Genomic DNA, 144,179 nt, shown 5'->3' on the forward strand with positions numbered 1-144,179 from the left:
CCAGAAAATATCTTCATTTGACATTTATAAACATCATGATAAAACAATCTGTTGATTTTAACCTCTGGTTTATACCATGGCAATACCTTACCTTTGTATCGTTGATATGTTTGCTGTGTTGGTGACAAACTGTTGCTAGGTGGGTTACAAAAGTTTTAAACTTGTCTGTTCTGGCTACAAAATCAGTTTCACAATTAACCTGAAAATAAAAATAAAAACCATCGAGAGGTTAAATGTTCTCAGATGCATTGGATATTATTATTTCTCTCAGTCCCTACTTACTAAGAAAATATGTTAAGAGTTTATAAATGTTATATGTAAATTTGTTAAATATAACATGTATAAAACAATACATTGTTTTTATAGAGACATGTCTCCCATTTGCAAACATTCTAAGGGCCTTTACCAGAATTACTTGTAAGGGGGGAAGGGCATGGGGAGAGGAAGGCACTAAAATTTGATGGGTGGCGGTCATTTATGGCGGTTATTTAAGAAAAGATTGCTCGAACATTTAAATGAAATATGAAATTTAAAATGTGTGCATGGAGGGGTCAAATAAAAAGTGAATTCCTCCCCCAATACATTTATTTTTGGAATAGCCCTAAATTTATTTAATACAATAAAGTGTTAAAATAAAGATATGCAACAATGCCTGCTTACCCTAACCACAAACTTAAACAATTGTCAAAGTGATAACACTCTCTAATTTAAGACTAACAAACTATATTATTAAACAAGAATGTGTCCCAATTACACGGATAACCAACTCGCACTATCATTTTCTATGTTCTGTGGACCGTGAAATTGGGGTAAAAACTCTAATTTGGCATTAAGATTAGAAAGATCATATCATAGGGAACATGTGTACTAAGTTTAAAGTTGATTGGACTTTAACTTCATCAAAAACTACCTTGACCAAAAATTTTAACCTGAAGCCGGACGAACGAACAAACAGACAGACGACCGAATGGACCCACAGACCAGAAAACATAATGACCTTCTACTATCGTAGGTGGGGCATAAAAAACATAATGCCCCTCTACAATCGTAGGTGCGGCATAAAAATTAATATATAAATTCAAAAATTATTGTGATGTTTATCTGATCTTTGTCATGTTTGTCATTATAAACTGTTTTATCATTAATCAACTAGGTGCAGTATTGCTACTTTTAATACTTGAATCTTTTGATTTTTTTCTAAATAAAGACGAATTTATATATTTTACTGTGCTTATTGTTGTGTGTGAGTTTTTTCTACATTGGCTAGAGTTAAAGGGGGATGGTTGAGATCTAATCAAAGAGCTGAAAGCTCTGAAGAAAAATGACGCCACTGTCTCTAATATTGGGATAGTTTTTATGCAAGTCTTGATTTTCACATACCGTAATTAGTTTAACAATGCAACATGTATCGTGAGCATATAATTGATATTCGTATATGTGTGTGTGTGTGTGAAGTGAAGGTGACAACTGGCTGGTTTTTTAAGGCAAATGAATAGGTCAAGACTAGCTGAATTGTACAAATAAATACCGTAGAAAGGCTTGTATATTTCTCACTGGTACATAGTCTGAATCTGGGTCCGTTCGCTTCCATTCACGTTTGCGCCCACTCATTTTCACCCCTTTCACTTTCACACCCTACATGTTCGCACCCAATCTTAATTGGTTTTGTGTTTAATAACTCTGTAAGCAAGTGTTTTCTTATAAGTATAATTGTTGTCATTGTCTCAAAATAAAGTGAGACAGCAATTTTTTTTTTGTGTTGAATAAATCTTAATCATGTTTTGGATAAGGTATTGCTAAAAATAATAATAATCCTTTCTAAATAAAGTGGTATTTTGTCAACGTTTTATTTTGTGTTGAATAACTCTTAATCATGTTTTGGTTAGTGTATTGCTATAACTTGTTTCATTGACTTGTTTCAAAATGAAGTGAGATTCTGACTATGTTTGTTTCTGCGTGTTGAATAAATTTTATCATGTTTTGGTTATATTAGTGGATTGCTATATTTTGGTTTCTATGTTTTATTGTTTCGTTGTTTCAGATCAATGGGACCAAGCTGTTAAAAACAATTATCTTTTGTGTTTTTTCCTTTAAAATCTTCAATGTTTTACTCATACCAAGCTATAAATACATTCAGTATTTACACCAAAGCAATTTAAAACAACAACCATGATTTTCCAATTATTCAACTTGAATTTGAATTAAAATTGGGCGCGAATGAGTGGAGTGTGAATGTGCGAATGTGTAGGGTGCGAAAATGTATTGGGCACAAACAGACCTGATACCACACAGTCTGAACCCCCTTCTCCCACAAAATATTAAGTAAATAATCTTTTTGTTACTGCTATCAAAGGTCTAATGAAACTCAGATAGTTTCAAACATTTGTCAAAGAATTCTAGTCAAACTGGCACCTAGTTAAATTGGTACCTGGACAAATCAGCACCTGGTTAAAATCGACACCTGATATAGTCAATTCGTCACCCATGTTAAAAATATATTTTTAACAGTATTTTAAGCAATAGGGTAAAAATAAGAAAGGGGTTGCCAGAATTTTTTTCAGTATTTAAGCAAAAAGAGTTAAATACTAACTTTCACATTTTTGGGTGTTCATGTACATTTTGTATATATTTATTTTTCTCAACTAATGACTTTTTTGGTGTATTTTTAATGATATATATATATATGAGTAGTCCAAATAATTATTACGTCTGGCAAGGCTTTTTTAATTTTATTCTGGAACACCTTCCTATGACCGCAAGGCTATGTTAATTTTTTTTCTGGGACGCCTTCCTACGAACGTCGTAGGAAGGCGTCCCAGAAAAATAATAAAATAGCCTTGCCAGACGTCATAATTATTTGGACTAATACATGAGATATTATGTATTTTTCTGCATTATTTTAACCAGTTGAGCATTTTACAGGATTTTTGGTTTAATGCTGTTTAAACTTTACTGAAAAACAAACACCTTAAATTTGCTAATTATTTGGCATGAAAGTTTGATTTATTGAAAGGGACTCATAGTTTTCCATTTTATTTTAATAATTGACTTGTTTTTACAATTACACAAATTGTCTAATTGTTAAAACAACAGCTTTGGTAAGGGCTTCGTTGTTTACCTTTATACACTACATATTCACTTTCGTTTCGTGGTTTACCAAAATACACAACAACATATTCACTATGTACTTGGTAACAGTAATTAATTAATTGAATAGAAAATATTATAACAAATATTATTGGATGCCGAATTGACGTCGAATAGGTGCCGATTTGACTAGATGCCAATTTAACCAGGTGCCGACTTGACTTGTACGTTTCAATTCCTCTGCGATCGTTTGCGGTATTTTCTTGAGAAAACCTATTTTCCATCATCAAAGAGAAGAAGAAACTGCTTTAAAATGATTCTGGAACGCTTCATGATTGTTAAAATAAGTTTAATTCACTCAAAAACAATTTTAAAACTTGCGATTAAACAGGAAGTTTCCAAAGCACGTGTAAAAGAAGAAATTAACCGGTGAGAGTGGAAATCCGTATATGACAGATATCCCTATAGTACGACTTTGAAAGTAAAACAGTTCAATCCTTTTGTAAAACAATCTTTAATATACCTATCACATTAATGTTTGAAGGGTCTTAAGCTTATTCAAACCATATAAGTCGGTATGAAACACCAAAACGGAATGAACAATAACCGATTACGTTTTGTAGTTTACAAATTCTAAAACTGGTTCCCGTCAAACTACAACACTTTGTTCGAGTGTAGTGGAATACAAGCAAAAACCAGTGTAAACTGGGTCCTGGCTGATTTAATACTACACAATGATGCATAATGATAACACGAGCAGATTCCAGTTTGTATGGAAAATAGGAAATACGAAACCAAGCGCGGTAGGCAGAGAAATGTAATGAAGTTCAGGTCGGCAGTTATGGAACAATGACTGCGTCATTTTCCAAAAATTATGTTTAACCCCACCACATTTTTGCGCCTGTCCCAAGTCAGGAGCCTCTGGCTTTTGTTAGTCTTGTATGATTTTTAATGTTTCTTGTGTATATTTCAGAGTTTAGTATGGTGTCCATTATCACTGAGCTAGTGTACATTTTTGCTTGGGGTCCAGCTGGAGCACGTCTCCAGGTGCAGGAGTTCTCACTGCATTGAAGACCCATTGGTGGCCTTCCACTGTTGTCTGTTCTTTGGACGGGTTGTTGTCTCTATTTGACAGATCCCCATTCCCATTCTCAATTTTATATCTACAGAGACAGTGAGCTGAGGGTGGACATCTTACCTCAACCATAGTCACATGACTTTTATCATATATTAAACCAACAAGTCCCTGAGCCATTTTCCTGTTCTGTAACTTTGTAGCTTTTGCCCATCCTTCTTTCTTTGCCTCTTCTTGTAACCATTTCTCTGCCTGTTAAATATCAACATATTTATGTATATTTATACCAGATTTGTAATAGAGGAAAAAATATGAAGAAAGTGAATTTTATTTGTTTTACTTGATACTCAGAGTCAGAACCCTTTTTTCTTTTAAAAACAGTCATTTTTCTCTTTTAAAAACATTGAAAAACAGTTGATCAACACTGTTTTTGACATTCATGACATTCATGACATTCATGACATTCATGACATTCATGACATTCATGACATTTGTCCAAAACATTACTAATACACGTACAATATGATGTATAAACCTCTGACAAACAATGAAATATAAAAGTTTGATAAAAATTTGACAAATTGCAAGAACATAATTACAATATGATTATTATTTACAAACAGTATATATTTTAATAATCTAAACTCTCATTTGAATGGCAATGATTTTTAAACTTGGCCTAGACATTCCAGATATAAACCTCTGGTATAACATAAGTAATTTTTGTAAGTTTGATTAACATTTAAAAAGAACAGGATGGACAGTAGATATGTGCAGAGATGCATAGACATGATAGAGGGATTGGCACTCCCATTTTTCTCTTTTTTCCCCACAACCTGTGATGCATTCAGAGTACCACTAATCATGTTAATAATATTAATATTTTATATTACTGTAAATTCAGAAATTATTGCCAGGTTTTTATTATTGCAAAAAATGCGACAGAGCTGTAAATACATTAATTTAAACTCGCATTTTGAAATATTTTATATGAATTAAACAAGATTTTTCTCAAAATCGTTAAAATTAAAATTGCATTTAAGTCTCAAATCACAAAATGGCAGTAACATGAGTAATAAATGCACGCAATAATTTCTGAATTTACAGTATATACATGATCATAATGATATATGTAAAGTTACACATACATTGTAACAAGGAAAATCTCATGTCTGTGTCAACATGTTAAAGACCCTTTAAAATTTACCATTTAAATACAAACTGGACAAAATTACCTGTTCAACATTATTATCAAACTTCACTAAAGCTTTCTTGCAGTTAATGAAAGCAATTCCTGTCTTTTTCCTTAATTTACTGAGGGCGGCTTTATCAACTTGTGTACTGTAACATCTCATTAATCCTGTCCATCTGATAGCATGCTTTAACATTCTGTAACTATAAATATAAAGTATTAAAGCTTTATCAACATGATCAACCTGTCAGAGTACTATAACATCTCATTAATCCTGTCCATCTGATAGCATGCTTCAACATTCTGTAACTATATAAATATAAAGACTTTCTCAACATGTGCATGATGTGTCACATCTTATTAATTCACTCCACCCATGTCCACCTATAGCTATTCACAGCATTCTTACTGGTGTTTCACAAAGTAAAGAATAAGCCTAATTCTCATATGGACCATAATTTGGTATTCGGCCTTTGGTTTCTTTTTGTATCCTTTTTTATAAGTTCTAAAACTTTAACTTTTATTCTGTGGGTTTTGTTGATGTTAGAATAGTATTAATGGAACAATTGAGTTTTTCGAGAAAAAATTAATACATTTTGATTCACCGTTTACGTGACAGGAAACAAAACAGGAAACCAATCTTTATTTTGCACAATATATTTCAAAAGACATAAATGAACACCATTACTAGTGTTACTTGCTTCATGTTAATATTTAAAATCTATTTTCAATGTTAAATTAAAGTTTTTTTTAAACGCGACAGGAAACCATAAGAAACCGAAAGCATTTTTTTAGTTTTATTTTATTGCAAAATCTGCTTAAAATGATCTGAACAGTATACTTTTTCTTAAAATCCATCTTAAATGTAACAGTATTATAAAACTCCTAAATATGTGCTTGTTTTGAAAACAATTAGTACAATTTATTCAGGAATTTCCGTATTTTCTTCATTGATACAGGATACCATAATCGTTGTATCTTGATGTTTTAGCCAAAAAAATGTATTTATATTTGGTTTTGAAATTCCAGTTATATACAATTTATTCCAAATCATTGGTAATGTAAAATTCTTTAAATCCAGTAAAGAAAACAACTTTTAACTTGGAATTAGCATCTTTAAAATAGGCACCATGTGATATTTGTGACCTGTACACCATCTACATGGTTTCCACATTTTAACCTACTTTAGTGGGCTAAAATCAATAAAGTACTTCCTTTCAAGTCATGCATGGTAAAAGTTTACTTTTCCTTTGACAAGTTTATTGCGTTTCTGATAAGTGTTTGCAGAACATGAATAAAAAAAAATAATTAATAATTGTGACAAAGATACCAACTTTGTACATTCCAAGTGTAACGGTACATTAACATGTATTTTTTATTAAATCATCTTTATTCACCTAAAATATCCAGTAATATTTACTGTTGAAGCTAAATCAATCCAACGAACATCGGCACCATGATAGGAGACGTAATTTCGATTGAATTTTCCAAGGACCCTTTACATCGTTATTGGGAAACGAAGTGTGTTAAAACGTCGGTCAAATCTGAAATCGATTTTGTCAAGTCATTGGGCATTTATTTTCACACAAGATCGTATGTAACATTATGCACATAGGAAAAATAATACACCCCCGGCGCAATCTCTTTGAAAATTGTATTTTCCTTTTTTTAAACAAGACGAAACAAGCCTACAGATTATGCTTGCTTACATCCCGTTGGAAACAAATACAATGTTTAGACCTAGTATTTCGTATATCCGGCTGTAAGGGCGTGATCACATGTTAGTCACATGTTTCACGTATGACCGGAAATGATTAGAACTTAACGACAAAAACAATTTTAATAAATAAATGGACTTCTGTTTCGTGTTGAAATGTAACGCATAACGATAACGTCATTTTCTAACTTAATTATTACGAAGAACAAAACAAGAATGTAAATCATCTCTGATTTACCTGTTTGAACATCTCGTGAGAGTTCGTATTTGCATATTGTTGCAAAGAATTCTTTTACAACAAAGCAGATTAAACCATCTAAAATGTGCGTTACGAAATGGGAAACCAAAATAATGACAGTGTTCTTACACCTGCTACAGAAATACTTATAGTTCTCGGCATTTTCTTCTCACTATTCTTATTGGTCGATGTTCTTTGTTATTTTAAAGCAAAAATTACGAATTTGCCGGTGACGATTATCTATAAATTAGTCAGCGTTATGCACTTTGGACGCGAAAAGTAACGCGAGAAACGACACACAAATACGGTCGTATAATCTTTGAAATTTGTTAATTTCAATTTTTTTTCTAGGGAAGAGTAGCATACACTTGTATGTTGATAAAAATAATGGCATCTTTAGATGTAGTTACAACTTTTCTTACAGTAATTCACATTTTATCTCTTTTCTATAGTTATAGGAAACGGAGCCCAATAGCAAATTATGGTCCATATACCATGTATACTGTAAATTCAGAAATTATTGTGATGTTTTTATTATTGCAAAAAATGGGACAGCATTATCATCGCAATAATTAAAACTCGCATTTTGATTTTTTTTTCTTTGAATCAATTAGGATTTTTCTAAATATCACAAAAATAAAAATCCCATTTTAGTCTAAAAGGACAAAATCGCAATAATAATTGCCCGCAATAATTTCTGAATTTACAGCATCAATTATTCATTATTTTTTGGGGTGTAGGATCTATTTAGAATGAAACAACTTGGGACAGAATGACTTTGGCCTATTACAAATGATTTGGATAATAGAAAAAGGTGTGTAATAAACCATTTTGTAGATAATTTAATGAAGGTTTAGTACATAACAATTTTCAATTGGACATGTGCATCATGTGCATGGGATAGATAACCACAAAAGTCAAAATGAAAATGTTCTTGTTATTATAGTATACATGGTCATGATGGTATACGGTTTAGTTCGCGACCAGTACTTGTGATGTGTCAGTCTTGTGTATGCTACATGTGCTTATCACGGTCATCTAGTCCAAATAATTATGACGTCTTGAAAGGCTATTTAATTTGTAGAAAAATTGGTAAGACGTTGAAGCTAAAAACTAAATTTACCTTTCAAGACGTCATAACTATTTGGACTATACAGTAACCAACAATTTATTGGGTTGTTTGCATGCTGATACTGTAAAATATCAGCTGTGAGTCACAATATGAAGCTTCAGGTCAAACTTATCCACGTATGTTCAAACATTATGAAGTCGCAGATATGAAGTCCAGTTAAAATTTATTAAGGCCTGGTCAATATATTTAACGTTACAAAGCCTGATATGCAATTTATTAGGAGCTGAGCAGAGTGAACAGAGGGACTACATATAAGCATGATTATCGCCAAATTCCCAATATATATGTCATGCATCAGTGGCGGATCCAGAAATTTTCACTGACTGACCTAAGAGGGGGCCCGCTCCAGTCACGCTTCAGTGATTCCCTATATAAGCAACCAAATTTTTTCCCAAAAAGGGGGGGGGGGGGGGGAATCCGCCTCTGTGCATGTATAGTTTAATCTAGTTCATATAATTATGACGTCATCATGGTCATGTAAGGCTATTTTAATTTATTCTGTGATGCCTTCCTACTTAATTTCAATAGCCTTTCAAGGGGGTCTCATTGGGGGGTTTCGATCCCGGATCCCGCTTACTGTTTTGTCCGATTCCCGTATCCCGCTTACACTATGTACGTAAGCAATTCTATTTTTTTTGTCATTTCCCGGGTCCCGCTAGACTTCATTTCCCGTTTTCCCGACACAATAATTTGACTTTTACGTGTCACGCTTACAAAAATCGGCAATCCCGCGTCACGCTTAGACCCCAATGAGACCCACTTTCAAGACTCATAATTGTTTGGACTAAGTCTAATGTACATGTACAAAATGTATGTACTAGTAAATTCCTCCGATACCCAAAGAACCCCTGGAGAGCTGCCAAGGTACGGTGGAATCCATGTACACTCGCTACCGGGATTAATGCAGATGTGTCACTAACGTATTTACAATTTTTAACATCTACAAGGACAATCCCCAACCCAACACCAGTGTGTGTAAGGACATCGGGTATTAACTGGTAAATTTATACAACATAACAAATCATGAAATACTGAAAATAGGAAAAACTGTTAATTTGGGAACTCGTTTGGTGACAAAAACATCACAAATCATAATATCGGACAATGATTTGAGAATGCATATTTTTGTTTTGATCAGAAACAGAGCAGCTAACATAAATTTCAACCTTGAGAGAACGTGCACCTATTGGGACGTTAGTGATGAGGGGATGACATGAGTATTCTATTACAAGTTATTTGAAAGTACTAAAAGGTATGCTACAGCTCCGAACCCACATTATATTATCCACGCTGTTCATACTCGCCAACGCACATCATGTCATCATGTCATTCCATGGGTTTAGCATGACGATTGTGTTGAAAGTGGCTTTGAAGTAAAATCTAAACATGTAAGATCAGCATATCTTTATCATTTTATAATGAAGATGTTTTGCTTTAATTTATAGAATCTAGTCAGCAAGGTTCAAAATATTAAGTCTTCTGTAAAGTGTTTAAAGATTCTGAAATATTTTTTTTATGACAAGTTTTTACTGAGAAATCATTATTAATATCAATTCTTATTCTTTATTTTATACAAATTTTTTAAATGAATTTTCATTTTTGCGCTATATATTTAAAAACATAATGTGTATCATGTAGATTTTTATAGGCATTTTCATAATCAACGGTTAAAATCCCTATCATTCCGGACAAGAAATGATACCAGTATGATATAGATAAGATTGATGTTTATCAAATTAAGAAGCGGAATGTTTAAAAGTCGAAACACTTTCAACTTTAGCTTTATACTGTTTTTTATAATTTACCTTTTTTATAAAATATAAAAAAAAAATACAATTGAAATGTGTCTTTCGTTTCTGATTGTGTGCTTTGTCTTTATACCTTTTTGCTTTTCTTCGTTGACATATTTGTTTGGGTGTATAGTGATTAAGATAATGTAGATTGTTGTACCTCTATTTTCGACATTTTTACCTATTATGTCTGCTCACATTGTTGTCAATATAATGGATTATATTGCAACTATGATACATGTGAGAGGTTTGGCTAGCTATAAAATCAGACTGAAGAAAATGCTTGTGATGAGTCAGGAATATGACAGTTGATTAATATCCCTTCGTTTGATGTGTTTAAGCTTTTGAATACAAAATAATGGACTAAAAGTGCACAATAAAGGGGAAAAGTATAAAGAATATAGAGAGAAATCGACCAAAATATAAAGAATATAAAATAATTGTGAGCTCAAATATAAAGCATATAGAATAATTGTGAGCTCAAATATAAAGAATGTAGAATAATTGTGAGCTCAAATATAAAGAATATAGAGTAATTGTGAGCTGAAATATAAAGAATATAGAGTAATTGTGAGCTGAAATATAAAGAATGTAGAATAATTGTGAGCTCAAATATAAAGAATATAGAATAATTGTGAGCTCAAATATAAAGAATATAGAGTAATTGTGAGCTGAAATATAAAGAATATAGAATAATTGTGAGCTCAAATATAAAGAATGGGTAATAATGGGCAATATTTATAATAGAATAGAGAAAAATGTTTTTTTAATTCTTTTTTTAGAAAACATAATTGAATGAGCCCCTTTGCCATTATGTGCATTGTTCAGCTCGTTTAAAATCTGTCTGTTATTTTTTTGGTTTGTTTTTACCGTATTTATATCTGATACTATTTTACAGAACATTTTACTTGGAGTTGTTACCTGTAATATTGTTATTGCAATTTTAATAATATTTTTTATTGTCCATATTTAAGGTATCTTAATATTACATTGCCAAGTCACCCCTTACTTGTATGACAGTCGCATACTGCCAAACAAATCCATTATACTTAGAATTTTATGTCAATGTTATATCTGCGTTAGAAAGATCAGCTGCTTCTTATTTTGCATCATAAAGGCATATATGTTGTTCTGGCTTTAACCTATAGCTATACTTCTTCTAAATATTATTTCCATCGACCTTCTTGCTTTTTTACATTCAGATATTATATTTAGTTTAAACATATTTGTTAATAGTGGACTGGGAAACGAGTTATTGCAACTTATGTTAATCCCTCTCCACTTTTCAGGTGCAAGTGCTGCCTTGAAGTAGCATAATCCTGCTCTTTTTCAAAATCTACAAAGGGGTCTTTTAAGTGCAACATATATGGCTGTCTCTCAACAAGGGTAAGTCATTTCTCGTCCCCTTCCGACGGACTATAATCGTTTCTCAAGACCATACTCGCAAATTGTGTCAAGGGAGATCCGAAAATTCAGTGCCTGAAATTTTCTCTCCGGAGCGGAAATCGATCTCAGGAACCTTTTTGTTAGTAGTCCGATGCGATAACATCTACACTTCAGCTCTTCTGATATTATATAGAAGGGAATGATCGTCTCTCACTTGGTGAGTTTGAGTTTTTGATTTTGCCATTTATTAAGGGTTTTCATTTTGAATGTTCCCAGGAATTCGGTAATATTTCGAATTTTACTCTGCACATGTCAATGTACTAGATGCTATCGTTTGTCTGAGTTTGTTTAATTTCCTGTTACAAAACTTTGAAGTATTTAAGGATTTTCTTATCCCAGAAATAAATTATCTCAGCCGTATTTGGCACAACGTTTATGAATTTTGGGTTTGGCTTTATAACTATTTTTATCTATGCGTCACTGATGAGTCTTATTTAGACGAAATGCGCGTCTGGCGTATCAAATCATAATCCTGGTACCTTTGATAATTCTTTGTTGTGACAAAATGATAGTCACTTACTACATCACAGCATCGCATTAATCGTACACCATGCATAGATCACCTACTTTTCCCGCTAATTGCTGAGTGGCCAATCTTAATATTATCTCTCTCTTCAAGTGATACTCAAGTAATTTTATTATTATTATTTACAATATGTAACGCATTATCTAATTAAAATTACCCTAATTAGCGCTTAACATAAAACAATTGCAGTTTTAAAAGGTGTTAGACTTTAAAACTATCATTGCTATTAGAATGAAATAAAATTTTGAACACATAAAAAGGAATAAACTGCAACGAAACGAACAAAAAATACAACTCAAAATTACAAAACACTGCATACTAGTATATTGAGTCATATTACATCGGTAGCGTGTATGATTAGAAAGGACATCCTTGTGTTACCAAATAGTTAATCCCACTAAAGGCTGCAAGATTTACTCTATCGCGAAACAGAAGTGTTATTTACAGCCCATCTAGTCAGATTGTCATTGATCAACACCAGTACACCTCTCCTCAAAGATAAGATGATTGAATGTAATAAATTACACAAATTAACTCATCATGGTTACCAGGATTGAAATTTTGTATTTACGCCAGACGCGCGTCTCGTATTTAAAAGACTCACCAGTGACGCTCGAAGCAACCAAGTTTACAAGGCCAAATACAGCCCGAAGTTGAAAAGGATTGAGTCCCAAAAATCTTAAAGTTTTGCCAAATACCGCCAAGGTAATCTATTCCTAAAGTAGAAAAGCCTTTGTATTTCAAAAATTCAAAGTTTTGTAAACAGTAAATTCATAAGTATGACCATATCAATAATAATTCATCATGTTCATGTCAACACAGAAAATAGAGTTAGACAGTATAATGATTGAATGTTTCCCACATCAGTTTCGTACAGTACCAAAGACAAATCGCTGTGATATGACTGTGATATGACTCAATATTATTCATTGTCTTGTAATTTCGAGTTGTCTCTTACTTCAATTAAAGGAACAAAACTGCAAAACTCAAGAAAGCAAAGTTAACAATAACTTCATAGGAATATCTTAGGTTATGTGTTTATTTTTTTTTTTTAAAGTTTCATGATCCGATTATTTTTCTCTCGATCGATTAATGATTTTTGAACACCAGTATACTACTGTTGCCTGTATTCGTCTAGTTCATTTTTTTAAAAAGAGAGTGCAATCTCATCGATGTTTAAACCTGAAATGATATGTAGTCGAGAAACATCACCAAGTTTGAATAATCATTGATGATCTGTTTTAAAATAGAGCGGCGAAAGATACCAGAGGGACATTTAAACTCATAAATCGAAGATAAACTGACAACATCATGGTTTCAAAAGAAAAAGACAAACAGACAAACAATAGTACACAAAACACAACATAGACAAATAAAGACCATGCAATACGAACCCCACCAAAAACTTGGAGGTGATATCATGTGTCCCGGAAGGGTAAGTAGATCTTGCTCCATATGTGGCACCTGTCGTGTTGCTCATGTTAGTACACACGCGGTAATAAGTCTAATTTGGTAGGTCACATTCGTGAAAATTGACCGGGTTGTATAGTTACGACATAAGGAACATATCCGATATCATCTATGACGTCGTTGGTGTTTACATTCAAGCCACTAACATTAATGAACAATATTCACCAAAACAAAGTAAAAAAACACAAAATATTATAACACCAGATAATAATAATACTAATACAATATGAGCGTAAGATACCAAACTCATAATTCAACAAGAATGTGTCCCCAGTACACGAATGCCCCACTCGCACTATCATTTTCTATGTTCAGTGGACCGTGAAATTGGAGTAAACCCTCTAACTTGGCATTAAAATTAAAAAGATCATATCATAGGGAACATGTATACTAAGTTTAAAGTCGATTGGACTTCAACTTCATCAAAAACTACCTTGACCAAAAACTTTAACCTGAAGCGGGACAGACGGACGAACGAACGAACGAACGGACGGACGGACGGACGGACGAACGAACGGACGGATGGACGGACGGACTAACGGACGCACAGACCAGAAAACATAATACCCCTCTACTAACGTAGGTGGGGCATAAAAAAAAATCAAAAAAAAATCTACAAAACGCAACATTGGAAACCAAAGATTGAGCAACAACCTAATGAAATACGGGATGACCTAAGTTGGTCCGGAATGTTTAGGCAGTATGAAATAGCGGATTAGTAATTGACTCATATCTAACTTTCAGACATCACTAAATAGGATCCATCGGGCATTTAAATGTGCGTGACGCTCGTTTCGGCTCGGATGTGATGACATAATAAAGGCAACAGTAGTATACCGCTGTTCAAAACTCATAAATCCATGGACAAAAAACAAAATCGGGATAACAAACTAAAATTGAGGGAAACGCATTAAATATAAGAGGAGAACAACGACACAACATTAAAATGTACCACACACAGAAACGGACTAAGCATTAGACAAAATCCTATGAGAATAAGAAATATAACATCAAAGCCAAATACATGAATTTGGGATAGATAAGTACCGTGACACGTCTTATAGCAATATGAATTCACACTAAAAAAATATCATCCGTCATGTAAGTACACATTTGGTCATAAGTCTAAATCGCTTGGTCACATTCGAAGGAAAGAGGCCGGGAGTGTGGTTACGCGAATTGGAACATATCCATCGTAATCTGTAAATCATATATAACATACTAATTTCGTTAAAATAAAATAAATTATGTAATAATTCATTGCTTTATTAAAGTTTATCATTCCAGGTAAGTAACATGCAGTTAACTATAGCAGATATTGGGGATCGTTGGAAATTCCATGAAAATCAACAATGTCTAAAAATGTATTACATCCTCATTTTTTAGGATCTCAATAATGTCACTTTAACCAATAAGTCGGTTTATGTTGTTCACACAATTTTGTCAACATAACTATACACAATTATTATACAACTGGGAGGTTTAACTAGATATGTATTAACCAAATATAATTTCACCGGAAAATACCTTCACCGAGTACGAATATAGTCGATCTTCACCGAGTACGAATATAGTCGATCTTCAACGAGTACGAATATAGTCGATCTTCACCGAGTACGAATATAGTCGATCAATCTTACAAGTTTTATCAACTTCTCCTTTTATTGATTAACCTTGGAGGAATTTGGTATATTTGATAACCCTCTTTTCTCGAGATTTTGTTTCAGAAATTTATACAGTTATTAACCTTTACCATATCTTTACTGTAACACAAAAGCTTACATCATATTGACTAATGCGATGAGAAGGTAAACATAAGCATGCCAGTCCTCATAAAAAGGGGAGATAACATCGGCGGCAAATGATTTAAAGCAATGAGAAACATTACCAAACTGCAATAAAACGTATAAAAGATGTTCAGAAATGTGTCAATGAGGCAGCACACGATCCAGTAAGAAGTTACATTTTTAAAGTGACAACAATTAAATAAATGAATAAGTAAATTACATCTGTGTATAACTAAAGAGTAGCGATGTACAGCATATATATTGATTTCCTCTGCTTCTTTACTCTACACAGTTTAGTGGATATATAAGTATACACACATGTGTAGATATCGAGTTGGAGAAGAACAGCATGTTTTTATATTATGTACATTAAACAGTAGAAATAATCAGATCTCTCTCGTTAAATTTTTTGTCAAATGACGTCATCAAAACTTGGTAGTTGGTTCAGATAAGTCCGATTCGTATCCTTTATTCTCAAGACCATTTGTGATTGGTTGATTAAAATAAGGCTTCTTTTCACTTTCAACAACATAAGCGGCCTGTGGGTGAGCATGTGTGATTGGTTTAGCATATCTTCCAATTTTGTTTTCATCAAGAGCTGGTCCCCAGTTGGGTCTTGGGGAGCACATCTAAAGAGAAAAGTAAACAAATGGTCCTTTGAATTGTCTAGGGGAATGTCATAATAAAATCAATGTAAGAAAAGTTCAAAGGTTATTTTTTTTGTCCTGTTCTATATCTGAAGTATGCCATCTCCAGCCTGTTCACAACGCTTTTCGACAAAATGACCTTGATTGTTTAAGTAGAATGAAACAGGCACAATTCGAAAGAATTTCCGTTTTCAGATATTCGCCGTTTTGAAAGCAAAATGAGGATATCAAAATTGATGTATGCCTTTTTGTGCTTCTTGGTTTGCTTTTGCGGTGATTGCAATGGTAGCACAGTGTTGACTGCTGTACCCCTATTTTGGACATTTTTACCAATTTTGTCTGTTTGTTTTGTTTACGCATCGTTGTCAATATAATGGAATTTGATGCGACTGTCAACGAGTGAGAGGTTTAGCTAGCTATAAATCCGGTTAAATCCACCATTTTCTACATAAAAAAATGCCTGTACCAAGTCAGGACTATGCCAGTTGTTATCCATTCGTTTGATGTGTCAGAAAGTTTTATTTTGCTATTTGATTAGGGCGTTCCCTTTTGAATTTTCTTCGGAATTCAGTTTTTTGTCATAGACTTTTTTTCTAAAGTAATTGCATTGCTCTAACCCAAAATTTTTTAAAAATTCACAAGTTTTTGGTGTACGCTATTGATAGTTTTACCTTCAATGTATTGGGTTCTGATGTGACGCTGACATTGTCGATATTATCATATATATTTAATACCATTTTCAGTGATTGTTACATAATATAACGTCATGTTGTTACAAATTGGTACTTTGACCTTTAATTGTTTACTTTTACAAATTGTGAATTGGATGGAGAGTTGCCTCATAGGCACTCATACCACATCTTCTTATATATATAAAAGGTCAGTGTGAGTAATTTTCCAATTTTAAGCACCGATAATAATCACTACAAAAAAAAATTCAATCATTTAATGTACAAGCTTACCCCTCTATTGTCTTTGAACAGTAGATGATATATAAACCATCCAGGAATGAAAACCAACGGACAAAGAACAATCATCCAGCCCAATGCATTAGCCCAATCTGGGTACATATAAGAACCCATTGCTGTAGGTTTATACTGGATAGCTTTTAATACAATTACAACCTACAAAACAACAGCAAGATCAATATTATCATACAAAACATCACATATAGGTGGGTATAAAAGGGTGGGGAATTGGCCCAATCTAGGAACATATAAGACCCCATTGTACTAGGTTCATACTGGATAGCTTTTAATACAATTACAACCTACAAAACAAGAACAAGATCTTGTCATACAAAACATCACATATAGGTGGGTATAAAAGGGTGGGTAATTGGCCCAATCTGGGTACATATAAGACCCCATTGTACTAGGTTCATACTGGATAGCTTTTAATACAATTACAACCTGCAAAACAACAGCAAGATCAAGATTATCATACAAAACATCCCATATAGGTGCGTATGGATGGGTGAGTTGGTGGCCCAATCTTGGTTCATATAAGACCCAACTGCTGTAGATCAATATTGTCATACAAACAACACATATAAGTGGGTCTGGCTTGTTAGTTCTGGAATCGGAACTCTTCTAAACTTTGCTCTTCAAACAGTAAAAGCTAAAATTGAAATGTTGCTTCTATATTTCCTGAGGTTTCTAAGTTTCCAATGTTGTGTTTTGTGTGCTTGTCAATTGTTTGTCTTTTCGCCGTTAACTTTGTTTTATACATTACATTGTCTGTTCGTTTTCGAGTTTTAATATCACTTTTGTATATGTCGCCTCTTTTTAACAACTGTTCTTGTCTTCTGTATGCTACTATTGTTAACTTACTTGCCACTAACACAACAAGTTAGATAACACACGCATTAAGATTTAGTTCTATTCATATACAATACTCGCCGCTAATGCTACGGGTGAGATGACACACCATGTCGGGGCAAAAAAGAAAAATGTGATTCGAACTGGTAGGGAATTACCCATACTCATTTCTATACAATACTCACTGCTAATGCTACGGGTGAGATTACACAACATATCGGGGCAAAGAAGAAGAATGTTACTAGAACTGGTAGGGAATTACTTATTATTCCTATACAGTACTCACCCCTAATGCTACGGGTGAGATGACACACCATGCCGGGGCGAAGAAGAAGAATGTTACTTGAACTGGTAGAGAATTACCCATCATCATTTCTATATAATACTCACTGCTAATGCTACGGGTGAGATTACACATCATGTCGGGGCAAAGAAGAAGAATGTTACTTGAACTTGAAGGGAATTACTTATTGTTCCTATACAGTACTCACCCCGAATGCTACGGGTGGGATGACACACCATGTCGGGGCAAAGAAGAAGAATGTTACTTGAACTTGTAGGGAATTACTTATTATTCCTAAACAGTACTCACCCCTAATGCTACGGCTGAGATGACACAGCATGTCGGGGCAAAGAAGAAGAATGTTACTTGAACTGGTAGGGGTTTTAACATCATCATTTCTATACAATACTCACTGCTTATGCTACGGGTGAGATGACACACCACGTGGGGGCGAAGAAAAAGAATGTTACTTGAACTGGTAGGGAATTACCCATCATCATTTCTATACAAGACTCACTGCTAATACTACGGATGAGATGAAACACCATGTCGGGGCAAAGAAGAAGAATGTTACTTGAACTTGTAGGGAATTACTTATTATTCCTATACAGTACTCACCCCTAATGCTACGGGTGAGATGACACACCATGCCGGGGCGAAGAAGAAGAATGTTACTTGAACTGGTAGGGAATTACCCATAATCATTTCTATATAATACTCACTGCTAATGCTACGGGTGAGATTACACACCATGTCGGGGCAAAGAAGAAGAATGTTACTTGAACTTGAAGGGAATTACTTATTGTTCCTATACAGTACTCACCCCGAATGCTACGGGTGGGATGACACACCATGTCGGGGCAAAGAAGAAGAATGTTACTTGAACTTGTAGGGAATTACTTATTATTCCTAAACAGTACTCACCCCTAATGCTACGGCTGAGATGACACAGCATGTCGGGGCAAAGAAGAAGAATGTTACTTGAACTGGTAGGGGTTATAACATCATCATTTCTATACAATACTCACTGCTTATGCTACGGGTGAGATGACACACCACGTGGGGGCGAAGAAAAAGAATGTTACTTGAACTGGTAGGGAATTACCCATAATCATTTCTATACAAGACTCACTGCTAATGCTACGGATGAGATGAAACACCATGTCGGGGCAAAGAAGAAGAATGTTACTTGAACTTGTAGGGAATTACTTATTATTCCTATACAGTACTCACCCTTAATGTACGGGTGAGATGAAACACCATGTCGGGACAAAGAAGAAAAATGTGACTTGAACTGGTAGGGAATTACCCATCATCATTTCTATACAATACTCACTGCTAATGCTACGGGTGAGATGACACATCATGTCGGGGCAAAGAGGAAGAATGTTACTTGAACTTGTAGGGAATTTCCCATGATCATTTCTATACAATACTCACAGCCAATGATACGGGTGAGATCACACACCATGTCGGGGCAAAGAAGAATGTTACTTGAACTTGTAGGGAATTACCCATCATCATTTCTATACAATACTCACTGCTAAGGCTACGGGTGAGATGACACACCATGTCGGGGCAAAGAAAAATGATGTAACTTGAACTTGTAGGGAATTACCCATCATCATTTCTATACAATCCTCACTGCTAATGCTACGGGTGAGATGACACATCATGTCGGGGCAAAGAAGAAGAATGTTATTTGAACTTGTAGGGAATTACCCATCATCATTTCTATAAAATACTCACTGCTAATGCTACGGGTGAGATGACACACCATGTCGGGGCGAAGAAGAAGAATGTTACTTGAACTGGTAGGGAATTTCCCATCATCATTTCTATGTCTTTTCTAAATCGGAAAAACCCTGAAAAATAATAGAGAAAAAAAAGTAAGCTTGATATATATTTGGAAGTTTTAGAGTTTGCACTTTTTTTCAATTTGAGATAAAATGATTCCGAAGTGGCGAATTTAATAAGTCTTTTGAAGATGAAACGCACGTCTGGCGTATCAAATTATATGCCTGGTACCTTTGATAACTATAATGCTATAATGTCAAATTTTTTACCATTGTTATGAGTGCGTTAATTAGCTAAGCTGTTTTAAGGAGAACACTTTGAATCTCTTTCAAATCTTTGATCTTTTATTCATATTAGGGGACGATTATTTGATATTCTGGGTGGAGGGGGGGCTGGAGGATTTCTTTTTAATCGGTTATTTATTTTTGTAAACTAAGAGGACAGATTATTCATTTTCTGCACTATTGAAGCAAGATTTTTCATTTTCATTAAAGCAAGGGATTGATTATTCATTTCCACAATATTTATGATATTCAAAAACATACAATTTTTAAATGATTTGTTTATTATAAATAATACATGTATAGTCAAGTCATTATATACCATTTAATCAGAATTATTCATCATCCTCTTCATATTTCCAACTGCATATATATTTTTTTAACATGTATTGCATACATACATAGTATTAACTAGCCTCTTTTAAAACTATTGGCAATCATATTAGCGGAGCGGAGTTTCTAGGGACAACATCAAAAGACCTAAGTTGAATGTGCATGATAAAGCAAATATTGGAATTCACATAGTTACATTTGTAAGTCTGTAGCTGCTGTTTATTTTTTTAAACTCATGATCAAGTTCATAACCAAATTACTAGATTATAAAAGGAATGCAACACTAACAGAATACAGAAGGGCAATCAATGAACAAAAGAGAAATAAATAAGAGCATTGATCCCGAAAAATCAGGGCTATGTCTGAGGGAAAACTGAACTTGCTTCTTGCAAGGCACTCGCCGTGAACACAATATGATATGGAGACAAACGTTTGGTTTTGAAATTTCTAACATAATGTAGTTACGGCCCTGTTAAAATAAAAGTGAGGTAAGGTTTCCTGAGACAATATACCTCAAGTTAAATGAAACCAATTTTCAGACATTTCAAGTATATTTAAATAATGTTTATACTTTTATTATTAAAAAAATTGGGAAGTGTTTCCCGATTTTTTTGGGGAGAAAAGATGAATTTATGAAGAATCTGGTGTCATCTCATACTTTCGATTTAGACCTGCTGAGTTATTTATTTTCAATACATTGCAAGTCAGGTAATTTATTTTCAAACTACCACAGAACAAACCATTTATTTTTGTGATTATCAAGGCTGAGTTATTTATTTTCAAAATCCTCCTGTAGCATATCTTACATATGGTCCTTATATATACTTGATGCATCGATATTTGTACTGTTAACTTACCATATATGTAGCACATTTTAACATACATAAATATAATACAAATATAAGAAAGCAATGAATGAGGTTGTTAAATTTGATATATGCATTTTTGTGCTTCTTTGTTAAATATTTGACTGTTTGTTTTCATTATGATTAAGATTATAACACAATGTTGACTGCTGTATCCATAAGTTTAACTTTTTTTAGCCATTATGACTGTTTATTTTGTTCACGCATCGTCGTTAATTTATTGGAATTTGATAGACTGTCGTACAAGTGAGATGTTTAGCGTTATAAAACCAAGTTCAATCGACATTTTCTACATTAGAAAATGCATGAAGAAATTGTCTGTGCCAAGTCAGAAATATGCCGGTTGTTATTCATTCGTTTGATGTGTTTGAGCCTTTGACTATCCGTTTTGTATTTTTGTGATTTTTACTTTATACTGTATGCGTGGACATTTTTATTGCTATCTAACCATACCTGTAGTACATTTTACATAATCATATGTTCTTTATACTGTATGCGTCGACATTTTTATTGTTAAGTAACAATATATGTAGCATATTTACATATGTTCCATATATTGTATGCGTCGACATTTTTATTATCAACTTACCATATATGTATGACACTAACGTAAGTTCAAAGAGACCTACAAATAACAAAGGGAAACCACCCACGTACGTATCACACAGATTCAGCATGTATAAACCTCCCTGGAAAATAGCATAATTATAGTTATTACAGAAAGTAGATCGAAAGTAAGGACTGACGACGAGCGGAATAAGGAAATATTTCACTTAATTAAATTTACCGACGATAGATATTTTTTAGATTGTTTATGTTAGTAAACATCCCTGTCTTTTAAATATTCAGCTTTTGACGTTACTGATAAAGGTTAATCTAGTAAATCAATTTGGAAGCACGGAATATATAAAGTGTCACTTGTAAGTTAGTATTATTGTTTCTGAGACTACTATAACGCATGTCTTATAGTAATCCATGAGTTATAGAAGTCGGTGTTTTAAATACTTAATGAAATGAGTGACTGGTGAAAAATGTTAATCCATTTCGTGAACCAATGCATTTATAAACTAAGTCTTGTGTGCACGATTTTATCATTTTTTAAGCATCCATGTCGTATAATGTTAAAAACATAAATTTCACTTGATCAGTGTTTTTTTTTTTTGAAAAATGGCAGCTAATTAATGGTTGTGTTTTGAAGCCGAAGTTTACCGATTGTCAACTAACAATCAACAAAGAAGAATGAATATTCAGAATAGTACGTGTATAACATGACCAATAAGATACAGTTTATTGCGATGGCGGAGCGGTGTCTACGTTGTTGGCGAATTATTGTCTGGGCAGTTATAATTTTTAAAAAGAAAATTTCTTCTAAATTTGGACAAATTAAAAAAACATAATCTCCATTATTTGTGTTAATTTAAAGATTCAAATGACTTTAACGAATAGAAAATGTCAATGAAAAACAGCCGACATTCGTCATATGTTAATTAACAAAAACAAAACAAAAAACATAACCTGACCGTCTTTTCGGGAAATTTCCGGAATGCATCGAAAATAAATATTCAAGTGCAAAAATAAACAACAATATACGAAAAGGTGAATTTAATTGCAGAAATATTTTCAACAACAAACAATTATACATAGATCATGTAGATAGCATAATGCTAATAAATAATAGTGTGAAACAAGCGGTACAGTACGGAAAATTCAAATAAAGAAACAGTGTCAACACGAAATATATATTTAACAATAAATATTTGAAAATTAATAATTGACAAGACGATTTCACCGTTTCAGAATCCAATGCATTCTGGGTAATTTTTTAAAAGCATACACTAAAATGTTGTGATTTGTTTCAAACGACGGAACAATGGAAATCCATTCAATGACGTTATTTACATTTTGGTGTACGAACAATGAAATTACCCATAGTCCTTTAAATTCTGAAAAGGCGAATTAACATATACATACCCTAGTAACCATTGGCAAACCTAGTAGAAAGAAGAAGGCACAAATGCCAAATCTGAACATATATAACCGAATTGTAGGTTTCATTAAATAATCCTTCATTTCGTCAATAAGACCTGTTATAACTGTTTCTGTGATCGAAAACTGAAAAGAAAAACATGAATCAGTATGTGCTGCCCTTCCAAGTTTAAACACTATGTCATGCCAATCAGCAACGCTCGGATGAATCCGCTACTTTCTTTCTATCCATTGAAGGTATGGAATCGGCCGAGATGTGACGAATGCATGTCATGCAATGTTTTGATAAATACTGTAAGATTACGGTATGAATATAGTTGAATATTGACCGCAGTATATTTTTGTTTTGCACAAGCTTGTCACAATGTTAGTGGACTTCATATTCTTTGACCAAGACCACTGCATTAACCAATCAAATAAGACATGACATTCAACAGTGTGCTAACCAATCAAATAAGACATGACATTCAATATTGGACTCATTTCCTGCTATGAAAGATTCTCAAAAAAAACATACAATAATTTGGTTCATTGACATCCATGATAACTAATAAAGCATATGAGACAGCATACGATTATTTTTGTATCTTTATGTATGCTAAAAAGTAAAATCACAAAAATACTGAACTCCGAGGAAAATTCAAAACGGAAAGTCCCTAATCAAATGACAAAATCAAAAGACAAAACACATCAAACGAACTGTCATATTCCTGTGACTTGGTACAGGTGTTTTCGTATTTAGAAAATGGTGGTTGAACCTGTTTTTTTAGCGCTAAACCTCTCACTTGTATGAGTTCAATTAAATGTCATGTTGGTTTCGATGACAAATATCTCGCGTTTGAATTTTATATTAGTTATTACACCTGTTTGTTTTGCTCACACATTGTTGTTATCCCACTCAATATAATGAAAGTCTATGCGACTGTCATACAACTGAGGGATTTTGCTAGCCACGAAAAGAGATTTCACCCCATTTTCGAAATAAGTAAATGCCTATACCAAGTCAGGAATATAACAGTTGTTTTCCTTACGTTTGATATTTTTTGATAATTAGAGGCAACAGTAGTGTACCGCTGTTCAAGAGTCATAACAAAACCAACCGCCAACATACATAGAAATGAACAAATTAATAACAAATGCCATATTCCTGACTTGGTACAGGACGTTCTAAGAAAGAGTGGTGGTTAAATCTGAGTAATATGGCTAGCCATACCTTCCGCTTATAAGTAAATGTTAGAATATATCGCTAACTGACAACACTTCGTGTCAGTAATACAGAACCAACAAACGCAAGAACACTCATCACATCATTTTGTAACGAATACTAGTATGTAATCTTGCAATTCATACAATTATATTCACAAAACTAGCACAAATACTTACCACAAAAATGACGGAATTGAAAAGATACTACAAATCAATGCTGTGACGGTGTCATAATTATGTGGACTTACACAATACTTTATCCATGTAAATCAGAAATCGACTATACTGACAACTAAGCCATATGTGAAATATACAGAAAGTAAATATGTCTAGCTACAAACGATAAGACATAACACATTATCCAACCTAAACCACAGCAGAAATATCATACAAAAAAACATGAGTGTTAGATGTTTAAAAAATACGTCGTATACATAATTTAAGATCAGCAAAACAGTTATATTCGAAAATAGGATACGTTCGGTACTTAGCAGAGCTTTAACTTTGTTTTTGCCATTTGATAAAGGACTTTCTGTATTTAATTTCAGTTGAAGTTCAGTGTGTCTGTAATTCTGCTTTGTTTTTTTCTTATTATTACGTCGGAGAAATTTAGTTGTATTTCTTTTTTAAAACAGAGTGAAAAATAGATGACTCCGTCTGACGGAAATTAACGAACAGCTACGGAAATGAAGGAATATGTGAACTTACAAGTGAGCTAAATCCTAATGTCATCATCATAAAAAAGAACAAGATAGCCCATAATGGTGATACAGGCATTTGTGCGAGAGCCTCTGGGTACACAACAAATGCTAATCCGGGTCCTGTAAAGAAAATATAGAAAACATACAAAATGTACTGATAAAAAAAACCCAGTGTAAACCAATCTTTTGGTGCTACATTTACCAGTTTAGAAATTGTTATTAACTTTCAATTTATCAATTTATTAATGATCCAATTTCATACGTGTTTCCATTATGTATGTTTGATCTGTCTGATTCCAAAGTCATTTAGCTGTTCTTTATAATAGAAAATCAGAAACGTATTCTACTAATAACCAAAACACCTGACTTGTCTCGGTACTTATGCATCCCGCCAATGTGTTGTTGTGCTGTGGTCATTTGTCTCGGTACTTATGCATCCCGCCAATGTGTTGTTGTGCTGTGGTCATTTTCTGTAGTCTCGTTTTTCGTTTTTCTTATGTGTTTTGTCTACATGCCATTTAATATATATTTGGTGATATATTTATCTGTTTATAGTTATTAAGATTATAATAATATGTTGATCGCTGATTCACTTTTTTTGTGATATTTTTAACTATTATGTCTGCTTGTTTTGTTTACACATTGTTGTAAATATAGTGGAATGTTATGCGACCGTTTTTCAATTGAGAGGTTTAGAGAGCTATAAAACTATGTTTAATCCATCATTTTGCTACATAAGAAAATGCTTGTACCGAGTCTGGAATACGATAATTGTTTTGCCTTCGTTTGATGTGTTTGATCTTTTGGTTTTGCCATTTGATTAGGGACTTTCCGATTAAAATTTTCGTTGTAGTTCGGTATTTTCGTTATTTTACTTTTTTGGTTAGAAATAAAAGAGTCATTCTGAAGATATCAAACAAGATATGTGTTAATCAAATAAATAGCCGGATGTGAATGAATAAATAGATGTGCCTGGACCGCAATATGCGCTTGTCGTATGCATATTGAAATGAGTACAAGAATAATATGGAATATAGTACATTCTATTCAATTAGAAGTCAGAAAATAATCTGCAGATGGGTATTCTTGATGTTTTACAAAAACACTTGCATCTTTAAACTACGGATAAAAAAATTACACAATGAACAAACTAACTGACGGACGGCCGAACAACGGTTAACAATATTATGTAATTATATAATTATAATATTATTAATATTATATTCGTGTGTTTCTCTGTCCTATATGTTCTCCCATTTATTTGTATTGTAGTCCTATCATGTAATGTTGTCATTTTAATGTTATATCTAACATTGACATTAAAGCGGGAGGTTTGGCATGGCACAATACCAAGATCCCCCACCATTTTGTTTTTTTTTAAAATGTCCTGTACCAAGTCAAGAAAATGACCATTGTTAAAAAATATAGTTCGTTTCTGTGTGTGTTACATTTTAATATTGTGTTTCTGTTGTTTCGTTGTTCTCCTCTTATATTTGATGTGTTTCCCTCAGGTTTAGTTTGTAACCCAGATTTGTATTTTTCTCAATCGACTTATGAATTTCGAACAGCGGCATACTACTGTTGCCTTTATTTATGTGCTATCAATGACAACAAGTCGTGTAAAAGCATATCCCCAACAAATAATAAAATCAAATCATTTGAGCAGCATGTACAGCAGTACTCAGAATATCAACTAAAGGGCAATCATTACACAGCAAACGGATCCCCACATATTTTCAATACAACCAAAGCCAAAGTTCCCGATATATACAAAAAATATTTCACTAACATGCTGTTAAAGGATTTTTATAAATGACTCATGGCGTTTTTGATTATGTGATAACGTGGTTGTTTTTATAGTGATTAATTGATTATCAGACAAAATATGTGATGAGTACTAAAGTATTTGATCATTTGATAATCGAGGACGGTGTTTTTGACTATTTGATTTCCTTGTTAAAAAAAATATTGATTAAATGATTATACTTTAGTATTGACAAAAAGTAAAATCACAAACATATTACATTGTGTTATGTAAAGCAACTGTGATAATGTGATTACTTAGACACCCCATGAGGAGCACCATGAATGACACCCCATGAGGAGCATCATGAATGCCACTAAAAAAACCAAATCTTACCTCCAGCAGCTACTTTATCCACTGTGGTACCCTTCTTATGTGCCATAAAACCCAGGACAGCAAAAATGACAAAGCCAGCATAAAAACTTGTCAAACAGTTGATAAGAGGTACAAGGAAGGAATCTCTAAAATGGTAAAATGTGAATATTTATAACTGAACCAGGAAAGTATCTATAAAATGGTGAAATACCAATGTTTGCTATTGGGTCAGGAATGAATCTACCTTTATTTAGGGTAAGTACCTGATATATACGAAATCTCAAATTTGTCCTACATAGTACTTGCATCTGGACATATATGTTTCTTTCATTTCCTGAAAATTGTTACATTAATTAGTTGTTATTGTGGAAATCTGTGTTAAATATATATATATAGTCTCAGTGATATACTAATTTAGTTGTTCTACTCATAATATGGAAGATTAACAATAGTTTCATTTAGCTTTAAACATACAGAAAATTTAACAAAACACAATACTATTACGCGGAATCAAGGTCAACAATTAATTTAGAATATACTGAATTATAATTAAGCATACCTTAAATTGATTTTAGGTAACCTAAAATCATTTTAGTATAATTTTGGGGTATCCTAAAATCAGTTTAGTATAGTCTAAAATCGACATTATTGACCCTGTTTCCCGCGCTATACAATACCTTAAAATATTGTTGCTGAATTTGTTGTAACTGGCCATAGCAATAAGTCCGCCTGAGCATGCGCTTAGAGAGTAAAATATCTGAACAGCTGCATCACTCCATACCTGTAATATACGATGTCACATGGTCAAACGTCCATTCAAGTTGGAGTTTTATGCTAATTTCTTTATTTAAACATCCCGCACAAACAGAACATGCAACACGAACAGAACATTATTTGTTTTGCTTCAGGCACAGTCAAATTGATATTATGTAGAGTGAAATAAGATATAAATTGTTGTAACGAAACAAAGAAAATTCGGCAGTACATGACTTAAAAGAAGCGAAAACTGGGTCATAAAAGTTTGGAGTAAGATCGGTAATGTCTTGCTCTTCTTAAGTTGCTGCTATAAAAATGACTTAGTACTTTATACAATGACAATGCAGTCATTTTCGGCGAAATCAAATTTAGGTCTTATTTTTCAATATTATAAAATGTAGACTTACGTCCCTTAGATCAAATAAATATATCGTTAACAAAATATTATTACAAAATGAAATAAAAATTAGTATTCATTTTTTTCGTTCACTTTCATACAAAAAATAAATTTAAGTACACTCTTTGATTACTTACATCAGCCTGAGTAAGCTTACTCCAGTCCGGTGTTAGATAAAATTTAATCCCTTCTTCATATCCCTCTAGTGTAAGACCACGGACCAGCAGAATGGTTAACAGGATGTACGGAAATGTGGCAGTAAAATATACAACCTACAAAACAAGTTCAATTTATTCAGCACTTATGGTAACATGGGGGGAAAATGATAATATTCAATTTGATTCAAAGTTATTGTTTAAAAAATGGAAATCTTCAGTTGTAAGACGTATGACCTCGTATTCAGTATGTTTCTGTCCTTTAGCAGGAAACTATAATTTAATGGTTGTCTTACTACTCGTTTCTCATTTATTTATGTATTTGTAAAAACCAGGACGTCTGATTTATCTTTATAATTTCTACACCATTTGTCATATTGGCTCCTTTTACAGCTTACTTTACGGTATTTCGTGGACACGTTGTTATAATCAATAAAATACATTTCCAAGAGATTTCATTACTTTTGAGAGAACAATAAATACTTTTGCCCACATAGCTAGGTTACTGAGGACTAGTTCCTACCTTTCCAAGAGATTTAATACCCTTTGAGAGGACAATAAATACTATTGCCCACATAGCTAAGTTACGTTCGGCTAATCCTACCTTTCCTAGAGATTTAATACCCTTTCAGAGGACAATAAATACTATTTCCCACATTGCTCAGTAACGAAGGGCTAGACCCTACCTTTACTAGAAATTTAATATCCTTTGAGAGGACAATAAATACATGAGAGGAAAAAATACTATTGCCCACATAGCTAAGTTAGTTTTACAAAGGGCTAGTTCCTACCTTTCCAAGAGATTTAATACCCTTTGAGAGGACGATAAATACAATTGCCCACACAGCTAAATTACATAGAGCTAGTTCTTACCTTTCCAAGAGATTGAATTCCCTTTGAGAGGACAATAAATACAATTGCCCACATAGCTAGGTTACACAGGGCTAGTTCCTACCTTTCCAAGATATTAAATTCCCTTTGACAGGACAATAAAATACAATTGCCCACACAGCTAGGTTACATAGAGCTAGTTCCTACCTTTCCAAGAGATGTTATTCCCTTTAAGAGGACAATACAAACTATTGCCAAAGCAGCTAGGTTACATATAGCTAGTTCCTACGTTTTCTTGAGATTTAATTCCCTTTGAGAGGACAATAAATTATATTGCCCACACAGCTAAGTTACATAGAGCTAGTTCCTACCTTTCCAAGAGATTAAAACCCCTTTAAGAGGACAATTAATTCTATTGCCAAAACAGCTAGGTTACATAGAGCTAGTTCGTACATTTACAAGAGAATTGAATTCCCTTTGAGAGGACAATTAATACAATTACCCACATAGGTAGGTTGCATAGAGCTAGTTCCTACCTTTCCAAGAGATTTCATTCCCTTTGAGAGGACAATTAATACAATTGCACACATAGCTAGGTTACATAGGACTAGTTCCTACCTTTCCAAGAGATTTGATACCCTTTGAGAGGACGGTAAATACTATCGCCCAAACAGCTAAATTACATAGAGCTAGTTCCTACCTTTCCAAGAGATTTAATAACCTTTGAGAGGACAATTGCCCACACAGCTAAGTTACATAGAGCTAGTTCCTACCTTTCCAGAGATTTTATTCCCTTTGACAGGACGATAAATACTATTGCCCACACAGCTAGGTTACATAGAGTTAGTTCCTACCTTTTCAAGAGATTTAATACCCTTTGAGAGAACAATAAATTATATTGCCCACACAGCTAGGTTACATAGAGCTAGTTCCTACCTTTCCAAGAGATTTCATTCCCTTTGAGAGGACGATAAATACTATTGCCCAAACAGCTAGGTTACATAGAGCTAGTTCCTACATTTCCTAGAGACTTGATACCCTTTAAGAGAACAATAAATACTATTGTCCAAACAGCTAAGTTACATAGAGTTAGTTCCTACCTTTTCAAGAGATTTAATACCCTTTGAGAGAACAATAAATTATATTGCCCACACAGCTAGGTTACATAGAGCTAGTTCCTACCTTTCCAAGAGATTTCATTCCCTTTGAGAGGACGATAAATACTATTGCCCAAACAGCTAGGTTACAAAGAGCTAGTTCCTACCTTTCCAAGATATTTAATTCCCTTTGAGAGGACAATAAATACTATTGCCCAAGCAGCTTAGTTACATAGAGCTAGTTCCTACCTTTCCTAGAGATTTAATTCCCTTTGAGAGGACAATAAATAATATCACCCAAGCAGCTAGGTTACATAGAGCTAGTTCCTACCTTTCCAAGAGATTTAACTCACTTTCAGAGGACAATAAATATTATTGCCCACGCAGCTAATTTACATAGAGCTAGTTCCTACCTTTCCTAGAGACTTAATTCCCTTTGAGAGAACAATAAATACTATTGCCCACACAGCTAAGTTACAAAGGGCTAGTTCCCACTTTATTCCCTCTGGATACTCCAAACCACCGGAAATTTCCAGGACTTTATTGCTGCAAATGTAAATCCCAAAAAATTGTCAATACTGTCAAATCCGATACAGCTAATGTATATATGTCCACAGATAATCTTACACAAACATAATTTTTCTTTTCAATCTGGTAAAATTGGTTTTGCTATCCTTATAAATGCAACAAATGGTGGTTTTGTTTAAATTTGTGGACAACAAACCATTTCAATGCTACCATATTTTTATTTATTTTAGTAGTCAATGCTCCGTATACAAACTGCAATGTTGTACAACATATTATTTGTTAATAATTTCATACACATTCTGTTAATCTATTCACATAATTGAAAAACATAATCACACTGTTTTTGCTTATTACAGCTTATTACTATCATGCTTCATCATTATGACAATAGACTTATACATGGTCTTATTTTGGGTTTTTTCATAGCGGTAACAACCATACCATTTTTTTGTTTTTGTTTCTGATGGGTCTTTTCTTGTTTAAATAAGTAAAAATCAGGGGTTTCCGCCACAATTTCGCATAAGAGGGGTTAAATGCCAAGCATATGAGGGATTGACATTTGTCTAAGAATTTTCTAAAGGGGGTCTTTGACAATGTTACCATCCACCCCTGTTCACAAATTGAATGGAGTGGCCCATTATTGAAAAAATAATTTTAAACCAATCTAGTGTCTTCAGTGGGATTATGACAAAGAGGGTAGTATTTAATGTTAGATTGTGTCGTCAGTTTACTTCTTTTGTTGGGAGTTGTGTTGACAAATCTTAAGTTTTCTGTGGACTGTTGTTTGCTTTTTGTCAAGTTTTATTTTGACCATGGCGTGTACTATTTTTCGGCGGTTTTTTAATGTCCCCTTCGTTTCCTTCACGTATTTAACACAAAGTTTTTTTTTAACATACTTAAAATACTCGTCACTGGCTGAAACTGTCTTGTTATCGCTGTAGGTAAAATTAGCTGTAAACAAAATAAATAAATTGATTAAAAAACAATGCCTACATATAAGGCTAATAATTAATGGTTAAGTAACAAAACGAAATAAAAAGAAAATCTAATTAGTCATATGTTCACCTTAAACACATGCAGTTTGTTTGTTGTCAAAATTGGTAATCAATGAACTGTTTAATATTTAGTTATTGTAACTAAAGCTACAGAGATGTGCTCATCTTTGCCAGCCAAGGGTTACCATCCACTTCCCTCTGGTGGAGAGGAGGGAAGTGTCTATGAAAGATGAGATGTGTTAGTTATTCCTTTGAAGTCGGAACTGTCATTTGATTGGTTTGTTAGTGAAGTTTGAACTGTGTATTACAAACTGACGACAGTAAAATGGATGATTTTCATAATTTGATTGATTTATAGTTTTATAGTACGAACTGTAATGTTTTCAATAATTAAACGAATTTAATAGTGTTTTTTTCTGAAAACTGTTCTATTTTTAGTCTATATTGAGGGTTTCTTCTTTATATAAATATTTCATTTATATCCTATAATGAGGGATTCCTCTGCAATATTCATCACAGTATTGGCTGGAGGCATGCCGTGTTCTATTATTATCCTATATTGAGGTATTCCTTTGGTTTAATAGATACTTACCACAGTCTGGCCTCGAGGAATTCCGAGGATCCATGAGAGAGAAATTGAACGTTTGATAGCCATCCTGACAAGCACATGTGTTCCATGAGTTGTCACAATATTTCCAGGGAACTTCCGCCGCCATGGAAGCGAAGAAGAAGTATATACAGTATGCAATGATCACGGCATAATAAATGGCGATCAGGGAAGATACTATTATCATGGCGAACCCAAGACCTACAAAACAAAGATGACTGTTGAAATGTGATTAATTGTACACTGATGTGTAGTGTGTGTTTCAATTATGGAGTTTAGAACTCACTATAAGATATCCAAAATGTAGAGCAGCGGATTTAAATAACATGTAGGTCGAGCGCGGGATTTAGATATCGCAGAGCCTGTGATTTAGATAACATGTCAGTAGAAAGCGAGATTTAGATATCGTAGAGCATGTTATTTTGATAACAAATCAGTCGAGCGCGGGATTTCGATATCGCAGAGGATTTGATTTTGCTAACAAGTCAGTCGAGCGCTGGATTTAGATATCGCAGAGCCTGTGATTTAGATAACATGTCAGTAGAAAGCGATATTTAGATATCGTAGAGCATTTGATTTTGATAACAAGTCAGTCGAGCGCTGGATTTAGATATCGTAGAGCATGTGATTTTGATAACAAGTCAGTCGAGCGCTGGATTTAGATATCGTAGAGCAGCGGATTTAAATAACATGGTCAAGCGCTGGATTTAGATATCGCAGAGCCTGTGATTTAGATAACATGCCAGTAGAAAGCGATATTTAGATATCGTAGAGCATGTGATTTTGATAACAAGTCAGTCGAGCGCTGGATTAAGATATCGTAGAGCATGTGATTTTGATAACAAGTCAGTCGAGCGCTGGATTTAGATATCGTAGAGCATGTGATTTTGATAACAAGTCAGTCGAGCGCTGGATTTATATATCGTAGAGCAGCGGATTCAAATAACATGCAAGTCGAGCGCTGGATTTAGATATTGTAGAGCATGTGATTTTGATAACAAGTCAGTCGAGCGCTGGATTTATATATCGTAGGACAGCGGATTCAAATAACATGCAAGTCGAGCGCTGAATTTAGATATCGTAGAGCATGTGATTTTGATAACAAGTCAGTCGAGCGCTGGATTTAGATATCGTAGAGCATGTGATTTTGATAACTAGTCAGTCGAGCGCTGGATTTAGATATCGTAGAGCATGTGATTTTGATAACAAGTCAGTCGAGCGCTGGATTTAGATATCGTAGAGCATGTGAATTTGATAACATGTCAGTAGAGAGCAAGATTTAGATATCGTAGAGCGTATGATTTAGATTACAAGTCAGTAGAGAGCAAGATTTAGATATCGTAGAGCGTATGATTTAGATTACAAGTCAGTAGAGAGCAAGATTTAGATATCGTAGAGCGTATGATTTAGATTACAAGTCAGTAGAGAGCAAGATTTAGATATCGTAGAGCGTATGATTTAGATTACAAGTCAGTAGAGAGCAAGATTTAGATATCGTAGAGCGTATGATTTAGATTACAAGTCAGTCTAGAGCGGTATTTAGATATCGCTGTGCGTGTGATTTAGATAACTTGTCAGTCGAAAACAATATTGAGATCTCATAAACATGTTTAACCCCGCCGCAATTTTGCAACTGTCCCAAGTCAGGAACCTCATATCACTGTACATGCTGTACTAGTATACATATTTTTAGGGGCCAGCTGAAGGACACCTACGGGTGCGGGAATTCTCGCTACATTGAAGACCCATTGGTGGCCTTCGGCTGTTGTCTGCTCTATGGTCGGGTTGTTGTCGCTTTGACACATTTCCCATTTCCTTTCTCAATTTTATTAGATATCATAGAGCGTGTGATAAGTTAACAAGTCAATCGAGAGCGGGTTTTATATATCGCAGAGCGTGTGTTTAGATAACAAATCAGTCGAAAGCGGGTTTTATATATCGCAGAGCGTGTGTTTGGATAACATGTCAATCGACCGAGGGTTTTAAATATTGTAGAGCGTGTGTTTTAGATAACATGTCAGTCGAGGCAGGGATTGAGATATCACAAATGTAGCGCGTGGGATATAGACAACACGTCGGCGGGCGCATTATTTAGGTTCACAAATAAAGAGCGCGGAAATAAGACTATACATCTGAAGAGGAATTGATTATTCGGATCTATAGTGTACCTGAACTGGATTACTCAGCTAATAAAATTGAATGTGATTGCGAATTCACAACACAATTGTAGAGTGTGTGTTTAAGCATTAACGTCTGAGTTGCACATGATGAATATAGCTCAAAGGATATATCTGTATAGCACCAGATTTGGATGACATAGCTATGGAGCGCGAGATTTGTGAGACAATTTTAGCATGTTTAGAGTGCGCGATAAGAAAAATAGATTATGTGCGCGGGAACGATCCTTAAATATTCTTGTCCTTGTCTGTATGAATACAACTTTGACTGCTTACTATGTTTTTATGACATCTATTTGACGTGACTCTGTATTTATACATCTATTTGACGTGACTCTGTATTTATACATCTATTTGACGTGACTCTGTATTTATACATCTATTTGACGTGACTCTGTATTTATACATCTATTTGACGTGACTCTGTATGTATACATCTATTTGACGTGACTCTGTATTTATACATCTATTTGACGTGACTCTGTATGTATACATCTATTTGACGTGACTCTGTATTTATACATCTATTTGACGTGACTCTGTATTTATACATCTCATTATTGTGTTATTGTGCTATCATAAAAATGTTTATATTCTTGTCTTCTATTTTTGCTAAAATTCTTTGTCTATACGCAATTTTGTGTTTCTTTGTTATATATTTGCTCGTTTTTATATTGATTAAAATTATAACACATTATTACCTGTTATGTCTGTTTGGTTTGTTCACACATAGTGTTGTCAAAATAATGGAATTTCACACGACTGTCATACAAGTGAGAGGTTTACTTAGCTATAAAACTATGTTATGTCTACCATGTTCTTTATAAGAAATGCCTGTACCAAGTCAGGAATATGACAGTTGCAATCAATTTCGTTTGATGTGTTTAAATTTTTGATTTTACCATTTGACTCCGGACTTGCCGTTTTGAATTTTCCTCGGAGTTTGGTGTTTTGTTATTTTACTTTTTAGGCGTCTGTCTTACCTTTCATTGCGGGATTGACCCTGAATACTTTTATTGGTCCTAAACTTGCAAATTGTCCCAAACATAACTCCAGATAAAATAACGGTATCCCAATGAACACGAGACATATGAAATATGGAATTAAAAAGGCACCTAAAATAAAAAAAAAAATGTAACATAATGGTGACGATATAAGCACAAACTTATATATTAATTTTACTTGCAATAATATGTTTAGACTTGACATTTTTAACAAACTTTTATGGTAGAAATGATATTTTCGTGCAAGAATTTGTTAAAACCCGAGTTTATAATACAGTCAATATATTCTGTTTACATTAATGTTCCTTCAACAAATGACTTTGTCGTTTCATATAGTCATCATATAGATGTCTTAAACTTTTGATAATCATATAAAAGATGTCTAAACGATCCTCCTCATGGGCGTTTTGATTACTTGATTACTTGGCTGTTTTTATAGTGATTATTTGATTACCAGACCGAACATTTTATGATTATTTGATTGTTTAATAATCATGTCCGTATTTTCTATCATTATCTTTTTTATAAAATAATTAATGATAGAATCATATTCAAAACAGTGAAGCTGTGGCCATTGAGTGACAACCTTAAATTATCCCATTGACTGGGGCAGATTAGGTGAACGTGTGTCTGTAACGACAACTGCTCACTACTCGCTTATTATAGAATTTAAACTGTGGGATCACCAAAGGTTCTTAACGCCTTTAATATTAAAATAGTTCGAAAAATTAAACAGGAATATTAACTTTATGTTTTGATTTATATTATTGATATCAATCAAAACATCGTGTTATTCCTGATTAATTTTTCTAATTTCTTTATTTAGGTGTTGAGAACCTTTTGTGACCCCACAGTTTAACTGCCTTTAACAAGTACATAGTGAGCAGCGGTTTTTACAGACAAACGTTCACATAATCTGCCCCAGTCAATGGGATAATTTAAGGTTGTCAATCAATGGCCACAGCTACACTGTTTTGAATATGATTCTAATGTGATTATATTGGCCGAGAATTTGTGATTTTGTGATAACTTGGACACACCTATCAGGACCTTCTCCTTCACTTACCTCCGCCATTTTTAAAACAGAGATAAGGGAAACGCCAAACGTTACCCAAACCTACAGCAAAGCCAACACAGGTCAGAATAAACTCTAGCTGACTTCCCCAGTTCGCTCTAGCCTTACCCTGTCAATACAAACAAAGACATGTATAAAATAACTGATAAAAAGACAGCGTATCAGCAAAATGTTTGAATTTTTATGCTCCACCAACGATAGTAGAGGGGCATTATGTTTTCTGGTCTGTGGGTCCGATCGTCCATCCGTCCGTCCGTTCGTCCCGCTTCAGGTTAAAGTTTTTAGTCAAGGTAGTTTTTGATGAAGCTGAAGTCCAATCAATTTGAAACTTAGTACACTTGTCCCCTATGGTATGATCTTTTTAATTTTAATTCCAAATTAGATTTTTTACCAAATTTCACGGTCCCTTGAACATGCAAAATGATAGTGCGATTGGGGCATACGTGTACTTTGGACACATTTTTGTTTTCTGCTGTAATGAAACATTGTTTTATTTATTTTTGTTCTTTTCTATTGTAAGAATTGTCATGTATGAGTGTAGTCTTATTATTCTTGTTAGTGCAATTTTGAAAAAACAATGTAAAGTTAATATATTTAAGTATATTTGAAACTGTGAAAGATTAAACTGTTGATGCACTGTCGCATTTAATACTATAAATTAATCTTCGACATGCAAGGTCATAATGTAAAGTTAAAACAAACTTTCCATCACGAGGCCAGGTCAAGGTACATATACATCCTGTACATATTTAACTTAAAAGTGTTTTCGTCAAAGTAAAGTACTTTTTAAACTTAATTTATTTACAGTTATCCCGTCTTTGTGAAGGAGGGAACCAGTTTTGTCTAGGATGTTTATAGACATGTCTTAGTTACATGGAAACATGGGTTTTATCACCGGGAATTAGGTCAGAACATTCATTTGTATTTTCTCACCAAGTCATAATAATTTTGTTTATGTATTTCATTATTATAATTATTTTCAATCTTTTTTATTATTATTTAAGAGACTCTTAATAACTTTTGAAAGATGAAATAGACACCTTAAATTCAGCTTTAAGACAAATACATTTATTGGGACTTCAACTCCTATTGACATGTGGGATAAAATAAAGATTTGTAACGACCGACATATTTTTTCTAGATATTTTTAAACGACAACTTAGCTATGTTATTGATAAATAATCAGCACTTTACACAGGTAAACATGATTTTTGGCAAAAATAATATTCTTTAATAAACCATTCTTGATAAGTAATAATATTCTATGTCAATTTTATGTCTCTGAATAATTTTACTTTTTCCCTTTCCCTTTTTCTTTATAGATAGTAAAACATGTGGTATGAGTGCCAATGACACAACCCTCCATCCAAGTCACAATTTGTAAATAAACCATTATAGTTTAGATAATACGGTCTTCAGCACGGGGCCTTGGCTCAAACCAAACAGCAAGCTATAAAAGACCCCCAAAAACCACTCAAACAGGAAAACAACGTTCTAATTTATATCGAGAAACACGTATGAAGTATATCAACGACAATTACTAAACACCAGGTTCCTGACTTAGGACAGGTGCAAACAAATGGAGCTGGTTCAAACGTTTAAATAGGTACCAACCTTCACCCTCGCCTGAAACAAAAGTGTAACATCTCAACATAGAAAGACGTTGGTTTGTTGATTTTTTACTTAATTTAGTATACAACCAAATAACAAGGCGACGTAGTGAATGGCCACTGAGACACCTGTTTTGAATGTTTGGCATATTAACTAATTTCTCGGTGAATGGTTCTGTGATTCTTGTGGTCTTGCTGTCGAATATGTAATGTTTTGTTTCTGTACCTTTGTTTATTTTATATAAATGAAGAACTGTAGTGGAATTAACATAAAAGTAAATTAGAAAACAGGTACTAGTATAGTATAGGTGTTATAAATACTATTGTAGGCTATCTATTGGACGCCTTTGTTTTGTTTGACTTATCTAGGTTGATCAATATAATCCCACCTATATCCCGACGCTATCTTTTATTTTGAATTTCAAAGTGAAATGCGTAATACTAATATAACCTTGAATGTCATAACATTGTACCTAGACTTTTAAAAACAGAAACGTAAACGTTCTTGGAAACAATAGAAAAAAGTCTTCAGTCGTAGATTAAGAAAAGATGACTCGAACACATGCATTTTAGACAAACATTGTCTATTTTGAAATCACCGACTGTTGACTCCGGGCATAATATTTTTTGGACAGGCTACCTAAAATGTACATGGTGGTAGGACATTCTGAAAATCTGTGAAGAAAGAGCAACTTAAGGAAGTTAAAGCTTACATTCGTTGCAATTTGGGAGACAAAATATTATTTTAATGTTTTCTAATCCTTTTTGTCCCAAATTGTATCTACATTAACCTTGATCGTACTTTTAATAGTAGCTCTTACTTGATCGAGTACAAGAATGTCTACCACGGAGTAGGTAACCTGTCCAAAAATTAAAGTCAAGAGTCACTCAGTAATGTGAACATGGTCTATTGCCCATATGCCATTACTTAGAATACATGGATTATTCAGATAATTATGTTTTCCCCATAAATAGATCTTCCCAAATAAGAGTTCTTTTTTATTCTGTTAAGCTATTTGTTAGGATCTTTTGTCTAGTTTTACAAAAAAGGGAGATTAAAGTATTCTTTAATTTGACAGCAACTCAACAACCCTATAAAACTAAGTAAGATATGACGTTTGAGAGTAAGCAGACAGTTTTCTTTGACCTTGATAGCTCAGAAGTAAACAGGAACTACTTAAAAAGTGTTTTTATGATAAATTTGTCTAAGGTTTTGTATTGCTATATGAATGCTTCTTTGTTTCTTAACTCCTCTACCATTTACACTACATGTCTGCGCTATCAAATATGCTCTCATTCTAAAGTGGCAGGATTCTCCTCCCCCCCCCCCCCCCCCCATGTTGGCTTACCATTCAGGACATGTCTTTTGTATTAATTATTGATGTATGTTCCTCCTCAAAATGAATTTAATAATAATTACAGGGGGAGGAGAGAGTAAGAAGCAGTCCAAGTATATTAAACATGCATTAATGATACATTCTATATTTGCTTCTTGACCTTAAATAGACTACAATCTATCATATTTCATCGATTACAAATCTACATGGCGACTTGGCGATTCGGTTGTTTAGTATACATTTGCAATTCCTTCATTGATTTACCAAATGTGTACATGTAGCTCGTGTTTAATGCGATAAACGCGTGATAATGAAAATGGGGAATGTGTCATCTTGAGAAGACAACAACCCAACCTAAGAACAGAAAACAGTGCAAAGCAACTAATGGGTCTTCAACAGAGCGAGGAAATTCTGAAACAGGAGGTCTTCAGTTGGCTACTTAACAAAAATGTGTATAATGATGTACAGTAGTTTACAGGGCCCTTTGTTGTTCGGTGTGAGCTAAGGCTCCGTGTTGAAGGCAGTACATAAATTGTTATTTGGATGGAGAGTTGTTTCATTGGCACTCATACCACATCTTCCTATATCTATATATATGTAAATAAAAATGCACGTCACTTAACTAAAATGTAGGTTTTGAGGGGGGGGGGGAAACACTTCTTCATCACAAATATTCTTTTGACGGTGGATATTTTAACGACCTTGAGTGGCTAGCCCTTGCACGGTCGGCTAACAAATATTCTTTTAAAATTTTATTCTTCACAAGTCATAACAATAAATTGCACAATAAATTATCTTGTAAATGTAATATAAATTCCACCAAAAGTATTTGACAACAATCACCTATAACATAGTACAGCAAGTTATCAGTGGACGAGATAACGCAACAAAGAGGGGAGAAAGATACCAGTCAAACTCAACAAAAGTCAGGAAAGATAACTTTGATAAACCAATACCGAGAAAAATAATAAATAATAATACCTGTGTTTAAGGATTTATGTTAATATATAGTAATGATATACCAAGTGGTACTGTTCAAAATAAAATCAAACATTTCTCAATTATTTATTACTTTAAAAAATTACATAATAATGTATTGTTTTGCCAAATGAATTAAAAAAAAAAGATTTGATCATATAGAAAATTACTTGTTTACATGTTAAGTAACGTCAAGCGGCAAATATTAGAAGTATAAATACAAGACGATATCATGTTGATACACTAAGTCGTTACTAGCAATTGGAAGGTAGCAGTCTTCCGTTAGATTTGTCCATTTATTTTTTCAAATGAAATACCAATTTGAAATTTGTTTTGGGAAGGGGGACCGAATCAACGTCTTCACGCACTCATAACAAGCATGTACTATCTAGAAGCTTTTTTGACTATCCTCATAATTATTACATGAAGTATATTAACTAAAATTATAATCAACAAGAATGTGTTCAAAGTACACGGATGCCCCCACTCGCACTATCATTTTCCATGTTCAATGGACCGTGGAATTGGATAAAAAATATTTGGCATTAAAATAAGAAAGATCATATCATAAGGAACATGTGTGCAAAGTTTCAAGTTGTTTGGACTTCAACTTCATCAAAAACTACCTTGACCAAAAACTTTAACCTGAAGAGGAACAGACAGACGAACGGACGGACGGACAAACGAACAGACGGACGGACAAACGAACAGACGGACGCACAAACGAACAGACGGACGCACAAACGAACAGACGGACGCACAGACCAGAAAACATAATGCCCCTCTACTATGGTTGGTGGGGAATAAAAATCGAAATATGAAAGATTTAAAACAAACTCCACCGGTACAAATGAAGAATATCATCTATAAGTGCTCTTGGTAATCTAGATCAAGTGTTGTTCAGTGTTACTGTACCTGAATTACATAACATTTGATAAACATATAAAGGCACAATATTTGCTTAGGAGGCCATCTTGGATTTATTTATAATGAAGCAAGATTAAAGCACGAACCAGCTGCATTTATATTTAGATAAGAGCTTTAATTGTATTTCTTTCATGTCGGTTGTAGTTATTTATGATTTTGTTTTTTGAATTACAATAAAAATAAAATTGAGAATGGAAATGGGGAATGTGTCAAAGAGACAACAACCTGACCAAATAAAAAACAACAGCAGAGGGTCACCAACAGGTCTTCAATGTAGCGAGAAATTCCCGCACCCGGAGGCGTCCTTCAGCTGGCCCTTAAACAAATATATACTAGTCCAGTGATAATGAACGCCATACTAATTTCCAAATTGTACACAAGAAACTAAAATTAAAATAATACAAGACTAACAAAGGCCAGAGGCTCCTGACTTGGGACAGGCGCAAAAATGCGGCGGGGTTAAACATGTTTGTGAGATCTCAACCCTCCCCCTATACCTCCAACCAATGTAGTAAAGTAAACGCATAACAATACGCACATTAAAATTCAGTTCAAGAGAAATCCGAGTCTGATGTCAGAAGATGTAACCAAAGAAAATAAACAAAATGACAATAATACATAAATAACAACAGACTACTAGCAGTTAACTGACATGCCAGCTCCAGACTTCAATTAAACTGACTGAAAGGTTATGATTTCATCATATGAACATCAGGCACAATCCTTCCCGTTAGGGGTTTAGTATCATACCATCATAACATATATGAGAAGAACATAACCCGTGTCATGCCAACAACTGTTTTTAGAATAAATGTGTTTAGTTCTGATGCAAAGACCTTATCAGTGACTCAATATTAACGCCAAAATATGATAAATACATTTATTATATTTTTGGAGATTTGTAATTAATTAAATTAACGGTACCAATTTTCTTGCACCAGATGCGCATTTCGACATAAAGGAGTTTTTACGTCGTTTATAACTATTGCTGTAAATGTCTTTTGGTTTTGTGAGTCCTTGTTTACTCCTTGGTTTTGATTATTATTGTTTTACTAGACCAAGAATTACAGCACCACAATCAAAATCCTGAAAATGAAATAGGTACACCAGCTGTGACTCTTAACCATGCTTTGTATTTTGGTCACTTAATTTTTATGATGCTTTGTGTTCTGGTCACTTTTTACTATGCTTTGTATTTTGGTCACTTTTTAACATGCTTTGTATTTTGGTCACTTTTTAACATGCTTTGTATTTTTGTCACGTGTTATCATGCTTTGTATTTTGAGATACTTTTTAACATAGTTTATGTTTTGGAATTCGACGTTTAAACACGGAGGCAAATTTAATTTACAGCAGCTAAAAAGAAATTCCATGAAGACAAAACTCTAGGTCATCGGGAATTTACTATCATTGACATGAATGAGACAAGCCTACTTTACACATATAGGCCGTAGAATGTGCATGATGTACGTAAATATTTAGCCGGTTTCTAAAATAAGATTCTGTTTTTCAGAACATTGAAAAATTTCCCTTGTGGTGTGACTTATATTAGTATTGTAGTTTATTTTACCATTATAAATAAGTCTTACCTGAAGTTCAGTACATAATTTATATCTACGTCTAGTATAGAGGTTATTGTTATAATATTGGGATATAAATAAATACACTTCAATATGTTGTTTTAAAAGATGGCACTTTAACAATGGGCCATTCCAGTTAATATCTGCTAAAGGGGGATGGATGGTCCTTTCTGAGGGGTGTAAAATATATACATCTTAGGATGAAAAATTTTGTCCTGCATTTTTTTTAGTTGTAATCTCTGTACTGCCTTTTTATTTTTCACTCTATTCGGTCCTGCTTTTTTTTTTTAGTTTATCCTGACTTTTTTTACTTAAATTGTCATCCTGACTTTTTTTTTTTTGCAAGTGTCTCATCCTGCCTTTTTTTTTTACTCAAAACTCCTGTCCTGCCTATTTTTTTCAAATTTCATCCTAGCCCCCCCATAAAAATCAAATGGTAGCTCCCTAAAGACTAAAATGTCTAAATGACACGAATTACTCAAATGACAAATGAGTAGCCAATTAACTTGACTATGACTTGGTCTCTGGTAGGGTGTTATCTCATTGGCCATACCACATCTTCTTTTATCTATATGACACTTTGAATAGCCATTTAACTTGACTATAGACACGGATAAGTTAATGACAACTAGGACACATTTAGTAGCCAGGTAACACGACAACTAAAGTGGAATCTTATTATAATATTATTTATGATATTGGTTTTCATCTTGATGTCATTTATATAGTATATTGAATACTAAAATGGTGTGGAAAGGTTAATATTTACTGTACAATTTATTTAGGATTCCGACTTACAGGATCTGTTCCGTAATTGACCCGGATATTATACATGAATATTTTCGAGGAAAACTTCAGAGTTCAGTAAAGCCAGAGCATATAATTGTATTATATGTCTCTGGTAAAGCCGTTGATGATGTTTTCGTTTCATTAGCCTGTTTATCTATTTGTCTAGCTTAAGAAACAGCCCAGCTGAAGGACGCCTCCGGGTGCGGGTATTTCTCGCTACATTGAAGACCTGTTGGTGACCCTCTGCTGTTGTTTTTTATTTGGGCGGGTTATTGTCTCTTTGACACATTCCCCATTTCCATTCTCAATTTTATTGCATGAACAATTATAATAAACAATAGTTCAGCAAACGCATACATCACAAGAAACGGATTGCTGCCTCCCCAGAGAATCGCTTTTTTATCACCTCTTTTATGTTAAGGAGCTACCATTTGATTTTTAGGGGGAAGGGGGCTCGGATAAATTTGAAAAAAATATGCATGATAGGAGTATTCAGTTAAAAAAATAAAGGCAGGATGACATTTTAATAAAAAAAAATAAAATCGGGTTAAACTACAAAAAAAAAGGACAGGACCGAATAGAGTGAAAATAAAAAGGCAGGACAGAGATTACAAGAAAAAATGCAAGACAACATTTTTCATTCTAGCTCCCTCATAAAAATCAAATGGTAGCTCCCTTTATATGCACACGTACAGAGTTATTTCTTATAAGCCATATAGGTGGGTGAAATCTTAATTACAGTTCGTATTGCAAGGTTTCGTTGTCATAGTGATTTTGTTTTTGTTGCATATTTTTGTGGTATGTTTCTATGTCTATTAACCCCTGTTTCATTTGAGTTGATTGTCCTATGGGATTATGACTTTTTGATTATTCTACATTGGTCCTTGTAAGTATATGTTAACATTGTTTGTCAAGCTATGATAAGATATATCTACCTATGACCCTGACCTATGAAGATCAAATGTACTTAGACTTCCGGGTAATGACCAATATCTGAACATTTTGTTTTTGTTCCAACTTTGTCAAAGCTGTAAATCATTCTCAGATTTATCTCCCTTGATCAATATTTGAAAAAAAATTAAGTCCATTTTACTGTGTCATGGCTGTTGATCATGCGTGCATAAGATTTATGTCCCTTGACCAGTATTTGAAAATATTTATTGTTACAACATGTATTCGTATTTTACTGTTTTTTTGCTGTTGACTATTCATAAATAAGTTTATATCCCCTTTATTTTCATTTGTTCTTTTAATTGTGAAGTAGAATCTATGTAACGACAAAGTCTGGAGACATATCATCTCAAAAACCAAAATATATTGTTCAAATGAAGTCATGATAGTTAGGAGCAGAGAGGTTAAAGATATATTATAAGGATAAAAGACCTTGGGGTACTAAATCCCAAAACCAGTGTTTTATAAGCTGAATCTGATGAAAATACTTAGAAGTATAAAGATAGGACAACAGAACATATATCCCAGAATATCAATTAGGCAAATACGTCAAATTTTGGTCTGTCAACTAAATATTACCGTAAGTTAGTAAAGTTAAGTATGACCAATCAATCAATCTGAACGTATTCCAGTCAAATAATCAAATATGGAACCAATAAGTAGATAGAGTTAGCACTTTTCAAATAAGCTAGGCCTACTAAACTTAAGTGTATGCAGGTAATAATGCATGGCTCCAACTTGGCACCAAGAGTAAATATAAATTAAGCATAGTTCACCTCAGCTCTTCGGAGAACAGATATCGACCCCATTAGCCAATAATATATAGTTTCATACAATAAATGTTTGAAACTCGAGAGAAGAAAAAGTTAGGAAAGTTCTAGTCGAGTATAATTTTTATGAAATTAACGATACTAAACATTAAGGCAAAAAGTTCAATCTCAACGATGGTGTCAACTGACTATAGAGTGGTCTAGGAATGTTTACTAGCCATTAGATTTGTAATTTCATGTATTATAGTACAATCGATCAATTTTTAAATTCTATTCTACATACATGTATATATAGTAACGAACTTTGAGTGTTTTGTTTTTCTTTTTTCAGATAGGGGTTATCTAAAAATAATAGAACTTTTAGTGTATCGTTTTCTGTTTACGATATAGGTTATCTCAAATAGTAATACGAGCTTTCCCTAAAGCATACAAAAATTATGTCAGACGGCAAATTTACAGAAAATGTCTGTATGAAGTCAGGAATAAGACAGTTCACTCGGTTCGTCGGTAAATAATATAGAATTAAGAATAGAAATGGGAATGTCAAAGGAACAACAACCCGATCAAAAGAGCATGCAGACAACAGCTGAAGGCCACCGATAGGTCTTCAACGCAGCGAGTAAATCCCGCGCCCGAGGTGATGCTCAGCTAGCCCCTAAATACAATTGTGTACTAGTTCAGTGGAAATGGCTACATTTTGGCAGTCTTTATTGACTTTATAGTACATCTTGGTATTTTTGTTTATACTTTTTACAGCAAATTTTACGTCAAAATAAAATCCTCTGTTACTAATTCCTAATTCTAAAGAGCGCCAATCTTTTTTTTACAACGACACATCCTGGATCTACGGCTGCTATAAGAGCGATTTAAACATTCTTAAGGATCACTGATATTACAATGTGTTATCACTTAACTATAGATGACCATACTTGTTCAATACAAGATAAGTTCAGCAATGACCACATATTTGTTCAATACAAGATAAGTTTAGCAATAATACCGAAACGAATTCCTGAGCTAATCGCATTCTATAGATAGGAAAATCTTTTAGGAGACGTAAACACACATTTTTTTAATTTTAATTTTTTTTCATCTGGCATTGAATAGTTGGACGCCGTATATTGACCCCTCAATGTCTGATTTTCTTTACCATATCGATGCTGTCATGTATATATATCTCAACATCTTCTATTGATATATTTTCATTTAAAATTAACCTTTTTCTTATGCAAATGGTTCTATTTCAGCAAGCATTCATTATTTTCAAACGAGCTGTAATGAACACATCTCGCTTTAGAATAGTGTGATATTATTTATATAAATGAGATACAGTAGACATAGGAGAGTCATTTTACGCGTTTAATAAACCAGAGGCGGATTTAGGAGGGGCAGGGTGCCCGGACCCCCCTTTTTGGGAAAAAAATTGGTTGCTTATATACATGTAGGGAATCACTGAAGCGTGACTGGAGCGGGCCCCCTCTTAGGTCAGTCAGTGGGCCCCCACTTATGAAAATATCTGGATCCGCCACTGTAAACAGGACAAACTAAAAAAAATTCAAATATTACATAAGGAAGAGATGTAATATGATAACAATTGAGACAATTATCCATCAGAGTTCAAATGGCGGCCTAGTATATAACAAAACAATTTACAAAACACAAATATGACAGTCATGTATACCAACGACAACCACTAAATAACGCCGGACTTGAACAAAAAGAATGAGTCGGAATCGACAAAAACAACAACATGCGTGTTAGCGTTCACCGCCTAACCTTTCACAGTGATTTAACAGTACTGTATTTGTCTTGTTTCAATCTTTTTGATGCTGCGTACACTTAAACGTTGAATTCTAAATCACAGTAACACCAATTGCATATATTATATTTCTATTTGAGCATTTACTATTAAATAGTTTGAATAAAGTAAGAAATAAAAGTAAAAGCCTACCTCGGGTTCCATGTTTTGAGTTTTAATCCGTTCGAGAATATCAGGTCTTTTCTTGTTTGTGGCGATAGTGGGTCGACTCTGTTATCACACAAGTTACTGTTTGATTTATACTGATAAACATTTTATCTCTTTAAATTTAAATAGTTTTTAATTATAAGGTAAACTGCAGCGTCTTTCGAATGTTGTTGGTTTTTTTTCAGACCAAAAGTTGAATTATTTTTTATTTAATAAATACAGATGACGAATTGCGAAATAAGACCAAACATACTAACAAGTCTTGTACTTAATTGTTTTGGCCTTGTGTTAGACAAATTCAAAACACATCGATTTTCACTGATTATAAAGGTAGAAGTCTTTACATTTCGCTACCAAAACCATACACAAAAATACTTGTTGTTTTTATTTTTTTTTTGGTTTGTTTTATGTTATGTTATTTTACCTTACATTTTAATAAAATTGAGAATGGAAATGGGGAATGTGTCAAAGAGACAACAACCCGACCAAATAAAAAACAACAGCAGAGGGTCACCAACAGGTCTTCAATGTAGCGAGAAATTCCCGCACCCGGAGGCGTCCTTCAGCTGGCCCCTAAACAAACATAAACTAGTCCAGTGATAATGAACGCCATACTAATTTCCAAATTGTACACAAGAAACTAAAATTAAAATAATACAAGACTAACAAAGGCAAGAGGCTCCTGACTTGGGACAGGCGCAAAAATGCGGCGGGGTTAAACATGTTTGTGAGATCTCAACCCCCCCCCCCTATACCTCTAACCAATGTAGTTTGTTTGTTTGTTTATTGTTTTCTCTTTTGTCATATCTTTACGACATTCGGTGTTAGCCAATAATAAAAAAGAGATCTCTGAAATTTACATAAAACATGATGGTCATCAAAAGAGGGGCGAAAGATACCAGAACTGTCAAACTCATAAATCGAGAATAAACTGACAACGTCATGAGTAAAAATGAAAAAAGACAAATAATAGGCCTAGTTCACATGACACAACATCATCAATTTTCGCCTAACATATACGTCACTTTCAAAATCACATGTTCCTGGCCAAGGCCATGAACAATTAAAACAGAAGCCACCAATGGAACATAATAACACGTGCTTTGTCTGCCAATGAGACTAATACTAAGTACATAGACAGGGAAACAAAGTAACGAATATATGCTCCAGAAAACAAAATGAACCATGGAACATGATAAGAACACGTGGTTTGACTGCAAATGAGACAGCTATACATTAAGGATGTAAACAACGTACATATTAAAAGTCAAGTTTATTTGTAATATTTGTCAATGCCAGATCAACCAACTACTGGGTATTCTTCAAACACGGGTGAAATTAGGTAACCAGAGAATGTACAGTACACTTCATCGGTTGCTCCATACATGTACGTTTTGGCGCCATTTTTAGAGTCTACAGCCATAACGTAAACTTCATCACCTAGAATGAAAACAGTATTTGAACAAATTGGATGATGATTAATTTGTTATTTAAATTTTATTTTACAAGTCATGTGTTATTTTCTTTTTCTTTATTACTCGGTAATAAACGAAATATTGTTGTAGGTAATAAGCAAATAAATACTTTACTTATCAAGTGACATGTGAAAAAGTTTTGTCTCAATCTCAATGTAGATCGATGGTATTTAGCATGGAAAATATACAATTCAAATGCAACCACTACAATGATCTTCATGGCCTCGCTCGTCGAGAGACCCCAGGGGTTGGAGCCCCCCTTTTTTTTTGGCCGATCAATGCATTTGAATGTGAGCATATAGTTGGAACCCCCCCCTTTTTACTCTGTGTTGGGAACCCCCCTTTTTAAAATGGCTGGATCCGCCACTAGCTGTATAATTGCTAACGAGACGACACACCACAAAAATCCGAAGGACGTTGATTTCAGCAACTATAGGACAATGTACGGCCTTCAATAATGAGCAAAACTGTAAAGTCGCCTATATGTTTAAAATACCCGACATGACAAAATGTAAAATAAGTCAAATGAAAAAAAAACATAACCTGATTTTGATGCAAAACGATAAACGAAAAACATATATGACTTTAACCAACGACAACCAATGAAGTACTTGCTCTTGACTTGGGACAGGCACATATAGAATGGGTATATTCAAATGAATGAGTCAATTGGCCCAAAATACGAAAAGTTTCTACCTTCTTTTAAAAGTTGACAGGTCAACAGGTTTGCACTTGAGTTTATCGTTAATTTGAATTACTTACAGAAAATTCTACCTGCAAAGTTCGACTGATAAAAAATAATCAGCATTAACTTTTATACAGTCTGTACCTACCAAACTGACAAAAAGATTAGATCGATAAAGTATATTAAAAATATGACGATCAATAACTGCCCTAATCAGACCAAATGTTATACATTCAATGCTTACATATCATCAGATCATCTAACGAATTAAATTGAAAACGAAAGTATAAACCTACTAAGATTTTAAAACTACATTTTGTGAATTTCTCCGTTAGTCTAAGAGAACATTAGTTTACCTATTAATTGAAATTGGCTTCAAACAGCTTTTCGTAACTTCAAATGCCTTTAGATTTACGTTATATTCATTTGGTGATTTGCGTCTATTGTGACTATTTTTTTTATTTTTTTTCGTGCTCCATATAGATAGATAGGTATGGAGCACGAAATCTATCCACTGCAAAAGAGTTTTTTGTAGGTTGTTATTATACTGTGTTGTAACACCACTCTCACATGTTTTTAGCGGCTTGAGCGCTCATTAACATGTTTGACCCACCATGTTCTTTATGTGCCTGTCCAAGGTCAGGAGCCTAGGATTCTTTGGTTTAATTTATATGTCTGTGAAATTTGTTATTCGTAAATAATAATTTTATAAATTATCACGCTGGTTTTGCTGTTTGAATTGTTTCACATTTGTCATATTGAGGCAATCAGATTGATGTTGGGGCCTAATATAGCATACTATACGGCATGTTTTTCTCATTGTTAAAGGCCTTCAGATTACCTATGTTTTTCTCATTGTTAAAGGCCTTCAGATTACCTATGTTTTTCTCATTGTTAAAGGCCTTCAGATTACCTATGTTTTTCTCATTGTTAAAGGCCTTCAGATTACCTATAACTGCTCATATTCACCATGTCCACGCTAGACAGTTGTCTGGTTGACAACCATATAACATCTTCTGTTATATTGTATATTAAGGTTGGTTACTGTTTAACGAGAGCTTATGGGGAACCATTATATACAAGGATATGAAATTGTTATCGTTAAAACGTGGGTTAAAATCGCATGTAGTGTAAACAGGTGTGTCAGTTTCTTGTCAATTTACCTGTCGTTATAAAAATGCCCTTTGTATCTCAATTAATCAAATTCAATTTAATTAGTTATCCAATTCGGGTATTTATTTTTAATGCGAAGTGGATTTGCAGCAGATTATTGGTGCCTTCTTTGTTTAGCGTCCTACTTAACGTTGTCTGGTCTTTTTCTTCTCTCGACGTATTACTATATTATATAGATGCGACATATATAATTATAAATACACTTCTTAATTATAGCGTTGTTCTGAATTGTGTCTATAATTGTATTTAATAAAGACAGGTAAACAGTGAACAGCATAGTTAGAAGAGCTTTTTGCTGTTATTGGACCCCCCTTTAGCCCCCTCTTAGAACAGAATCTAAATATTCCACAAACCACCTCGCAGAGAAAAGAAAAATACGTCTATGCGGGTCCCCAACGATAGGAAAGGGTTTGTCGGGGTCTGAAGGAGTGTCTTTATTTCTGTATATGCGGGTCCCCAACGATAGGAAAGGGTTAATCGGGGTCTGAAGGAGTGTCTTTATTTCTGTATATGCGGGTCCCCAACGACAGGAAAGGGTTTATCGGGGTGTGAAGGAGTGTCTTTGTTGCTGTATATGCGGGTCCCCAACGACAGGAAAGGGTTTATCGGGGTGTGAAGGAGTGTCTTTGTTGCTGTATATGCGGGTCCCCAACGACAGGAAAGGGTTTATCGGGGTGTGAAGGAGTGTCTTTGTTGCTGTATATGCGGGTCCCCAACGACAGGAAAGGGTTTATCGGGGTGTGAAGGAGTGTCTTTGTTGCTGTATATGCGGGTCCCCAACGACAGGAAAGGGTTTATCGGGGTGTGAAGGAGTGTCTTTGTTGCTGTATATGCGGGTCCCCAACGACAGGAAAGGGTTTATCGGGGTGTGAAGGAGTGTCTTTGTTGCTGTATATGCGGGTCCCCAACGACAGGAAAGGGTTTATTGGGGTCTGAAGCAGTGTCTTTGTTGCTGTATAATCTTGAGATTTTCAGTGCTTTTTCTACATTATTTTCTTCGTTATTCTTTATTTTTTTCAATCCATTAAGGATCATCCAGACCTTCCTGTGTGAAAATGGAGGTTACAAGCAACATACCTTTAGATATATGAATGGCGACTGAGTTTCCACCGGCTGAGTAGTCATTGGCAGTATGTCCGTATACAGATACAACATAATGATAATTATGGTACAACTGAAGCCAAACTGTTTTGTCCTACAATGTAGATACATTATATAAATAAGGAGATGTAGCTAAATTTCCAATGAGATAACTATCCACCCTAGTTTAAATGAAGTGGATGTGAGTAGTTATAAGCAACCGTACGGCCTTCAACAATGAGTAAATTACAAGGTTTTATACGTTAACAGTAAGAATCATCAATAATACTGAAGAATCGATTTGAGACAGAATGAAAATATTTTATGTCTTTACTCTAAAAAAATATTTATGAAAATAAAAAAAAAGTTGACATTTATATATAAACTTATTGTAATAAGTACACTTTCAGTATAGTTTTGATACATATGGGGTCAATATGTTCTGTCCTATAAAATAAAGATAAAAAAAAATAATTCATCCTGCTATCAACGTGCCACACAGAGCTTTTGTCTTACAATGATAAAACAATTATTATTCAGTGGCGGATTCAGAGGGGGCGTAGAGGACGTACGCATCCCCCTTTGCTGGCACTTTTTTTTTTCTTTTTTTTTTATAAAATGATTAATAATCAGCCTAGACTTCGTGAATTTTGCTGTGTATTTAATTTTAATGCGACAGTTCTCCACTTATAAAGATATTTTTCGCTCGTATTCACTGTAATATATTATTGATTATGTCAAAGTTATGTGATTCGCTACGGTGGAGTTGACAATACCAAAACGTCGAAAAAAAAACGTCACTCAGTCATTTTGAAATTCAGAACTCATGTTTAGGCTAAGGATGACGCCTTCAAAATATTGAGCAAGGATGTATTGACTTCTTTATCACAATTCCACCCAACAGAACATTATACTCCATTACACTCTAAAAAAAACGGGCATATTCTTTTTGGGCGGGGGATTGCATGTGAATCCTATATCTGACCGGAATGTCTGTTCCGCCGAACTGATATACTGAATATTTTTTTCAAAGCCCGACTGTAACCGGCCTGGCGGGTGTGGCCTATATGACTCCATGTGTCGAACGTTATTCACAACTTCATTTTCGTTTCCGATTCATTCGTAGCCTTTTGGTTGATTTGTACCCATCGCTTCCATTGTTGGGTGAAACACATCAACCAAACATTTCAATGGATAAAATTTTCTTGTTTGTTTTTCTTCGTGTTGGTCGTAATTGTTAATTTCATTGAATAGTCGTATATCTTGTTCACAACAAGAAATCTGTAACATAACCATACAACAAACGGGAATTTCCCATGTCCATTTTTACTGACAAATTCCACTCCAAATATATTAAAAAGTACATATAGCTTTGGATCCATTCAATTATTTTATAATAGACAATCAATGTAGAGAATACGGCACCAAAAATGTCCAGCCCCTACACTTTAACTAAAATGCATTTTACACTTACTTTATGTTTTTTAGCAAAATTTATTACTTCGCCCTCACTTTCCAAAATCCTTAATCCGCCCCTGTTATTAACTAATATACTAATTTTGATACCTTTATGTTCATACGCTGAATAACAAGAGAGAGAAATCGAACAAAATTAAGAAATGTAGATGCTAACAATCAGTCTGTATCCATGTAAGAGTATTTTGACAAGATTGGTGCTGCTCAGCCTGTCGGGTGTTTTCTTTGGAGTGTTTTGTGCTCTTGTTTGTTTCTTTGTCGTCTGTTGTTTATTTTTTTTATCATGTCGTTGTCTGTTTATCTAGAACGCGTTAGTTTTGTCGTCTGTCGTTTATTTTTTTTATCATGTCGTTGTCTGTTTATCTAGAACGCGTTAGTTTTGTCGTCTATTGTTTATTTTTTTTATCATGTCGTTGTCTGTTTATCTAGAACGCGTTAGTTTTGTCGTCTGTCGTTTATTTTTTTTATCTTGTCGTTGTCTGTTTATCTAGAACGCGTTAGTTTTGTCGTCTGTCGTTTATTTTTTTTATCTTGTCGTTGTCTGTTTATCTAGAACGCGTTAGTTTTGTCGTCTGTCGTTTATTTTTTTTATCATGTCGTTGTCTGTTTATCTAGAACGCGTTAGTTTTGTCGTCTGTCGTTTATTTTTTTTATCATGTCGTTGTCTGTTTATCTAGAACGCGTTAGTTTTGTCGTCTGTCGTTTATTTTTTTTTATCATGTCGTTGTCTGTTTATCTAGAACGCGTTAGTTTTGTCGTCTGTCGTTTATTATTTTTATCTTGTCGTTGTCTGTTTATCTAGAACGCGTTAGTTTTGTCGTCTGTCGTTTATTTTTTTTATCATGTCGTTGTCTGTTTATCTAGAACGCGTTAGTTTTGTCGTCTGTCGTTTATTTTTTTTATCTTGTCGTTGTCTGTTTATCTAGAACGCGTTAGTTTTGTCGTCTGTCGTTTATTTTTTTTATCATGTCGTTGTCTGTTTATCTAGAACGCGTTAGTTTTGAATGTCCCCTTGGTATCGTTTACCTCTTTTTTTGATAAATATTAAAATCATTAATTCAATTTTCAACTTTTGTAAATTTCTAAGTTGAAACAAACATTGTATTATTTCTTTGAATTATCTCCCTTACAACATATGTAGAGGAAACAAATGTTACTACAATTATTTTTCCTTTTTGTATTCATCAATTCGCTTAATAGGCTATTACAGGAAGATGTTTTGTTAAAAGGGGGAAAGAACCTAGATAGAAAATAAAATAAACCAAAGGCAGCATTACATGTTTACAAAAAAACAAGCAATACACATACCAGCTTTCGAAAAGAGATTTGATTTCTAAAATATATCAGGTTTGGGTGTGTATGTTACATGCGTATTAATAAATGTTAAATTACTCAATTAACGTATTGAATATGATACATAGAACAACAAAAACATACAAGACTCTACGGTGACAGACCACACAAACAACCAACACATGAATTCTCCGAAAATATAAACGAAAGCATTTAAGAAACAAAAAATGTACGTATCGTCCTTTAGGTATCATTACCTGCTTAGAAAGGGCGTGGAACTGGAAAACATAGATACCACTTTGAGGACATCTAAATCGGCCGGAATTGCTGTCATACCCAGAACCGATGTTGGTGAATATTCTGTCAAAATTAACTGTTTCGGAATGAGTCAAGTTTAATGGACGAGTTAGTCCAGCAGAAAATGCCACAGCTGGTATATCACCTCCTAAAATAGAAGATTCAAAGGCCAAGTTAGTCCAGCAGAGAATGTCACCGTTGGTATATCACCTCCTAAAATAGAAGATTCAAAGGCCAAGTTAGTCCAGCAGAGAATGTCACCGTTGGTATATCACCTCCTAAAATAGAAGATTCAAAGGCCAAGTTAGTCCAGCAGAGAATGTCACCGTTGGTATATCACCTCCTAAAATAGAGGATTAAAAGGCCAAGTCAGTCCGGCAGAGAATGCCACCATTGGTATATCACCTCCTTAAATAGAAGATTCAAAGGCCAAGTCACTCCAGCACGGAATGTTACATTTGGTATATTACCTCCTAAAATATAAGATTCGCTTGCCCAGTTAGTGCAGTAGAGAATGAAACAAGGTGAATATCATCTCCTGAAACGCGTCGGTTCTATGATCAAAGAGATGAAAAACAGATCGATACAGGAAAATGTTTAGTAGTCGCAATGGAAACTGAGTAATTAGAATAAAAAAGTTTAAGATTGAAAACAATTATATATATACATATACATACCCTGAGACATTGCCAGACCGAACACTCCAGCTAGAACAATAAGTAGTATCATCTTGTTATCTACAAAGAAGAACACAATGGTTTAAATGACAACATTTTATCCAATTTGAAAGATCACATCACATTCACGAATCGACGTTTTCTCGCAAATATCTCGAAAATATCTTCCAGATGAAATCAGAGTTGAAGATAAACATTGCTCTAAGAATTTTTCTCGTTTCTTGCGTTTGGAAATGTGATAAATCATATTTTTGGACATACTATCGATCTTTTGAAATATTATTTGACTGAGTATTTTATGCGGCTATGTATATTTAGTAAGGAAATTCAGAACAATTAGAAGACTACCAAAGATCCATCACATTTTCTAAATAAAATAAATGGTTTACAAGCATCGTTGTAAATATAACGGAATTTGATGACACTGTCGTACAAGTGAGAGGTCTAGCGCTATACAATCAGGTTCAATCCACCATTGTCTACATTTGAAAATGCATGTACCAGGTCTGGAATATGACAGTTGTTGTCCATCGGTCTTTTATGTGGTTTTTTTCATCATTTGGTTTTGCCATGTGAGTAGGGACTTTCCGATTGAATTTTCCTCGTCTTTTTTGTCATTAACTTTTAACATGGATCGTAACTAAATTTAACGGCTCCTATGGCCAACTTTTCCATTAAAATTAGAATTTGATATAACAGAAACAAAAGACAAACGCTTATTTCCACTAATACCTAGCACATCTAAGCCAAGTAATGAACATATATACTCTAGATGAGGAAGGGTTCTGCTTCAATTGATTTCACAATGATATCATTTTTTTCTCATCAAGACAACTAAATATATAATACCAAGATCAGCAGATTTTTTGGTTTTTCGTTATCATCTCCTTATATTTTTGAATATCATTATTATGGTAATATGTTAATAGAAAACGAAAAAAAGACTCGACTTACCTTGTACACTTTCCTGTATGTTATATCTGAAGAAAACATATGGCACCTTTCACATTGGGTCACGGCACCTATCTAAGATAAAAGATAAGACATATACATTAGCGTTGTCCTAAAATCCTCAAGGTAAGTTTGATTTAATGTTTGTTTTAAAACTTTTATATTTATTTTTCATTTGAGATCACAATTTTTTACTAGATTTTCTTATCTAAATTGCAAGTTCATGCTATATTTCCTGCCGGACTAGGTTTTGTTTCAGATGTCTTGGGGAAAGACGCAATTACATTCAAAGACATTTGAACAATTTACTATATCTTATTTGCCATTGCTAAACCTATTTTAAGGTAGGTTCATGGTATACCGCCATCTTGGATTGTGCAATCCCAGTACAGAATCGGTAGAGTTATTTGCCCAAATCTTCAAATATAGAGACAGATTTGCATTAATTTATTGGTTAGACTGTTTATAAGACTGTTTATTCATATATAAAGAAAACTTGGCGATTTATTGTATAACCCAAACTATTTAAACAGATATCCAATTTTGTGTTTTAAGAATCATTTTTTACAAATGAGCCATTTCAGAGGAGATAACTCTTTTAGTAAAAAATGTATACTATACTGATAGAGATTTTTTTTAATTTTTACTTATAGCAAGAAAACAAGTTCGGTGACACTTTTGTTTTCTTTTTATTTTCTTCAAACATATTAAAAAACCTTTCTTCTTACAATTTGTTTCAAAATTCGATCTCATAGATTTTTTGAAATGCACACAAATGTGTTTTTCATGAATAATCTAACCAAATTTAGGCAATTTTCAACGACTCATAGCTTTGAAAATAGCACGGTGACCCGTACTTTTTAATATTTTTGAAAAAAGCAATGTTTAATCTTTATTTTGGCAAAGTATAAGAAAAAATCCTGTCTTAACAAATATATATCTATGATCTACATTAAGCGACACGATGCAGATTTTTACAGCTAAGCTTACTACTCGGTTCCATTTGCTCGTGGACCCCTTCCTGTTTTCCTTTGTTATATCGATTTATTATATACAAATTAATTATTAGAGATTTTTTTAGGATACTATTAATGATTGTGTTCTTATTTGTATTTGATTGGGACTTCCATATATTTCAAGTTATATGTTAGAGCCAATTTTCTATGTCTAAGTATTCTATATTTAGGCATGAATGCTCATTGTTGAAGAGTGTACGGTGACCTAGAATACATTTTAATTTCTGTGTCATTCTGGTCTCTTGTGAAGAGTTGTCTCATTGGCGATCACTCCACATATTTTTTTTTATGAATATCATAAAAGACCACATAATTTTAGTAACTAGTAATTAAAAGTATCCCGGTTAACAATTCAAATGACCTCGCTAAACTTCGGTTCTATTCGGCAACATTCGGAATCAACATCGAATATTGATTTCACTATTATCAATTATGATTTCAAAATATGAAGGCAACATAGATTGCCATACTAAGTATTGACATGGTGATATCACAAACGATTTATTCTCTAAAATAGTTATATTATTGAAAAACAAAGGATATGGGTATCCATATTGATCATGACACAACATCATGCAGAGTAAAAATACACAATTTTTATTATACTATTATAAAAGTTCAAAAACCTCAATAAATCTGGATTCGTTCCCTCAGAATGAATAACTGCGGTATGGGCTTTGCTCATTGTTGAAGGTCGTACGGTGACCACAGTTGATAATTTCTGTGTCATTTTGGTCTCTTGTGGAGAGTTGTCTCATTGGCAATCATATAATACATCTTCTTTTTTTATAACACATATCAGATATTTTTAAAGATATAAGAATGTGTTAATCCCGAATTTCTTTACTATTCGTGTTTATGTTTATTGTACAGTAAAAATTAATTGTGGTTAAAAAGTGTCAAAAATGTTGGCGCTTGCTTTATTGGAATACAAGTATCTTATAAAACACTTTTTTTCAAATTGCTCCCAAAAATGAGGTTATTGCCAGAACAAGCTGCATTATTTTATGTAAAAGGGTGTCTTTTTTAAATTGATTTATATCCGTACAGTTTTTTTTCAAAATGAAGCAATTCAAAAAGACTGCATGATTTCACTTTTCTTTTTTTCTTTTCAGATGTTAAGATTTTCCGCTTTAATAGCCTTGATTTTAGTGCTACACTATACTGATGCAGTTTTTCCTTTAATTCCAGGAGATCATGGTATGTGATTGGTTACTTATCAATCTTTCAAATTGTTTATTTTCTGTGCAAAGTAGTGTTCATAATCATATCTTGTCAACCGGTTCTGATTTGCATGTAATATATATATATATCAATTGTTGCAATTATAAAATATAGTCACAGTCAAGTCAAAATACAAATTACAGCATATCAATATACCACAAAATTTTTAACCATGGTAAATCAAGAGTCCCCTGTCCTCAGTTTCATTTAAGAATTGAATGCTTCTTTTTGTAACTTCATTGGGGTGTAAAAGCGTTGACCGAAGTACATTTTGTACCGCGCTTCATTCTAAAAATGTGCGCACGGTCAACGCTTTTACAACCCTATGAAGTTACAAAAAGAAGCATTCAATTCTTATTATTACATTTTTTAGCTATGATCATGAAAACATGAATTTTATAAATTTTCGTATTTAATTCACCTGTGCACTTTATTGTGGGACCACGTGTTATCATGAATGAAAAGTTTTATTGAGTAATGCAATTGCTTAAGGAATGACACGTGATGTGCAGTTAGCCAATCAGAATAAAGTATTATAATGAAACATACATCTAATGTAATTATTTTAAAATAACAAAAATACCGAACACCAAGAAAAATTCAAAGAGGAAAGTCCTTTATCAAATGCCAAAATGAAAAGCTTTAACACAATATTCCTGACTTGGTATAGTCATTTCCCACTATAAAAACCGTAGGATTAAACAGGGTTTTATGTTTGCAAGGAAATATATTTTCAATATTTATCTTTTTTATTTCAGTAATTCCACATCACATGCTTCGAGTTGCACACACTAACAAGTTCGTGGCATTCTCAGCAGGTTTGACACAACTCGCGACACTCTATGCCTCCCACAATGATACAGTTCCATACGATAGAGTCTTCCTTAACATGGGAGGGGGCTACAACAACACAAATGGAATATTTACCAGTCCAAGAACTGGTACCTACGTTTTTATGTACTATGCCTTAGCTCAACAGAACAAACAACTGCAGCTGGATTTGTACAGAAATGATGACTATATTGTTGGTTCTTATGCTCACGTTACGTCTGATTATGGCAGCGTCAGTAATTCTGTCATTCTAGGTCTGGATGAAAGTAAGTTATTGTAGTTTGATTGGTTTATATACACACGTTACATCCGATTATGACAACTGTCAGTAATTCTGTCATTCTAGGTCTGGATGAAAGTAAGTTACTGTAGTTTTATTGGTTTATATACACACGTTACATCCGATTATGACAACTGTCAGTAATTCTGTCATTCTAGGTCTGGATGAAAGTAAGTTATTGTAGTTTGATTGGTTTATATACGCACGTTACATCCGATTATGACAACTGTCAGTAATTCTGTCATTCTAGGTCTGGATGAAAGTAAGTTATTGTAGTTTGATTGGTTTATATACGCACGTTACATCCGATTATGACAACTATCAGTAATTCTGTCATTCTAGGTCTGGATGAAAGTAAGTTACTGTTACACAGTAGTTTGATTGGTTTATATATACGCACGTTACATCCGATTATGACAACTGTCAGTAATTCTGTCATTCTAGGTCTGGATGAAAGTAAGTTACTGTAGTTTGATTAGTTTATGTACGCACGTTACATCCGATTATGACAACTGTCAGTAATTCTGTCACTCTAGGTCTGGATGAAAGTAAGTTACTGTAGTTTGATTAGTTTATGTACGCACGTTACATCCGATTATGACAACTGTCAGTAATTCTGTCATTCTAGGTCTGGATGAAAGTAAGTTACTGTAGTTTGATTAGTTTATTTACGCACGTTACATCCGATTATGACAACTGTCAGTAATTCTGTCATTCTAGGTCTGGATGAAAGTAAGTTACTGTTACACAGTAGTTTGATTGGTTTATATATACGCACGTTACATCCGATTATGACAACTGTCAGTAATTCTGTCATTCTAGGTCTGGATGAAAGTAAGTTACTGTTGTTTGATTGGTTTATATACACACGTTACATCCGATTATCACAACTGTCAGTAATTCTGTCATTCTAGGTCTGGATGAAAGTAAGTAACTGTTGTTTGATTGGTTTATATATACGCACGTTACATCCGATTATGACAACTGTCAGTAATTCTGTCATTCTAGGTCTGGATGAAAGTAAGTTACTGTAGTTTGATTGGTTTATATACACACGTTACATCCGATTATGACAACTGTCAGTAATTCTGTCATTCTAGGTCTGGATGAAAGTAAGTTACTGTTGTTTGATTGGTTTATATACGCACGTTACATCCGATTATGACAACTATCAGTAATTCTGTCATTCTAGGTCTGGATGAAAGTAAGTTACTGTTGTTTTATTGGTTTATATACGCACGTTACATCAGATTATGACAACTGTCAGTAATTCTGTCATTCTAGGTCTGGATGAAAGTAAGTTACTGTTGTTTGATTGGTTTATTTACGCACGTTACGTCGAATTATGACAGTGTCAGTAATTCTGTCATTCTAGGTCTGGATGAAAGTAAGTTACTGTTACACAGTAGTTTGATTGGTTTATATATACGCACGTTACATTAGATTATGACAACTGTCAGTAATTCTGTCATTCTAGGTCTGGATGAAAGTAAGTTACTGTAGTTTGATTAGTTTATATACACACGTTACATCCGATTATGACAACTGTCAGTAATTCTGTCATTCTAGGTCTGGATGAAAGTAAGTTACTGTTACACAGTAGTTTGATTGGTTTATATATACGCACGTTACATCCGATTATGACAACTGTCAGTAATTCTGTCATTCTAGGTCTGGATGAAAGTAAGTTACTGTTGTTTTATTGGTTTATATACACACGTTACATCCGATTATGACAACTGTCAGTAATTCTGTCATTCTAGGTCTGGATGAAAGTAAGTTACTGTTACACAGTAGTTTGTTTGGTTTATATATACGCACGTTACATCCGATTATGACAACTGTCAGTAATTCTGTCATTCTAGGTCTGGATGAAAGTAAGTTACTGTTGTTTTATTGGTTTATATACACACGTTACATCCGATTATGACAACTGTCAGTAATTCTGTCATTCTAGGTCTGGATGAAAGTAAGTTACTGTTACACAGTAGTTTGATTGGTTTACATATACGCACGTTACATCCGATTATGACAACTGTCAGTAATTCTGTCATTCTAGGTCTGGATGAAAGTAAGTTACTGTTGTTTGATTGGTTTATATACACACGTTACATCCGATTATGACAACTATCAGTAATTCTGTCATTCTAGGTCTGGATGAAAGTAAGTTACTGTTACACAGTAGTTTGATTGGTTTATATATACGCACGTTACATCAGATTATGACAACTGTCAGTAATTCTGTCATTCTAGGTCTGGATGAAAGTAAGTTATTGTTGTTTGATTGGTTTATATACACACGTTACATCCGATTATGACAACTGTCAGTAATTCTGTCATTCTAGGTCTGGATGAAAGTAAGTTACTGTTGTTTGATTGGTTTATTTACGCACGTTACGTCGAATTATGACAGTGTCAGTAATTCTGTCATTCTAGGTCTGGATGAAAGTAAGTTACTGTAGTTTAATTGGTTTATATACACACGTTACATCCGATTATGACAGTGTCAGACATTCTGTCACTCTAGGTCTGGATGCAAGTAAGTTACTGTTACACAGTAGTTTGATTGGTTTATATATACGCACGTTACATCCGATTATGACAACTGTCAGTAATTCTGTCATTCTAGGTCTGGATGAAAGTAAGTTACTGTAGTTTGATTGGTTTATTTACGCACGTTACATCCGATTATAACAACTGTCAGTAATTCTGTCATTCTAGGTCTGGATGAAAGTAAGTTACTGTAGTTTGATTGGTTTATTTACGCACGTTACATTCGATTATGACAGTGTCAGTAATTCTGTCATTCTAGGTCTGGATGAAAGTAAGTTACTGTAGTTTGATTGGTTTATTTACGCACGTTACATCAGATTATGACAACTGTCAGTAATTCTGTCATTCTAGATCTGGATGAAAGTAAGTTACTGTAGTTTGATTGGTTTATATACACACGTTACATCCGATTATGACAACTTTCAGTAATTCTGTCATTCTAGGTCTGGATGAAAGTAAGTTACTGTAGTTTGATTGGTTTATTTACGCACGTTACATTCGATTATGACAGTGTCAGTAATTCTGTCATTCTAGGTCTGGATGAAAGTAAGTTACTGTAGTTTGATTGGTTTATATACACACGTTACATCCGATTATGACAACTGTCAGTAATTCTGTCATTCTAGGTCAGGATGAAAGTAAGTTACTGTAGTTTGATTGGTTTATATGTGCACGTTACATCTGATATTGGCAGTGTTAGTAATTCTGTCATTCTTGGTCTGGATTAATGTACAAAAAATGTAACGAGAATTAATAGTCCGCAACATACTACACAGAACAATTCAATATTTATAGCTAAAACCATGTATTCAATAATATTACCGGGATTTTTACAGGTTCTCCGGAAATGTTAACTTGAACAGTTCCTGTATCACTACTAAAAACCGCCGTATTACTCCTGACATAAGTGAAAACTTAGTTAACTTCTCGATGCTGAATCCCATTTCTTTTTATTATGTATGATTTGATATACAATGTAATTGAGTTTTTCTAAGAACTTTCAAGGCAATCGTGACAGTGAATATTTTAAATCAAAAGTCTCCCGCTGTTTGTGGAATTTCAAAAAATTGTTACCTATATATCGGTGATGGACATTTGGTAATACTTTTGCATGTGCGTGTGATTTTTATGCGGACCATACTGTTCTACTGATTTGTGCGTATTGTCCTGTTTCGATCTGGCCTTTAACATTCTTATAAGTTGACTGAGCTTAATCTAGAACTGTTTTAACCATACCAAATGCTGTGTCTGTAAGACGTCATGTTGCCATGCTAGATTTTTTGTACGTCTAATTATTTGGTAGATTAGGTTTTCGGTGATTGGTGTGATCTGTTGTACTGTTCCATAAGCAACAAGACGGGTTCCACGTGTGGAACAGGATCTACTTACCTTTCCTGAGCACCTGAGATCACCCCTAGTTTTCTATGTTGTGTCATGTGTACTATTGTTTTTCTGTTTGTCTTTTTCATTTTTAGCCATGGCGTTGTCAGTTTATTTTCGATTTATGAGTTTGACTGTCCCTCTGGTATCATTCGTCCCTCTCTTTTCCACATGTTTGGATCAAATATATTTTGCACAAGAGCCTAATCCAACACCTTTATAGTGGACGTTTTCTATATTTATTGTCTAACTACCTGGTGAACAGTGAGCTAGACACGCAACAAATTATCATCCTATCTGTAGAATGATTATATTTTATTACATGTGATGTTTTATTTCTCCACAGAGGACACAGTTCACATCAAGGCCCACACAGACGATTACTTGTACGGTCAGCCTGATGAGATTTATACATCGTTTACTGGTTTCCTGTTGGTACCAGACGAGGGCAGAACACAGCACGGATCACATGGACAAGGTTCACTAGGATAAGGTTTTCTTACTTTGTAACAATATGTTGGTATACTTGTTGGGGATCCCGCTAACATGTTTAACCCCGCCATATTCTGTATGTATGTGCCTGTCCTAAGTCAGGAGCCTGTATTCATTGGCTGTTGTATGTTTATGTGTTACTTATTTGTTTTTCGTTCATTTTTTTTTATATTGTTTTCTCGTTTGAATTGTTTAACATTCTCATTTCGGGGCCTTTTATATATACGGTATAGGCTTTGCTCATTGTTGAAGGCCGTACGGTGACCTATATATGTTAATTTCTGTGTCATTTTTGGTCTTGTGGAGAGTTTCTCATTGGCAATCATACCAAAATCTCTGTATCACTGCTGGTCGGTTTGCATAGAAGTCGGCTTCCAAAATAAATGGTCATGTGAAGGATCGATGGGTGGGTTAAGGGGCTTTACGACCTGTGAGTCCGTCCTTTCGTTATTCCGTTCCACATATATGTTCCCTATTGGAATATGTTTATCCACAATATACACTGCTGGTCGGTTTGAACAGATGTTTGCTTCCCCGTGAATAGCCACGGACTGTGAAAGTACTTCTACTTTTTTTTTAGTGACCGCCTTCAACACGTTGAAGTTTATGTCACTTGCACTGCGCATTGCTTTGTGGTCCACAAATTGTGGAGACGTATATACAGTGAAAAATTTTAATTTTATGATTAAAAACAAAAAATAATTATAACATTTTTACATAGTGATAGTGCATATTTTTTTATTTTATTTATTTATTTATATATTAAGAAAAAACTATTTACACATGATGAATTTACTGACTGTAGGTGTGGGTTGATATGGCTGTTTTGAATGACTCTATAGAGTCGCTCATAACAATACTCAGAGGAAGGCTGTTCCAGTTTTTTATTGTGCGTGGAAAGAATGATTGTTGGCGTATTTGCGTTCTGCAGGATGGAATCTGATATGAGAGTGCGTGCATGTTCCGGGACTGTCTGAGCGGTTGTATTAGTCTGTCTGTTTTTTGTGATGGCGATGAGGTGGTATGAAATTTAGTAGGGTGGGTGCCGAGGGTCATTATGCTTTATGTCCGTACTTCCTTTTAATATTTCGTCCCATATCAGGTTCAAGTAGTTTACCATACGGCAACTGGTTTGGTTACATTAACTTGAATCTAAGTAATTTGTGATGTTGACTTTTAAAATTTTGTGGCAAACTATTATTTTAGCCCCAATTTTTGTGTTCCTGGAACATAGAAATGTGATATTGCCATCTGGGTGTGGTGACCTATGTTCTTGTCTTAGCAAAACGATTCATTCACCTACCCTGCTAGTTGTTATGACTAGAAGTCAACTTCTAAACGAAGAAAGTTCTGAAAGTTGTTTGTGCACTGGTACATTCATTAAAGTATTATAAAGCGATATATCATAACCAATCTTAAATATTTGTATAAAAATGCTCAAGGAATTGGAGGTAAATTGAAAATGAAAACTATATACGCAGTCTTTCACAAATAAAGTATGTCTCCCGGGTACACTCTGACTATATACGCAGTCTTTTACAAATAAAATAGGTCTCCCGGGTACACTCTGATGCCTTCCATTGACCATATTTATCTAGATTTATACACGTCTTGTCGATACGAGATTGTGGTTCGTCGTACTTCCAGTTTGTGTAGCTAAGGATTCCTGATAGTTCTTTATTCCATCTCCACACATTACCCGCCTTGTAACCTTTGGTATACAATTTTAGGGTCAGGTTAACGTTATCTAAAACTATAAAAAAAAAATCACTTCAGTTCAATTCAAATATGTATTGCCATATAAAATTTAAACATTAAGTTTGTAAAAATTAAAAAAAAATAAGAAGACAATATAAATAAAATTCACATACATACATGTATACACAATCATTGATTCAATTACAGTAAACAGTCCAGCGTCCCCTGTCCTCAGACAGTAATAATGATTTATTTACTTGTAATGGTGTTGATGGATTGAGTATAAAAATCTCCATTTTTCATCAGACAAATCTTTAAAAGAAAAGCTTTATTTCAAATACAGACAAATTTCACACGACATTTCATTGCATACACGATAATAATAACCATCACTCCAAGTTTACAAATCAAATGTCTATGATTTTCCCACTGTTTACAAGCTTTAGTAACCATGTAACCTCAAGTTTCCAAAGTATTTTATAGAAAAACAAAATGAAAAAGAATTGTGCTTTGAAACAAACAAAATATATAATTATGACTCAGAAATATTTCTGAAATGAAATGCAGGGTAAATTCCTACAATTGTCATATTCAAAGGGAGTATTTTTTTCTACCCTTTTTCGTATGAAAGCGGATGTGACGTCGACGTACTATGGCGGTATTATATTACAGCTACCAAATCTGACCGAAATGTTACCTCCATTATTACCCAGACATTCTAAATATAAACTGTCTAATAAAACTAGAATATGACATCTGATTTAAACTGAAGAGCAATTTAAGGCAATAGCAGAATCCAAAATCAAGAAGTGATTTTATTAAATTCAATTCTTACATATGCTATATACATTTGTATCAACAAGATAAATTCACGTTAGTCAATAAGAAAATATCCTTACTATTTTGGTTAATCCATAGAAACAGATGAAACCTTTTACTTTCCGCCACTTTCTGAAGCTTTTCCAATCATGAACACAATATAACATTTATGATTATGGGGTTTGACTTTTAAAAAATACAAAACTTTTATTTTAAATTAAATTAACTCACCCCTGGGCTGTTCAGAAAGTCCTCTATATCTATCTTTCTTTTTCGATGCTTCGTCTATACTGATCAGGAAAACGCCATCTGATTTACCAATCTCAAGATCACTTTACCAGTCTAACAGGGAATCAGTGTATATTAACTTCATACAGGGCCCGGTAACTAATATTTCCACGTATGGCGGTAAACAATCACCTGCCAAATTTAAACAAATTAGGGCGCATCTAGAATTTACACTGTTTAAGTCTATTTATTTAATATGCTGGCTGCAACTGTTTTATCCATATAGGGCTTCCGGACTTTTGATTTCTGGAGTTCCTAGTGAAGGTTATTCCGGAAATACGTGTCATGCACACGCACTGTGTGCACGTTTCTCTTGGAAATTTAATATTGACGTGCTCTTTATAATATCTTGGGATTTATGAAAAGGCATGATATCAATTGTATTTTAAAATTATTAAAAAATCCATTTTTTGTTTTGTTTAACCCCTCATTATCAAAGACTACCATGAGTTGGTTCCTTTGTATCTATCTCTTTCTGGGTAAAGATTGCATGACATAGAATCAAACCCCAGATATCTAAATCCTCCAAGGTATATCACTACTTTTGAAAATACAGTGCACTGATCAAAACATTTCATACATCCATTTAAAGAAATGTACCAATGAAGTATATGCCTATACAAATGTACAGTATATTTCAGTTACAAAATGATGATATATTTATCAAGGAAATGGCTTGACTCTTGCCAGGTGTAGGGATATAATATCTGTTCTAAAATATCAATGAAGTCTATTCATTGTAAAATTCATCTTTAAAAATCGAGTTATCTTCCTTTCTTCATAATAGTAGTTGAATCAACTGATAAATTTAAGTAATTTTTACCCTGAGTTGCTGACAAAAATGTACCAAAAACTTTGATTTCTGTTTTATCACCATGTTATCGCTCGTTATTTTTCGCTTTTGATTTTTATTCCACATACGATAGTAGAGAGGCTTTATGTTTTCTGGTCTGTGCGTCCGGCCGTCTGACCCGTTTCAGGTTAAAGTTTTTGGTCGAAGTTTTTGATGAAGTTGAAGTCCAATAAACTTTGTACACATGTTCCCTATGATATAATCTTTGCAATTTTAATGCCAAATAAGAGTTTTTACACCAATTTCACTGTCAACTGAAAATAGAAAATGATAGTGCGAGTGGGTTATCCGTGTACTGGGGACACATTCTCTTTGAATTACTAAACGGTATTAATTTTGATCGGTAAATGTTTACATCATTATTCCTTAGTCTTTGTTGGAAAGACTTTAAGTTCTTTCTTTTGTGATAGTACTTTAAATCCTTATTCTAACATATCAAAGTATGGATGTGTCTTTTACATATTAACGTATTTAGTGTATACAGATGTAATTATTGCTTACTAATATATTTTTCAGCACCAGGCCAAGGAGTTTTCCTGACACCCTCACCAAACAAGAAGTAATACGTTAATAAAAATCATTAAAACCAATCTAACTGATATTTTTCAATGTCCAGTTTTAAATCCTAAGCAAGCAACTAGAAAGTTCTCCTGAGACGCAGTGTAGATTGATTGACCGATTGTTGGTTGTTTAACGTTCACTGGCATAGATTAAAGGTGGGATTTACGAATGTAACTTCAGAATGAGATGATAATGGGACATGGAACAGACTGTGTATCTTGCAAAATGCCACATGCCGACTCTTCTATGAGTTTTTTCGTTAGATTCATGTTAAATTATCACATCAAAAAAATCGAAGCACGGTTACTGTATATGAACTTTTCTTTTCAACCATGATGGCAAAATGCATGGGCGCCTAGTCGGCTGCTTTGCTCATTTTGCTCAATGAGGATGTTAATTTGATGTATGCCTTTTTGTGCTTCTTCGTTACATTTGTTGTTTTTATAGTGATTAAGATGATAACACAATGTTGACTGCTGTACCCCTATTTTTGACATTTTTACCTATTATGTCTGTTTGTTTTGTTCACGCATCGGTGACTATATAATGGAATTTGATGCGACTGTCATACAAGTGAGAGGTTTAGCTAGCTATAAAACCAGGTTCAATCCACCATTTTCTACATTTGAAAATGCCTGTACCAAGTCAGGAATATGACAGTTCTTGTCCATTCGTTTTTGATGCGTTTTGTTATTTGATTTTGCCATGTGATTATGGACTTTCCGAATTGATTTTCCTCTGAGTTCAGTATTTTTGTGATTTTACTTTTTTCATACAAATTTCATGCAAATGAAGGTAAAACAGGTAAAGTCACCTGTTTTTAGACAATCTGTATATATACACAGATTGCCTAACAATGTAATTTTAACACAAAATGATGAAAATAAACTCAATATTTCGCTTGACCAACTAGCTTTATCAAGCGTGCATCTATCCAGGTGAAATCGAATGTAGATGATAAAAAACTTTTGCAGCTCAATGTATACATGTATGTTGCACTCGGCTGCCTTGAAAATAAGAAAATTTTGCAGCTTAATGTCTATGTTGCACTTGAATTTAGCTGCATTGAAAATAAGAAAATTTTGCAGCTTAATGTATATGTTACACTTAGATTTAGCTGCCATGAATGGTTACTTCCCTCAAAGACAGGTCAACATTGAAACATGTGGGAGACTGAAAAGGGCACTCAGAAACGATTGGATGTCGAATGTTGAAAACATTCCTGAGACAGTCCACGGTAAATAGACGCACAGGGCTATATTCTGTTTCGATTTATACCGTGCTTCGATAAGTCATTATAAGATTAGGAAGACAAAACATGACAAACGAACACATGAAACTTTCGATTCGAAATGTCACCCTAACATTTTGAAGACAGTCCCTTGAATTGCAAACAGACAAGCGTAAAAGGCGATCTACTTATGTTTTGTCTATATAGATAATAATAAGGATGTTCCTATCCCGGGCAGAAAACCTTTGCCGTATTGGGCACAACTTTTTGGAATTTTTGATCCTCAGTGCTCTTTAACTTTGTATTTGTTTTGGCTTTCGAAATATTTTGGTCCGAGCGTTACTGGTTAGTCTTGTGTGTACGAGACGCACGTCTGGCGTGTTAGATTGTAAACCTGGTGCCTTTTGATAGCTATTGTGCGTGTGTTTCTTTGTCCTATATTTTCTCCCATTTATTTGTTTTGTAGTCCTGTCATGTAATGTTGTCATTTTGATTTTATATTTAACATTGCTATAAAAGCGGGATTTAACTAACCACAAAACCAGGTTCAACCCACTATTTTTTTCTTGAAATGTCCTTTACCGAGTCAGGGAAATTGCCATTGTTATATTATAGTTCGTTTCTGTGTGTGTGGCATTTTAGTGTTGTGTTTCTGTTGTGTCGTCGTTCTCCTCTTTTATTTGATGTGTTTCCCTCAGTTTTAGTTTGTAACCTGGATTTGTTTTTTTGGATTTGATCTCAATCGATTTATGAATTTTTAAATTTGGTATCAAAGGTACCAGGATTATAATTTAGTACGCCAGACGCGCGTTAGTTGTACCGGTCAAGTAAAAAAAGATGTCTGCATCTATAATACTTAAATGTCTGGATCAAACAATCTAACTGATGCATTAAAAAGTTCTATTGTATTATAAATGAATATATGCAATATTTCGTTACATAAACTAGCTTCGCCAGGCGTGTGCAGCTATCAAAGTGAAATTTGATGCATGACAAACAATAGTTTTGTAGCTTAAACTATACAAGGTTGAATTAAAATTTAACAAATTTATTGATGTTCTATAAATTGTATGCATTTCAAGATTTTTGTTTTGATTTGTTTTTAAATCTTTTCCCGTCTCTCTCTCACAGAGTCAATCAGGTTGAAGAAGTAAAATCACAAAAATACTGAACTCCGTAGAAAATTAAAACTGGAAAGTCCTTATTCAAATGGCAAAATCTATGATAAAACATATCAAACGAATTGATAACAACTGTCATATTCCCCACTTGGTACATGCGTTTCCTTATGTAGAAAATAGTGGATTGAACTTGGTTTTATAGCTAGCTAAACCTTCTCACTTGTATGACAGTCGCATCAAATTCTATTATATTGACAACGATGCGTGAACAAAACAAACAGACGTACAAAATGTATTAGGTAAACATGTCAAAAATAGGGTTACAGTAGTCAACATTGTGTTGTAATCTTGATAAAAAAAAATAAGTAACAAAAAAGCAAATCATGTCATATACAATCACGGGAGTTATGATATAGACCAAGAATATTAGAAAAAGTCCGTAACTGGTACATCTAAAATTCTCTTTTGTCTTCCTTGCGTTTCCAAATTCAATACAGTTCTGAAATAAATTAAATGCTTTCTTAAACACCATTGTCTATTACAAACGAAGACATGGATTTCAATCAAGAAAATATTATCCGATATAGAAAGAATAGAAAGGCAAAATTACAAAAACAATCAACAATATAAATTCACCAAAGATTTCTAAAACAGACAATTTTGAACTCATGTTTTGATATAAATCAGATGTCAAGAGAGAGTGAATAAAACAATACTAGAAAAGACGGTTAAAAAATGAAAATAACCCACGGAGAATAATAAAGTTGTTAATCTGTCGTCGACAGAATTAACCACCTGCAATTAGAGACAGATGTAAAGCAATGAACAAGACGTCTTCGCCTGAAAGAACATTTGAATAGGCAACACAAAAAACTTACAAAAAGCCGGAATGAATGGTTATGTTTATGAAAGTGATAAAGAAGACATGTACATCCCCAGATTTAAAAAGAAAAGCGGATGGAATCACCCAGAAGTAAGAACGATAATTTAGAATCTTTTATTTCATCTATTAAAACTCAGTGGCACAAACGCATAACGGGATCTCTCAGAACAATAAAGCCAACCCATGAATAACTAATAAAAGCCGATATGATATTATTCTTAAACAAACAGACAGACAGACAATTGAAGTGCAGTTGTTGTCATGAGTAAAACCGACTACACTGCAGAAGGGACTCGTCAGCTTTGAAACGCCATATTGCATTAGACCCCTTATCAAAACAACATTATTTTGGTATCGATTGATGTTTGTTCTTTATATTCAAATACTCCATTTGAATGAAGGAGAAGTCGCTTAATTACAAAAAGTATGGAACATTCGTAAAGATAAACATTCCCTAACCGACTGTCTGGTTCAGTTGTTGGAACAAGTGCTCGTAAGCAAAAACAAAATGTATTCAACGACCAGCACTACTTGAAGATTCACAGTACCAGTACCAATTTTTCTCTCCAAAGAGTCACCAAAAACACTTCCTGAATCATACCTTACAGCCATGCTATCAGGTTAAAGCGGATTTGCTCATCGGAATCAAAATTAAACTCAGACAGCAACTTATATCAAAAGGTTATAAGACTATAATAAGAACAAAAACTTTCAGAAGCTTTCAATAAAGCAAAGAAAAAAAGAAAGTAAAAAAGAAAACACGAACAAATCTTCTTGAATTCAAAGAAAAAACGGCCCAGACAAATAAAATAAATACAAGAAGCTGTGGTATGAGGGCAAATGAGACAACTCTCCATCCAAGTCACAATTTGTAAAAGTAAATCATTACAAGTCAAAGTACGACCTTCACCACTGTGCATTGGCTCACACCGAACAACAAGCTATAAAGGGTCCCAAAGATGGCAAAAATTACATACGAAAAAGGCAACGGTCGCCGTCTAATCTATACATATAAAAACGAGAACATTTATGAACCACATCAACAAACGATAACTATACTTAATAATTGATTCCTGAATTTGGACAATTTCGTTTGTTGTCAGCTCTCGTACTGACTTGACAAATCTTTCATTTATTGTCCACAAAAACTGACGTATTGAAAATGAACCTTCTTCAAACGAGATATTTACATCATCTCCGATCTTGGCTCACAGCAGACCCAACAAATCTAAAGGATATTCTAGTTACATCTTAAGCATCGTAACAAGAAATATCAACAATAGAAGGTTAAAAACCATGAGGAGAATCCAATCGTAAGTACTGCAAAGTCGTCAACATCGAAACCCAATTCGTCAGCACGGTTACAAAGAGTAAATATATACAACATATTTATAACATCCTATTTCAAAAAGCAAAATTGTACCAGTGTTCTAACGTGTAGAACAAGTTGCAATATGTTGGTTTAACAAAAAACAACATTCGACATCCGACTGAATAACCATCGGTCATTTTATACAAAATAAAGAATCTGCCCAATCACAGGACATATTTTAACAGAAGGACATGCTTTTCAAAACGACACATTTCGAATTGTTGGGAACAGTCAAAATTTTGACACGCAAGGATGAATAGAGAGAGAGAGAGATTTTTGACGCAACCACTACGGACTCTATCGCCTGATGGATTCAATGAGGGAAACGAGAAAAGATTTTAAAACAGTAACTGTATCAATTAATTTCGTAGATAAATAATGGTCTTTCGATCCTTAAGATTTTGCAATGTTTATGCAAAAGTTGTTACAAGTATCATACAATGTATGAATCTAAACAATCATTGTTACCTTGATTTAAAAATGCTAACTGATACATGTGAATGTTAATAGTTCTCAACAAGTGAACATGATCGCAAAAATTTATTTTTTTTGTAACCATAGTTCATCTAAGGAAGCATAGCAATTCCATGGTTCACCATGTTTCTGCTTTAATACGTGTTTCCTTTAAGTTCGCACAGGGGTGAAACAATTTAAACGATCGCTGGTGATTGGTGTAAGAAACAGCAGGAAGTACTGATAAGACGAACAATCGGAGATTTCTCATTGATAAGATTTTATACAACTTCTTAATTTTGAGAACTATATAAAACTGCTTCAGTCTACCTGGTCTCAGATTATTATACAGATTTGTATTCACCAATATAACATGATATGAAAGACACAGTATAAAGATAAGTTAATTTCAACAAATGTACAAATACAAATATGCAATGAGACAACACTCCACAAGTGACCAAATGACACAGACATTAATAGTTGTAGGTCACCGTACGGCCTTTCACAATGAGTTAAACCCATACCTCATAGTAATCTATAATAGTCCTAGAAAATACAAGTGTAAGAATCCTGACGAGCTACCATTTGATTTTTATGGGTGGGGGGGGGGGGGCTAGGATGAAAAATTTTGTCCTGCATTTTTTTTTAGCTGTAATCTCTGTCCTGCCTTTTTATTTTTCACTCTGTTGGGTCCTGCATTTTTTTTTATTTTATCCTGACCTTTTTTTTTTGCAAGTGTCTCATCCTGCCTTTTTTTTTAACTCAAAACTCCTGTCAAATTTCATCCTAGCCCCCCCCCCCCTCCCCATAAAAATTAAATGGTAGCTCCCTAACGAGCAAACTCACGACATAATTAATGTACAAAAAAAGAACGAAAAAACAAATATGTCACACAGCAACAAATGACAATCACTGAATTACAGGCTCCTGACTTTGGACAAGAACATCTTCTTCATGTTCTTCTACTCATGGCATCTATATTTATCATTTTTCTGTACACAGTTGAGTACCTTTGTTTAAGTTATGCAATGCAGATAAAATTAACTTCACATTCCCGGCATGATTACCTGTATTATATTCAATATAAGTGGGGTGCTTGGCAAACCTGCCTAACAAACCCATCTAGTTTGTACCTATTAGCAAAAAAGCAAATCTTTTGATTGTAAATATGAAATGATGTAGACATGATATTATTACAAATATCTTTTTTACAGGCGAACATTTTGCTTACAAACTGTTCATTCTGATAAATGTATTAGCCGACAAAGCAGCCAACAATGTGGTGGTGGTATGCCGTAAATACTACACGGACGTTCTTAAGAATGAAATTTTAAATTCATCTACATTCAAGTCCATCCGCTCCACAGAGAGTCATATAGTAAACAAGCATATCACAACCACATCAAAGCTTAATGCTTCTTCTGAACATTTGAAGGTCCCTACTATGTATTGGCTACCTAAACTACACAAAGAACCATTTAAATATCGTTTCATCTCGGCCTCTAGTAAGTGTTCTACAACTAATCTTTCAGTGCTCTTAACTAGTTCATTAACTACTATTAAAGAGCTTATCATAAACTATTGTAATAAAATATATGAACATAGTGGTATAAACCATTTTTGAAGTGTAAAAAATTCTTTGCATGTTTTAGATAAATTACGTGCTTATGATGGTCCTTTTGATTCTGTTAATAGTTTTGATTTTTCTACTCTTTACACTACACTTCCACACTATCTTATTAAACAAAAGTTTTCCTATTTAATTAAAGGGTCGTTTGGTAAAGCTGAATGTAGATATATTTGCTGCAACTCATTTAAAGCCTTCTTCTCTAATGAGAAAGGTAAATATGCTAGATATACTTACTGGAGGTGTGATGAGATGATTGAAGCTATTAATTGTCTCCCTGATAACATTTATGTACGTTTCGGCAACAAAGTTTATCGACAGGTTGTAGTATCCCCATGGGCACTAATTGTGCCCCTTTAATAGCAGACTTGTTTTTGTACTGTCACGAATCACAGTTCATGACTAAACTCAGTAAAGACCTGTCGAAATTGCATTTAATTGATAAATTCAACAACACTTACCGTATTTTGATGATATATTTTCGTTAAATAATCAAGAATTTTCTCAATATACTGCGGAAATTTACCCCAAGGTACTTACTTTAAATAAATCAAATTTATTCGGTAATAACTGTCCTTTCCTGGATTTAGATATTTCGGTTTTAAATGGGAAACTCCACACTAAAATTTACGACAAAAGAGACGATTTTTCGTTCCCTATTGTTAATTTTCCATTTTTATATGGTGATGTTCCTTTGGCCCCATCTTACGGTGTTTATATTTCAAAACTTGTTCGCTATGCCCGTGTCTGTTGTGACGTTTTTGATTTTAACGAACGCAACCTATGTATTACTGGTAAATTATTAAACCAGGGATATCGTTACCATAAACTACTTAAAACCTTTACTAAATTTTCCATAGATATAAAGATTTGGCTTTGAAGTTTGGTTGTACCTGTAAAAAACCTATTTCAAACGGGATAGCACATCCTTATTTTTACGGAAATGTTGTTAACCGTGCCCGGAAATTTAGAAATGATCCATGTAAACTTGTCGCTCCTTTAAATAAACTTATTCTTAAGGGTTACCTATTCAACACTGTAATAAGATCATTGAATATTGTTTTTATTGGTATAAATATTGATTTTGTTATCAGTAAATTAAAAGCTAACTAAATATACATATTCATGGAACTACAATCTGTCGATACCTGTAACTTAGCATTGCACAAGGTCATGTTTTTCTCTGGCTGTTTATGACGTCTTTACACTAAATCCATTGGATGTTAGATGTGTACGGATTGATAGTTTAGTCTTAGTTGCATGATTTTTTTTATTAGTTGTTAGTGGCTTTGAACTAGCTGTCAGATAACTGCGAGTACTCTCAGATCTGTTCATTGTGTCTTTTTGTGTCGGGATGTATAAGTACCGGGCCACGTCCACTGTATTTTTGTCCATCTGATGAGTTAAGCATTTTCCAACTGATTTTTATAGTTCGTTCTTATGTTGTACTGTTATACCACTGTCCCAGGTTAGGGGGAGGGTTGGGATCCCGCTAACATGTTTAACCCCGCCACATTATGTATGTATGTGCCTGTCCCAAGTCAGGAGCCTGTAATTCAGTGGTTGTCGTTAGTTTATGTGTTACATATTTGTTATTCGTTCATTTTTTTACAAAAATAAGGCCGTTAGTTTTCTCGTTTGAATTGTTTTACATTGTCTTATCGGGCCTTTTATAGCTCACTATGCAGTATGGGCTTTTCTCATTGTTGAAGGCCGTATGGTGACCGATGGTTGTTAATGTCTGTGTTATTTTGGTCTTTTGTGGATAGTTGTCTCATTGGCAATCATACCACATCTTCTTTTTATAGGCCTAGTTATCTCCGATTATCAAGCCTGCATTGAAATGTTTAAACGTTTGGACAAAAGAGGTATATCGAAACGTTGTAGCGGAGGAGGAGATATTACTGGTGGTTTGTGGGGTTGTTTTGGTAATTTTGGAGGAGGTTCCTTTGGTGGATTTTGTGGAGGTGTTATTGGTGGTTCTGTCGGTTGATGTAGTGGAGGTTTAGGAACTGCATTAGGAGCTGTTGCACTAGGCTTAGCAGGAGCACTAACACACAGCCAACCCGGGTTTTCGGGAGGATCAATTGTAACTAATACACAAAAACCTGAACGTATCCTTTGCAAATGAGATAGAGAATATGGTAGTATAATGTAGTTGAAAAGGCAATATTGTTAAAAATAACAGAAAGTATAAAAACTGCCATCTTGTTACTCGGACCTATCTTAATACTAGTATTTGATTTGAGAAAACGTACAACCAAACGAACTTACTTCAACTAAATCTAACATAAACAGCAGCAGTTGTCCTTTTCTAGATTTAGACATTTCAATTTCAAACGGGAAACTTCACACTAAAATTTACGACAAAAGAGACGATTTTTCATTTCCTATTGTTAATTTTCCTTTTTTAGACGGCGATGTGCCTTTGGCTCCATCATACGGTGTTTATATATCGCAACTCGTTCGGTTTGCCCGTGTGTGTTCTGATATCATAGATTTTAACGAACGTAATCAATGCATCACTGGTAAATTGTTGTGTCAGGGATTTCGATACCATAAATTACTTAAAACTTTTGCTAAATTCTTTCATAGATACAAAGATTTGATTAGTAAATTTGGCTATACCTGTAGAAAGCTTATTAAAAATGGTATTTCACATCCTAAATTTTATGGTAATATTGTACTTAAAGCGAGGAAATCACTATGTGATCCTTGTAAACTCATCGAACCTTTAAACAAACTTATAAGTAAGGGTTATCGTACCAATATTGTAATAAGATCTCTGAATATAGTTCACATTGGCACTAATATTGATATTGTCATTAGCAAATTAAAACATAACTAAATTTCATTATCTTTTGAGGCGAGATGTATAGAGACACAGACACGTTAACTTTTATTTCTATAGAAGTCGCTCTTCACTATACTACTACCTGTCGATACATTTATTTTTGGCATTGCACAAGTCATGTCTTCTTTGACTATTAATGACGTTAAAATACTAAATCCCTGTGATGTGTTTTAGTCGATTTTAGTCTCTGATGCATGATTTTTTATTATTAATTGGTTTTGGCTTTTAACTAGCTGTCAGTAACTGCGAGTACTCTCAAATCGTATTTTCTTGTTAATTCGACCTGTTGATACTGTTTATAATGCTTTTTTGTCATTTTTTATTTATACGGATCTTGTCTGTACACCAGCATTGATTATTTGTAATATCTTCACTTATTCTTACAACATTTGTATAAACTTCAAGATTATAAAAAAAACGGTTTTTTTCTAAAGTGAACATTGATTGGTTAAATATTTCTCAGTCATGTCCTGTTTTTGAATTTGTTTGTTAGCTTTTTTGGTCATGAATGTTTGTCTCTAATATTTAATTAACTGTGCATTTGTATTCAGATATCGCAGATCAAATTTATTCGTTCATTGTTTAATCATACGTTTTTCGATTGAGTTAAGTCTGCCAATTGATATTTTATCGTATGTTTTTCTTTGTTGTGATGTTATGCTATTGTCTCAGAAAAAGGGAGAAGGTTTGGATCCATTAAAACGTTTAATCCCGCTGCAAATGTTTGCACCTGTCCTAAGTCAGGAATCTGATGTACAGTAGTTGTCGTTTGTTTATGTAATATATACGTGTTTCTCGTTTCTCGTTTTGTTTATATAGATTAGACCGTTGGTTTTCCCGTTTGAATGGTTTTACACTAGTAATTTTGGGGCCCTTTATAGCTTGTTGTTCGGTGTGAGCTAAGGCTCCCCCTACTTTAACCTATAATGGTTTACTTTTTAAATTGTTATTTGTATGGAGAGTTGTCTCATTGGCACTCACACCACATCTTCCTATATCTAAAAATAAAAAAGGAATCAAAACAAACCAAGAATCAAATTTATTATTTTGTAATTAACCTAAAGCGAACAACCATGCTTGTCAAAACAACAGCTTGATACATGATGGAAACGGCAATACCTAAAATTGTTTGAATGAAATTCATGTATCAAAATACAATGCTACACAGCAACTTTTGTACAACTGCACATGTGTAAAGCTGTACATCTGTTTAGCTGTATATTAACTGTACAGCTGTACATCTGTAAAACTGTATATAAACTGTGATAGATATCGTATAGCATAAGATGCAGTGGTAGAATCTGCATGTATAGCTAATAATAGCTTTATAAATGTGCAGTTTATATACAGCTTTAATAATGTACAGTTTATATAAAGTTTTACAGATGGACAGTTTATAAATAATTTTACATATGTACAATTTATATAGAGTTATTCAGCTGTACAGTTGATATACAACTTTACAGATGTACAGTTTATATACAGCTTCACAGCTCTACAGGTGTACATGTGATATGCATCTTTAGAAATGTACATCAAGATTATTTGTACTTAAATAGCTGTGTAGAGAAAGTGACTCTCAAAAAGCTGTGAGAGGGAAGACATTCTAGACGGTAATGTGTAAATTAGACAGTTCATCGGTTGTATTCCGGGTCAATTTTCTACAGCGTGTTTATTCTTTTATTACCACGCCTATTTCAGTGATTCTTCATACATTGTTCTTCTTATTTGGTCTTCAAGTATTTCAATTTTAATTATTTATTGAATTATAACCTTAACCTTGAGTTCAGTATGTCCGAGTCAAGATCTAATCTCCGGCTCATGTAGAACAAAATGTTCCATACTGATTGAGAAAGAAGATAGGATTGGTAGCTTGTTATGTACAGGAAAGAAATGCTGTGTTCCAAGAACTGTCAAAACAACAACAACAACGGTCCGACCATAAATAAACAAATAGTAACACGATGATACATAGTTTTATGTCTAGTGCTTTCGACCAATATCGGCACTTAAGCTACCACAATAATATTTTTTTCTTTAGATTAATATGATAATGTTATTGATTACGAATTCGAACAGGATTAGGTCAACACATATATCTGTAAAATTTAACCAATTCTACCTCAGTATTGCAATTTTACATGTGTCTTTGATTACATCAAATATATACATACGAATTAACCGTACACAGAGTTCAATTCACTTACATCCAGGGTTTTCGCAATTTGCGAAAAAAATATTAATTGTGGCGATTAAAATTTGTAAAGGTATATATGATTTTTTTTTCTGAGACAAGTGCCTGTGGTTATATTCCTGGACTTATATCTTCCTTATTTTTAAAAGTAAGTGGCCCCCTTCTTTTAAAGACGTTCAAAATATAATCAATTTTCCACATAAATTTCTTTTTAAAAGGCAAATGTTTAGTGTTTACTCATTACAATGTAGACTCTAAGATAAGTTTGAGATAATAATCATAGACAACAATGGGTCAATCTCATCTTATTTAGGTGGGGGTGGGGGGGGGGGGAATTTTAAACGAAAAACATATTTACGTTACTTGGCGAAAAAAATGAAGTGGCGAAAATAATAATTGACCCAGGGGAAACCCTGCTTACACCAATATCTTAGTAAAAGACAGTAGGAACATAATATCTATATTTTGTTTTCTGTCTGCCGTACAATGTATATGCAATGTATCGCCTTGCTATAATCAAAATAGCTAAAACGATTAACATAACCCTTTCATACTCAATATTGGAACTAAAAGAACAGTTAGAATATATTTCAATAAAACAACCAGGGGCGGATCCTGACATTATCAAAAAGATGGGGGTACAACCCAGGATCAATTCAGGGTTCCAATCATATATAAAAAAGAAGATCTAGTATTATTGCCAATGAGATAACTCTTCACAAGAGGCCAAATGACACAGATATTAACAACTAAAGGTCACCGTACGGCCTTCAACAATGAACAAAGCCCATACCACATGGTCAGCTATAAAAGGCCCCGAAATGACAAATGTAAAACAAGTATTTCCCACTTATATTCACTAAAGATGTTTCAAGTAAAATGATATTTCCACACAAGCAGACAAGAGAAAACAAGATGGCGGATATGGACACTGCAGATATTAGAAGTGCAGGAATCGGACGAAGCTTCATCAATGTTGCTGAATTATTTTGTTTTACATTATGAAGGCTTATAGATTTGACATTGAAGAAAATAAATGAAATTACCATGTTTAAATATAACAATATTATATGAGACACCAAGAGAAAATGAAAGAAACATCGGTTACAGACATTTTCAATTTCACGAGATCAAGAAGGTTTTTATTTTTCAATCTGAAGTTATTACATTCGCCATAATAAATACGGTGTATTGGACTATTAAAACTTAAACTTCGCCAGGAATCCTCAAAGACGAGCCTTGAAGTGGCAAAAGACGATCATCGTATAAAAAAAACGAACACTTGTAGGGTACTATAGATAAGGTCTTTAAGCGTCAACTTATTAAACTACCGGTTAATCTGTCGAACGACTATCCGAGTAACCGGTTACATGAAACTGTACAATTTAACAACACTAGTATATATACAAAATGTATATATATATATATATATATATATATTAATTTCATTTTACGTTAACAAGTTTAAGATAAAATAAAAAAGCAAAAGGAAAGCAACACAGTATATTGATCTATATTATCATGGTAGGAATCATCAATATGTATACCAGTAAAGATAGATATACTTAAAACTGGTTTAACCCCACCACATGTTCTGCTTATAACACATGTACAGGTCAGATTGATGTTTGGGGCTCCAGTTAAAAAAAAACTCAAGACTAAAATTGTTCCTGATATACTAGTATACTGAAATATAATGACGTATGTTTTGACTCGCAAGATTGATTGGGAGATTAGTGGCAGAACTATATGATTTTTTAAGGTCTTTTCGGATGTTTGTAGTCAGTGAAGTCCTTTGAACCGTCCATGTTTCGGTGATTACTGTATAAGCTATTGATAGAAATAATGGTAGGACGAAAAAGAATGACATCGACAAATAAAATTCCCTTAGGATTTTATTTTGATTAGAAATTTTTTTGATATCAAGAATGATCAGTGATTTCAGATATGTATGTTTTGGGGTATCTTAAAATTGTATGATAAATGTCATACCTTTTCAAGCCTCATCGAAACTTAAACAAGAGCTACAATGTATGAATAAGGAATAAAATTTACTATTATCATTGATATGTATTGTCATAAAAAACAAACCTAAATTTCATTAACACGGCTCGCATGTATACAAAGTATGGGGGATCCATAACATAGGCTGCATCACACAAAATCAACCAAACCAGACATTTGTATATATAGTATGTAAATCTGAATACAATCTCAAACACATAATTCCAGCTTTTGATTTGGGACAAGGTCTCCGTCATTAAAATGTCTACAGAATAGTTCTTCAAAGAAAGGATGATGATACCAAAGCGATATTCAAAGTCGATGACAAACTTACAAAAGTTATCCACGCAGATAAAGCCATAAACAACTTGTTTTTATGTGTAAAACTCATTACATTAACTGCTTGATAAACGAATTAGATATTGACAATTCACTTGGAAACTCAACATATACCCTCACGACACTTACCAAAGAGGAAATCCTGCATAATCATAGGTCTATTCTGTGTTCCTTTGGAATTTCAACCAAAGATGAAGAACTGGATCTTCATTCACTGTATTGGATATATAAACTACATAAGTGTCCTTACTAACAACAGTATATTACTGGGTCTTCCAAGTGCTCCACGAAACCTCTTTCTAAATTGTTAACATCTATTTTATCAGCAATCAAAGATGCGCTTCAACGTTTTTGTGAAACTGCCTATTCTAGAGGTGGATTGAATCAGATGTGGATACTTAAAAATTCCAAAGATCTTTTAGAGTACATACAATCTAACTCTCTTTCATCTTGTAATAGTATTAAAACATTTGAGTTTTCTACACTTTACAAAAGTATTCTCCATTCCAAACTAAAAGACAAATTGAAAGAGTTAGTATTACTTTGTTTCATAAAAAAGAATGGCCAACGTAGATACAAGTATCTTGTCTTAGGGAGGGATAAATCCTACTTTGTAAAGGATCACTCTGATTTAAACTAAAAAAATCTCTGAAACTGACATTATCAAGATGCTCGATTTCTTGATTAACAACATATTTGTTACGTTCGGAGGACGTGTTTTTCAACAGACTTTCGGCATTTCAATGTGCACAAGTTGTGCCCCTATTCTTGCTGACTTGTTTCTTTATAATTATGAGGCTGACGTCATACAGGAACTTCTTAGGAAGAAAGGTCAGAAGTTAGCAATATCCTTTAAATCTACTTTCCGCTAAAAGATGATGTTCTTTCACTAAATAATTAAAAAAATTGGTGACTATGTTGAACGCATCTATCCCATCGAACTAGAGATAAAGGATACTACAGATACAGTTAAGTTGGTCTCATATATCTCGACTTACATCTAGAAATTGACAATGAGGGTCGGTTGAAAACAAAACTTTACGACAAAAGAGATGATTTCAGCTTTCCAATTGTGAACTTTCTATTTCTAAGTAGCAACATTCCAGCAGCACCTGCATACGGGGCATATATCTCCCAATTGAAACGGTATTCCCGTGCTTGCATTTCCAATCATGATTTTCTTGATATAGGTTGCTGCTCAGACAGAAAGCTATTAAACCAAGAGTTCCAAATGGTGAAGTTGAAATCATCCCATCGTAAATTTTACGGACGCCATCACGAGTCGGTTGACCGTTATGGAATAACCGTTTCACAAATAATATCGGACATGTATGTTACGTCGTAACTACAATCCCGTTCTCTTTCATAAATGTGACATACCGAATTAGACTATTTACAAGATTTGTTATCACATAAGCAACACGACGGGTGCCACATGTGGAGCAGGATCTGCTTACCCTTCCGGAGCACCTGAGATCACCCTTAGTTTTTGGTGAGGTTCGTGATGTTTATTCCTTAGTTTTCTATGTTGTGTAATGTGTACTATTGTTTGTCTGTTTGTCTTTTTCATTTTTAGCCATGACGTTGTCAGTTTATTTTCGCTTTATTAGTTTGACTGTCCCTCTGGTATCTTTTGCCCCTCTTTTACAACACAATGGCAAAAATAACCCAGTAAAAACAATCAAAAGTTTACATACAAAACACAACATAGAAACGTAAAACTGATCAACGCTAACCCCACAAAAAAGGTGTTCTAGCCAAGTAAGCATCCTGTTCCACTTGTAGCACCCGTCAGGATGTTCATATATGTAAAAATAAGGATATTAACATACATATTACGACAAATCACACCTACTCCTGACAGAATGCACAAATAATTAAAGCCTGTCAAACATTTAATATACCATTACTAAATACTTGCATATAGAATATAATATTTCAATTATACGCACTTTATGAATAACCGGTATGAAGACTTGTACTTTAATGATATTCTGGCAGATGTAGAGAACCTGGCAGGGTTAGTTAGTATATATATACTAGTATACATGATCGTGTATGTGATTATTTGACAGTACAAATCAAAATTAATCTAATAAACACGATTCAAAAGGTAAAATATATCTACAAAACATTTATTTTAAATTCTACTTTTAATTTTGAAATCAACAAATATTATCAATTTACATATTGCAATCAAATTACCTTCGATTTGAATTAAGTAACCATTAAACCATAATTTGTCAGCGGTAAAAACTTTCAAAATTCAAAGGGTAAATTCATGATTTCAAGTCCAATTCATTTAATCAGTGGCTCTTTTAAAGATTGTATAAGATTAAAGCGCGGTTTGAGAGATTATGATGTATTTATAAGATTAATTAATCGAAACAATTTTTTTTATATATATATAAAAGTACAAGTAACAGTTGTATATCCTCGAATTGGACCAGCTATGCACTTTCACGAAACCCTAAACTTATTCTTTATACCTGTAAACTACGAACATAATAAGCACCAAATATAGTTAAAGAAATTCAAAATTTACGTGACATTATGATTTTGGTCACTTGTGGAGTCGAGAGTTGTCTCATATGCAATCATACCACATCTTATTTTTTTTATATACTTCTAGCTACTTGTTTCTTAAATTGACCAGTTATTTATCATTTACATTAAAATATCTAATTCTTTATAAAACGCAATCTTTTCGTTCTAATACACATTTATTAGGTTTTTTTTCCACTTACAACTAAATTTGTAAATTCAAGTGCATTAAATAACATAAATGCTTAAGCGCTGACGGTGTCAACTGCACATTTGATCAAAAGATGGTAACTCTAGCGCTGGCGGTGTCGACTGTAGCACCATTGACATGAACACCAGCGCTGGCGGTGTCGACTTTAGCACCATTGACATGAATACCAGCGCTGGCGGTGTCGACTGTAGCACCATTGACATGAATACCAGCGCTGGCGGTGTCGACTGTAGCACCATTGACATGAATACCAGCGCTGGCGGTGTCGACTGTAGCACCATTGACATGAATACCAGCGCTGGCGGTGTCGACTGTAATACCATTGACATGAATACCAGCGCTGGCGGTGTCGACTGTAGCACCATTGACATGAATACCAGCGCTGGCGGTGTCGACTGTAGCACCATTGACATGAATACCAGCGCTGGCGGTGTCGACTGTAGCACCATTGACATGAATACCAGCGCTGGCGGTGTCGACTGTAGCACCATTGACATGAATACCAGCGCTGGCGGTGTCGACTGTAGCACCATTGACATGAATACCAGGGCTGGCGGTGTCGACTGTAGTACCATTGACATGAATACCAGCGCTGGCGGTGTCGACTGTAGTACCATTGACATGAATACCAGCGCTGGCGGTGTCGACTGTAGCACCATTGACATGAATACCAGTGCTGGCGGTGTCGACTGTAGTACCATGACATGAACACCAGGGCTGGCGGTGTCGACTGTAGCACCATTGACACGAACACCAGCGCTGGCGGTGTCGACTGTAGCACCATTGACATGAACACCAGCGCTGGCGGTGTCGACTGTAGCACCATTGACATGAATACCAGCGCTGGCGGTGTCGACTGTAGCACCATTGACATGAACACCAGCGCTGGCAGTGTCGACTGTAGTACCATTGACATGAACACCAGCGCTGGCGGTGTCGACTGTAGTACCATTGACATGAACACCAGCGCTGGCAGTGTCGACTGTAGTACCATTGACATGAATACCAGCGCTGGCAGTGTCGACTGTAGTACCATGACATGAACATCAGCGCTGGCGGTGTCGACTGTAGTACCATTGACATGAATACCAGCGCTGGCGGTGTCGACTGTAGCACCATTGACATGAACACCAGCGCTGGCAGTGTCGACTGTAGTACCATTGACATGAATACCAGCGCTGGCGGTGTCGACTGTAGCACCATTGACATGAATACCAGCGCTGGCGGTGTCGACTGTAGCACCATTGACATGAACACCAGCGCTGGCAGTGTCGACAGTAGCCCCATTGACATAATCATAAGCGCTGGAGGTGTCGAATGTAGTACCTTTGACATGAACACCAGCGCTGGCAGTGTCGACTGTAGTACCATTGACATGAATACCAGCGCTGGCAGTGTCGACTGTAGTACCATGACATGAACATCAGCGCTGGCGGTGTCGACTGTAGTACCATTGACATGAATACCAGCGCTGGCGGTGTCGACTGTAGTACCATTGACATGAATACCAGCGCTGACGGTGTCGACTGTAGTACCATTGACATGAACATCAGCGCTGGCGGTGTCGACTGTAGTACCATGACATGAATACCAGCGCTGGCGGTGTCGACTGTAGTACCATGACATGAACATCAGCGCTGGCGGTGTCGACTGTAGTACCATGACATGAATACCAGCGCTGGCAGTGTCGACTGTAGTACCATGACATGAACATCAGCGCTGGTGGTGTCGACTGTAGCACCATTGACATGAATACCAGCGCTGGCGGTGTCGACTGTAGTACCATTGACATGAATACCAGCGCTGGCGGTGTCGACTGTAGTACCATGACATGAATACCAGCGCTGGCGGTGTCGACTGTAGTACCATGACATGAACATCAGCGCTGGCGGTGTCGACTGTAGTACCATGACATGAATACCAGCGCTGGCAGTGTCGACTGTAGTACCATGACATGAACATCAGCGCTGGCGGTGTCGACTGTAGCACCATTGACATGAATACCAGCGCTGGCGGTGTCGACTGTAGTACCATTGACATGAATACCAGCGCTGGCGGTGTCGACTGTAGCACCATTGACATGAATACCAGCGCTGGCGGTGTCGACTGTAGTACCATTGACATGAACATCAGCGCTGGCGGTGTCGACTGTAGTACCATGACATGAATACCAGCGCTGGCGGTGTCGACTGTAGTACCATGACATGAACATCAGCGCTGGCGGTGTCGACTGTAGTACCATGACATGAATACCAGCGCTGGCAGTGTCGACTGTAGTACCATTGACATGAACATCAGCGCTGGCGGTGTCGACTGTAGTACCATGACATGAATACCAGCGCTGGCGGTGTCGACTGTAGTACCATGACATGAACATCAGCGCTGGCGGTGTCGACTGTAGTACCATGACATGAATACCAGCGCTGGCGGTGTCGACTGTAGCACCATTGACATGAACATCAGTGCTGGCGGTGTCAACTGTAGTACCATGACATGAATACCAGCGCTGGCGGTGTCGACTGTAGCACCATTGACATGAACATCAGTGCTGGCGGTGTCGACTGTAGTACCATTGACATGAACACCAGCGCTGGCGGTGTCGACTGTAGCACCATTGACATGAACATCAGCGCTGGCGGTGTCGACTGTAGCATCATTGACATGAATACCAGCGCTGGCGGTGTCGACTGTAGCACCATTGACATGAACACAAGCGCTGGCGATGTCGACTGTAGCACCATTGACATGAACATCAGCGCTGGCGGTGTCGACTGTAGCACCATTGACATGAACATCAGCGCTGGCGGTGTCGACTGTAGCACCATTGACATGAATACCAGCGCTGGCGGTGTCGACTGTAGCACCATTGACATGAACACAAGCGCTCGCGATGTCGACTGTAGCACCATTGACATGAACATCAGCGCTGGCGGTGTCGACTGTAGCACCATTGACATGAATACCAGCGCTGGCGGTGTCGACTGTAGCACCATTACATGAACACTGTGACCAGCGCTGGCGGTGTCGACTGTAGCACCATGACATGAACACCAGCGCTGGCGGTGTCGACTGTAGCACCATGAAATGAACACCAGCGCTGGCGGTGTCGACTTTAGCACCATTACATGAACACCAGCGCTGGCGGTGTCGACTGTAGCACCATGATATGAACACTAGCGCTGCAGACATGAAATCATCAATCAAGAGCTCTAAATGTTAATCAAGCGCTTGAAGATGTTAAGTCTAAGATTGAAAATGTAAAAGTCTATTTTCTTTTGCGTTATCTTGGGTTTATATCTTCCATCATAAACTGAAAAGTTAACACAATTACTGCCGGTGATATTGGTGTAAGAACTGCATGAATGCTTCCTTTTGCGTATACCGAGCCAATGAAACTTTCGATTTCTTATGAAGCGTGCACGTTATATAATTATTTAAATAAAATTAAGTCAAGATGTGCTTATGTACAACCCCGAGATTACAAAATGTTAAAAAAAAAACCTTTGAAATGAGATCTTATATTTGATGTCAGAATTCAACGGCATTCTTTTTTGTCATTTCCTTAATTTTCTTTCCGTACGTAATACGGCAATTCTAAATGTCAGACCAATGATACATCTTCGTCATTAGAAATCCACTTGAAATACATCAGCCTTTAATGCATGGTGCTATAGCATGGATACTTTTAACCACAACTATTTGTCAATAAATACTGCACTTGAATTGATCAATGAATTGCAGATTTACAAGTAGTTAGCATATCAAAATGTGTAAAATAAATAAATGTTTCTAATATATCAAAGATGAAATACAAATCTACATATTTGGATCGTACTGAAAACTGGTTCTATTTGAGACCCACCCTTTAATTTAGATACAAGCACCTGTTGAAATGACAGTTTATTGATACAAATTTGTCATAAATATTTTGTAGGCTAAATCAAAACACAGACAACGAAACCTATACTTCACATTGTGTATTTATTGTTTTGATTATGACGTAGTTCTCTAAGGATATTTACTGATCTTGACGACTATAAGGCTGGAAGCTCTTTTACCATACATGCCTTAGAAATAATTTTGTTTAATTTGACTTATGTCTGTGATTGCTAAATTGCATGCATATTGTGTTTTAATGGTTGCCTTCCTTTTACTTTTATGTTCAGAGCCCTTAAGAGATGAACAGTAACAGAAACGAGGACACCATGTCAAAATGCTCTGAGATGAACAGTAACAGAAACGGGGACACCATGTCTAAATGCTCTTTGATAACTTGGGCGAATGAAATATGAATAAAAACAGGTGTGCATATGTTGACGAGACAGCAACTTAACAATATAAACATAAGAATATGTTGTATGATTGCTAATCAGACAACTCTCCGCCAGAGACCAAATGACATAAAAGTTTACAACTATAGTTCACCGTATGACCTTCAACAATGAGCAAAACTCCGTGAGGTATATGAAGAAATGAATAATGACAAATATTTATGCTAAACAATACAAACGACAATACTAACGGCCTGATTTATGTACAAAATAAGCAAGTTATATACGCCATAACACAACACAGAAATGTTTTTCATAAATACATAAACTCAAGGAACATATTATCTTCTGTTAAAGTTTTTGCCTCAAACTAGTTGAAAAAACACTTTTTATATAAATAAAAAAATAATCGGTGTACAGCCGTCTGTCGAAAATAGTAACATAAAGAAATCAGTATATAGGCCTTCAATTATAGGTAAGTATCTCTGCAATATATCAACTCGAGAAGTCAAACTAATATTGTAAAGTGTAGTGGACTAAATGACATATCTGTATGTCACCAACATTAACTACGCTGGACGATCAATAACATGCAGGGTGCGGGAATTTCTCGCTACATTGAAGACCTGTTGGTGACCCTCTGCTGTTGTTTTTTTATTTTGTCGGGTTGTTGTCTCTTTGACACATTCCCCATTTCCATTCTCAATTTTATAATCTAACAAAAGACAATTCTTATGAGATCAAATAAGATTTCTGACTGAGGGAAGTCACATCCACATGTACAGTGACGCAACTTATGATTTTTCTCGGATCAAAGTATATAGAATAAAGGTGGACTCAATTAAAAAAATAAGATAGAGAGTTGCTCAAATATAAGGAGTAGAGAAAAAAGTGCTGCTCAAATATATATAATATTATTTACAAAGCACAAAAATATCAGTATTCACCTCAAAAGCTAACAAAACCTTTAAACAGATTTATTAAGAAGAGATATAGTTACGATAAGTCATTAAAGATTGCATATTTTGGCTTTAATATTGATTCACTTATAGGGTCTTTGCATCGGAATTAAACACATTTATTCTAAAACCAGTTGTTGGCATGACACGGGTTATTTTCTTTTCATATATTTTATGATAGTGTAATACTAAACCCCTAACAGGAGGGATATTGTGCATGATATTCATATGATGAATCTTTCAATGAGTTTATTTGAAGTCTGGAGCTGGCATGTCAGTAACTGCTAGTAGTCTGTTGTTATTTATGTATTATTGTAATTTCTTTTGTTTCCTATTCTGACATCGGGCTCGGACTTCTCCTAAACTGAGTTTACTGTGCGTACTGTTGTGGTTTTGTTTTTTCTACATTGGCTAGAGGTATAGGGGAGGGTTGAGATCTCAAAGATCATGTTTAACCCCGCCGCATTTTTGCACCTGTCCAAAATCAGGATCCTCTGGCCTTTGTTAGTGTTGTATCATTTTAAATTTTAGTTTCTTGTGTATAATTCGGAGTTTATATGACGTCCATTATCATTGAACTAGTATACATATTTTTAAGGGGCCAGCTGAAGGACGACTCCGGGTGCGGGAGTTTCTAGCTGCATTGAAGACCCACTGGTAGCCTTCGGCTGTTGTCTGCTCTATGGTCGGGTTGTCTCTTTGACACATTCCCCATTTCCATTCTAAATTTTATATAAATAATACAGAGTAAAGGGTTGCTCAAATATAAGGTAAAAAATATGTTGCTCAAATATAGGAATGCACAATAAAGGGTTGCTCAAATATAAAGAGTAGAAAAGGATTGCCTAAAATTTACGAATACAAAAATGAAGATATCACCCGAGCAATCGTACCCAAATCTATGTGAATTATGAGGTGCCGGCCACCTTGGGAAAACACAGAATAAAACATATTTTACAAAACTAAAATTTTTCAAATTTGTTAGTTAATCCAATAAGTCATACTTGAAGTACTTTTAAAAGGCGTTACATTATAATTTAATGAATGGGGTTTTCTATATTTTGATTATAAGTTAACTGTCAATGTGTCAAGATAAGTCACACAGACCAAATACCACAGCGGAACAACTAAAATATGTCCTTCGAGAACCGAAATATAAATCAATCCCACCCACTCCAGAGCTTTATAAATATTGCAACTGCATCAACACACAGTACGAAATTGTGTGCAATAAGAGAAAACTTGAAGTAAGTTTATCATTTAATTCATTTTCTTTTATTGTTTGAAATTGAAATTATGTTAAATTAATACTCATTTACTCGCATATCATTTACAAGAGGTGCATGGATAAATATAATTAGTTTTAATCTTGCTGCAAAATATTATTTAAATCTTTTCCGTTTGAAATTTCATATAGTATCTATGTAAACTATTGATGAAATACAATAATTTAATCATATTTTGCAATTTAAAAAATTAAATGTATCTATTTTGCATTCCAATTTATAATTTATAATTTATATTTTAGTTTTGCTATTTAGTCTTTTCCACTATAAAAAAGCAAAATTAAATAAATCAATCTCCTTCACAAAAAGGCGAAACCAGCTTATTAAATATTTAGTTGACAAACATCATTATACAGTCATATAATTAAATATGATTTTTTAGGCCGTTTGCTTGTTTGCTTATTCAAGACTAAGATATATAATAAAGTTATGTTGCAAATATAATGTTAGTCCTCCATTCGGCATTCGTCCAAAATATATGAACTATTTGCCACTGGACGCTAAGAAAGCACACAAATTTAAGCAATCATTAATCATCTTTTTTCAATTTTTGTCTTACATATACTGTCTTTGAAACAGGCTGGGTGGCCCAATACTTTAAACAAAAGCAAATTTAAAGTAATTGATGTACAAGTATAAAGGTCATATGATACAAAGTGTTACGAATATTTGAAAATAGTTTTTTCTTAGACTTTGGAGTTTTATGCTGCTTAATATCTAACGGAACTTTTATATACAACCGTACAGTTAATATAGTTTACATACAACCGTACAGTTAATATAGTTTGTATATAATATTTGAAAGATAATAAAAAAAAAACCAACATTTTACTAGCTGTGACATTGGCTGCTCTAAGGGAGGGAATTTACCAAGTAAAGAAAAAAGTATAGCCCTTTGTTTCGTGTTCCTTTTTTTAACTTCGATGTCCATGATATTGATGTAGGTTGTTTTTATTTAGAGAATTAACATAAATATTGTTTGTTTGTAGAGTACAAAGAATGGCGTACTTAGAGTGTTTACTGTTTGTAGTTGGACTAACAATCTGTAGTGGGAGAGTTACAGGTAAGACATTGTTATTAGAAGACAATATTTTGATGGTCGATTTGACCTTTAGGCATTCAAAGATTTAGTAGTGCTCTCAACACGAGTTCGCCATACTAGTTTGAAAGTAATTTTCTCCAGAACTAGTTTTTGAGAAATTTACACCAGAGAAAGCAGAGGGATTTGTTTAGCAAATTTTTGATAGCGTGTGTAGTATACTAACTTATCTTCGATATTTTTGTTTATTTGTTCTATTCTAAACAGCGCGTTTAGAAATGCCATTGAAAGTTCATGACCTGATAAAAGATGTCGTGTCTACTTGTATTTGATATTCACCATGAATAGTTGTCTTCGGAAGGGACGGCCATTTGATATACGAGAGGGAGGGGTATCTTCGATTGGCATCATTAAACATAAGTCGGGACCGAATTGACGGGACTGAGAGACTGTTACTAAAAATGATGGACATTCTGGTGAGGACATCAGTGACGTCTTGGAACATGTCATTTACCGATCCTCCCAACAGTTGTTGAAAAACATGTTTTAATCATTAGCTGTAAACAGAAATGAAATATCCGATGTGTGTCAGTTTGCAAGGAATACATAAATTTTGATTAAATTCAATACACTTTAATTAATCTTTAAACTTACTGATAACCGGTTTAAAATTCAAATTAAACAAACTGTGTTCAAGGTTGGAAATCCGGTAATGAAAAAATTATTATTTATTTGTTATATTACCAAACGTCCAGTTGCAAATATTTCATGCATATTCAGTATATAGGACGAGAACTTATAACAAATGGTATCAAATGTGTATTTCCATGTAAAACTTTGAACAATTAGTTTTAGACAAGTATGAATATATACAAGTAATTATACAATAAAAAGAAAAAAATATTCAACCCTATTTATCCAGTAAATAGCGAAATGACATCTGTCCTAACCTATATTGAGTTTTTAAGGTGGTACCCAACACTTGCACTAAAATTAATTTGGCTCGTTTAATGTTCATAAAATTTTGTCAAAGTAAGTTAACAAAAATATAAAAATTTCAAAAATTTTGAACCAACCGTTTTGTCAGAAAAATTACACTGGTTATATAGCAGTTTGACAAACACCAATTTTGATCATTAAGAAGCTTAATATTCCTTTTACAACACAACGTAATTAAAACGTTTAACGGCCTTTACAGAGTTATCTCCCTGTAGTGTTAGGTACCACCTTAATATAGATCATGATGGAAACCACCTGATTTTCGCGGATATTTTATTTCGCGTTAAGCCCTTTCTAGGCTAATTCGCAGCGATTTATTTTAGCAAAAGAAATCTCTTCTAATCATCGGAAGAGATGTTTTCATATCCTTATTAAATTGATAATTAAACAATAAATTAGAGAACATGAGGGAAAAGTAACATCTTCTAATGAGGAATTAGATCACATGCTTATTTTGTCTGACTTTTATAGGTCACCTGACAAAATGTTTACAGAAGAATTAAATAAAGATCAGCGCGTAAATATTAAACGAATTCAAGGGGGTCTTAGACTTGACTTAGTTATCAAGATATGTAGAACTTTGATCGGCATATTTACACATTAATTCATTATTTTATTCCAATTTTGTAAAATATATCAACAAAGTCCTTCAAAGTCAATCTGCATAGCTTAATAACGAATATCCAAGCTTTTATTAAACGACTTATTACCTCTGAATAAACTTTGTTTTAGTTTTAACGGATCTCCAAGGAATTTGCAACAATCACTATATCAATTTATAACCGTAAAGAAGCTTGTTATTATGAAATAGAGACTTTCAGATAATAAGCAATTCAAAAGGGCTGTTATAAATTATTCTGCTTTCAAAATAACCAGCTTTTGAAATGACTAAGGTATTATAAATTGAAAATCTAGACATTAGGTACTCTGTTATTTACTATCCAAGATGGCGAAAGACATCCATACACCATTGACCATTTATTTAGATGACCGTTTTAAAGGAGGCGTGCATTTACTGAAAGCAACACTTAATTACGTGATCTCTTAATTTTTTTTTTCTCATTCCGCTGAAGCTTTGTGTACTTCCATGCATATTAACCCATAATGTCTGAATAATGCAGAAAAACTCACTGTTTGTGTTAAAGCCAAAGTATGCTTCGCATAGAACTTAAGCATAAAAAAAGAAAAAGAAATATTGACTCGTATGTTAAAAAATTAGCAGTTATATAATATACAGTTGTTCTTAAAGTGAATAGAGAATTGATTCATTAATATTACTCGATATCATTATAATAAGATAATTGAACGGAAAAACCTCGAACTGATGTAATTATAACTCTGTTACTTTTATTGTGTATTGTAGGTCCACCGCAGAATGACAGATCAGGGAAACATGGTACAATAGCTTTCTCAGTTGGGTTAACAAGCACCTTGCACATGTCTTACTCCGAAACAATTATCTATGATAAAGTGTTTTCAAACTTCGGAGACGGCTATTCCGTTGACACCGGTGAGTTCACCGCTCCGGATACTGGGGTGTATGTGTTCCATGCGCATGCGTACAACTCTAACCAAGATAGAGCGATGTGGATTGAGTTAATTAAAAACATTGATTCTTTAGTATCTGTCTCTGGTTATAACAGTCACTCAACAGCTGGAAATACCGTCATTGTGAGTCTGCACCAAGGGGAGACTGTTGCCGTAAGAGCAAGACCTGGACAAGAATTTACTCTCTTTGGAAAATCTGACCAAGTCTACACCACATTTTCCGGATATCGCATCGGAGAAATCCCGTATTCCGATCCGGCAGTAGGACGATAAAGACAAATTAATGTATCAGATATCTTGTATATGTAAAAACGTATCGTTTGGATAAATATTTCGTTCATTTATATAACTCAAATTTGTTTAGAGTTTTAATACTTGTTTAACTTCTTTTATTATAAAATTTCTGAAAATTATTTTGGATTGTTATTACACTTCTTTTCAAGTTATTATTTTTAGAAATTTTACACAAAGTTTATTTTTTTCCGTTTTCATTGGTTAAGATATTATAAAAAAAATGTTAAGGATTTGAAAAAAAGAAAAATAAACATACCATATTGTCTTTTTGTTGTTGTTTATATATAGATTATTTTTTTAGAGAGAACGAAATATATTCAGTATGTATGGCCCTATATGTTATTTAATTTATAAACCGTTTTTATCAGTATTGAATTGAGTTGTATGCAAGCGAGCTATTGTTATTTTCCAATAAAACAATAACAAAAAATGACGACTTTTTTTCTTGATATTATATTGCCTCAATGATTCCTCACTTTAGTTAGAGATCCAGGAAGAGGATTTTGAGATGTTTTGGTGGGATGTATATAATAGAGAATAATAAAAGAAAATCATTTGTCTACAATCTTGGAAAAATGGCAAAAACAAAAGAGAAATCAAAAAATAGATATTTTATTTAATTATTAAGATTAGAGAATAATAAGCAAACAATCAACGAGTATAGAAACATTGGTCCAAGCATAATAGAATATATACTTATCCAACCCAAACCACTTCTAAAAAAGGGCGAATGATATCAACAAGACGTTAAAACTCACAAGTCAAAGATAAACTGACAATACCAAGGAATAACAAAACGAAAAAGGACGAAAACAGGAACATGTCCACAAAACACTATACATAGAAAACAGTAGAATGAGTAACACCAAGGATTAATGAAACGAAAAAACGCCGAAAACAAGAACACTTTTCATATGATGAAGACATAATCTTTCAATCAGTTTAATTGATGTCTGGAGCTGGCATGTCCATAACTGCTAGTAGTCCTGTTAATTTATGTAATATTGTCATTTTGTTTATAGATATAGGAAGATGTGGTATGAGCGCCAATGAGACAACTCTCCCTCCAAGTAACAATTCGTGAAAGTAACCCATTATAGGTCAATGTACGGCCTACAACACGGAGCTTTAGCTCACACCGAACAGCAAGCTATATATAGGGCCCCAAACATTACTAGTGTAAAACCATTCAAACGGGAAAACCAACGGTCTAATCTATTATATAAAAACGAGAAACACGTATGAACTACAAAAAGAGACGACTACTACTGTACATTCCTGACTTAAGACAGGTGTTTTGTATTTGCGGCCAAAAGGGTCCGAAATTGTATTGGTTTTATTTCATCAAAAACTGATTGATTGGGGTTCTTTGATATGCCAAATCTAACAGTGTATTTAGATTCTTAATTTTTGGTCCCGTTTTCAAATTGATTTACATTCAGGTCCAAAGGGTCCAAAATTAAACTTAGTTTGGTTCTAATAATATTATCTTTATATTCAATATACATGTATATCGTGGAGAAGTATCTGTGATTGGCACTAAGATAATTATCTGTCAAAAGTTTATATATGATCCCCGTTCAATAATCCAATTGTTTTATACTGATGTCCTTAGCTAAAGAAATCTGGATAGGGAAAATGAGGTGTGGTATTTTCCTGGCAAATAAGGGAACGTCCATTTGATTCAGGAGAGGGGTAGAAGATATATAACGGGACATGAGGTGTGGTATTTCCCAGGCAAATAAGGGGACGTCCATTTGATTCAGGAGAGAGATACAGTACTACCTGTGACTTTATCTTATTAATGGTGGCCATAAAAAATATGTTCACCATGGTGGCCCTATATGGTCATCATCATACTCCCTGTTGCTTTTTTTAATACACAAGGTATTACTCAAAAACTAGTCAAGGATAAAGGGAAATCTTGAATGCATTGAAGTGTTAAAATTATATAACTTACAGGTCAGGTGTCTCAGGTAAAATATACATGTATGTGTTTGTCAAATTTAATAACTGTGATTATGACAAGAAATTCAAAAATAAAATGAAACAATAAAATTAGTTGAACAAACAGCTTAATTAAAAAATAATTGTCTCCTGACTATTAGTTTTGATATTATACCTTTTAAATAATTTTTGATCAATTTAAGTTATTTTTTATATTAAGTCTATTTTTTCGTAGTGAAGAATAAATGAATATCATTTTCAAATATACTGCAAACATTTACAATGCCTGCCTTTTTCTATTGACAAGGTGTTTCTCAAATTAATTTTCTAAAATCAAAATGGTTTATTATTGTAGATAGACTGATCTTAACATATGATTAAGATTGTCTTTAGGACTTACGCTAAATAAAATTTAGGCAATTCATTATTTCTTTATTGAATAAAATATTTATAAGTATTAGAAATATTCAGTACAGCAAAATTTGATAATATTTTTATTGTCATATGATATTTTAAACATGATCCATGTTTTAGAGGTTATACGCATTTCTTTTACTTTTTGTTCTTGGGTTAGAGACATTATAATGAGAAGATAAATAATTTTCAAATGGATTTATATCTCAAAGTTGTTTTGTGAATTTTACAATCAAGGAATAGGTGTTCTTCATTGACCTACAAGAGGCACAGTTTACACGTTCTATCCTTTCTAGGAATTTTATATTGTCCACTATTTTCTATTTCTAAATTATGACCAAAAATTCTCTACCTTAATTGACACAATCAAGTTAACTTTACAGTTTTTATCATAAGTTATTATTTTTAGATTTTTCTTTAAATTCATGTTTTATTAAGGACTTTAAAAGTCTTAATTCATTCAAGTCCCTGCAATTATTAACTTTATCTAAAACCTAGGTTGATTGAAATATTCTTTGTAAATGTATACCAAGAATATGTATCATGCCAGTCCAGCACTATCGACAATATAATACACTGAAAAAAAAGATGATTTAATTAATAGACCATTAAAAAGTGTCACCATCTTTAGAAGTGCACTTTATTTTTTCTGGAGACAAATTTTGAAAGAAATTAACCAAACTGAAGATAACATATTTAATAAATTTAAAGACAATTTCTTTAAATAATTTCTTTTCATAAGATTCACTTGATTCAGATATATAAGAACATTTTTCATTATGATTAGCATTTTTAATGAACATTTGTCAAAATTTGATGATAACTAGGTGGACATTTGGAAAATAAGTCTTTTCAGTGATTGTTTGTGCACAACTCTTGTTTTGAAATTTGAAGAAAATTTAGATAAACAAAATTAGTTTTTTCCTAAACCTTATAATGGTACTTGTAGTTTTCCTGAATAATATTAGATGTTATCAAAATCTATTGTAAAAGGATTGATATTGATCATCTTATTTTGTTAAGAAACCAAATTGTTTAATTACTTTCATTTTTTTTATTTAAAATATCACTTGCATGATTATTAGTTATTATTAATAGTAATAACTCATTTAATAATGTTAACAAACAATTGAATACAATGTACATCATGTACATTTATATAAACCTTTTACTTAAAAAACAATTATTAAAAGTCTGTTTATTTCAAATGCTAGTCAATAACTTTGGCTTTGACTTTTTGCCATTTCGACTCAAGATTCTTACTAAGAAGAAATTAAAAGAATAAGAAACAAAACAAACAAAAATGAAAAAAAAAACAATTAAAAAATAAAAAATTTAAATAACATTAAAGACAAAAAATAATAATAAATTAACAGAGTAAAACAATACTTTATTCTACATTTTCAAAAAAAGGTGAAATGTCAATTTTAAAAGAAACCCAAGTTACCTGTACAGGTAAAAATTAATGAAACATCCCAGCTGAAAACTTCAACCCTGATTGATTTTAACAGGTAACATAATTAGATAAAAAATCTGCCCATGATTTATGACCCCTAATAAATGGCCAACATCTCAAGATTGAATACCCCAATAAATGTTCACCATTGGATGTTGACCATGCAAGAGGGTGGACATAACTAAGAGGAAGTCACAGGCTGTACTGTAGAAGATTTTTGGTAATTAATATCATGACTTGGTAAGATCATACCGAGGACATGACAATTTCTTTAGCCCTCTCCCTTTTTACTTAAATTCGTTTTTCTTTTCATTTTCTTTTAATTTCAACTACTTTTTTCTGCGTTTTCTGTGATATATATATATATATTAAGTGTTCGTTGTGGATAGTAGACTAGAAATTGATAATGTCATTACTGGTTTATTTACATATGTTAATATCACAGAGAAAAACGCGATAAAAATTGGAAATAAAGGAAATTAAAAAAAAACTAACGTATACGAGAAAAAAAAAAGGAAGGGGGTTAAAACAATCCTGTCCTCAAGTACATATGTGAAAGAAAGAAAAAAAAAGAGATCCATGACTAGCTACATAACTGTAGCTCTTGAGTTATTTTATAATATCTTGAAAGTGTCAAAAATATCAAAGGACCTAAAAGCTCCTGTTCCGTACTAGTCCAAGACCGGATGCAAATGAATTTATCCTACCCAGAAAAATTTAGAACAAGGACCTGAGAGCTACGGTATCGCAGCTAGTCCAAGACAGGATGCAAATGAATTTATCCTACCCAGAAAAATACAGAACAAGGACTTGAGAGCTACGGTATCGCAGCTAGTCCAAGACAGGATGCAAATGAGTTTATCCTACCCAGAAAAATGCAGAACCAAGACATGAGAGCTACGGTTCCGCAGCTAGTCCAAGACAGGATGTAAATGAATTTATCCTACCCAGAAAAATACAGAACAAGGACCTGAGAGCTACGGTATCGCAGCTAGTCCAAGACAGGATGCAAATGAATGTATCCTTCCCAGAAAAATGCAGAACAAGGACCCGAGAGCTACGGTATCGCAGCTAGTCCAAGATCTAGACAGGATGCAAATGAATTTATCCTTCCCAGAAAAATGCAGAACAAGGACCTGAGAGCTACGGTATCGCAGCTAGTCCAAGACAGGATGCAAATATATTTATCCTTCCCAGAAAAATGCAGAACAAGGACCTGAGAGCTACGGTTCCGCAGCTAGTCCAAGACAGGATGCAAATGAATTTATCCTACCCAGAAAAAATGCAGAACAAGGACATGAGAGCTACGGTATCGCAGCTAGTCCAAGACAGGATGCAAATGAACTTATCCTACACAGAAAAATGCAGAACAAGGACATGAGAGCTATGGTTCCGCAGCTAGTCCAAGACATGATGCAAATGAATTTATCCTACACAGAAAAATGCAGAACAAGGACATGAGAGCTACGGTATCGCAGCTAGTACAAGACAGGATGCAAATGAATTTATCCTACCCAGAAAAATGCAGAACATATATCTGTAAAAAAAACTTATCAAAAATCAACCTAGCCATAAGTAAAAATTAATATTCCACAACCTCAAAAATAAAATCCTCCTGTCCTTGTTTCTGGTACAGTAGAATCATACCTCTCTATGAGAGAACAAGGACCTGAAAGCTACGGTATCGCAGCTAGTCCAAGACAGGATGCAAAGGAATTTATCCTACCCAGAAAAATGCAGAACAAGGACCTGAGAGCTACGGTTCCGCAGCTAGTCCAAGACAGGATGTAAATGAATTTATCCTACCCAGAAAAATACAGAACAAGGACCTGAGAGCTACGGTATCGCAGCTAGTCCAAGACAGGATGCAAATGAATGTATCCTTCCCAGAAAAATGCAGAACAAGGGCCCGAGAGCTACGGTATCGCAGCTAGTCCAAGACAGGATGCAAATGAATTTATCCTTCCAAGAAAAATGCAGAACAAGGACCTGAGAGCTACGGTATCGCAGCTAGTCCAAGACAGGATGCAAATATATTTATCCTTCCCAGAAAAATGCAGAACAAGGACCTGAGAGCTACGGTTCCGCAGCTAGTCCAAGACAGGATGCAAATGAATTTATCCTACCCAGAAAAAATGCAGAACAAGGACATGAGAGCTACGGTATCGCAGCTAGTCCAAGACAGGATGCAAATGAACTTATCCTACACAGAAAAATGCAGAACAAGGACATGAGAGCTACGGTTCCGCAGCTAGTCCAAGACATGATGCAAATGAATTTATCCTACACAGAAAAATGCAGAACAAGGACATGAGAGCTACGGTATCGCAGCTAGTCCAAGACAGGATGCAAATGAATTTATCCTACCCAGAAAAATGCAGAACATATATCTGTAAAAAAAACTTATCAAAAATCAACCTAGCCATAAGTAAAAATTAATATTCCACAACCTCAAAAATAAAATCCTCCTGTCCTTGTTTCTGGTACAGTAGAATCATACCTCTCTATGAGAGAACAAGGACCTGAAAGCTACGGTATCGCAGCTAGTCCAAGACAGGATGCAAAGGAATTTATCCTACCCAGAAAAATGCAGAACAAGGACCTGAGAGCTACGGTTCCGCAGCTAGTCCAAGACAGGTTGAAATGAATTTATCCTACCAAGAAAAATGCAGAACATATATATCTGTAAAAAAACTTATCAAAAATCAACCTAGCCATAAGTAAAAATTAATATTCCACAACCTCAAAAATAATATCCTCCTGTTCTTGTTTCTGGTACAGCAGAATCATACCTCTCTATAAAATACTGGAGTTTTGTTTCATCTGTGTACTGCTGATGACGACTAGAAATGATCTACGCAAACTTATACACTAAAAAAATATGGTAAATGATGATCATAGAAAACAATGCCTTTATTGAAGTTCTATAATAAAATCTAAATAGAAAACTTTGGGATCATGTGATCAAAACACCATTATGCCCCAGCTACTAGGATTCAGTAGAGAAAAGGATTATATTGAGAGTAAGCATATAATAACTTGAAAACATAATAATGTTACCGATTATCTCCCTTTGACAAGAATAAAATTTCATGTCATTTCAAACATGACGGAACGAAATTATAATACAGAATTTAAAATAAAAACAAACAACATTCACAATGAACCAGAATTCACAAACACCATTGATTTCGGAAAATATGAAACAAAATATTGGCAATCAATATAAAAAATATAAAGATGTCGTATGATTGCCAACACCCATCAAGACCAAATGACACAGAAGAATTAACAACAATAAACCATAACATTTGCCACCTTACTTCTACTACAAAGGATTGACAGTACATCTATGGTTACAGATATGGTGACACTTCCAAAACATGAGCGTCGATATTCAGAATAGACGTATATATTGTGTGTATTCAGATTCTCAATTTTATTTCGTACACTCATCATGAATCTTGCTACCTGAGAGAAATCTAAGTAACTACATTAATACGACAGTCAATATTTATATTACGCGATCCTTAACGCCCTAACGCAATGTTAAAACATGTTTCATCTCGAGAGTCGAACGATAAGCATTCGGCAATCCTCGGTAGAATCCGCTACTCTCGGAATCGGCCGAGTTGAGACGAATGCAACGATAAGTTCATTTCAATTTTATATTGTATAAACTGTTACAAAAGTATTGTATATATATTTTACATATAAGCATATTTATATAGGTTTAAACAAGATAGAAGATACCAATGCAATGGTGCAATAAACATGATAAACAATTATAAGTCCATTGCATATTCAAATCAAGCAGGATTTCGTGGATCACAAATAGCATCAGTTTTCTTTGCACTTTATTATAAGCAACGGTCATGTATATGTCCTATCATGTGACGTTGATAAGCACTGGTCCAACGAATGTCATACAAAGCCGTTTGAAAAAGTAACTGCAATTTAGGTAATGACGCCACTAATTGGTACAGCATAAATATATACAATATATTACCATTATACAATATATTACAATCTTCATTTGTTTTCACACTTTATTCTATACATATTCTAATCCGATAATTTCCTCATATTATTTCAGTTTTCTATTTCGATGTTCACTCCAACCATTATGTAAATTAGAAAACGTCGAACTACTTTATTCTATTCAATCATTGTTTTTCAATGTATAATTCTTGATTATCCAATCATAACACTTTGCACTATTCCGTTGAACGCAATACTGTCCGATTGAGCTCAAACGACAACTTCTTTTTACAACCGAGTTTTGCAGTCTGACTTCATCTCGTAGACGTCACCTGACTAGTTTGGTACCACGAGAATCGTCGAGATTCGTGTTAGAATGACGTTACCTATACTAGGACGTCTACAGTAGCAGTCTCTTTCAAAATGAGGAACTCCTATTTTGTCTAGTATGGTCTGATACAGTTTCGGGTTTAATTTCTTCAAGCTGTTTTCTGAATGGTTTTCACTAATTACCCATTCTGCATCCAGGCTAACATCGTATCCTAAAACGAAACATGTATTTTAATTAAAACGAATACGTAGAAGTAATAAAAAGAAGATCAAGTCAACGGCTGGTATTTCTGTACAAAGTGGTTGAGACGTTTATCCCAGCTATAATTAGTCCCGACGATTTTCTTGTTAAAAGTAAACCCAAGAGGAAAATCAAACCTAAAACATTTGACAATTTTGTAAGTGCCAATATAGTGACAAATTCAGTGAAGAACAATATGAAGGCACTAGACACTATTCCTTACAAAACCGATCCATATAAGAACTCTTTCTTTGTCAAGAGCAAACTACATTGGGACCAACTGGAAGACAATATCGTATGTGCAGATGCAGTTGAGAGCTTCAAGGCTGCTCTCCAACACCATCAATAGGTGTCTCTCTCTCCCGTTGAGTAAAAGACAGAATTGGCATCTTCAATGTACTCATACAGATACAGATAAAAAGTACAATACTAAAATACCGAAACCCCAGGAAAAAATCAAAACGGTAAGTGGTGTTATTACTTAGCTATAAAAATGGAAGATTTTATGGTACATCGTACATGTGTAACAAGAAATAATAGAACATGTACTTTTTTGTAAAAATTTAATAGAGGAGTTTCATTTCATTCTCAAATGTCCACTTTTTCAAGGTTTAGAACAATTTATATTATTAGTACAAACAATGTAAAAGAGCTGTGTAATTTAGGTAAATTTATATTTAGATTTTTTTAAGCTTAGAACTGAAATGTTACACCTTCTGCTATTCTGTCACATAGTTTGTGTGTATGTATGTATTGTATGTATTATTGATGTTGATGTAATTCAAATGTATACCTATAGTTTATATAGACTTTGGTAATAAAGATAAATATTACATGATAGTTGTATATTTATTGTTTAACATTATACCAGTCATTGTTGTTGATTTTTTGTGGGAAACAGATGTTTGTGATATTGACTGTGTAAAAACATGCGGGCCAGCTGAAGGACGCCTCCGGGTGCGGGAGTATCTCGCTACATTGAAGACCCATTGGTTGCCCTCGGCTCTTGTCTGCTCTATAGTCGGGTTGTTGTCGCTTTGACACATTCCCCATTTTCATTCTCATTTTTGTTGTTGTTGTTCTTTTCATATTACAATTTATTGTTGTTTTTGTAGAGTATATATTATGTATTCATCAGACCAGATAAAGTTTTCCGTACATTCACAAAAAAAGTAAATTTCTTTACCTGATTTTAAAATTTGTTTTATAAGTTGAACCGAAAGTTTCGTGCTGTGTAAGGCGTAAAACAAAGCTGAGTGACCCAAGCTGTCTCTCATCTGCATGTCCACACCATGTTTCATCAAATATTGACAACATTTTTCTGATCCTTGTTCGGATGCTATCAGTAAAGCACTTCGGCCAATGTGGTCAGTTTCATGAATACTCGCTCCTGAAATAAATGATTGTAATGTATTTAAACATTTTAACTATTTGTTCCTAGGAATTTGTAGTAGATTTTACTTTTTCGATGAGTTCTGCGCTTAGGGGGCTACGATTTTATTGTTATGTTGGAGCTAGGATGAAATTTGAAAAAGGCAGGACAGGAGTTTTAAGTAAAAATAAAAGGCAGGATGAGTAACTTTGTACCAAAAAAAGGCAGGATGACAATTTATGTAAAAAAGGTAAAAAAACAACTGATAAAATAAGGCAGGACCGAAGAGAGTTAAACAAATAAAAAAGGCAGGACAGAAATTTACAAATAAAAGACATGAAGGACATATTTTTCATCCTATTCCCCCCATAAAAATCAAACGGTAGCTCTCTTATACATATTAGGATAGATGATTCACCACTACAGTCAATGTTTCATTAACTTAAGAATGTTAAGATTCCTTTGAAGAAAAAGAAACATGCACATAGTATAGATCCACACAAACATAAAAAATGTAAAAACAATACGTAAACACTTTACAAGTCACGAAAATTTCCATAAACACCCGCGTAATATAGTTCAGGTACTTGACCTACAAAGGATAGTTTCTATGTATTCAGACTTTCCTTGAAGTTAGAACCAGGGATGGGATACACTAAGTCACCCCAATATATGTCACATGTTGTTGCATATTTTGTAAATGGAAATGCACAAACAATTATTTTTACTTGAATTGAAACTTTTCAGCGTTTCATAATTAATAGGATTACATAATTTTCCACCTCTATGACATAATACAATGACATCATCCATCTGAAGAAATGTAAACAATAGATGAAAGCGAATTTGATTCCCGGAATATGGTATAAGCGTTCCGGTTTTGATTCCACGAAATTGCATTTTAAGCATTCCTTTTATTCCATTTGGGTTCAGAGGCAGATTTAGGGGGGGGGGGGGGGGGCATTTTGGGAAAAATTTGGTTGCTTATATAGGGAATCACTGAAGCGTGATTGGAGCGGGCCCCAGCTAGTCAGTGGGCCCCAGATACTCAGTTGGCTCCCACTTATGAAAATTTCTAGATCCGCCAGTTGGGTTACCCTCTTAATCTTAAGTTGGTCACCTTTGATACTTTTAAGTTTTCTAAGAAAATGTCTGTACCAAGTCAGGAATATGCCATTTGTTATCCATTCGTTTGATGTGTTTGAGCTTTTGATTTTGCCAATTCATTACATTGTAGGGACTTTCCGTTTTGAATTCTCCTCGGAGTTCAGTATTTTTGTGATTTTATTTTTTATTATTTTTGTAAATCGAAAGTAATTTTTTGTTGAGATGTTGATTTTTCTTCACCTGCTTGGATTCGTATAAAATTGAAATTTAAAAATTTGTCAAATATGACTTAAACTTTCTTTCGATGATATCCGTTCGACATCAATGAGAAAGTGCATTATTTTAAATCATTACATTAAAATTATCTTAACTATAAATTAAAATCTTCAAAAATGTCCATTCTACAGATCATAAATACTAAGATGTTAAGAGAGGAGAGGACAACAGCGGAACAATAAAAAGCATCAGTCGAAAAATGTACATGACAATACCCAAAAGATAAAAAGACGAAAAGGATTCCACGGAACCCTGCGTCTGGCATTCTATGTCTTCTATCAGGGTATAAGTCTCATGTTGACTGCAAAACATGTCTTTATCAGTAAATAGGACCAGGAATAAAATCCTAAATTTGCACACTAGACAAAAATAAATAAAAATAGACATGATACATGATCCTGGAAACTAAAAAAAAATTATCATAATCTTGATGGTTGTATGTATTCTTGGGAACAACTTAGTGAAAAAGAAATACAGTGAAACCTGTCTAAACCGAATCTCGCTTAAACCGTAAACCTGTCTAAACCAAACTTGTTCTTAAATCACCGTCATATCAAATGTTATGTTTTTGTGAAGCTGATAAACGATTATCGGCAAAACCGAACTAAATCTCAAGTTCCGAAGAGGTTCGGTTAAGACAGATTTTACGGTACCACTAGCCTGAAAGCGTTAGCAAATTCTTATAAAAATCGACTTCATTTCCAGAAAAAATAGATAAAAAAGACTGACAAATGTATTCTCTTTCTCTGATAGAATATACATTTTTGAAGACACAAAAATGCCAAGGTTCCAAATAAAAAGATGATAAACCGGGGATTTACTTTACTCTTACAAGCTATAAGGTGAATCTAAAACCATCAAGGATTTGAATAAAGACGTTTCAGGCAAAAGGTGAGACGTGGCCTGCATTAACGAAAGGAGAGTCAATAAATAATGCACAGCTAAAATTAACCCAGTTATGGTGATGGATGTGACTTCATAACACCGGAACACATAAATCACTCCAGTACATATTATAAGGCAAAATAAATTAAGTAAATTTTCATTTGTATCATGGTTCACATAAAAATAAACTGATGAATATATATGATGACTTTAAATGAAAATGGCATGTACACTTTCAAATTAGGTTTCTAAAAGTAGTTTACACGATGCATCTGTGCATATTAAGGGATGATCATTTGATTTTCGGATAGGGGATAGACAGGAGGATTTCGGAAAGTGATATCCGGGCTTGTTAAATTGATGGATACATTTTTGTACAAAACTGTTATCAATATTTCTGTCTTTCAAAATGCAGGAAATAGTTGTGTAAAAAATTTAATATAAATATCCGATCTGGCAACAGGTTGAACATGTTGAATTAATATTCAGCACAAAACAATATCCTCCCCCAAAATTGTGAAAATTGTCGTCCTGTTATATATAAAATAACTTTCCCATATTCAAATTGCAGCATGTGTATGCATTACATGTAGGTTTTAACTCCAGTTCTTAGTCTTATATCCATCCATTCTACCCACAAGATAATTTGCTTGAAACTTGTACTACTATAAACCAACGGATGACTGATGACCTTTACAGTTGGCCTTGACAGATGACCTACCTGCTTTGTGTAGATGTTTTACTACGTCGATCTGGTCCTGATGGACAGCGACCATTAAAGGTGTCTCTCCTTGTCCGTTCTTGACGTTTATGTCCAGGTTTACAGCTGTGAAAAGAACGATCAAAGAAATGGTCAATAATTTTGTAATGAAAACATAGTTAAACATAGTTTTTATGTAAGTTTTAGAATTCATTGGATAAAGAATACAAGATAATGGGTCTCTATGGGTGGGCCTTCATTTCTGTATCTAAAAAAATAATTTAAGCCATTTTTTTTCAATTCATTATACTTTTTGTCAAGTATTCTATATTCTTTATATTTCAGCACATCTTTATTCTTTCTGATTCATTATTTTAATAGACATTTTTTCTATTCTTTATATTTGTTTGTTCATTATACTCTATTCTATATAGCCCCAAACACACCCTCATAAATGACGTGAATTTGTATTCTGTGACGAAAAGAATAGCCTAGTTTAGTGTTGAAGGATCGCATTTGAATACAGATTTAGTATTTTTAGTGCCGCAACGATAAGGAAATGAATCACATTATCGTCTAGGGGAGACACATTTTACTACATGACCAAAGCAATTTAAATTCCGTTTTGGCCATGATACGGAAAATGTATTGAGTAGTCGGGAATCAGTTTACATGTTAAAGGATCGGGTGTACTTTAAAAAAAAATACTTTATTTCTAATGCCTAGTCATTAACCGACTAAATATATACTTGCTTCTTAAAAATATTTTTTTAATAAAAAGCTATTTATTTCATTGAATTCAGATCACATGATATAATATTAATTTTCTCTCAGTAAACAAACGATAGTTGTTTTATATATGTTACAGGCATTTTCTAAATTTAGGCATTTTGTAAAATGCCTGAAAATTTTAGGCAATCTATAAAATGCCTGCAAGATTCAGTCATTTTACATAGTGACTAATTTTTCTAGGCATTTTACAAAATACCTGGAAAAGTTGCAAGGCATTTTACAAAATGCCTGAAATTATTTTAAAGAAAGAAATATCAAAAATAAAAACAAATGAAAGCTTTGAACACCAGAACGGTTTTATTTATGATAATTATTACTGAATGAAAAAAGAAGAGTTTAAAAAATCAAGAACAAATTTTACTGAATTATTCCAAAAAACTCGACAATTATTTATCATTTCTCAAAATGTTTGATGACAGAACTGTTACACAATATTTGTCCTGAACTTTTGTAAATACATAATTGTTTGCTGTAAAATCTGGTTTTAGTACTTCAACCATATATGGAGAAACTTGAATCATCACATATTCGCAATAAGCAATTGCATGTCAATTGACACCTTATGGAGTTATTGCTCTTTATAGTAAATTTTCAACATTTAAAAAAAAAATTGTAATCTTTTTCACAAATAAATGTAAACCTAGCCACAATTTCCAATAGGCTGTCTTGATTGAAAACTGTATCCGACGACACAACCAACCATATCTTTGCATCACATCAAAACACAGCCTTGTATGGCAAAACCCATATTGCACAGGGAAATCTGTTTAGATGCGGGTGTATAACATTAAAATTCTCATTATTTGGGGATATTAAATATTGTCATATGTTAGTAAAATGCAATACTGTTTTCACGTTAAGAATTTTTGATTTTCTTTATTTTTATTTATGGCTGTTCTGCTGGTGGAATTTTCTGTCCATATCCAAAATACCTTCATTGCAATTGCAAGCGTCTGTCCTTTATTCGGGTCAATCCCCTGCAGAACTAACCCATATGGTTTATAACCAATTTGTTCTTGTCTAAAAAAGCATTAGACCGTTGGTTTTCCCGTTTGAATGGTTTTACACTAGTAATTTTGGGGCCCTATAAAGGCTATAAAGCTTGTTGTTCGGTGTGAGCCAAGGCTCCGTGTTGAAGGCCGTACATTGACTTATAATGGTTTACTTTTTTTTAAATTGTTATTTGGATGGAGAGTTGTCTCATTGGCACTCACACCACATCTTCCTATATCTATGACATATTTGCGACTGAAAGCAAACAACAAACAATAAGTCAAAAATATTTTTTTTCTCTGATATATTCCTATGTTTTATTTTAATTTTTAATTTACTTTTTTTTAACCCAGAATTTCTAAAATTTCTATTGTAAATTTTGTTCTATTGACAGAACAATGTGTCCTTCTGTCATTTTGACAAAATAATTACAAATATACTACTGGTATCTGAAATACAGAGTGAGTATGTACTTTATGTAGTTTCACAAAAAAAGTACACATCATCTGATATACCACCCTTTCCAGCTGGTTTTTGGAAAATAAATTAATTCTAATGAACCATAAGTTATTTTCTTTGCAATATATTGTGATTTTGTCCACTTTTTTTCGATGATAACCTTCTTCTACAAATTGCCTGAAACTGAACAGGCAATTTGTAGAATTTTGCTTCAAAATTTCAGTCATTTTACAAAATGACTAGGTATTTTTAGTCATTTTGTATAATGCCTGTCAAGGTTAGGCATTTTCCAAATTGCCTGAATATTCAGTCATTTTACAAAATGCCTAAATTTAGAAAATGCCTGTAACATATACATTCATTTATAACTAGATTTACATAAGATAATCAATGTTTAATACCTTTTTTAAGTAATAGACGAATTAGTTTGAGATGTCCATTTAATACAGCCTCGTGGAGCGCAGTATCGCCGTTCACGTCCTGTACATTTGGATCACATCCAGATTTAAGGAGCTGATCAGCAACTTCCACTGTTCCGAACGTAGCAGCGTAGAAAAGCAAACTTCTCCCTTCGGAATCGACTTTGTCTATAGACCCAACAGAAGAATCAGTCGATACTTTTTTCTTTGGTATTATAACGATTTTCTGTGTCAATGATTTTTTCTTTCTTTTCAGTATAGGAGTTGACCAAGACCTGAGACTCCATGTTGAAACAGCAGGGGAAATGTTCATGTTTCTATCTGTTAAAGGAAAACATATCAATTTTCAATACTGGATGTTGACGGTTATTGTAAACTATTTTATATATGATAATTGAGGTACTTAAAGGTTTGCACTTTCCGTGAAATTAAACGGAAATTTCAAGACTTTAATGTCTGGAGTACCGCAATGTTGTCCGCTTTCATTGCTTTTATTATTTATCCTAATGAACTTTCAGTTTTTAATAAAAATAAAAAAAAAAGTCATCAAAGATAAGGATAATCGGAAAAAATACCTTACTTTTGCAAGAATATCTGAAAAAATAGATACAATGTATAAAGGAAAAGTTTGGAGATAGTTCTAAAATAATGTTTTTTTCTTCTTGAATGTATAAATGTATTTTATCAATTATAATATACAAATAATTATATAACAATGTTTAATAAAATTATCCGATAAAATAGAAATATATTATCTAATTAAACAAAGGCTTACCTTGTATATATAAATCTGTTATGTCTTACAACGATAACATACCTTGTTATATATTACAATCAGTCAGGTGTGTGTGGGTAGTCCACCGTGACCGAATCTGTTATAAAGAGTATTGATGATGTGAAGATCTACGTCGCACAAGAGTTTAGGTCATGTTAGGTGTAAAGGACATGACTTACAAGCACCCTGCGGTTACGTGATATCATGTTGTTTGTTACGTAAAAAATATCTTTTATTATTGCATGTCTGATGAAAATCGGGCAATAATACATGTATGGTTATAGTATAGGAGGATCTAAAGAACTTAATCATTATGTGTTTAAATCATTAACTCTCATTATTATTATTATCATGATCATGATTATTATTATATCATGATTACTATTATTATTATTATTGTCATTATTATTATTATCATTATTATTATTAATAACTTTTTTTATTATTAATTTTTTTTTTTAGTTTTTTTTTATTTGTTATTACGGATCCATGTATGTATGTGTAGTCAGAGACATATATACACATATATGTATATATGTCTCTGGTGTAGTACATATGTTTCTGCTTATTGCTAATAATTTTCATTATTATCATTAGTTATTATTATTATTATGATCATCATTATTATTATCATCATTTTTATTATCATCATTTTTATTATTATCATCATTATTATTATCATCATTATTATGATCATCATTATTATTATCATCATTATTATTATCATCATTTTTATTATTATCATCATCATTATTATTATCATCATTATTATTTGTATTATTTCATTTATTTATATTACCTTTTTGCCCTATTTAGATCACTAACATCTTCTCATTTTCGGAAAGAAAGATGTATGGCAAAAGTCGATTCAATGTTAATCAGAAAACGCATTTAAACAAAAACAAGATGATAAATAATTGTCCGTATCATATGTCAGATTAATTAACAACGTCACATGTTTAGTAATCCGAATAATTCGGTCGTTATATTCCACTGCTCTACGATGGCCACATCCCTCTCGAGATGGACTGGATTATTCGGGTTGTTACAAGTTTAGTCAAAATGTGAAAGAATTTTAGAGAGCCAACCAAAGTTGAAAGATCAAAGCGAAGAACAGTGATGGTGTTACGACCCTATTGACATTGTCCACTTTGTAGTCAAAGTTTAAACCCTTCTTACTCGTCCAATTAGACAAGATATTAGCAAATTATTTGATATATTTCACAGTATTAAGAAGAAAAAAAACAACAAAAAAACATCAGAAAACTAAAATTCAAGCCGTTGATGAATTGGGATGCTCCATGAGGGACAACCGACGTTTACTCATTTGGTTGAAAATTGACAAATAGAAAAGAGATATATGCAGAAATCAGAATATTACTGGTTTCTATAAAGTTAACTTTAAGGTAAAATACAAGAAAGCTTTGAAAATTTTAAAAAAAATCGTTGATTATATAGGGTTTTTGAATTGGTTGTTTGACACCTTTAAAGATTGTTAGGAATAAACGAAAGGCAGTATTTGCTGCTTTGTTCATAGTTGGTTATCTTCAGATTTTTATTTTCATTTATTTACAAATGGTGATGGTTCCCCCTGGATAAAAAGTATACTTAAAATACCGAACTCCAACTGAAGCTTAATGCATACCAAAGTAACGAGTACAGAACAACTGTCGTAAATGTATTTTGTGTATGTTTATATTGTTTGTCACAAACTTATTGTTCAGAGTTTATATGACAATAAATGTTTTAATTGAATTGAATTGAATTACTAACTTGGTACATGCATTTCCCAAAGAAAATATAAAAAACAGACATCGTATACAAATTAAATGATTTCAGCCTTACTAGACGTTGCAGCGTATTTATGCATCCCGTACCGACAAAAGGGCGTAGCTCTTTCGTACTTTTGAGAGAGTTAGACAACCAATAGTGAGCTGAGCTCATTTATATACCACATTCACTTCTTGGGCAGAATGTGCATTGGACATTGAATCGCAGAATCCATTGATAGACGATGATTGACTGAATCGAGGAGGATGTGTATTGGGGTTTACATACTAGTAATAATGGGCAAATTATCAAGAATAGAGAAGAATAGCATACAAAATTACAGAAAGATGGACTCCCAATCTAGTTCAAACATGATACATGCTGGAACAGCTAGGTTATATGTAGGGCAAAACCTTAAATACAGTGTTTCAACTGATCAGGCTCCATCATCAGGTTGGTCCCCTCTCGTTTTGACGCTGTCCACGACAATTTCCAGGGGTGCGCAGGGTGAGTTGGTAAGGCTGAGCGAGGAACCAGCTAGCTCTTCAACTGCTCTTCCCTCTTCCTCTAACCCAGCTTTTCTTACCAAGCTTCTTCTTACTGGTCCAGTTAATCCTAAGAACCCCAAGGCTCTCCAAAAAATATTGAGAAACAAATATTCTACAGCCTACCTCCACTGTAAAATACCATGTTTTCCAATGCTTCTCTTTGATGTCTCTTACCAACTCCTGGTACTTCGCTTTCTCTCATGAGCTTCTTCCCGTTTCGACTCCCATGGCACTGTAAGCTCTACAAGAATGACATGTCTGCTGATTCTGGACCATGTCTGTACGGAGGTTTGTTGTTATAATATCTCTTGGGAAGGTGGTCTTACCACCAACGTCTGATTGCATCTCGTAGTCATTTGCTGTTGCTAAGATACCACTGGCTTTGCTTTATGTGTGTTTGATGAAGATCATGAACTTTGGATGATTTTTATTGTTCGTTCTTATATATATATGTTGTTCTGTTGAACCACTGTCCCCGATTAGGGTTGGGATCCCGTTAACATGTTTAACCCCGCCATAATCTGTATGTATGTGCCTGTCCCAAGTCGGGAGCCTGTGATTCAGTGGTGTGTTACATATTTTTTTTCGTTAATTTTTTGTACATAAATTAGGCCTTTAGTTTTTTACATTGTCATTTCGGGGCCTTTTATAGCCGACTATGCGGTATTGCCGCACAGTGACCTATAGTTATTAATGTCTGTGTCATTTGGTCTCTTGTGGAGAGTTGTCTCATTGGCAATCATACCACATCTTCTTTTCTATAATTGGTCATTTCTCTATCTTAGTCTTCTTTCTTTCCTGTGTGTCCAAGACAGCTGCTATCTCTCAAAGGACTTGGTCATTGTGTCATGTATATCTGCCATCTTTCAGAACTGTGATGCTAGACGACCAGAAATGTTATAGATTTGCTGGCTTATCACACATCTTACAGCAAGGGTCTTCAATCAGTTTTTCCACATTGTAAGGTTTGTGGATGTTGATAGTACGTCGTATACTGATCCAAGTAGGAAACTTATGTTTTGTCCGTCTATTCTCCACATTTAAAACCAACTGATCTTTCTTGATCTGGCCATCTCCCATTTCATATATTGTCCTTGTTGTATTATACTGATGGCTCTTTACTTACCGGTCTTTTTCTTCCCCACGAAGAACTTCTATGTCTTGCATCTGCTGAGTGTCATAACGGTTGCTGAATGTTGCCAAAACCAAGTCGTCCTGATGTTACCACTCAAACTAGGTCTCTATGTCTTAATCGGCTCTCTGCATCTTCAACAGCGCTATTGATTACCCATTTCCTTCCTGTCCTTACATCAACATTTGCTTCTTTCACCTTGTCATCTTAACTGTCTATTATCATCATGACTTGTTCGATTTGTTGATTTTAAACTCCTCTGTGATAGAAGACAGTGGTAGTTGAAGTTTTGAACTGGTACTGTACAAACCAATGCTGCTAAAACTCTTTGGAACCCCAAGTCATTTGCGTAAGTGTCTGTTCAACATCCTCTCTTAACTTTCAACAAGGAGTCTCAAAACCACTTGCTTACAAGTTTTTGACTGGTTTCTCCATGATTGTTGGGATGATATCTCCTCCAATTATGATCTTTGTATTATCCACCTTTCCTTTCTTTAATATAAGACTCCTTAACTTTGAAGGCTTGAACTATATCTGTGTCCAGTCTATAAGCTCACCCACACCCACTTGCCTTCCAGGACTGCCTTTGCTGTTATTGTCATGTTAAGTGCTCTTGATGGTGGCTGACTGACCTCAGATGACATTACAGATCCTCTGCTCATCGTCTCTGCTAATTTTACTAGTATATGCATTGCTGCTAAGAATAGAACTACTGATATGGTACATCCTGTAACGATTCCACTTCTTGACTTTGCCACACTGTTGTGTAGTCTGAACTGTAAGCTACATTTCAAAGTTATTTAAATAGTGCTGAAGCATTTCTTCAATCTTGCAAGGTATGTGTTATTTCTTCAGGGTTAATGTACTAGCTTGTGTGGTATACTTCCCTAAGCGTTTGCTAGGTCTAACCACAAGACAGTAAAATCGCGTTTGTTCTCTTTGACTTCCTTGATAATCTTTGTTAGAACGCTTTGTATGTTCGAGGCACCCTAGTACTCCTTGTACTCTTAGACTACCTTTCTCGACTGGGGTGTCTATATAGGTGTTTTCAAGCATATATGTTGTTATCCGTTTCGCCAAGCAAACATGATACATGAACGAACAGCCAGGTTATATGTAGGTCAAATATATTTACACATGTAACAATTTGTAATTTGATGCTATGATGACATTGTTACAGCGTGGTTTTTTATGTTGTCAATGTTACTTTCCATGTATACAAATTTTCTGTCGAACATTGGACCAGTTTAACATGTGATGTCATATAGGAATGGTGTCACGTCCTCTTTCATGAGCAATATCTATTAATGACGTTAAACTGTAATTACAGCTTAATGCTTAATTTGGCCAAAAAAAAATTAACTTGAAATGTAAAATGATTAAATGCGAGACAAAAACAGCTAATAAAAAAAGATATGAAAAGAATCTTTTCAATACAGAAGTTTCAATGTGGATCAAATAGGTAATGTATGCCAAAAGAAAATTTCAAACAAATAGCGAGAATATCAAACTAGAGGCTCTCAAGAGCCTGTGTCGCTCACCTTGGTCTATGTGCAGATTAAACAATGAACACAGATAAATTCATGACAAAATTGTGTTTTGGTGATTGTGATGTGTTTGTAGATTGTGGCCAAGTTTGGTTTAATTTGGCCCAGTAGTTTCAGAGGAGAAGATTTTTGTAAAAACTAACGACGACGGACGACGACGACGGACGCCAGATGTGATGAGAAAAGCTCTCTGGGCCCTTCGGACCAGGTTAGCTAAAAATAAAATCAAAAAGCAGTAAGACAACCCATTCACAGCAGTAAAAAAACAAAAAGAACAGCAACGAAACACACAAAAACGAACAAAAGAGAAACAAGAACAACAGAAAAACAAAACCAAAAGAGAAACAAAACCAAGAAAAGATAAACATAAACAGCAAAGAAATAATAGAACAACAGCGAGACCAATGAACAAGATAGAAACAAAAACAACAAATCAACAACAAACAATAGTATCAAACAAACTGAACAACAGAGAAACAAAAAAAATCCAACAAAAACCCAAATGAAACAGAGAAACAATACGAGCAACAGAGAAATAAAAATCACAGGGAAAATAAATAACAACAGAGAAACATAACAAGCAACTAAGGAACAAATCAACAGAGAAAAAATGAACAACAAAGAAACAAAAAAACAGTATTTCTACCTGTGGCGGTACCAGGATTTTCTTTAAAAAGGGGAACAGCTGGGTTAAAAAAGGGATACTTACATCTAAAAAAAAATTCATAAGGGACATGGATGCTTCGTTGCCATGTGTACTCATCTCCTTTGAATCATAACAACTAAAGACAGGTGTCGATTTGTATACGAAAAAGTGCGTTAAAAATTAAGGAACTATACACATGGAAAAAAAGTAATACAACACCTCGATTATTTAAACCTTGGAAAAGAAGGCATCTTTTTCGGATAGAATATGAAAAAATATTTGTATAATGAAATTGAAAATTTGTTAATGATAAGATTGGTAATAAAATGAATAAAAAAAACTATGAAAAATATGCTTCAATTAACCACAATTTTGATAACAGAATGAAGTAATTTTTGTACCAAAAAAAATTATTTTACAACTTTTTCTGTAATTGAACTTTACAATATGGGACACTTTCAAAATTAAATTGTAAGTTGATTGTTCACATCATGCTTGATCGTTATGCACCAACGAATCAATACTTGGTGCAGCCTCCAATGTTTATTTAATAAAGTGTATGAACTGGGGTGTCCTTTCGCTCACTGTACGCCCAATAATGTCCTATATAGTCTCGATATGGTTTGAATCCTGGCTACGATCAGGCCAAGGAAGATAAACCGACTTTTATTGGACCAATGGGGGTTCCTCCAAGGTGCTAATTTCTTACGTTGGCGAGCTCTGCACCATGGGATACGGACCAATTATGTTCTCTCGCACGACAACCAGTCGCTAAGATTCAATTTCGAACATTTTTTGTCTCCTGTAAGACAACCGCTAGTATTGTACTGTTTGCAAAGGGTTTCCTTCTGATCAACCGTCATAAGACTTAGCTTTCCCTAGCTGATGTTTTAGGGGTCTTCCTGATCTCGGAAGGTCTTAAACATCATTTGTTGCCGATTTTTATTCACAAAACGACTTATAGTGGAATGTTTGCTCATATTTGCTTCTCTCATGCTGATAATCTGCAATCTTGCTGCAGCTGGGAGTTGTGGAGGACCATTACATGGTGATACTCACTTAACTTTACAATCTTGATTATTTAAAGTGTATCAATTCGGTGTTGCAATCCTTTATTCCATGTGTATATTAAAATTTTGCTTTATGACTAACATAATGACATATAGATCAACATAACCGTATTGAATTCTCTCCAGTTAAGATTTATACCGTTTTTACGAGTTTATGTATTGTCTGTGTCTTCATCTGACAAAGACAAATGAGATGAGAGTGCAGTAAGTGAACTCTCACATATAATGAGAGTAGAAACAATGTCGTCAAGCGTCAGATATGAGTCAACTGTTTTGTTGTGGTTATTCATTCTAAATTTGTAACTACCTTAAGCGTTAAAAAAAGTTTATTTTTCGATTATCATTTTGAAGGATATAACAATTCACACCCTTTTATTTTAGAACAAAGTCCTAAGTGAGTTATATAATACACACCATGGATAACAGGACTCGATAGCTCTATCCTTGACATGTATTTATAATATTTGAAAAAGAAAGTAAAATCACAAAAATACTGAACTCCGAGGAAAATTCAAAACGGAAAGTCACTGGCTTACCGGCTGCTAATCAAATGACAAATTAAAATGATAAAACTCATCAAACGAATGGACAACAAATTGTCATATTCCTGACTTGGTACGGGTATTTTGTAGAAAATGGTTGATTGAACCTGGTTTTATAAAGCTAAACTTCTCACTTGTACGACAGTTGCATCAAATTCCATTATATTGACAATGATGTTTGAACAAAATGTCACAAATAGGGGGACAACAGCAACTCGAACCCCATCAAAAATTGGGGGTTTAGGTGTTCCGGAAGGGTTAGAAGATCCTGCTCCACATGTAGCATCTGTTGTGTTGCTCATGTATCACATAAGCAACACGACGGGTGCCACATGTGGAGCAGGATCTGCTTACCCTTCCGGAGCACCTGAGATCACCCCTAGTTTTTGGTGGGGTTCGTGTTGTTTATTCTTTAGTTTTCTATGTTGTGTCATGTGTACTATTGTTTTTCTGTTTGTCTTTTTCTTTTTTAGCCATGGCGTTGTCAGTTTGTTTTAGATTTATGAGTTTGACTGTCCCTTTGGTATCTTTCGCCCCTCTTTTATTACAAAGGCGATAAATTGTCTAATTCGGTAGGTCACATTCGATAAAAGGGAATGGGATTGTAGTAACGACATAAAGAACATATCCAATATCATATATATAACGAGTATTCCATTACGGTCAACCAACTCGTGAAGGCACCCGTAAATTTTACAAAGTGATGATTTCAACTTCACCATATAAAACTCTTTGTTTAAAATTGAAAAGGTCACAATATGGAAGCTGAAATCATCTCTTTTGTCGTAAAGTTTTGTTTTCAACCAACCCTCATGTATACAAGTCAATTTCTAAATTTCAAATAGCAAAATCAAAAGCTCACACACATCAAACGAATGGATGACAACTGTCATATTCCTGACTTAGTACAGGCATTTTCTTATGTAGAAAATATTGGATTGAACCTGGTTTCATAGCGCTAAACCTCTCGAAGCCTGACATTAAGCAAGACACCATCATTCATACGACCAATAATGAAGATGAACAGATTGTAATGATTGTTCGCTGTTCAATGTCCAGCAACAAATATTACATGCATATTCAAAACGATTGCGTGTTTATGAGATCTGCATATGTCGTTTTTGAACTAGTTCGACGCAATGAGTCGGGTTTTTGTGTCGTTTTGAACAACGAATCCAACCAGTATTAGGTCCCTTAGACACCATGGTCCCTTAGACACCATGGTCCTTTAGACACCATGATCCTTTAGGCAGGGTAGAACCGGAAACATTGATTTTGACCTTATTTGCCTCGCGATCTTTTCCAAGACCTCGGTTCTCAAAAACTACCAATCAACGATATCTTCAAAATGTTATCAGAGACTGTACAAGAAATAAGGAAGACTTGACGTGTAGAGTACTGAATCAAGGTGAAGGTTGCAGGGACTAATCACTACAAGTGTAGTAAATTGAGTACTGAACCAAGGTCACAGGGACTAATCACTTGTAGTGAATTTCTCTAAAATCACCTTTTACTTGTGAGGAAGTTTTCCTACATATTTGTTTATTTTTAGGAAGTAGTCACTGAACAATAAACATGTAAATACATCATTGTTGTGGCTAATTAATGAACATAAAAGAAACCATGAGTGATAAGTACAAACAATATGTTACCGGTTCGTTTTTTATATATAAGTAAATCCAAGGCCAAATGATATATGTCACACACGAGGATCTGGATGGTGGGTCCCTCATTTCTATATTCTATAATTTCTTTAGCCTTGGTCATTTTCTCTCTTCTTTATTCTTTTGTCCAATTGTTCTATATACTTTATACTTTAGCACGCCAGCTTTCTCTATACATGTATTTATAGTGTTTGTTCATTTTTCTCTTTTCTTTATATTGTTTGTCCATTTTTCTCTTTTCTTTATACAATATTAATTTGTCCATCTTTCTTTATATTGTCTGTTCATTTTACTATTTTCTTTATATTGTTTGTCCATTTTTCTCTATTCTTTATATTGTTTGTTCATTTTACTGTTTGGTTTATATTGTGTGTTCATTTTACTGTTTTGTTTATATTGCGTGTCCATTATTCTTTATCTTTATATTTAGAGGTCCATTATTCTCTATTGGTTATATTTTAGCGGTCCATTATTCTTTTTTCATTAGTTTTTTTTGCCGATCTCTCTCTTTTTTTTTATTGTGTACTTTTATCATTTATTCTCTATTCTGTAAACTCCATACAGACCCTCAAATAGTTGTTACATTCCGAGAATTTGTCAATCAATTAATCGGGAAGCATCAATAATAGTAGTAGTGAGTAATCCAGTGTGAAAATAGTAAAAACGAAGTAATAAAACCCATGTCATCAGTGCTAGTGTACTTATTGGATCACCTGGTTTCAAGGGTTAGCGAGATCTCTTTTTTTCTGCATATGCGGATCCAGGACTTTTCAAATCGGTGTCATTTTTATACAAGGTAGACTTTCAGTAATGTTACGTGACATAGGCCATGTACATATATATTCTAATACGGCGGGTCAACCATATCTTAATATAATTTATGACAGTTGTGTCATAATAAGAAACTTGTAAAAACCAGTCGGAAAGCGCTCGCTTGATAAATCAGACTAGCACGAAACTCACAATTTATTTAACAAAAAAAAATAAAAATACACAAATCTTGTTTGACGTCCTATACGGTTTATTATTTATTTAACCCCCCCCCCCCCTTTCCTCTCTCCCCCAACAAAAACAAAAATAAGTTTATGACTAATATATGTCTTTATTCAAAGAAAAAAGGTTTTTACAAACTTTGATTTAGAAATAATGATAAAAAAAACACTTGACAGTAGGTCTAACTAATATAACTAAATGATTGGTCGCACTTTTTTTATATACCAGGAACTGTAAACCCGTATGTAAATATGTGATCAGCAGGATTCCTGATTCCAACTCCACAGTGGTCCTGACATTATTCCTAGTAGAAAATCAGTCGAAGAAACCTTTCCAACATTTCATTATTCCCACCCTCCTCTTCTTCATATCCCTTCCCCCTCTTCCCTTAGTGTCCACCCCCTTAATCCTGCTTCCAATCCCCACCCCTCATTCCCTGGTTGGCTTATCTACGTATCCCTGTCTACCTCTCTATGTACATAGTTTAACACACGTAAACTTTAAATGGCTTTACTGATTTCGATTTTCAGGAAAGTTGTATTGATGTCTTTGACATAGTTTCTTAAAATCGTTTTGATATTTCTGATGTCTACCAGTAAGTAGACAGTGTATACCTTGTTGAAAAAAAGATATAGATACGTTTTCTGCAGTGTTTCAATTAGAATATGTATATTTACAAATGTTAGGCAAATCTCAGAATTCGGTCTAGTGCATGCAAAGGAGTTTTTATGCCCCACCTACAATAGTTGAGGGGCATTATGTTTTCTGGTCTGTGCGTTCGTTCGTCCGTCCGTTCGTCCGTCCGTCTGTCCCGCTTCAGGTTAAAGTTTTTGGTCAAGGTAGTTTTTGATGAAGTTGAAGTCCAATCAACTTCAAACTTAGTACACATGTTCCCTATGATATGATCTTTCTAGTTTTAATGCCAAATTAGAGTTTTTATCCCAATGTCACGGTCCACTGAACATAGAAAATGAAAGTGCGAGTGGGGCATTCGTGTACTGAGGACACATTCTTGTTATATGGTGTATTTGCATTGGTATAAATATGTTTTTAACATGTTTCTTTTATGTGGGAAGTTAAATCATTTCTTTTTTGTTAATCTAAAGGAAAATCGCATTAAGAATTACTTTCTTATGGAAATGAGAAACCTTTGAAAATCAATGTACTGACTATGCCTATAATGGGTCCTCTGTTGGAAATAAAATGTATCTTATCTTATCTTATAGCTTACAATACTGTTCACTAAACATCGACTAGTACTGTAGAAAGTATTATTCATAAATCTAGTGGTGAAATATTGTTGTCGTATGAATGTAAAAACTGGTATGCATGCACTAGACCAAATTCTGAAACATTAACTCAGATTTGGATAACTGCATGTTTTGATTGATTGCTGGTTGCCAGTGGCAAATATTTCATGCATGTTCCTGACGACTGAATGTTTGGAAAAAAGAAAGGGGTAATATGACAGCCAATGAGACATCTATAAATCTTAGTCTGAATGATGTGGATGTTAGCAGACATCTATAAATCTTAGTCTGAATGATGTGGATGTTAGCAGACATCTATAAATCTTAGTCTGAATGATGTGGATGTTAGCAGACATCTATAAATCTTAGTCTGAATGATGTGGATGTTAGCAGACATCTATAAATCTTAGTCTGAATGATGTGGATGTTAGCAGACATCTATAAATCTTAGTCTGAATGATGTGGATGTTAGCAGACATCTATAAATCTTAGTCTGAATGATGTGGATGTTAGCAAATATTGGTCATTATACGGCCTTCAACAATGAGGAAAACCAAAACCGAATTATCCGCTATTTAAGACACCAGGCGGTTCATCAAATTCATAACTATAAACTGAAAACGAACGAAAAAGTGATGAGCGCACCTTTTGTCTTAATTATATTTTAAAATTAGTAATGTTTATTTCAAACGAACTGTCAAAGCGGAATATACTATTTATATATATATATGGAACAAGCAATAGTGTTATAATACCATTGTTCTGGGATTATATCTGTACAATTATAAAGCATGGTTTAAATAATATAATACCCTTAGCCATGTAATGGTAGGATTAAAAGTTAAATTTTAAATATAATATTAGAAATCATTCTGTTGTATTTTACAATGTCCGTTGATATAAAATTATTAGTAGAATTTAAAAGGACGCATTTGTGATATATAATTAATCAATGATTGTTCTATCAGGTTTAAGACAATGGCTTTTATTACTGTGAAATATGGAGGTAAAATATGTGTATGGGGGTAAGAGATCTGTATTGGGGTTTAAGGTGTATTCGCATTGGTATAAATATCTGTTTTACCATGTTCCTTTTGTGTGGGAAGTTAAATAATTTCTTTTTTGTGAGTGTAAAGGAAAATTCAATCGCAATAAGAAAACTTTGAAAAGTGAGAATAGAGTTAGAATAATATTCAGCAAGATGCACATCCTTATTGACGAACTTGTAGTATAGTACAATTTAATTTCGTTAAAATTTCTCACAGTCAAATCTAGTATGTTGATGTACATGTAAGTTATTTGTCTGTTCTATGTAATTCTTTCAAAATATTTTCTTAATATATGTTTTCATCTTATTATCTTATTGTTTATCAATACCAGATACATATAACTTTGTTTCATATGTTTCTGGCAATACATATACAATATTTGTACATTGTTGACAAAAACATTTTGTGTATGAGCTTTAGCAAATAGGACGAAAAAGCGAGGCTCGCCGACCTTTTCTCCTGTTTCGTAGCGAGTACAAATACATTTTATATTTTTCAACAATATACATATATTGTATTTATCCTGAAAGTTACACCCAACACTTCAAACTTTAGTTTTTATAATCTAAATCTTTGTCTCTTATTTTACAATGAAATCGACATAGTTAAAACGCGGACCGGGAAGAGGACCCCATTATGAACTGTTATGCAAAAAGAAATATCCACATTACCGCTTGCTCAACAAATAAGCAGGGTAGCAGGAGACTTGACAAGTACATATAAAGCACAGAAATATTTGTGTACTTGCTATTTGTACAATAGTTGGCTGATTGCAGGATACAATCTGCAGTTACTATCCTCATTTATAGCTGATTTCAGGATACAATCTGCAGTTACTATCCTCATTTATACAAAACGGATGGATAAAACGTTGTGAATTAGTCATCGGAGCAACACAAAAAAAAAATCACTCGACCACACGATTTCTTTCGTTTCTTAATTATAGATGTAAAGCAATGGTTCGTGTGACTCAATCGAATATGTTTAAGCATAGTTTACATTGTCTCTATTTTTTTTATATTTTTTTTTTTTGTACTTTGTAATCAGAAAATATACAGTCAGTGGTGTATTTATATTTGATGTATTTGTAATTTATAAAGTTGTAGTCAAGTGCATTTAGAGTGTATAGAAATTACGTACATATTTTGAATGTATTAGATTTTTTTTTAAATGGAGATGAGAGGTTTTATTATAAATGGACGAACTCTAAGTGTCAATAAATATTTTTTTGTTAAGAATAGATAGTTTCAGAATTTGACGAATAGTTACTAAATGATCAAATTCCTCAAGATAGTATGCAATGTGTACTGTAATTGATAAGGAGATACGAGGGTCTGAATGAAGGTTTCAAAATAGAGAATAATGGAATATAGTAAGGGGGTGGGGTTTGGGAGGGGTTAACACGCAGAATGGAGGGCAAACAAATAATAAATAACAGAAAAATGGCTAGAAAACAAGTAATAGAGCATAATGGGATATTAAAATTATATGCAAAGAACAATGAAGACAGTAACTAAAGAATAGAGAAAATAGGCAAAGAATAAGGAAACGGCGGACTTCCAGACCCGCAGATATGCTTGTCAATACTATGATTGGTTGTGATGCTCCCTACTGTTTTGATCTGGTTATCAATAAACCAAACATAATCCTCAAATGACTGACAGACAGAAAATCTTAATCCCCAGAACGTTTAAATGATTGACAATAAGTATTGAAATTAATCCTACTTATTCTAACAAAGACTTATCAATAATTCAAGAGACATTCCAAACGGATTTGTCAATCGATAAAGATCAATAGAATGTTTGTACTAATGTTTACACTGATAGATGTAACGGCTATGTCTTAAAACAGGAAAATAAAATATGCATGTTTGTTTGCCACAGGGGATCTACTAAGATCGATCTAAGATGCTTCCTTTAGGCTTTGATAGACTATTATTAGCCTGTAATTCAGTGGTTGTCGTTTGTTTATGTGTTACATATTTGTTTTTTGTTTATTTTTTTACATAAATAAGGCCGTTAGTTTTCTCGTTTGAATTGTTTTACATTGTCTTATCGGGCCTATTATAGCTGACTATGCGGTATGGGCTTTGCTCATTGTATAGTTGTTAATGTCTGTGTCATTTTGGTCTTTTGTGGATAGTTGTCTCATTGGCAATCATACCACATCTTCTTTTTTATATTTTCATATAACCGACTTTTTTCACCGGGTGTATATAAATTTTCGACAGGCAACCTACATGATCCTACATTATGGTAGGACTTTCTGGTACTCGGTCAATTACGAACAACTAAATAAAGTAAAATCCCACTTGAATTGGTATCATATTTAAAAAAAAAAAATATTTGTTATAGATTTAGTTTTAAGGACTCTCTTACTTGACCTAGTACCAGAATGTTCAGCCACAAGCTTGATAACCTGTCGAAACATTATATACCCAGAGTCAAAAGTCAGTAATATGAAAAAAGTCTGTTAGGATTCCATGTTATAGGGAAATTGTGTTAGGTCGATTGATCAAATAAAATAAAGACGGAGTGAAACGACAACAACATCTATACAACAGAAAGTGTAATTGCATTATATACTTTGAATTGAAATTCTGCATATAAATGTACAATAGTTCTTTCACAAGAATGGGATGTGTTCATTATATCTACTTTGAAGTACGATGGACGATTTTTTTCAGAATATTTGAATAATACTTCGGACTTTCATTACCTCAGATTATTTTGTAGTAGGTTACGATGATCATTTACCATTCATTGCCTCTTTAATATGTAGTATTGCTTTTTCTTCAATAGAATATAAATATACATAAGTAGTTTTGGAATGAGTGCTAATCAGACAACTCTCTCACACAAGTTACAATTTGTAGCATTAAGCCATTATATTAGTAGGTAAAAGTGCGGTCATCATCACGAAGCCTTGTCTTACACTGAACAACAAGCTATGAAGGACCACAAAAAATAACATGTGTATAACAACTCAAACGGGAACACCAACGGTCTTTTAAACATGTTTACACAGTACATCATACTAATGGAAAACCTAAAACAATTTATAACCAAGTAAATTCAAATGGCGTGTCGCCATTTTAATTGTTGTGTTAAACAAAATGTCCGTTTCTGTACTTATAGCTTAGATTTTGACGTCTAAACATTAAAGTTTTTGTGTTGACTGGATTTTGTTTTATTGTTTATTTGTATTGTTCTAAATACAAAGTTTAAACATTATGAACATTGATGGTCATACAAAACTAAATGACAATATTATGATTAGAAATGAATTGCTGTGCACACTGTTAAGTAAATTGAGAGGGATACCTTTAATAATATGAAATCAACAGAACGATTGGTTAAGTAGGTATAAAAGATTGGCCCTGAACTAATGGTATAGCGTAGCTTACTTTTTGGGGTACGAATACAAAATTACCCTCTAGCGCAAAGGTTATTTATCAAAGAATCAACTATAGAATCCTCTTTTACTAATGTATTCCCCACTCTTTCTCTGTACTTGTTGTGCCTCTTTTTTTCATTTGTACTGCAGTATGTTCGGTGGTTAAAGTCAGCTATTTTTATTGGATTAAACAATATTAGTTAATTTATTTTTTAGATTCTCAAGAAGATATTTTCAATCCGAACTGCAGAACATTTAACTTGCTTAGATGTATTCAACGTCGATGTAAATGTAACGATGAGGGTGAGTATAAAACGACTTATCTGATTGGTCGAGTGAAAGTTTAGAACAACTTGTTTAATTGATTGAAGGGTAATTGACTGGTCATGCATCAATTTAGGCAAGATTCCTCATCATCAATCTGTCCAATCTAAATTAGTTTTTTACTTTGTTTCTGTACCTACATATTAATCTTCTATGCATATACCTCACCTCACGACTACAATTTCCAAATACAAAGACGTGTTACAGTATCACACTATTGACGACTTAAAAAGTCTAAACCACCTGTGCTAGTTTCAGCTGGCCCGGTTATTACTGCTAACATAAACATTGAGATTAATACTCCTTTGCGATATGTTTTGTCAAAATATATGAGATATTATCATGAGCTTTAAAACATCAATTAAAAGCCCAACTTTATAAAAGGTTGCACAATTGCCGATCTCAAAAGTAGATTCAAAAAGGGGTAGTCCATAATGACTGAAAAAATCAAACCAAAGACTAAATCAAACAACGAAACGCATGACAAAAACCCTGTTTATATATATTCCTGGCTAGGTACATGAATTTTCCCAAGAAAATGGTGGTTATGTTCTACCTCGCTATGCTCGTCCGAACATAAATTATTTCTCATTCTATATAAAGAAACAACAAAGACTAATATGGCAGGAGGTACACACCAAACAGTTTTAATATAACATTTTTTCAAAATACATGTATACCGTGCAATCGAATATTAAAGTCCATACATCATGCGTCATTATATTATCTATATAATCATCTCAACTGTGCTCATACTAATATCTACAAAAACAAAATACAAAGAATTAGGATTTATACAAAGCATAATATTACAATCTGAATGTAGTAAAGTTGTCGAACCAGTTTGGTGTGTGAAATCTCGATGAAATGAAAAGGGCGCGTAAAACAGTATATAAAGTCCGAAAACCGAATTACTCAGTATTCCGCGAAAGAAATAGGACGAAATCTCAAAACGAAAAGAAATATAAGTTTAACTATGTTTTATAGCTGGCTTAACTTTTGGTTCAGTCGAAGATTTTACAAGACAGAAATCAGACAAAAGTGGTAACATACAGATTTTATGAGTAATAATTTATGTCAGTCGAACTATAAGAAAATATTGACATCCTTAAGGTTTATTAAGAAATGTTTTGTTTCAGTCGAACTATCAGATGAAAGTGGTAATATAAAGTTTTTACGAGAATGTCCAAATAGATATGCCAGTGAAATGTTGACGGACAGAGAATCATTAGTATTACTACGTGTAGAAAGTATGTATATAACTGATTATATGATAAAATACCTACCTTGGTTCGTTTTCCTATAAAAAGCTACTAGTACCTCCCTTAATTTGTTCTCCTCTTATAGCTGATGTCTTTCCCTCGGTTTTAGTTTGTTATCCGGATTTGTTTTCTCTCTATCGATTTATGACTTTTGAACAGCGGTATACTACTGCTGCTTTTATTTTCCATACAAGATCATGTGAATTATCAGAAGTATTCCTAGATTGGATTGCCTATAAACAACTTGTTTGCCGACTGGACTGATCGGAAGTTAATTCCTTTGTAAGTGTTCCGTACAAAAAAAGTAATACATAAAAATAACGAACTTTAATGAAAATTCCTAACGAAAAGTTCTTTATCAAATGGCAAAATCAAAGTCTCAGACACGTTAAACGAATGGAAATTATATTGGTTTACTTAACTAATTTGTTTTCCGTCTATACATATAATAAGTTAACAATTCAACGTTAACCCCTCATATAAAAATTAAAAGTTGGAGTACAATTTCCAATGCGACAACCCCCTCCCCCGATAGACGGAATGACGTCGAAGTAAACAACAGTTTGACCTTCAAAATCCAAACCGCAAAGAAATATATAGAAGAACCCAATAATGGTTTATCGTTACAAAGTGTGACTTGGACGGAGAGTTTTCTCCTTGGCATTCGTGCCACATCTTCTAAAATCTACCGACATAACGTACAACTGTAAAACCATTATATAGAGCTCGAGAAATCTTACGACCTTATCTAAGTATTAAATACACGAAAAACAAAAATTATAAACATACGGAGATATGGTAGGATTGGTATGACACAATTACCTACCAGAGGTCAGATGACATTGGTACAAGCAATTGTTAGTACCATTAAGGTCTTCAACGTGAAAACAAATCCTCACATATTGTCCACTATAATAGAAACAATTCAACGAGAAAAAAAACAAACGATACAATTTATGACTGTCAATACTATTTACAAAAAACGGATATGGCAGACATTTTCCCTTGTGATCGGTGAGAGGTTATTTCACTTAGTTTGTATTACAAAGTTGTTTTCATTTGAAATACTGAAGTATGAGCTTCATATCGAATGGTAAAAAAAGTATGTGTTTCATATCAAGTGGAAAAAGCACATTGTATGCATGTCCCTGTCGTGGATCGGACCCAGGATTACCCGCTCTCAGGGTGTCAACCCTATTAGAAAACTTCCACTAAAGAGGTGGTGAAATATAATACAATATTTTCAAAAGACTTATTGATAAATTTTCTATCTGCAAATTCATCATGTTAATAAAAAAATATTTAATAACAATTCAAAAAGACAAAACATCAAGAAAACAATGACATTGGATATAAAAAAACGCTTATGAAAATATCATTTGTAATTACATGATGCACGATTGTTTTAGAAGATAACTGTAATTTTAGAGAGAAAAACGCTTTTAACTAAAACACTTAAGTGTATAACTATATTCAAATTTCCATATTATATTTTATTATTGTATCAATGATGATTTCCCCGTACGTTGAAGTTGTTGTTTGAATTCTCACAAACGTCTCATTTTTCTATGATTCTAAATTATGTCTTGTTATATTAAATCTGCTGATCATACCATAGAGATGCCTGATTCAAATTTATTACTTTATGAAGAGAAGATTCAAACATCAATCTGGGACCCTATATTGTTGACATTTTTCGTCAATTTGTTTCCCTTGAATCTTACTGCGTAATACTTTTATAGATCATTGACCATGTTGACAGGACATGAGACGCAAAAATATCAAACAGTAACATCACATTACACTGAATCAAGGTCAAACTTTTGTGTCAACCCGCGTCAATTTAACATTGAAATGCACCCGAATTTATTCAGACAACCGATCAACTATCGAATCGTTTTGTCATTTCATATTCCACATTTCCATTCTCAATTTTATTTAAGTAAAAAGTAAAATCACAAAACTATTGTACTCAAATTCAAAACAGAAAGACCTTAATCAGACAGCAAAATCAAAAGCGCAAACACACCAAACGAATGGATAACAACTGTCATGTTAAGTAAATAAAAAAATACTGACACATTTATGTCAACTATTTTCAAAAATGCATGTTAAGCTTTAGTCTAACATTATTTCTACTATACATGTCATTGCAATGCTGACAAATCCCAATGACCGAACTGCTGTTAACAAAAGTCTTACTGATTTTAAGGCTTATCTCATAAACTCCGATTTAATTACCCTCTACAATTCCTACAAATATCTGCTTTGCCTACTTAAGTTTTCCTGTGAAAATATATCAATATGTATGATGTTGTTAATGTTGTTTTGCCATGTATTTTTTTTTTAATTATAGAGAAGGATTCCCATGGTGAAATTTACGTACCACTGTTAAACGACGAATACATTTCAGACGAATTCCGCAGTAAGTATTTTTATATTGCTAAAGATATATTATAGGTACAATATTCTGTAATAAGAAAGAACAATTAACAATTTTTATGAGTTTGACTGTCCCTTTGGTATCATTCGTCCCTCTTTTACCCGTGGCTGTCTCGATGAAAACAATTGTGATGTTTTAAAAAAATATTTGAAGAAAAAATTGTCTTATGGTTGAGGCGGTACAACACATCATTGATTTGATGCTCTGGATTTACAATGTATCTTCACCAGGAACGGTCAAAGCAAAATATTTGAAAGCTGAGGATGTATTAATCGAAAGTTAAACAGATATATGATAAAAAAAAAAAAAAGGTACCTAAAATAGCCAAATTCATCTATTGTCATACCTTGTTTGTTTTAAAAAATTTAAAATTCATAAACGAAAAAATTTAAAAAGGTTTGTTATGAATAATGTCAGTACCGAAGCATTGACTAATGAGATGATGATACTCTCTGTATTTACTGTACATGTGTTAATAATCATTTGGTTGTAGCACGAATATCTACTCAGCTGATGATATTCCTTGTATTGACTGTTCATGTGTTATATTAATAAAGATTGTGTTGTAGCACGAATATCTACAAAAGGATCGGGAGGATCCGGTTCACGGCCAAACAGCAGACGAGTTAGATCAAACACAAGGCGGAGTAAAAAGGACGAGAAAAAACAGCGAACTGAAAGTAGAGGAACCGCGCCATCTGCCAAATTAGATTCAAAACGATCAAGATCGCGGCAAGGGAAATAAGCCAAATTAGTTATTGTTTTATCTCAGGTTTAAAAACAGTTGCGTCCCATCGTATGAAATAAACTATTGTAAATGTCCATTAACATTGAAACTGAATATTTGTAAAGTATTCATTACAAATTAAAAGAAATTGATAGATAACACAACCAAGATATATTACTATATATGCCTTATAAGTTTTGTTTTATCTTATCGAATGTTGATCGGATTACAAGACAGAACATGTTGTTTCGATTTTTTTTAGTATTTTCGGAGGGTTCGTTGTTGGTTGTTCGTATTGTCTGTTGTACTGTCAATGAATTTGGTAATACGCTTTACCATTATATTTAAAACGTTATGAAGTTAAACATGCTCATTGTTTCGAAGCTCGTTTATATAGGGTCGGGTATCATAACATACATGTTCCATTGACAATTTAATTGTGTTTGCATACAAGTGGGAGGTTTGGCTAGCTATAAAACTAGGTTTAACCAACCATTTCTACATATAAAAGGAGGTTTAGCTAGCTATAAAACTAGGTTTAACCAACCATTTCTACATATGAAAATGCCTGTACAAGTCAGAAATATGAAAGTTGTTGTCCATTCGTTTGATGTGTTTGATCTCTTGATTTTGCCATTTGATTGCGGACTTTTCCTCGGAGTTCAGTATTTTTGTGATAAATTATTTTTTGCATTAATAATTTTTAAATACCATTTTTGTTTGATCTAATATCATTACCCAAACGAGCAAACAAGGATGCCACTCCTATAGCAGGAGCTAGCTACCCTTCAGGAGTACCTGAGATCACCCCTATTTTTAGTTGGGTTTTTGTTGATCATTCTCTGGTGTTCTATGATGTCTTTTATGTATAGATGTTTGCCTTTTGATTTTTGTTTTTGTTTTTTGTCATAGTTTTGTCAGTTTATTTTCGATCTATGAGTTTGACTATCGCTCTGGTATCTTAAGCCCCTGTTTTACATATGGTGCTTTTACTGTATGTAGTTTTCACGTAATGAGGCTCAACAATTTCGAAGCTCTTTGATATTTGATTGTATTTGACATAGTATGGAGTTTCGAAATGATATTATTGTATTATTGTATTTGGTTCGAAAAAAGGTAGAATAACAAATATTCGAAACTCCAATGAAAATTCAAAACTGAAAGTTCCTTTTCAAATTGCAAAATCAAATTCGTAAACACATCAAATAAAGGGAAAACAATTGTCATGGTTCTGATACAGGCATTTCCTTATGTAGAAAAAAGTGGATGAAATCTTCTTTTATAGCTCTTGAACCTAAGCCTGCCACATGTATGCTAAATAAACTGTTATCACAGAGATATGTCTCGCCTTTTTGTAATTTTGATTATGGAAGTGTTAAAATCAAAATAGCAATACTTTAACATCGTACACAAGTTATGAAAATATTCAAAGTCAATGAACCATGACAGAGTTACATGGCTATATAAACAAGTCAATAGACCATGACTAAGGGGGCGGAGCTAAATTATCTCCATGGAAATGAGGTATGCCGATGCCTACTCAACTGCATACCAAATATCATTGACCTACCACTTGTGGTTCCAAATAAACTGACCTAATCACAAACTAATACATGTAAAATAAGCAAAAGTTTCGAAGTCAATAGACCATGACTGAGGGAGAAGGGCAATATAATCTCCATGGAAAGGAGATGTGCCAATGATTTTACAACTGCATACCAAATATGATTGACTTACCACTTGTGGTTCACCATAAACTAGACGTAATCACAAACTAATACATTGTTGACGCCGCCGCCGCCGCCGCCGCCGTCGCCGACGCCGGAAACAGCATACCTATGTCTCGCTTTTTGACTCCGTCATGGCGAGACAATAAAAGCAACATTATTATACCGCTGTTCAAAATTCATCAATCGATTGAGAGCAAACAAACCCGGGTTACAAACTCAAACCGAGGGAAGCACATCAACTTTAAGAGGAAAACAAAGGAACAATAGAAACACTGAAGTGCAACAAAAACCAAACAACAATTCATGTGAATCAGAGAATAACAACGGATACCTTAATTAATTTAGAACAGTACACAAAAACACCATAATAAAATTCCATGAATTACAAACAGTGCTTCGCACGAATGTATGACATTTGCATAGAATTTCGTTATATTGATAACAATGTATAAGCAATGTATGAACAATGTACGAGCAAACAAAACATTGCTTTAGCATCTTAATCACTAAATTAAAAAAAACAGCTATGCCGACATTAGATATTTCCAGTTTTATAAAAACACCGTTATTTTTGGTTTGACATAAGTGACAGTCTTCGTTTTATCTGAACTTTGTTGTTTTATATATTAGCCATACATTTATTGAGCTTTTATTGGTTTTATGCTGGTTTGTGCTGCTCTACGTGTTTTTATTACTCCTTCTGTATAATTTTATGTGTGGTGTGACTTATGGACGACCTCTGTTTTCTTTGAAGAAGCTACAAAATGTAAGAAAACCAATGAAACAAAACATTTAATATTCAAAATAGATATGTTTTAACAACAAGAAAGACATCAGTAAGTTTACAACTCTTAACCGAAGTGGGGAGCGACCATTTGATATTCTTTGGAGATTGTTTCTGGATTTATCATTATCGTGTTGAATCTTTTGTTACGGTTGAAAATTTTTGTTTCCCTGAAACTCATTTTCATTTTTGTTCAACTTTTTTTTCTGCATTTTGTGTAGCAGAATATTCATTTTCAAAGTGTTTTTTTTACAAGACAAAGATATTTTCTTTTAAACTCTGGCCATCTAGAAAATTAAATGGTCGTCCCCTTATTATCAAATATTTCAACGCAAGAAGAAATGTCACGCACAATCGTAGAACAAAACATATTTATACAGTGCATAAATCCATTGTAATTGACACAAATATTTACTCAAATGTATTTACATGTTCAAGTGAAACCCCACACACAGTTGTGGGTTTTCTCAAAATTTCCCCCCAAAAGTGCAGCCGTGTTAAAGTGAATAGTAGCCGCGCACAATGGTCTACGCTTGGTGTTTTTTGTTTTTGGAATAATACTTCAACAATTGTACAAATATTTGAAAAATAAATCAAAACTTTACCTTATCAAGTTGTTATCGCGGTTCCTCTTTCCATTTTTCTTAATAAAATAATAAACTTTAAACTATTAAGTTTCTTGTATTGTTATTTGTCTTATTTATATGAATGGTTTTACACTAAGTGATTTTGAATGGTTTTACACTAAGTGATTTTGAATGGTTTTACACTAAGTGATTTTGAATGGTTTTACACTAAGTGATTTTGAATGGTTTTACACTAAGTGATTTTGGGGACTCTTTGTACATGTTGTAGCTTGCTGCTCGATGTGAGCCAAGGAGCCGTGTTAAAGGCCATACATTGACCTATAATGGCTTTCCTTTTACAAATTGTGACTTGGATACGGCCTAGCCAAGATCAGATGTGCATTTCATATTGGGTCTATGTTATAGGCTTGTAAAGATAAACTTTACATAAGTAATACATCTTTGAACTGAAGAAGGGAATGTAGGGCTTCACAATGAATATCAAATATCATGTATAGGTATTACCGTTTTGAAAAAAAAAACACTAAAATACACGCTGAAAATGGGCAAAATTTCACGTTATGTTGTTTCATTTAAAATTTCGCTGTTTTTATCAATTGATAGTTAATAAGTGAACTTAATTTGAACTACATTATTGGTTCATTGCTATAGACAATTTATTCATCTTTCTTTTACTGTTTGTTGCAACAAAAAATCTTCAGTGGTTACAAAGTTATGATAAAAAGTTGAATACTATGCGCTTGTTATGAAATTTTGTACTTTTGTTTTTAGCTTGCTCAGTGTAGTGTTAAAAGAGAAAAATAAATCAAATTTATGCTATTATGTGTTTTGTTTTCTCTTCTAGTGTATACATTATCAAAAACTACCTCATTTATCAAAATTGAAGTACCCTAGCTGGAGATATATGCCATCAAAGTTGGATATACAAATAAAGTGAAAAAATGTCTTGTCCGTAGACATGCATTTCCTAGTAAACTGGAAGCATAATTACATTAATGTTGCATTGCTAAGTTCCTGTTCTTTTGTAGATATGAAAACACTACTAACATTTTTTTCTACCATCTATTAATAGAGGAAAAAATTCAAAAATATGTCAGAATGTCTTGTCCGTAGACACATGTCTTGTCCGTAGACATGTCTTTTTATCAATATTGCTTGGCTTTATGGGTCTTAATTAGTCCTATGTGTTGTTTAAACTTAGAAATATCTTATTTTTAATAAATAAATGGTAATTTAAGTGTTCTCAATTTTTGTAAAATTACTTTACAGGAGTGGATTTTAAAAAGTGTCAGATTATCAGTCATAAAAAGCATACCTTATTTTACTTCAATATTGTTTATTCCAGTTGCTGCATACCTTAAAAGATTAACTAAATCAAATGAGAAAAAGTATATCTCTCTCTCTCTCTAACTTTATCTTTTGCATTTCAGTATTAACAGCAGATGAGGAAGTGTCTACGGACAAGACATTTGTACATAACAAGTATCAAATTCAATTATTTGTCTGCTATGGAACTTAAATCTTATTTATAGGTGATGAAAGTTATCTATTCAAATTAAAACTCAGTATTTTCAACATAAATATAGTCACAATTAATTCTAACAGATTTTTTTTTTAACTGAAATTGTCTTGTCCGTAGACATTACCACAATATATTTGTATCCAATTTCCTTGAGTTCAGCCTAATTTGATAGGTAAAATGTATGTTATTTTTTCAAGAGAACACATTCAATTATATCAAAATTGAGTTTTAATAATAGTTTGATTGTTTTAAACAGTCAGATATATGGATTTCAGTTAAAAGAATGTGTCTTCATTTTGGCTTAATCAATAAATTATTGAGATATGTAAAGAATTATGGGTACATTTTCATATTTTCCAAAATTAAAAAACACCGCTTAAAACTTAATTAGTAACTTTTAATCTTAACTTTAACAATCATCTTTGAAAGCATTTAATTGAATATCAATAAAATGTCTTGTCCGTAGACATTATCAAAATGTATTTGTTTCCATTTTCCTCGAAGTTAAGCATCATTTGATAGATAAACCTGATCAAATGTATGGTTTTTTTCAAGATAACACTTTCAGCTATATCAAAATTAGGTTTTAATAATGCATTTCATTAAATATGAATACAATGTCTTGTCCGTAGACAAAACATATAAATTGTATTGCTAAGTTTGATTGTTTATTGTAAGAATATGCATCAAGTTATTTTAATGTTCTATACACCAAAAGAAAGGGTTCTTTTGGAAGTTTTGTTATTTATAGATAATTTTAGATACAGTTTTATCAGATAAGATTAATAATCAAAAAAAGCTACTGTTGTTTGAAATAACTGTGAGTCAAACATGTTCTTGTTATTTTTTTTTTCAATTAAAATGTTTGATATTCAATAGTTCTAAACATATTTTGTTGTCTTTGTCATTGACCAAAAATCTTTCACTGGTGACTATGTCTTGAAGGCAACCATTAAAGAAAATTATACAGTTTTTAAACACCATTTATTTAATAAAAATATTAAATATTTCTTTCAAAAACTGCATGTAATTATATAAATGCTTCCAGTATTAGCCTAATGATGGCAATTTTTCATAATTTAAACCATTTTTGAACCAAAATATCAAAAGAGTTTTTCCCTGAGGTGATACTCATTTTTGACTTCATGTGAAACACAAAATGCACATCTGATTGTGGCTAGGCCGTTAGGGAGTTGTCTCATTTGCACTCATACCACATCTTTTATCATTCAACTAGATTCAGATATGATTAAGTAGCAATGGTCATAGTAACTACACATATAGTTTGATATTTCTATACACATTTTAAAAAGATATCGATGTCGACCAATTCGACGATAAAAACAAATCAATGAAATAATTCTAAATGATACATTGAACATGTTGAAATAGGTTAAGGTGTTTAATAAGGCGTCCAAATGTATTCAGAAGGGTTACACTCTTTTTTCATAGTAGGTTGACAGTATAGTTGATATGGTGACACTCTTCTTTCATAGTAGTTTGACAGTATAGTTGATATGGTGACAATGTTGTTGAGATGATGATGATGCAGTTAAAAATAATGAAAAATATTTACAAAAGAAGAAATGTACCAACAAATTAATAATTTGACGTAATAACTCGGGACAATATAGTTAGAAATCTGACAGCACAGTCCCAGTAGAAGCATTACCACATCTACTGTTTTATATTGTTAATAATGACGATATGTATATATTAGGACAATGTTGTTACATATTAGGACAATGTTGTTACATATTAGGACAATGTTGTTACATATTAGGACAACGTTGTTACATATTAGGACAACGTTGTTACATATTAGGACAATGTTGTTAAATTCTAGGACAATGTTGTTACAAATTAAGACAATGTTGTTTCATATTGTGACGATGCATTCAAAATAGAATAATTGTTGTTGCAAATGACGATTTGTCATTATATAAAAGGACATTATGGTATCATATTTCCCCTCTTTTAATGATTTTGATGCACTATTGGAGTATTGCGTATGTCAAATCGTTCTATAGAAGGATTCTTAACATTTGCTGTTCAAAAACGTCAAATTATTCTACACGATGATCCATAACACGTGCGGTTCAAAAATGTCAAATCGTTCTACACGAAGATCCTTAACATGTTCGGCTCAAAACGTAACAACCCAGCCTCATGGATGGATTTTGTTTCTCAGAAATATTTGTTTTTTGTTCGTTGAATTATTGACAGCAATAAGGTACAAGTACAATTTGTACATGAGTATATCCATGATAATGTTACACAACAAATAGTTCTACAAATACAAAAATAACATTTTATATATACTACACAAAGTATAAAAATGGACGGGCATTTCATACATCAGCAGTAGTGAAAATATCACATCAGACTAGGATTTTAGTGAAATCGTCACAACAGACTAGGAATTTAGTAAAATCATCACATCAGACTAGGATTTTAATGAAATCATCACATCAGACTAGGATTTTAGTGAAATTATCATTATACTAGGATTTCATAAAGATAGTTATGCTATCACGACGATGCTTTGGGATATTATCATTACTCATTATAATTACATTTGTCATTGTCAGCATGAATACAGTATATACTATTTTTGTTATAAAATAATTGTATTGACACATGCGCACTAGCTATTGTTCACGTTCTTGTAAATTTTATATTTTCATATATAAAAATGCATTATTATTTTGTTGGAAGAAGTTCTATGAACTATCTTTCAAAATATTTATTGGTCCGACCTTGTGTCACATGTGTCACTAAATATACACTTTGACAAATACAATTCTGGTTCGATTTTAAAGTATAACTTAAAGGTGTATTATAAAATGTCACAGGTATATTCATACAGGGAACATCAATATTATAGAATACTGCCTGAATGATATCTTCTTCTCCTTCATTGTGGATACAGTTTCAACGATGACAAGATGATAATTATTGTACAAAATATTTGAAAAAGGTGTTTAAAATCAGTTACTTAACCTTAAATTTTATTTTACAATTTGATTTAAAACAAATAATTTATAGTTCTGATAATAAAAAAAAAACAGATATTCAGAATAAAAACCAGAAATAAAAGTGTTAATGTTTAGATATAAGACTATGACTATTCTTTTTTCTCCAAATTTGGTATTGTAATTTTGAAATCTAACAGCATATCCTAGAATTGACGAAGAAAGATACAGGATTGTTAAACAGTTACAATTTATACATACTTATACATTTCAGTGGGAATAAAACGAAATATGATGTCAAAAAATACCAGAACAGTGCTTTAACCCAGGTGGTCAACATAGTAAGTAAACTCATCATAGATACCAGGACTAAATTTAATATATAATAAGTTTATATGTCCAAATCATACCAAAAAAACATTGTAGAACAGTAATTCAACACCGTCAGCAGAATTAGTTCGAATACTGACTCCGTATGACGCAGCAAAGAGTCACTGTGTCGGAGATAACCATCGTAACTAGTCAATCATGATCTTGCCATTTTCAATACCATTCTGGTTTTTATCTAGCTGTTGTTGTTTTTGTTTCTCCTTTTCTTTGTCGTCCTTTCCAAACGTAGTATCATCGATAATCCCAGTTGTATCCCAAACTTTCATTGTCCCGTCAAAGGATCCAGTAAACAGCTTACCATCTACTATCTACAAATGTCATTAGTAAACATTAGACGATTTTTTGATAGTATCTAAAGACTTAATACATATTCAATGATAAAAATATTTATATATACATGTAGCTTAGCATGATCTAACAGTCAGTTTTATCATTTAAATGTTCTATAGCTTAGCATATTTCAGTAATTTTCATTAGTATATCCTTTAACCTAACATATGACCTCCAGTTTCGTTGGTTGATAATTCAATACCCTGTCTAGTATATCAATTTGAAATTCATTTCAATTTTAAAAACATAATTGATAAGAACGAAAACTGGAATTACTTCCAATCCTCATTTAAACATAGTTCGTATTTTTGAAAAGTCTAGTATAAAGGACGATACAAAATATATAATTGATGACGTCAAAACGTAATATGGATAATAAGTCAGGCTCAATTTCAAATGTTGAATATTAAATATAGACGAATTGGTTTATTATTTTTTTTTCCATTAAAATTGTCCTTTCAATAAAGATATCAAGATATTAAAATTAAATTCATCAGAATACACTCGTTGGCTTCTTACTTAACTTTATTATTTATTAGATTTGACATTAGAACTTTGTTTGTAATTAATTGATTATAGGATTGCATGTAGACAACATCTGATTACAACATAAAGTTATTGGGTACAATGGAGTGCATTATAGTTTGATTAATTACAATATAAAATGTCACATGCAACAGGATATAGGCATAAACGACTATTATCTAACAAGGGAGGTTTCAGAAAGAAAAGCAAAATATTGTCCAATGGTAGCTGACAGAGAGCATTATAAGAATGAAATGACTTGAAGTTGAGAAAAAATATCCAGATGTCCTGAAATTCAGGCCTTGAAGTCATAAACCTTTCGAGTCAGTTTTTTGTACTCATACTCCAAAATCAACCAATCAAAATACTCGATTTCATATTCCGAGCATGATTTATGCTCCGGGCACTGAGCAAGGCTTTATGAGTTCAACCCCTGAGAGTCAGTTTAAGTTTATCCGTGACATCAATTTTAGGTTTGTCAGTAAGAGTCTTAACCAATCGACACATCGTGTGTCGCACTTGTTGGAGTGCACGAGCTTTCCCTCAGGGTTTAATTGGTACAACGATCTGTCTCTGCTTACTGGATTTGTCGGATGGTGGTAAGACCCTTATAGTGTAAACACAAAAATTTCTGGACATGACACGAATCAATTTTTTAAACTGACTATGTCAATGCTTTTCTAAGGCAACACGTAGAGAAATTTTAGTTAAGTGAAGTCGGAATGCATTTTCGTCTACAGGTTGTCAACCATTGTCTACAATATGCTACTGGCTAGAAGAAGAATTGGTTAACTTAAATGTAGCAGACTGATTTAAATCAGTTCTCAATATACTATTCATTTGTTTATCAGACAAAAACATTGCCTACAGATTGAAATCAGTGTCGTGTTATAACTGTTTGTTTTGCATTAAATGCCGAATAATTCTTTTTGTGTTAACTTGCATTCAGATATCTTTGCATGTTTTCCTGGAACATTAATACATGTCACATGCAACTAATGTGTCTAAGTAAATACTAATTAATTATTAATGTGCATGCATGCCTAGTAAATACTAAATAATTATTAATGTGCATGTATGCCTAGTAAATACTAATTAATTATTGATGTGTATTCATGCCTAGTAAATATTGTGATTTCACTATTTCGCTATTTTAATTGCTATAAGGATACATTTTGTGTGAGATTTATGTACGTTCGATTGATATTTGTTCATGCTACGTTTTCAGGCATGCATCCAAAAATTTATTTAGTCCAAAATCATGCTTCGAAGCAACCTTTACCTCAATGGATGTTACACAAAAATGGTGACTATCAAACGTCTTTCTCAGAGCACCAGATTTAGGATCAAAGCACCTTGCCGTATTATCACCACTAGCGGTGAACACTATATATGAAATAATAACATATATTACACTGTGTATAAGAATGCCGGATTTTGATTGGTTTATGAAATAATTAAGGAGCAATTAAATTATATTTTTATGTGCAAAACATTTAAATGAAACATTTGTAAGGGTGCTTTTGCAAACACAGCTACGTCAATCATGCAAATGTTTTATGCTATCATCTAATGTCTCTGAACTATAAAGTGATAATATGTTAAAAAAAAACCTGCATAAAGTATGTATGTTTGCCCTCTAACCGTCCTGAATTATAATTTTGGACAAAAAGATTGAAAACAAATGTGTACACTGGACCTTTAATCGTCACTAGAAAATGACAAAACCCTTATTGTTGTTGTGATTTTTTGTTTAATACAAGATCGCTTTTGTTGTGAATGGAAGCGAATGAAACTTTGGACAATTGCAAATTATTTCAGCTTAAGAGTTGAGATATTACATTTGATCAAAAGAGCAGCCTTTAGAAGATTCAAAAGTTCGATAGAAAGATCTATTATACTTATAGTTCATGTCGGCAGAAAGAATGGCACATAAACAAATGCATAATGTAAGCCTTTATATAAATCAAATTAGGATGAATAATAACTATACCACCTTAATATATCAATAAATGGCATTTACGATAATAGGGGTACTTTTCCTTGCACAATTATGTATATTCTAAATTTTGTGGTATACATATATATTTAGAGAAGGTAGAGACACTTAGAGTATAGCCTCTATACCTACAATATGTTTGATTACACAAAACAGAAAAAAAAGTATTAAGATTTATCATATAATATTACTAAACATGAAACGCCTTTATTTGGCCTCATCTGAAACTGTTTTGTGTTTTCAATACATGAAAAGGTTGCATTAGAAAATTTCTACTAGGATAATAAACATAAGGGAGATAATAAACATAAGGGAGATAATAAACATAAGGGAGATAATAAACATAAACACAAAAGAATATAGCATAGAAATAGACATAGCGCACATCTATGGAAATTGTGTGATTCTCTCAACCTGAATAGCATATATCGCCTTCTCGTGCCCTTTGAACTCTCTTTTAA

At 33.7% G+C, this 144,179-nt stretch overlaps 7 protein-coding genes and 1 long non-coding RNA gene across 13 annotated transcripts in view; 3 read left to right on the forward strand and 5 right to left on the reverse strand.

The window, feature by feature from the left end:
- Positions 1–9,679, reverse strand: part of LOC143059327 (elongation factor Ts, mitochondrial-like) — a 14,094-nt gene extending 4,415 nt beyond the window's left edge. The window contains exons 1-4 of the mRNA XM_076232809.1: positions 9,608–9,679; positions 5,398–5,557; positions 4,286–4,414; positions 92–199 (exon numbers count right to left, since the gene is read on the reverse strand). Of these exons, the coding sequence (XP_076088924.1) occupies positions 92–199; positions 4,286–4,414; positions 5,398–5,550 (390 nt within the window). The 5' untranslated portion in view covers positions 5,551–5,557; positions 9,608–9,679. The remainder of the gene's footprint in view (positions 1–91; positions 200–4,285; positions 4,415–5,397; positions 5,558–9,607) is intronic.
- Positions 9,680–15,738: 6,059 nt separating this feature from the next.
- Positions 15,739–48,160, reverse strand: LOC143059411 (sodium- and chloride-dependent glycine transporter 2-like). 2 transcript variants are annotated; one of them, XM_076232898.1, is made up of 15 exons: positions 48,015–48,160; positions 37,113–37,230; positions 36,026–36,157; positions 32,851–33,066; positions 32,160–32,214; positions 31,149–31,281; positions 28,790–28,924; positions 28,177–28,280; positions 27,521–27,645; positions 25,388–25,500; positions 23,459–23,599; positions 22,077–22,176; positions 19,960–20,075; positions 17,070–17,231; positions 15,739–16,089 (listed from the first exon to the last, which is right to left on the reverse strand). In XM_076232898.1, the coding sequence occupies exons 1-15, from the start codon at positions 48,024–48,026 to the stop codon at positions 15,886–15,888; spliced, it is 1,866 nt and encodes a 621-aa protein (XP_076089013.1). In that variant the 5' UTR covers positions 48,027–48,160; the 3' UTR covers positions 15,739–15,885. The 2 variants fall into 2 exon arrangements, with proteins under 2 accessions (XP_076089013.1, XP_076089014.1); XM_076232899.1 differs by lacking the exons at positions 15,739–16,089; positions 17,070–17,231 and adding an exon at positions 17,331–17,519.
- Positions 48,161–49,287: 1,127 nt separating this feature from the next.
- LOC143058746 (complement C1q-like protein 4) lies at positions 49,288–57,233 on the reverse strand. The gene is made up of 5 exons (XM_076232195.1): positions 57,140–57,233; positions 56,186–56,245; positions 55,469–55,656; positions 52,440–52,557; positions 49,288–49,469 (listed from the first exon to the last, which is right to left on the reverse strand). Exons 2-5 carry the CDS (start codon positions 56,235–56,237, stop codon positions 49,330–49,332), a joined length of 498 nt encoding a protein of 165 aa, XP_076088310.1. The 5' UTR covers positions 56,238–56,245; positions 57,140–57,233; the 3' UTR covers positions 49,288–49,329.
- Positions 57,197–69,160, forward strand: LOC143058745 (cerebellin-2-like). 2 transcript variants are annotated; one of them, XM_076232193.1, is made up of 5 exons: positions 57,197–57,262; positions 59,268–59,352; positions 60,135–60,473; positions 64,767–64,898; positions 69,087–69,160. In XM_076232193.1, exons 2-5 carry the CDS (start codon positions 59,268–59,270, stop codon positions 69,131–69,133), a joined length of 603 nt encoding a protein of 200 aa, XP_076088308.1. In that variant the 5' UTR covers positions 57,197–57,262; the 3' UTR covers positions 69,134–69,160. The 2 variants fall into 2 exon arrangements, with proteins under 2 accessions (XP_076088308.1, XP_076088309.1); XM_076232194.1 differs by having other exon boundaries at positions 57,198–57,262; positions 64,767–64,913.
- A 23,151-nt stretch (positions 69,161–92,311) lies between these two features.
- LOC143058743 (complement C1q-like protein 4) lies at positions 92,312–96,626 on the forward strand. The gene is made up of 3 exons (XM_076232192.1): positions 92,312–92,444; positions 93,473–93,546; positions 95,885–96,626. Exons 1-3 carry the CDS (start codon positions 92,332–92,334, stop codon positions 96,340–96,342), a joined length of 645 nt encoding a protein of 214 aa, XP_076088307.1. The 5' UTR covers positions 92,312–92,331; the 3' UTR covers positions 96,343–96,626.
- Positions 96,627–104,197: 7,571 nt separating this feature from the next.
- Positions 104,198–112,650, reverse strand: LOC143058382 (uncharacterized). 2 transcript variants are annotated; one of them, XR_012973038.1, is made up of 5 exons: positions 112,553–112,650; positions 111,718–112,056; positions 109,094–109,198; positions 105,919–106,122; positions 104,198–104,703 (listed from the first exon to the last, which is right to left on the reverse strand). It is a non-coding gene; the product is annotated as an uncharacterized LOC143058382 (long non-coding RNA). The 2 variants fall into 2 exon arrangements; XR_012973037.1 differs by having other exon boundaries at positions 112,511–112,611.
- Positions 112,651–124,557: 11,907 nt separating this feature from the next.
- Positions 124,558–132,701, forward strand: LOC143058189 (uncharacterized protein CXorf65 homolog). The gene is made up of 5 exons (XM_076231649.1): positions 124,558–124,678; positions 128,337–128,423; positions 129,584–129,694; positions 132,063–132,131; positions 132,643–132,701. The coding sequence occupies exons 1-5, from the start codon at positions 124,651–124,653 to the stop codon at positions 132,699–132,701; spliced, it is 354 nt and encodes a 117-aa protein (XP_076087764.1). The 5' UTR covers positions 124,558–124,650.
- Positions 132,702–135,385: 2,684 nt separating this feature from the next.
- The window catches only part of LOC143059666 (WD repeat-containing protein 86-like), a 24,546-nt gene continuing 15,752 nt past the window's right edge, over positions 135,386–144,179 (reverse strand). The window contains exons 3-5 of one of the 3 annotated variants that reach the window (XM_076233205.1): positions 144,133–144,179; positions 143,002–143,105; positions 141,044–141,172 (exon numbers count right to left, since the gene is read on the reverse strand). The exon at positions 144,133–144,179 is cut by the window's right edge and continues 57 nt beyond it. In XM_076233205.1, the coding sequence (XP_076089320.1) occupies positions 143,046–143,105; positions 144,133–144,179 (107 nt within the window). In that variant the 3' untranslated portion in view covers positions 141,044–141,172; positions 143,002–143,045. Of the gene's footprint in view, positions 141,173–143,001; positions 143,106–144,132 lie in introns of all 3 variants that reach the window. The other 2 variants (XM_076233204.1, XM_076233203.1) reach the window with 2 other exon arrangements.

Source organism: Mytilus galloprovincialis, chromosome 14 (assembly GCF_965363235.1).
Source record: "Mytilus galloprovincialis chromosome 14, xbMytGall1.hap1.1, whole genome shotgun sequence".
NCBI lineage: Eukaryota > Metazoa > Mollusca > Bivalvia > Mytilida > Mytilidae > Mytilus > Mytilus galloprovincialis.

Bases quoted from the DNA above. Each gene is read 5' to 3' on its own strand.
- LOC143059411 (XM_076232898.1), bottom strand. The intron at 28,925-31,148 runs GTAGGAACTAGC...CTTGTTTTGTAG, and splicing joins GAATTAAGTCTCTAGGAAAG to GTTGTATATTTTACTGCCAC. The intron at 20,076-22,076 runs GTAAGTTGATAA...ATTATTTTTCAG, and splicing joins GTTAGTGTCATACATATATG to GGTTTTTCCGATTTAGAAAA.
- LOC143058746 (XM_076232195.1), bottom strand. From the start codon at position 56,237: ATGATACTACTTATTGTTCTAGCTGGAGTGTTCGGTCTGGCAATGTCT. The intron at 55,657-56,185 runs GTATGTATATGT...CTTCTATTTTAG, and splicing joins CGGTCTGGCAATGTCTCAGG to GAGGTGATATACCAGCTGTG. The intron at 52,558-55,468 runs GTAATGATACCT...TCTACATTGTAG, and splicing joins TCCACGCCCTTTCTAAGCAG to GACAAAACAGTTTGGCTTCA.
- LOC143058745 (XM_076232193.1), top strand. From the start codon at position 59,268: ATGTTAAGATTTTCCGCTTTAATAGCCTTGATTTTAGTGCTACACTAT. The intron at 59,353-60,134 runs GTATGTGATTGG...TTTTTATTTCAG, and splicing joins TTTAATTCCAGGAGATCATG to TAATTCCACATCACATGCTT. The intron at 60,474-64,766 runs GTAAGTTATTGT...ATTTCTCCACAG, and splicing joins CATTCTAGGTCTGGATGAAA to AGGACACAGTTCACATCAAG.
- LOC143058743 (XM_076232192.1), top strand. From the start codon at position 92,332: ATGTCCTTCGAGAACCGAAATATAAATCAATCCCACCCACTCCAGAGC. The intron at 92,445-93,472 runs GTAAGTTTATCA...GTTTGTTTGTAG, and splicing joins GCAATAAGAGAAAACTTGAA to AGTACAAAGAATGGCGTACT. The intron at 93,547-95,884 runs GTAAGACATTGT...TGTGTATTGTAG, and splicing joins CTGTAGTGGGAGAGTTACAG to GTCCACCGCAGAATGACAGA.
- LOC143058189 (XM_076231649.1), top strand. From the start codon at position 124,651: ATGGCTTTTATTACTGTGAAATATGGAG. The intron at 124,679-128,336 runs GTAAAATATGTG...TTTATTTTTTAG, and splicing joins TATTACTGTGAAATATGGAG to ATTCTCAAGAAGATATTTTC. The intron at 128,424-129,583 runs GTGAGTATAAAA...GTTTTGTTTCAG, and splicing joins ATGTAAATGTAACGATGAGG to TCGAACTATCAGATGAAAGT.